The following is a 121,896-nucleotide window of genomic DNA, read 5'->3' on the forward strand; positions in this document are numbered from 1 at the left end:
TCTCCTCTTTCCATATCCCTACTTGCTCCTTTTCCTCTCCCTCTTTGGAAAATCAATTATTACTGATTTTCACAGCACAGGTACCCCAAGTCAAAGGTGATGACTAACAGCACACAAAGGCTAGAGGTCCTCTGAGCCAACTGCACTCTCGTTGGAGATTACAGTTATTTTGGACTATTACTACTACTACTACTAATATTTCTAATACAATTATTGCCAACTGCATTAGTTTCAATAAGACCAAATGCCGGGGGCTGCCCTTGGGCCACAACAACCCCCAGCAGCGCTACAGGCTTGGGGAGGAGTGGCTGGAGAGCTGCCAGTCAGAGAGGGACCTGGGGGAGTTGATTGACAGCTGGCTGAACAGGAGCCAGCAGTGTGCCCAGGTGGCCAAGAAGGCCAATGGCATCCTGGCTTGTGTCAGCAATAGCGTGGCCAGCAGGGACAGGGAAGGGATCTTACCCCTGTCCTCGGCACTGGTGAGGCCGCACCTCGATTCCTGTGTTCAGTTTTGGGCCCCTCACTCCAAAAAGGACATTGAATGACCCGAGCGTGTCCAGAGAAGGGCAACGAAGCTGGTGCAGGGTCTGGAGCACAGGTCGTACGAGGAGCAGGAGCGGCTGAGGGAACTGGGGGTGTTTAGTCTGGGGAAGAGGAGGCTGAGGGGAGACCTCATTGCCCTCTACAGCTCCCTGAAAGGAGGGTGCAGAGAGCTGGGGATGAGTCTCTTTAACCAAGTAACAAGTGATAGGACAAGAGGGAATGACCTCAAGTTGCACCAGGGAAAGTTTAGACTGGATATTAGGAAGCATTTCTTTACAGAAGGGGTTGTTAGGCATTGGAATGGGCTGTCCAGGGAGGTGGTGGAGTCCCCAACCCTGGAGGTGTTTATGAGTTGGGTTGACATAGCGCTGAGGGTTATGCTGTAGTTGAGAACTGTCAGTGTTAGGTTAATGGTTGGACTAGGTGATCTTCAAGGTCTTTTCCGGCCTAGACGATTCTGTGATTCTATATTGAAGAAATAGCTTGTCAGGTATCTTCTAAAGGAGAACAAAGTTTTGAGAAGTTCTGGAGTATGGTGATCTGTTTGTTATGTTCATTTTTTGTATATTGCACACCCATAAAATTTTGGGAACTGGTTCCAAAGTCACACAAGTCAGTGGTAGACCTAGTACTGTCTTCAACTGCCTTTTAATAGGTCTCTTGATGCATAAAATTTGGAGCTACTGTACTGGGTCTGGCTGAGCCGGAATTGGTCTTCCCCTCTAGCAGCCCTCATGGAGCTGTGTTTTATGCTGGGAGCTGGCAGGGTGTTGATGGCACCATGGTGTTGTGGCTACTGCTGAGCAGTGCTTACACAGCACCGAGGCTCTTTCCGACATTTCCCCCCCAGTGGGACGGGGTGGGCAAGATCTCGGGAGGGGACAGAGCCAGGACAGCTGACCCCAGCTGACCAAAGGGATATTCCAGACCATGTGACATCTGCTCAGTATAAAGCTGGGAGAAAGGAGGAAGGGGATGGGGTCACCCTTGGTCCTCCGAGGCAACCACTACGCGTATGGGAGCCCTGCTCCTGAGAAGGCCCAACAGCGCCTGTTGATGGGAAGCAGAGATTAAATCTGTTTTCTTTTTTTTTGCTTCCACGCCTAGACCTTTGCTTCGCTTTGCTTATATTAAAACTGCTTTTGTTTTACCTGCAAGGGTTGGTCTATCTTATTTTCTTTCCCCTCTTTGCCCTGTTGAGAAAACAAGGGGAAAGGGAGGCAAAGTGGTAGAGCAACTTGGTGGGTACCTGACATTAACCAAGGTCAAACCACCACAGCTACTTTTGTAGGTTGCTTGAAAACTTGATTTATAATCTGCCTTTCAGAGTTACAGTAATGATGTCTGAATTCTGATTATTTTAGATGAGAGATCTTGTCCTGATTCCATCTATTTCCTCCTTCTTCCACACTTTCCCCCCCTTATACTGTTGGACTAATATTTTACTGTGAACTATTACCTTAAGATCCAGTGGGTCAGTTTGACTTCAGCAGGAGCACACAGGTTAGCATGGGCATTCCCCAACCAGTTAACCAAAAGCCATAGCAAACATGAGCAGCGGGATGTGAAATACCAGCAGAGCTAGAGCATAATCAGAATAAAGATTGATTTGCCCTCCTGATTTGCTCCCTATGTGTCCTCACTGTATTTCTCAGCAATTCTGTATCTCTGCAAGAACACTCTGCCCTTTGTGGTACTCCAAGATCAACACTTCTGTCATTGGAATGACATGGAAAAAAGTAAGCAAGCTGAAGAAGTGACAGGTAAAATGTATCACTCTTTTGCATATATGTGTGCACCATTAGGGGCAGAACTACCATCAGCATCATGAAAACCACGGGCTGCTGTTACCTGAGCTAAAAGGCATACTTTTCTAATAAATTTTCCCTTCTTGGCAAGCCAGCAGCTGGAGGCAGATGTAATTTCATGCTCCACACAGATCCCTAGCACAGGAGGCAGAGGTGGGCTGCCCGGCCCAGCCCCAGCCCTGACATTAGGCTGTCACAGAGCAGACACACCTGCACTGCCACCCCCACGGCACTTGTCAGGTACGCTCTGCTCACCCTGAACACTGACACAGCTCAAGTCTGGGTTTAATTCACAGTTGTCGAGTGTTGTCTTCCTCTGCATAGGAGTGTGATTGCAGAGCGGAGATGACATGTTGCAGGGAAAACAGAGGTATGGAAGTGAATCTCCTGCCAAAGCCTGTTCCTCATTCATCCAGCTGCAATGGACTTTGCCATGGGGCTGAGGACCCCAAGGGAGCTGGATGCAGCACTGTGCATCCTGCTCTCTCATGTGCTATAAGCTAATAAGCAGCACTTCTACCTATACAGAGTTTGTTTTCCCCCTTGCAACTGACATCGCATATTTTTTATAACATCACTGAAGAGTTTGATTTGAAGATGCAGCCAGTGACCGTCCCCATCAGGCACACCCTGCTGGGTTCAGAAGCACGGCCACCAGCCCCAGGAGCACGTTGGCGTCATGGATGTCACTGCCTGGCACCAGGACGGGCAGCGGGAAGGCAGCATCTGCACACCTGGCACTAGCCGCTGAAAATTTCCATTTCTCAGGATGACCATGAGACAGACACCTTTGGAAACACTCCTAAACACCCAGGTTGCTTTGTAGTGTGAACCAGTGCCTGTGTCAGAGCTAGAGTACTCTGAGGGGAGTTTGGGCTGAAAAAGGAAAGCTACTGTTTATTAAGTTAATAGTTAAGTTCTGTTTTTTACAAGGGTTTATTTCACAAACAGGCTTTGAACATCATTTGTTAGACCTATAATTTGCCAAAAATATCAAAAATTAATGTGCACAAATCAAGCAAATCCCATTTAAAATGTTTATTGAAAGCAGCAGAAAACCAGTATTTTTAAGGGCATTTTGAGCTAAGTAGAAGGAAACAGCTGGGGTACTCCAGAGATGAATCTGTTCCTATAGGCCTTCACTTATGTTGATGAACTGTCTCCATGCTCTAACCTTCCCAGTTACTACGGTAGTTTTCTGGCTTTTAACCAACTTAGTACACACATTTTTTTCACTGTTCATCAGGTGTGTTAGGCACACAGTTCTTCACATTAGTCTTTTCATTTTTCCTAGTAAGCCCCAATTTCATGATCTTTTTAACCCACCTACCATTTTATGTAAGGTGATTGACAAGTGTCTTGAGAAGCCACATTAAAGAACAAAAATCAAAAGCTTCCATAGTTATAAGACCTCTCATTGGCTCTAAAGCAGCTTTGCCACTTATTTTTCTAATTCCTGCCAACGTAATTGCTACATTATGCCTTACATGAAGCTCATTTTCTTGCTAGAACAGGAAATGTAGTACTTGGCTTTATGGGGTGTAGAAATGTCAATGATCTAAAGCTTTTTGGTGCCCAATTCATGAACACTTTGTTTTCTAAAGACAAAAATGAAAGTTCTGATTGTTTCATGTAACTGTCTGCTTAAAAAGGAGAGAGCATGATGCTCAGTTGCTCTTTGGCAGCAGATGCAAAACTAATTGAAATCCCAAATGGTCCAGGCTGCATCATATCCCCAGCCTAAGGAGGCTGAGATCAGGAGCACAAAAGGGATATCAGGGAGTGTCTGGAATGGAGACAGACAGGACGGGATCTGTAGCAGGAGGCCTTATTTTTGCAGGATGAGAGTGAGAGGCAAGACATTGTCAGTGACGCAGATGGTTCACGACCCGACATACACACCCACAGGGATCTGGCTGCATGTGAAGACACCCAGATTTAGACGTATATTGAGAAGTACCTACATGTGTGCTGGGTTTATCTGCTCCCATTACAGTCAAGAGAGATCTGTCCAACACAGCCTTTGGAGTCAGGGGTTGTGATTCATTTAATCTTGGAAGAGACATCTGTACCCAGGCATGATACAGGCCTCACAGATCTGTACCTTTGCAAATAAACACCAGGACACTTTAAGGGCACCTCAAGTTTCACTGGCTGCCTACCTGTGGGCAAAACTTATTAAGCCCTAGATTCTCACTGGCTCCAATGGGAGCTTAGACTGCTGCCTTGTCTGTAGGCAGCTGCACGTACACACTTGAACACTGAAACACGGTCATCCAAGAATAAGTTTTCTAGTTTGACCTTTTTAAAATAAAGTCTTTAAATAACACACACTGTGAACAGCCCATCTTCTTGGGTGAGAGTTTTCTTCTTTTTCCCACTAAGCACTTGCTTTGGTCTTTCTTTGAATCACATAAAAGTGTTTTCTACTTCACTTCAAGATAGTCATGTGTAGATCAACAGGGTGCTGGAAACAGCAAGGCTACCCAGGGCAATAAAGGTGAAAATGTATGTTCAGATGAAGGAAATAGACACCTTTTTGCAGTGAACAGCTAAGCACACGGGGGAAAAGGGATGCAAACAAAGCCAGTCTTATGGGTCATCTAATTCCAAGCAAAAGACATGAAAACCTGGAGATAAAAATAAGTTTATGCACCAAAAAAAAAAAGGCTTAAAAATGATTCTTGCAGACAGCCAGTACAGTTTCTCTGCTCACAAGTTCATGTGCTACATGTGGCCATGTTAACACAATTTTTCTTGAGGGTATTTTTTTTTTAACTGATAGTGTGTTGTTGAAATATTTGCTAACAGATTCTATAAAAACATCCTTCGGTTTATAGGGAGAGAAAGGAAACACAAATGTGATGGAAACTCCTTGCCTTGGCATCATGGTCCAGTCGGTGGACTTGTGATGGTTTGTTTGCTACGATCTTGAAAGTGCAAAATTAAGGCAACCAACACCAAAGGGGGTTACATCAATAACTTATTAATAAGAGTGAAACTTCATTGCGTTGTCAGTGAAGCAGCACGTGATAGTTAGAGATGGGTGAAAGAAAAGGGAAAAGTAAAGTTAAGTTTAGAGAGAGGAGGAGGAGAGGTTATAGCTACCACCGCTGATCTCAAGACATCCTAACAGTCCCGGGTCCAGCTAGTGCTCTGTCATCGATTGTCGTGATACTTGGTGGGAAAGCTTCAAATTTTCATTGTTCAGAAGTCATCTTTTATGCTTAGTGACACGCTTTGCTCCTCCTCTGCCTCAGGGATCTCTGCCCTTCTTGAGCAAGGCTACCATGCATGCACGGGGAGGAGTGTCCCAGGCGTGGTCGATCTCAGAGGCAGGTAGCCTTCAACCAGGAGGTGTGATTTGGTATTATAATGAAGCAAAGTTCATCTAAAGTTCATGATTTCTTCATCGATGTCATGGCAACTGTTGCGATCCATCTTTTTTGACAGTAGCTATGTGGTCATCTCTAATGGCTCCAGTTAGGCTCATGTACCAAACAATTGCACAGCACTCTGTACCACACAGCTTGGGTATGAAGAATAGCACAGCACTCTTTATACCACACATTCTGTATTCAGGAGGCTTTGCACTCCATTATGCCCTTGGGATCGGCAACTGTGTTCCAAACAAGCCAGTGTCAGGTACCTTACTGTCCATGTCCCTGATGACAGTGTTGAGACAATGCTGATCTTCTGACTAACTCTTACACTTGGCAATAGCCATGAATTCATGTGTGAGTTGCATCCTCATGCAGCTGCTCTCCAGGACAGCTTCATTTGCACAGCTGCACAAGAGAGAAGCATCAGCACTTTGAGGAGCAGCATGGTTTAAGGGATTAGTCTCCAGGACCACGACTTCACTGCTTTGTCAAGCTGTAATGACCACAATGACACTGCTGGACAGTTACAGTAATATCAGTCACAGCAGCTACTCCACGGGTGGTTTTAACGCTCCAGATAGGTTCCCATCCTCATCTCATCTCTAGTCAGAGGCTCCTGCCCACCCACAGGCTCCTGATCTTGCTGTGTCAGCCTCCCCCACCCACTCAAGAAGGGACAGAAAAGCAGCAAGAGATCCTTGTACACTCCAGAAACACGGGGTCATGCCACAATGCTCCCTATCACCTGTACTGCAGATATCCCAGGGGTATCTTAGGAGCTGGAGCCCCAGTACTGACAACAGCAACAGCCAGTCTTTCACACACCAAAAGTATGGCCCATTGACAGGAGATGTTGCCATGAGTTGTAGACCTACTATGTCTTGACTGTTACGGACACATCACAAGCACCCTGTTGGAACTATCCTATACTTCTGGTTTGGGAAAGTGTTAGGCCCCTAATTTGAGGATGTGGATCTTCAGAGTCCTGGGCCCAGAGTAGCCACCATCTTTGTAGTGGCAGCTCACCAACGTCCAGCCCTCAATCCCCATACAGATACAGGTAATTGATCTCTTCTGAAAGCTGGTCACATCCATTTCCTATCCCTCCTGACCCATATTAGGAGCCAACCATCAGCAAATTCATAGTGGCCATCCTTACCCTGGAAGCCTACAAGTGATACAGTCATCTGCTGCCTCTCCAGCTCATTCCTGCCTTGTCCTAACCGAGGCCTCACCAACCCCTCCCATGCGAGCAGTATACAACTATAGCTGTTGACTGGACACCTATATCCCATCCATTATCCCTCAAAGCAAAGGTTATTGTAGTCACTGGAGGAGCAGTTGCTTCATAAACTGAGGCCCCACCAGTCACTGCCACAACTCACACACATCAACATCATTCACAAATACGATGCGGGCATTCTCTGGAGCCCTGTTTTTTCTCTAAGAGATGTACCTATACTGACACCTAGGGTGTAATGATAATGACACTTGCTGATTTTACCACTATTTTTACCACCATTCGCTATCCCAGCAATCACAGTGGTCACTGGGAGACTGACCTTGTTGTCATTTCCCGCTTGATACTGTCATACACAGATTTTGGTGGCAGAAGACCAGCTGGTACTAGCTACAAAACCAGCCAGAGCCAAGGAGGCTGCCTAGATCACTGTGACCAAACTGTGCATTTCACACATTATGGGGAGATGGTGGGAAGCAGATGTTGAGCAGTGGAAGCAGACTGAACACTGTGAAGGGCCCTTACCCAGACAGCTGATCGCCTTGGATGCAGCTTTGGTCCACATGGCTCCTGTAAGTGACAAATTTCATGTCACCTGAAGCTTTGTTCAAAAGCCCAGTGAGAGAAGGAGAGTCAGGAAGGGAAGCGTAGGGAGCACGCGGGGAAGGGGAACCAGGCACAGGCCAGCATCAGGAAGATGCTGTAATTCACACCGGTCTCTCTTAAACCACTCAAGTCTTACTTGAATCAAGAATAACTTACACTTCAAAAATAACCAACAACCCCCGCCAGTTCTTTAGAAGGTATAGTGCTGTATGACCCAGTCTGCAATATTAGAAGCAGCGAGTCAGACCTTTTAAGATAGGCTTCCTAAACAAATTCCCCAATCCCTCACTCCATATTAGGAAATTAACCCCAATTAAACATGAAGCATTAAAAGTCGTGGCTGATAGGCTTACTGTTTGTACTCACGGTGATCTAACAATCTAACAAACACATTGCTGTGGTGTTGACACCAACACACTTGTCCATAGGAGATAATCCATCTCAGACAGCCAGCAGATCATAAGGCTGGAAGGTCCTCATCCATTTCCTAGCCTCAAGGCAGGGTCACCTACATCCATGTCACTTCTGACAAATGTTAGTTCAATCTGTTCTTAAAGTCCTCCAGTGATGGAGATGCCTCATCTTCCTCAGACAGCCTATTTCCCTGCTTCATTTCATTCAGCAACAGAAAGCTTTATTCACTATCTAACCTGAATCTCCCTTGCTGCAATAGGAGCACGTTGCTTTTCATCTTGTCTACCACAGACAAAGAGAAAAAAAAATGCACTATTCTTTGCAGCAGCCTCTGAACACTTATCATGTGACAAATCTTCCTTCTTATTCTGTTTATGTCTTGTCCCTAAACAGATTGCAGCTATTTGGACATTATGGTGGGAAAAGTTTCCCTCAAAATGTCTTGTGTTTTTAAGGTTTCCAACTTGAAGACTGCTGCTTTGCTGCAATTGTTTTACAGACCCTCTGAGACCTCTTCTGCTCAGTTCAGCCATGGAAGAAGGCACTAATGCTTCCACTCCAGCTTCTGCTGAGAGTGTTTGCTGACAGCAAATTTCAGATTTGCTTAATATTAATATTTGCTGAGTAAACTTTAGCTGCACAAAAATATATGGGAAGCAAGCCAAAAAGTTTGGCTGTAGACAGACATTCAGTATTCAGTGCAGGAAATCACACACTGCAAAAGAAGATATTTAACACCAGTCTTCACCATCACCTCCTACCTGCACCCTCTCCCAGGGTCTTCCTCCTAGGCTCCTCAATGCTAGAAGCCGCACCACCAACCATGTCTTCTTCCTCAGTGTCCTCCTCTTTGCCTCAGGCCTCAAGCAGTGCCACTGCAGAGCCCAAACTAGAAAGCTGAGCACAGCTCAATCAGATGGATGCTGGTCTAATATGATGTATAATGGTGGCAGTGCTTTGAGGTTCATCTCACCAGTTAGCTACTGGTGCTGTAGGAAGTACTCAGTTGGGATTTGTTTTACCTAGTTTTGGCCACCCAGAAATGAGACACCTGAGCTACTCTTCTTCACTACACAAGGACACAAATGACCACTGTTCAGGGACACGTCTCTCTCTACTGGTTATACAGGTAGCCCTAGTACCTGGGCAACTTAACAAATTCTACTTCTAGTGAAGAGAAATAGTTTCCATCATCGATGTCAAAGCCATTGAATCTCACATGGTTTCCAACAAAACTTGAACAAGGAGCAGAGTTTGAACAAAACATGACTGTCTCACACCTAACAATAAAGAGGTCAAGATCAGTATCAAAGCCTCACTGAACAGACAATTACCTTTTCTAAATATGCTTCTTTTTCTGCAGATCTCAGGGCACAAGGAGCCTGAGACATACAAGTTGTAAGTGAAAAAGAAGACCACCAACTTCCCCTCAGTTCAAGAGGAGTAGGAGACAAGAAATCAGCCTCTATTCAGTAAGTGGTTCAGAATGACACACTTATTTTTTTATTCTTTAGTTGAGTGCCTACCACAAGAAATACTTACAAGTATGAAATGCCCCATACAGCGTACATTTAACTATCAGAATACTCTTCAGCAACTCTTATCTCAGGAGAGAAGTATTCTAGGAAGCACGCCACTTAAACAAGCATGTATTTACCAAAAAAATAAATGACCTTTAGCAGCAAGAGAAATCTCTTATGTGTATCTCTGAGCTGCAAGCTTTACAGACAATCACTTTTCATATGCCTCACATATATGCATGAAAAAGTTGCTTTTCAGTGAAGTACATAAGCCCTCTATATAAAATAACGATTTATTGTCAAGTGGCATTCTCAAATATCCCTGACAGGCACTGACTAGGGAAGGACAGCACAAGTGACTCCCTGCTCAGCTAGCAGATGGGATGGTAAACCAGGCATCTAGCTGGTCTAGGACCAACTTGTACAGTAGTGACTGCCCTTCTTACTCGAGTCTGTCTCCCTTCTCTCTCCATATACACTGAGCCAGTCTGAGGTAAGAGAGAGCATATCCACACACCTGGAACTGGATGGGATATGCATGTCTCTGCCCTGATGTTGTCCCCCAAATGCTGTGTCACATCATCTTTTTTACAAACAGACCACATGTCACCTTAGTCTAGTTTCCCTAGTTCTTTGTCCACCTCAGAAGAAGAGTTTCTTCCAAAATCTCACTGATTTGACAGTGTGAGCTAGTGGGAGCTGCAAGCTCAGTGCTCTTTAACCCATGCACTGGGATGTGGCCACTCCTCTGCAGCCATCTGGTGGCATTATGGATTTGGGCTTACCTTTACATTATGAATTTCCAGTCTACCAAAAAGTCACTGAATGGACAAATGTGACAGTTTACTACTCAATTTCTAGTTCTTCCAGGGGCTCTGAGTACAGCAGTGCTTGCTTAAACACAGCCTGGATTATCACTGCTGCAGAGGGCATATCTTTATCTAATGCAGCTGGGAAAGCTGAGGGACTGAGCTGTCTGTGACACATCCTTTTTCTCCCAAGAAATTTGGGACAGTTCCCCCAAATCAGCACCCAGAAGTTGGTAGTCAAGCACATGAAGACACCCATTCTTCCAAAGCATCATACCCTTACCATTACACTGGGCAGCCACTTCTTCCTTCCAGCCCAGGTACAAACCCAGGCAACTGCAAGAACTTCTGAATGATGTCAGTGCACCATAATTTCCATTGCACTGTGCTGACATACTCCAAGGACCTCTCTTCTACCTCTGTCCCAAGGGACAGTAAGATTCTTTTATGTATATACGTGGCAATGGAGAAGACCTAAGTTTGTCTCTCCCCACCCCTGAGCCACAGAACTGACACAGGGAGAAAACTCAGGTCCATTTACTAGCAGTTCAGAGGAAAGTTCCAGTTTTTCAAGTTTTTCTGCAAAGGGATAAATGAAATCACAGCACAAAAGGCAGCAAAGAGTCACAATCTTCAGGTTCCCTCTCTTTGAGGAAGAGCAAGAATTTATTCCCCCACAAGCCTGACATAAGCTTTGTCTTGTAGTGATGAACACTTGAATTAGTACAGGCTTCTACACCGACTGACTATGATTTCTGTGTAAAGAGTAATGTCCCATTTCTCCTTGCTTCTGCACCCACCCTACTTCCCGATCCAGAGACCAGCAGTAAATTCACTCTCAATCCCCAGTGTATTGAACTTTCTGAATATAGACATCAACCACATTCAGGGCTTCAGACCATTCTGAAAAAGTAATTCTCTTTTTCTTTTGGCTATGAATGACATGAAGAGAAAAGGTCTAGTTTTCTTTCCAGATTGTGAGGCAGGGAATACCTTTTATTGTTCTTTAATACAGCACCCACTGCATTTGGTTATTACCGGTAGCAGATTCAACCATAACGTCTAGCAATGGCATAGAATTAGTAAGGCATGGTAAGACAAGTTGTCCTAAACATGCTGTTTAATGAAAACATCCTGTGCATACTGCAGTGTGTATTTTAGCTGAACTCTATGATAAAAACTACAGTATTTCAGTTGAAACACATAAATACGGGGCTTGCCCACCCTTCTCACTTGAACTTACAATTTGGATATAGAATTTGAACTTCTGTCATAAAATACCAGTGTGATAATCAAAATCTCAGCCTGGAGAAACCAGCCCCCTCATCTTCTAAACTTCTTACCAAAGTTCACTGACTGGTTTTGGGTGGTGAGTTCAGCTGACACAGCTGTAGTTCCTACATTGTTCCACACCTCTCTTCCCCAAGTTACGATTCCTGATGCAGGGATGGCTTAAGAGGACAAATATCTTCTCATGAGCAGTTTACAGTTCAGTGATTTAATAATGTATGTTACATAGCGTGAATGCAACTATATACATTCTCCTCTTCCTCCTACATGGCTGCACAGTGCAGTGGCAACTGCAACCATTGGGAATTTAAAAGAACATCAAAGACAGACTAGAATGACCCTGTTTCCTAAAGTCCATTTTCAAATATTTAATTTCTCCCTTGGTGAAATATTAGAGAAAGAAATCTATTTCAGGAGATTTTCAGTACAAACCAGCAGTATATCTGTCAGCCACTCATGCTTTGAGCATCCTGAAACAGCAATCTTCCCAATTAACCTCAGTGTTAAATCACTAATGTTTATTTGCCAGATCTTAATTCCTTGAAAAGAGTTTCCATGAAGCAAGTGGTAGAAACACTGTGAAAATGTGTTTTCAAACTGACAGAATCCCTAGAAAATTAAAGTCGAGGCTTTTTTTGTGGCTGTAGAAGCAACAGGAAAACAAATGACATCATAAAGTGACATCTAAAACTTCCATTAATTTGTATTGCAGTAGAGCATTGACAGGAAGCATTTGTTGGAGAAGCTCTGCAGATGATTTCTAGACAAGAGTATTGATGCACTTTCCAGTAAGGCAGCAGGAAACTTTCCTAGTTAAATTTTTAACAGGCAGCCAAAAACCAGTAACTTCTCATATAAGTTCTTCCATCCATCCTTGATGGACTGAACTCTGTCAAACTCACTTTCTACAGGGAAGATGTTTCAGCCCTGGGTTTCTCCTGACAAAGAGACTAAGTGAAAAATAGTATGGTCATCCTCTACAGGGAGAAAGATCCTTCCAGAATGCAAATCTGAATCAGCTTATTGTTCTGTGGGGTTGTTTAAATTCAGATCCCCCTAGTTCTTGGGGTCTGCAATGCTGACTCTCTTTAGCCTACAATATTTAAAGCTCCTGTTTCCCAAGAGCATTCCCAAACCACCAGGGCAGAGCCTCAGCTCTGCACTGACCAGAGTCTCACTTCTCTGTCCTGCTAGATTGAAGTTACTGTGCAGTCCAAGGTTTTTATCTGCTATTCATCCACCTCAATCATGTACTCAGATAATTCACCACAAGTCTTCAGGGTAAAAGCTGAGTTTCATTGTCATAATGATGGAAAAGGTGAGTCCACAAAAGAGCAACAAAACCTCTTCAACTGAATTCAGGTTGAGTTCACATGAATGGGACATAAATAAAACTCAAGTGCAACTGAAGGAAACTCAATTAATTTGGTAATTGCTTCTGGGATTGCTAGGTGGAATGGGGCTGTGCAGCTCCCCCAAGTGAGAGAGAATCTCCTCTATGCCACACAGCTGCTGTCTCAAGTACCCCTTGGCCACTAACAGGAGTATTCTCAGTCTCTTCCCCTCAATGACGACCGAAGCAGCCTGCTCCAGCTGATTTTGTACCCACAAAGTTTTCCCCCTTTTTTTACCTAAATCTTCCTGGTTTTATGTTAAGCTGATTTTTCATCCTACCCCACCACCCTTTCTACTGAAGTCTATGTATGAATTTTCTGTCTGCTAGGAGACTATTAAGTACCCTTCAGTTCTCTCTCTCCTGGGCTAAACAAGTCCCCATCCTCCAGCTTTCCTTCACAGTTCACACATCCTGCAGCCCTGATGAGACATGGTCTGCCCACAAACACCTTCACCCCCAGAGCTGAATAGAGCCAAGCAAACACCTTTTCCTTTTACAGACTCCTGTCCATCTAATCCAGTACAAGGTATCATTTGGCTTTTCTTTTTTTGTTAGCAATGCCAGTTTTACTCCATGCAGCTTGTGACAAAAGGCTTCTATTCTGCTGCTACAATGTTTTTATATAATTACTTTTAAATATGTGCTTTGCATTAGACTTCCTAAGTGTTGTGCTTTCACTTGCTTTTGGTTTTATTTCATTTCCTTGATTTTAGAACATTTGCCCCATTTATCAAAATCAGTGTGAATTCTTCTCTTCCAAGTTACATAAAACCACTGACTATTTAATGTCATCTGCAAATTTTGCAAATATCCCATCAAGTTTATCATCCAAGTCATCAATAATAATTATTATTAGAGCTGCCCTCAGGTCTTGTCCCACAGGACTGCATTTGCAAAGTCCTCCTTCTTTGACAGTGAATCCTTGAAAATTATTTACAAGCACAGTTTTCCAGCTGGTTGTACACTCATCTAGGAATGAAAATTTTCTATAGACCCAGACATGATTTGAAAATATATCCAACAGCTGTCCCAGAAGTTTGACTTAAATGTAAGGTAAATTACTTTTCTCACTTCACCTCATAGAGGCAGCCATTATCCTGTCAAAGAATTAAAACAGTTTTCTTTGACACAATTTATTTTCAACAAATCTATGCTGACTATTTCTTTTTACTTGAGGAGGTGTATACAGACTGATTACTTAAAAGTGTGCCCTACATCTTCTCAGGTGTCAGAGTTAGTCTGGCTGGGCCTGTAGAAGTTTTTTCTTTTTTAGGATTTATATTATTCAATCCTTATTTGCACTTCTCTAAATGCAGGCACATTAAACCGCTCCACACTCCTTTAATTCTCTGTGATAGTTGTTAATTAAACAGAGGTGGCTTTGACTAGTTCTTTCCATATTTGTTTAACCAGATGTGGTCAGCCTGAAGACATCAAACTTGCATGTTCTTTAAACTGTTCTTTGAATTATTTTTAGCCTATTCTTTAATCGCTCATTCCCCTTTGTGGCCTTGTTGTGAAAAAGAGAGGAGAAGGTGGAAAAGAAGCAGGGCTGTCCTCCCCTGATGAACCTGTAGCTTCTGGCGTTTGATTAGTTTTGATGGCATCTGCTGGCAAACATGGGATATGCTGCTGTAAAGTAGAGGAGCCAGCAGACAGACACAGACTGTCAGCAGGAGTATTTGTACCCCCATGACAGAAAACAAAGTGAGACACAACTGTAAAGATAGGTCCTGTGAAAATAGGGAAGTTTTGTGAGGAAATTACCTCTGCCCAGCATCCAAACTTGTTCCTGTGCTGCTGGAAACAAGACTTTAACTACACTACATGCAAATAGAGAGGAACAGATGAAACAGCACAGTGCTACCCAGACTCAGGAATACTAGGAGAGGGTCCAGGCAGAAGCCCTGTCACAAGGCAGAAAACACACTTATGCAGCATCAGGATAGCACAGGTCTCAATGTGGCTGCACAATGTATCCGTCAGCTTCTTCAGACATAAGAGCCACAGCCTCTGATTGTGCAGGACTGCCAGAAAAGCGGGTGTATGGCATGAACTGGGACTGGCTTTGCCGGGACCGGGGATCTGTGCTGTCTGCTGGTATTGCCAGCGTCCTGAGCAGCAGGAGGACACGTGGCAATGACTGCAGGGTACTGTGCAGGCAGGCACAAACACCCACATGAACGGTACCTGTGCCTCTCTGCTGTCAAGATTAACTCAGTGTAGAAGTCACAGTCTCTCTCTGCTTCTTGAACCAGTTCCTTCTACCCCTCTAGCAGGAATTAGTGGCCAACCCCAAAAATGGAGGGAGATGATGAATTCCTTGGGCAGCCTGAAGAGGACAGTCAGAAGTGGGGAGCAGAGGCAGATGCTGGAAGGACCAGGCACCTTAGACCACAGGCAGGCCTGCGTGCCTCTGCCTGTCTCTTTCCATTTGAATGCCTTCCTCCAACATATGGGGGTACAAGGAAGGTAGTGAAGCTTGAAAATATGATACCGCTAAAGGCTGTAAAACTAGCAGGCAAATAAATTTAGTCTATTGCTGCTAATAATTTCATTGCTTTTATGCTAGGCTCTTAATTTTTGAGGCTTGATTTGTGCTTATTTTTCAGCCCTTGGAGAACTGCTGGTTTCTAGGAACACTTTGTTCCGTAAGAGATATGGCAGATAAAAGAGAGATGTGGTTTACCTCATCAAGACAAGTGTATGCAGGATCTTCATGAAAAAGGGATTAGGAATATGTTTGTCAAAGCAAAGGGTAAAGAAAAAACACCAACAGAACCAAGTGATAACTCTTTCCTGGGATTAGTGTTCAGAGACAGGCAGACTTGGAGTGCTAATCCCAAAATGTATGCCACTGCTGTTGCAATTACTTCCCTGAAAATGATACCTCGGAAAGTCAGTGGCATTTCTGATCCCAGAGTCCCCATCCTATAGCAGTCCACCTGAACATGCAAATTGTTTAAACATTGTATTGGGTTTGTGTGTGACAGGGTTTTGGTAGTGGGGAAGGGGCTACAGAGGTGGCTCCTGTAAGAAGCTTCTAGAAGGTCCCCCGGCTCCAAGCTGGACCTGCCTCTGGCCAAGGCTGGGCCAATTAACGACAGTGGCTATGACTCTGTGATAACATATTTAAGAAGGGGAACCTGAAAGGAGGAGGGGTTGTGGGGGAAATACCTCTGCAAACACCAAGGTCAGTGAGAAAGGAGGAGGAGAAGTGGGAGAGGTACGCCAGAGCAGAGATTCCCCTGCAGCCCGTGGTGAGAGGGCAGGCTCTGCCCCTGCAGCCTGTGGAGGTCCATGGGGCAGCAGATGCCCACCTGCAGGACCCCACGCCAGAGCAGGTGGATGCGCCCAGAGAAGGCTGGGACTCTGAGGGGAGCCCACCCTAGAGCAGTCTGTTGCTGGGAGTACTGCAGCCCATGGCAGGGACCCATGCTGGAGCAGTTTGTGAAGAGCTGCAGGCCATGGGAAGGACTCACACGGGAGAATTTCACAGAGGACTGTCTCATGTGAGAGGGACCCTATACTGGAGCAGGGTAAGAGCGTGAGTAGTTCTCCCCCTGAGGAGGAAGGGGTGGCAGACAAAACGTGATGAACTGACTGCCCCCCAGTCTCCTTGGAGTCAGGAGGTAGAGAAGTCAGGAGCAAAGGGAAGAGCCTGGGAAGAAGCGAAGGGTGGGGGAAGGTGGTTTTAAGATGTGGTTGTATTTCTCACTATCCTACTGTGATTTGATTGGTAAATTAGTGGTGATGGTGTTGAAATTAAACTGATGGTTTTTTCTTTTTTCCCAAATCGAATCTGTCTTTTGCCCATGACCGTAATTGGTGAGTCAATCTTTCTTGTCCTTGTCTTGCTCACCAAGCCTTTTCATTATCTTTTCTCCTCCCCATTCCACCGGGAAGGAGGAGTGAGCAAGTGGCCACGTGGTGCTCAGTCGCCCTCTGGGCTTAATCCACGACAACACTCAGGATGAAATGAAAACAGGAGTAGGTACCATTTTGTGCCTTGCCACAACAGCTAAGGACTGAGTAACCATTAATGCAAATGCCAAACATAACTATAAACAGTGTCTGGGATTCAGGAGATATTTTTATGCTATATTCTAGATACCCAGGACTTGTAAGGTCCAGATAGATGACTAAAGGTACAGATAGCTGACTAACAGTATGAGTCCTTGCTTTCAGCTCCTGACGCCAGCTCAGGAGTTATCCAGCCTTCTCCAAACTTGTCCTCCAAAACTGTGGCCATATTGGAACAGTCACCAGTGCTTTCTCCTAAACCAGGTCTGGGATTTATTCTAGATGGCATAAACCAACACAGTGTCATGGCCTGTGCTAACAGGTCACCAGTATGAATGACCAAGTAGCTGGGGATGTCCCCTGGCACTGTCTGAGACTAGCCAGGGAGAGGGGAACTGTTACATGGAAATAGCATGAATATTCGTTCATTCCTGCCCTCCAAATCCTTGCAAGGCACTCAGTGAGGAAGGGTCCACACAGGACCCTGAGGTTTGGGACAAGGGCTGACCCTCATTGTCAAATTGGTGACCTAGCACCAGGAAGCATGAGTAGTCCCAGCTCAGGGTACAAGTGGGGAATCTTGCTGGAAGGCAAGAAATCATAGTTTGATATGAATCTCACTGAAAATCAGAGGTGACTGAGCAGAAAATATTTTAAATAGGAAAATTTTCCCCAAATGACATGAGTTTTAAAAGACTGAAAATCAAATTTTTCAGAGGTATAAAAAAGAAGATGCTCTTCTTTATAAGAAGAAATAAGAAAATAAGGAATTGTTCTTTTTTTGTTGTTGTTTTGGCAGGTTGGAGTTAATTGTTTCTTTCTGTTTTCTGGCCATTTACCTCTTTGCTCATTCTATATTGCCATCAATAAGTGGCAGGGATGGGAAAAAGCAGAAGCAGAAATAAAAAACAAACTTCTGAAAAAACAGTGTATATTTTGAAATTCCAAACCAACCTGCTGTTTACTGGACAGGCTGAACTGACATTTTTTTGTTACCTGCAGTCTGTGCTTTTGTAATTGCATAGAATCAAATCCTTACTGAATCGACATCATAGGAAAGTCAGAAACAGTTTTACTTAAGTAACAATGTACTCTCAACAAGGCATATTTTGCAATCTCTGCATGTCAAGTTTCTGAAGTACCCAGTTCTTACAAAGTCCTGCCATGGCAATGGTTAACAACAAAGCAGTCTCCCTTTACATGAGCTCACATTTTAGCTTTCCTAATCTAGCAAATCCCAAGAGAAAATTCTGCCTTAAAAAATCGTGATGAAAATGAAAAAGTCAGCCCTTGCAGTTGGTTAAAGCTTAAAGTTGTTTAAAGCTTGAGCTTTAAAGCTAGACAAATTCAAATTATAAATAGGGTATACTTCTGTCTCACATTTTAAAGAACTGTGAAACACCAGATGGCTTTTCTGTTGCTGTGACCTGCAATTTAAAATATATTTTTATGGTTTCTGATTTCACTACAACTAGGGCACAAGAATGATATGCTGTTAATGTAAAAATAGTTTTACGTGTGAATTTGCCGTGGCGGAAGGCAATCTATCCGCAGGCTGGGAGATGACTTGTCTTTCCACCACTGGATGGCATTCAAGGGCCATAAATACACCAGGAACTGCAGCAAAAGGAAATGACTCTTAGAAAATTATAACACAAAGCATCCCAAGCCTTTGGGTACTTGGTAATGCTTCTGTAATATGTTTTCAAAGTTCCAAATAAATAAATCTGGGGAAAAAAAAAAAAAAAACACAAAAAAAAAGTTTCTGAGAAGAAAGGAGCATTCCTCTGAGATGCAACTGAATATGCATGTAGGATGTGGGGCAGGAGATTTGAAAGCAGTATTTCAATTAGGACAATCCAACAGTCATATCTAGACATCTGTCTACATCAACATTAATACAGGTTGGCAGGACACAATTGGATGGAACCTTCTTATTTTTCCTTCCAGATATGGAGCCAACAGGGAGAGAAAAAGTGAGATGTATTAAGTTGACCTTGAGCTTACACAGACACGAAGCCCTGGTTGTGCAACACCTGCACACACAGAAAAAGCTTTTTAAAGCATTTCTGCCTTTGTGTTCCTTTTCTAAAGCTCAGATCCATCCTACCACCAGGCAGCATCATTAAAAGCCACCCATCTCACAGCTGGGCTGGCTGTGAGCAGGATGTTGGGTTGGAGACCTCCTGGGGCCCCTTCCCACCTGAATTGCCCTGCACTTCCGTGGCCTCATTAATAAAAAAGGTAGATTGACTTTTTTTTATAGCTAAGAAGAGCACCTCACAGCAGTAACGGTATTTGTGGGGGTGTAGCCATAAGGGTCTGGGAATGCAAGTAGGGTCATGTTTGCAGAGAGACAACTGCTTTTGCATGCCAGTTGATATGCCCAGGAAAGAGAGGTGAGCTCTGGAACAGATGAGCATCTCCTCAGGTCTGAAAGAGTACACCAAGCTTCAGGCTAGCTTCAGGCAGGCAATATTTGCTGAGTTTCACCACTTAAAGGACTTTTTAAAGAAAAGGATAGTTTGTATCTCAGTGGTAAAAAGGAAGGTTTGGAAGAGGAGAGGAGACAGAGTCACAGTCTCTGCAGTGTAAAGATGGGGTATAAGCAGTGAAACACTCGTCAGGAAAAGCTGTGGTATTCTGGGAAACCAGTGTTCCTGCCAAGTCTATAATTTTTGCTATGAAGTCTAGCTATGAATTTTAGTTCCCTCTTTAATTTTTGTAAGTCTGCCTTGGGAAACCACTGTTTCTGCCACTTGTTGAGAGTGTGACTGGTGGTGGTGGTCTAGTCTCACTCACACAAAGGTGTTTGTTAACTAAATTTCTCAGCCTGTACTGCCTGGTGTACTTCTCCCAGTGTTTCTGGTGATGAGCTCAGGACTCTGTTCTGCCGCAGTTTAGTTCCATTCTGGGGTATGAGGGCTACAGGATATGTTTACTTCTGGTGGGGATTTTGTCATGGCTCGGGGGATAGATGCCTGAGGGTAAAAAGGGGAGATCTGAGAACACCTAAGTTAAAATGTGATCTTCTCCAGTTATTATTACATAGGGTACTTTGGAACAAACAGAAATGGACAGCTGATGTGGTTTCATCTTCCTGCTGCAGTAAATATGTATATAGTGTTCAACTAGTTCATAAAAAAAAAAAAATATATATATATTCATGTCACTGAAGATGTGTCCTTTGTTCAGAGAAGATCCCCAGCAGCACGTGGGTGTTCCCCTCACAACATGCTGGTGGTATCTTAAAACCCACTTACACATGGCTTTTAGGGGTGTTTGGTTGCTGGTTTTCTGGAGAGGCTTATGTTGGTCTCTGGGTCGTTGATACATGATAACTTGTAATTATCTCTCTGATATAGATTATGAGGCCTAGAAAGATGATGGAGTTACAACAGTCCTGCACGTACAACCTTGTTCTCCCAGGCTGTGCACTATTCTTCACATCAGGGCTCGAGGATGGGGAGAGGCTCTCAGGAAGTAATCTTCTGGTCTTTTACACCATATGCTCAGAGGAGTCCTTGTCAGATACAGACCATGTCCAAACCCTCATCCCTGTAAGGCCCATTTTATGTTACCCGAAGAGGTGGAAGTGGATGCAGTGGTTTTCAGTCTTAAACTACTATCTACCATGCACAAGATTTTCTGCCCAGCCCATTGAAATGAGGTTTTAAAATAACAAAAGCAGAAAAACACACTTTATTTTTCCTGGGAGAAAACAGTAACAATTTTACTTGACACTTAACACTACAGTGTAATAGAAAACAGAAGAAATAGGAAACATCAGGGGCAGAGTTTTAACTATAAATATCAAAACAGTGACTGTAAATTGGGTTTTAGAAACCACAAAGCAAAGTTCAAATATATAATCATTTCTCAACAGAGATTATGTATACAACAAAGGCATTATGATCTAACACATTCCTCATTTAAGACTCACAAGCATTATCTTCACCCCTTAGCCACTCTCTAACCAAACAGCTCAAAAGAAAAAAAAAACTTTGTCATTATCTGCACGACACTTATGGTCACAGGGACACCCAGAATCACATCATCTAATGAGGTATGTTGTACCATGGTCATCAGCTTATGCCTGTAGATAGCATCCAGTTCAACAGCCAGGAACTCAACTCTTTCCCAAGCTGATCCACGATGCAACCACCGGACTGATCCAGAGCATAACCACCAGACTGATGCATAACATCATCACCCTTTCTTCCCAAGCACTTCACAGAAATCTGTTGCACCCATAGCACCAACAAAAAGCCAGTGGGCTGATGCTGCCCAAGGATGGGAAAACCGCAGAGCACAGAAAGGCTAATTGTTATATTAAATAACTTTACACTGGCTCCATGAGTTGCTTTATTATTGCCAGCACTCTGCTGTTTTTCAGTCTTCCCACTGCCTGACAGCACATCCAGAGCAAGATTATGTCTTCTCTTCTGCTTGGGACAGAAAATATTCAGTAATAATAATGAACTAGAAAAGATCCTTACTAGGAACCCTTTCTCACTAGGAACCTCTGTATCATCTCCCCAGCATTGGTTAATGCCTCACACCCAAGGAAAGATAAGAAAATAAAAATAAAGAAAACCTGTCAGGAACAAGTATTTTATCTGACCAAAACACAATGAAGAAAAACATTGCTCCTAATGCCTACAGGGCTAACTTACTTCTTGAAGCACTGGATTTGTTTATGCTTGCCATTATCTTTGCAGTCATAGCTGCAAACGTTACTAATGGCCATGCAATTACCCATCTCTTAAATTACAGCCCTTTCAGACTCTTACCTCCAGTCCTGCCCTTCCCCTCGGGCTCCCAGGCAACTGTGCATCCTTATGTCTTTTCAAGAATACATGGCTCAATGTTTTGCACTTTAATTTGGTGACTTTTCAGAATTGCTTTGTTGTTGTATCCTCCTCTGGGACTATATTTGCATGAAAGGAACATTATGAACCGCTTAGTATAAAGACATAAAACAAGTGAAATGACAAACACATGTTAAAACATAGCTAATCCAAATCAAGCTAACTCAAAAACTTGAAGGGGAAAAAAATGCTCCCTTCATGCCCTCATCTGGCCTCACCTTACTTGGCAAATTAATGAGTGTACAAGGAGTGAGAATAAGAAAGAACATCCTCTATCCCTGTCTGCTGGGGATGAGAGCTGATGGGCCTCTACACTCATTCGAGAATCACTATGGAGAAGATGGGCAGAGAATGATGTGGGGGAATAAAATGGAAAGGAAAAAAAAAATATAGAGAAAAAAATCACGTTGTCTCTTCATCTTTAAACACTGGTTAGCTTAGCTGTGACTTTGTGGTAGAAGTTATTGTGTGGATATAGGCTAGCACTGACTTACTATACTCATTTCTGGAAGGAGGAGAAACAGGGATAGGAGCTGTGGTCGAGGTGGTGGTTTTATTTCTGGACTAGTTCTTCTCCAGGCTCTCTTCATGTGGAAAGGTAGGAAGTGGTGATGTAGCCAGGAAGCCCAAGCCTTGCTGTCTCTGAGTCTTACTATAACTAGGCTTGCTCCAGAAGATAATATCTTTATGAAATTTTGAAGAAAGGAAAACTGACTCAGCTGTAAGAAGACCTGACTCCAAACCCAGTGGCAAGGTAAATGTAGTCTTAATAGCCACCAGGCAGTTGTTCAATCTTTATCAAGCTGTACCTTGAGACCGCTTGAGCTGCATACACAGATTTGGGGTGTTTTACAATTACAACACTGCAGAAAATGGAGACATGACAAACTAATGCTGAAACAGTGTTTTTAAAGACACTTAAGTTGACACAGCGTTGGAGGAAAGGTTTCTCTTACAAAGTAAAAGCTGGCTAAACGATAGGAAACAAAGAGTAAGGCTTAATGGAGCTTTTTACTTCCAAGGAAAAAGGCTGAAATCAGTTTTATTCAGCATATTCACCAGAGACCTAGTGAAGGAAATCCACAGTGAAATTTTCAAAATCACACATTGTACTGAACTCTTTCAGTCAGTCAACTCTTATGCTGATGGTGAATACCCCCAGAAAGACCACACAACATAAAATAGACAGGTGTCAGGTAAGTTTCAGAGTATAAAAATGTAAGTTCAGCATCTACATGATGCTGAATACAAACCGACAGCAGCGTGTCAGAAAAAAACCTCTTAAGAGTCATCTTTAACAAGTCTCTGGTCATCAATAAAAGCCAAAACAGTATTGTGCAAAAGGGTACCAAGAACAAGACAGAGGGCATCATTTTGCTGCTACATATAACTTTGGTGTAACCACACTGGAGTACAGTTCATGGTCTGCTCGCTGCATCTCAGGAAGGATGCAGTAGAGTTAAAGTAGGTACAGAGAAAAAAAACCACAAAATGATCAAGTGGCTGCCTGACAAGGGAAAACCTAAAAATGCTGGGCTCCTTGTGATGAAGAGAAAAATGTTAAGAAAAAGAACAGTTGAGTATTATAAAATAATTAAGCCAATATCTAGGAAATTAAAACAGATTAAGTATTTTTTGTACTTCTAACTTAACTGTGACAGGAGATTATGGAGGCAGATAATATCAGCAGATTCAAACCAGACTAGATAAATTCAAAGAAAAGAAGTGCATGGGTACATACAAAAAGAACAAGGCAGAGAAGTACCCTCTAAATATCCCCCAGTAAACAAATGCACAAAGGGAACAAACTGCAAGAAATGGCCAGACTCATGTGCTCCCATAAACAGCATCCGATATTGCCAGAGTCAGAAACAGAGTACGTGGGCTAAAAGAACGATTGCTTTGACTAAAAAGGCATTTCTTATGTTTTCAGACCATCCAAATCATGGAGACAGATTATTTTAAAAACAAATTATCAAATGAATAAAAACCAAATTAACTTAGAAGAACTTACACTGAGCTGAAATCCTCTGCCAAAGCCAATTTCCTAGCTTTTTTGTTTCCTTCAACCAAAAGAATACTGGTTTCTCTCATACCTCAACACCCAGAATGGTTTGGCAAACTGTTAGATTTACTGCTTACATGTGTGTGTATAATGAGATGGCATCTTATTCCAACATGACCACAGGCCAAGTGCTGGGTTAACATATGTCAGAGACATGGGAAACTGCGGAGCAACAGGGAAATCCTTTAAATGAGGAAATCCTCCAGACACTAATGAAGTGATTAACTGCTAGTTTTATTCCACCACCAAATGTGTTTACATGTCTCCCGACATCATCTTCAAACCTGTCTTTTTTCATGGCAATCTTCTGTGACACAACCAAATGCCTTGCCCTCCGCTGCAAGAGGCTCCTTCTATATATTCATATATCTAGGCGACTGGCAAGTTAGTAAGGAGCTTTAACCCAGCTGTAAAGGGGAGACATATAGCCCATACTTATCCAGCGCAAGCCCTGGGATAACCTTCTCTTTCTCCCTCACCGCTATTTAAAATCATTGTTCAGGCAGGGTGAGAGGGAGAGAAAAGGCAGGCTACTGCTCACTTGGAGTTTCTCAAGCTTGCTAGGAGTAAGAAGTATGGTCTGAAATTTCAGTTAATTCAAATCCCTATAGCTCAAGAGCTTTATCTTTCTGCCAAGAAGACACCCTTCCTGCACTCACCAGCTGTGGACTGGAAATCACAATACCTATGAATCATCAGAAGGATTTTTAGCCTGGCACCTCAAAACAGTGAGGCACTCAGCTCTCAGTCGACACAGCTGTCTGACAGCCGCTCCTCAGCAACTGTTTAACCCTTTGGTCAATTTTGAGCATTTTCAGGTGGTGGGTAATGACCTCAGCCCTTGGAAGGTTCTACCAGTTATTGTGGTTTAAATCTAGCCAGCAGACAAACATCACACAGCCGCTCACTCATTGTCCACTGCCCCAGGGGATGGGGATAGGAATTGAAAGAGTAAAGGTAAGGAGGATAGTAGGTTGAGATAAAAAAACAATTTAATAATTGAAATAAAATAAAATTAAAATAATAACAACAGTAGTAATAAATATAGAATATACAAACAAGTAATGCACAATGCGATTGCTCACCACTCACTGACCAATGCCCAACCCATTCCCAGCTAGCCATCCCAGAGGAGAGAAGATCCCAAAACCACAATCCCAGAAGAGAGCCCACCAACTTCCCAGCCAACCCTCATTTATATGCTGAATATGACATTGTATGATACAGAATATTCCATTGGCCAGTTTGGGTCCATTGGTCTGGCTGTGCTCCCTCCCAGCTTCTTGTGCACCTACACACTAGCAGGACATGGGAAGTTGAAAAGTCCTTGATTTCTTAGCAACAGCTAAAACCATCAGTATATTATCAACATTGTTTTCACAGCAAATCTCATACTGAATCCAAAAGACAGCATTGTTCCAGCTACTAAGAAGAAAAATTAGCTCTATCCCAAATGAAACCAGGACACCAGTTTTGTGAAAATTAACACTGGCTAATGGCAAAATATAAAAATTGAGGTCTGATTGAAAAGAAGTCAGTAACAGCCCTAAGAAAACATGCTGGATGGCCAAACAGTGGTGTGACCCTGGCTCTGGCTGATGGCTTTGCAGCAGGTTGGGAGGGCACCCGATGGGGCTGCCCAGGGAGAAGGGAAAGGGGTTTGCTAAGGATGTGGCAAAATGTATCTTCGGTGAGGCAGGGCACAGATTGTCAGGAAATCAAGCTTCACTAGTCCTTCTGCTCACAGAATGAATTTGTTATTAGGAATCTGGTGGTATAGGTTTATATAGGTCACTTTTACTGAAAAATATATCATTTTTATCTTCAGCCTGCTTGATCTTCAGCATTTTTAATCCGCAGTATCAGCCTGACTGATTTATTACTACTTATAAACCACAATGACAATGACTTCATTTTATCTCCATGCACAAATACCCTGTTCCTAAAATATAGAAGCTGTATGTTGGCTATCTGTGTAAACATGAGTTCAGTCTCTCTTCTGATTCTGTGACATTGTCTCTCGAATATGTATGACTGATCTAGCCTCTATCTAAGCCATTTTCTAAAGTAAGGAAACTATATTGCACTTTTTTTCTGTTTTTCATTCTGACTGGAAATCTGGTATTTAACCCTTAGAGATACAAATCCTGATTGTCTTCTAGCATATATTCCCATTCATATCCTACGGTCAACTGTATTAGCTTCCTGGTGACATGTAGCATTGTTTTTACTAGCCCTGACTGTGCATGGGTTCACTTACCTACCACCACCACTCTTCTGACTATGGCCTGGGCTTTTATGCTCACTTTCAAACATAAACAATTAAATTCTGACCTGATTCTAACAGCTCCAGTGTCAAAAAATATATTTGGATAATATATGTTAAGGATGTAAAGGTTGGTTGCTGAATCCCATGGACTCCAGGACCCAGGGATCCCTCCGTGCTGACTGCTGCTGCCCAGCCAGGGGCACGCAGGGACTCAGGAGGTCTCTCCATCCCAGTCTGATGGACACAGCTCCTGTCCTTGTGTGCAGGTTTGGCCAGCAGCAAAGTTGAGTGTCTGCCCCAGACAGGCACACACGCGCACACACACACACACATTCTTACACAGACATACAAACTACCCGACAGACCACTGCCTTTAGCCACACTCACATACCAACCAACAACTCTCACTTAAATGTAAGTGAGTAAGTCCAGTAAGTCCAGTCCTGTTCCTCCTCTCTGGCTGATCAGCACTGAAGTCCACTATGAAAACATATATGCCCTCACTTTCTAGATTCATAAGCACAGTCACATTCACAGATCTTCGAATATCAGCCCAGCCTGTAAAGACCTCTAATACCCATGCCTGGGCTCTCTTATCCAGCAAGCAGGTCTGCTCCTACTCTCTAGCCAGTCCAGCTTGAAGTTCACTAGCAAGCAGATGCAGGTGCTGTACACTTGTCTCACAAGCGTCCCCACAATCATGGATTCCTTGAATAGTAGACCAGCTTCTCAGTCCACCCATGCCCAGACCCTGAGTCCCCTTGCTCAGCATGGGCTCAGACTCGAGTACTTCCAGATGCAGGCTTCCTCCTGCTCACCAACTAGTCCAGTTTAAAATTTACTGTACAATTACACATACATGTGCACATAGGATTAAATTAACTGAGGGAAAAATAAACACACTTCGGTATTTACAGGTGCTGCTCTCCCACATCAACATATACCCTGGGCTCTTCAGTTGCTGACACCTAGACCTACAAGCCTTATGGCCCACAGTCCCTCCAGATGGGACCACACAGCCCTCTTGCATATTGGTCTCTCTTAGTTGCTGGCACCAAGACCCTTGGGTCCCTTCTCCAGTCGCTCGAGCACTTTGGCCTTGCAGCACTCACACATGGGATACAAGGTGAGATTACACAGGAGAGAAAAAAAACAACAAAAAACAAACAACAACAAAAAAACCACCCCAAAACAAACAACAAACAGTTAAGTAAATGATTTAATGAGAAGATAGGACAGACTGCAGTGATCAAGCAGAGCTCAGTCAGGTAAGCATACTGACTGCCAGCTTGCACACAAGACCGGCCCCTTTAACACCTTTCTCCTCTGTTTTCCCACACTTGCTCCTCCCCGATCCACCCTGATCCCCACCACCACTCTTCACCTTTGGCCCTTTCTCTAAACAACCCGTAGCAAGTTTTGCACAGCCCCGCCAGCCCCTCCTGATATCCCACAAGGAGTTTTGACGGTCCCCCGTGTCCCCCCCGCCCCGAGGGCAGCCCTGCTCCCCCTCACACCGGTTAGAGAGCTCAGGCTGCCCCAGCCGTGCCCGGAGGCCACTGCTAATGGCCCATCAATCAGTGGCTGAAGAGTTCTGGGCTTTCTTATTGTCTCCATTATCGCCTGCTGTTAGGTTTGTGTATCTGCGTGTTTATTTTATCACGTTCTTTGTTAATGTGTTATTTCTTCTAAACTGAAGCGTTGGAGCCAGATAGCTTAATGAAGCGGATGCCCCGCATTCCACATACCTTCACAACACACACTCTTGATGCTTGAGGTCGCCTTAGGGGGGAGAGGAACCCATGAGTTGAGAAGTTCATGACTAAATGGCTTTGTACAAGCAAGAGGGAGAAGCTGCTGAAAGAGACCAGGCATCCTAGAATGACACAAGACTACATCATCTCATGTCTTCTTTAAAGTATGGGTTTCCCTCTAATTGGCTACTGGTTTTCAACATTTCTATGGTTTTACAATGCAAAATATAGAAGTTGATTCAGAAGGTGCAAACAGAAGTTTATCATGTCACCAACCTGTTATCGTGGGCAGCACAGGCATAGATAGACAAGCAAGTACGTGATACTGCCAGAGACGCTCACTTCACTAAGAGGTCATTCAAGAAGTCTGGCGAGAGAAAAAGGCCCACCTCCACTGTAAGTGAACTTCAGTGAATGTGTTTCCCTGATCTTCCTTTCACTCCTGTCAAAGTTATGAGAAAATGCAACAGCACTCCCAAAGGTAATCATCTTGCAGCTTCAAACTCCTTTCTCGTTGCCCAGAAATCCCAGGCAGGACCTGGCTCTCCTGCAAAAGCACCCACAACAATCATGTTTAATAAAATTGTAGAACAACTTGGAATTGTGAGTCAGCTATAGCAGCTGCTTGACATGTATTCCTGTAATGTCTTCGGTGATGGTACAGCATGAGAAATTAGACTTCTCATTGTGAAAACCTGTGCTGCTGATGTTATTAAATTCATTCTAAAGACCACCCTACTCAGCTACATTCCCTTTGACCAAAAGTAATGTTGAAGTAAATGAGACATAGATAAAATATTAAGGAAAATCTGTTCAGAAGATTGACATTTTCCAGCATAGTAAAAATAGTGAAGCAACAATATCACTCTCCTTGGCATATTCTGGAATAACCACTGGAGGTGTTTTTCAAGAGCAGGTCAGACAAAACATGTCCCAGGAATGGCACAGTGCAGCTGATTGGACGAACAGTGGATTTAAACCATCATTAAATCCTGCCAGTTTTGGGCTGCTCAAGTGCCCCATCACAGTTTAGCCCTACAGGCCTGTCTAAACTACTTCAGTCATTTGGCCCTGGTGCAGATATCAGCCATGGCCAGGCCGAGGACAGACCAGCCACCCTCACAGCCTCACCCCAGGCAACCTTCCCTCTCACCATTAGAAGACCTTACTGCTACCCTCAGAGCATCTGCTGCGTGGAAATCCCCAAATGCATCTGAGGCTTTTTGAGTCAGCACATTTAAACCCTTCCAGCCAGCGACCATAGCAAGGCTGGTGCTCTCACCCCCAAAATTAGACAGAAGAGCAGGGGAATTCATTCACTTCAGTTCCCAGGGGTAGGCTCCAGACCCGCAAGTAGTTCTTCCAGAGAACCCCATCCAAACTATTACAATGGAACAAATACTATCTCTCAAATCCCAGTTTATGATATTAAGGTCATGTATTCTGAGTTCATATTCTGTGGCCCTCTTCTCACCTAATGTAATCCCTACCTTTCCGTTTTGTATGTCTGGATCCAGGACATTGCATTTGGGAATTACTAAAGCCCTATACCATGCTGCTCTGGCATACTTTAAACAACTAATACTGTTGTGCGACTCCTCTATTCCACCACTGCTACGTGAAACTGTACAATTTTTTCTATCTGATCCTGTGTCCATTTACCTGTCTATATGGGAGGAGATTAAGTTCAAAGAAAAACAAGAGATAGCACAGAAAGACAGAGCACCGTGCATAGATAATATACTGTTAGAATTTCTGCCCACAAGGTAAAGAAAATATGGAAGAGAAACAGGAGAAACAAAACGTTGAATCTTCAAAAAATCTAATCAGTAAATGAATAAGGGGAAATTATTACTTCTTTTTCTGTCCACTTTCCCATCCCTCCCTTCCTCCTTCCCTCCCTCTCCCATAAAATAAAAAACAAAAAAAAAAACCCAAACAACAAACGTAGAAATTAACTGCAGCAAAATCTTTTTCTGTTTTAAGCTATTAAATCATCATTTTTCCTCAAAAAACATTGATGATTTAACTGACAGTTTATTTTAAAAATAGATCAAGCGTTCAGTTGTCATGCAAGTGCTGTATTTTATCCCTAATGGAAATAATTAAACTTACTTAAATGCATGAAGAAGCAAAGAGGAAATAAAACAGCCATCCATCTTATTCAAAGGTCTACCCAATGTCTTGACCAGAAAACATAAGATTTTACACAGTAGTGCTATAAATGCTGAAAAACAAATATTCCATTCACCGTTGTCCTTGAACTTTAACAAAGAAACAGGCTTTAGGATTTATGATAGTAGCAGGTACTGCAGTGACAATCTGTATGGTTCTCTATCTTCACATTGTCCTTAAGGGTAATCTTAAAAAAGAAAACACACACATGTAACAAATAATTAGGATTAGCTACAAGTGAAAACAGCATTCTTAAGTAAAAGATGCCTGAAGTCTTTTTCTTAACCACAAAGTACAGAGGCTTTTGGGGTACATTTACTATAACAGCCTCAGGACACCAATCTGTGAAGTTGCATCATCAGTGGCTTTCGGAGCTGTCAAGAGAAGGTTTTCAATAGTGACATGCATAGTGACATAGTTTGGTATCCTTAATTTGGCATAAGTGTCTCATTTTCAAGAAGTGTCAAGTAACCAATCTATGAAAAAACAGGAAGTGTCCTTAAAATATTTCATATGGGGATTATAAAAATGGAGACCACAAACACGATGAGTCATCTTTATTTTTAATCTCAACCAAATTCTAGTTGCTGCCTTAGGGCAAGTATAATTTTGGCAGTCTAGGAAAAGATCTATACTCAGATGAAGAGCCAGGATGGGTTCAGCTGTAGGTGTCTATAGGTAGGTCAGGTATCTGGGCTTTCATCACAGCCAGTGGAGATCCAGCACTCTGTTCAGCTGCGCACACAGAGCTGTCAATTGCCATTTGAGATGTCAGAGGGGGTATCATCAAGCCTCCAGCTGCCACTCTAGAGGGTCTTTTATGGGTCCTGTGTCTGCCAGTCATACACAGATGTCTTCAGTACTAACGGGTATCTCAAATGGCACAAAATCTGTGAGTGGGTAACTGAACCGAGCTCCTAGTTGACACACTTAATGAGCATAATTCAGATCACCATAGGATAGACACTTTAGCTTGTTTCAACTAATTCACCATTTATTACATCAAATTTAAGGTTTCTTCACCTGGAGCTGAGTTACTCCCAAAATAATCAGCTTTAGCAGAATCTCTCTTTAAAAGAACTTCCAGATGAGAATGTTCAATGCTCAAAGTAGTTGCACACATTTACAGTTCCCTCTTGGTTATACTATTAAAAGTAAAGCACAGTCTCAATTAATCTAATGAGTACAGATGATTCTGGTCCCTCATTTCCATATATGTAATTGATGGTATTGACCAGCCACCTTCCCAGAGAACTCCTGCTCATGCAGGAAAAAATCAAGGAAAATTACTTATTAAAATCAAATACACACTCTATAGCATTTAAGGGGAGGGTGCACATCCAGAAGAGTTGAAAATGAGAGGACAAGAAGTCCACCACCGGACCAAAGCAGTTTCACTGAAATCAGTGGCACGGCACCAATTTCCACATCCCATCTGAATATTAGATTCGGGACTGGTTGACACTTTAATTTCCTCTTTAGAAAAAAGAAAGAACCCAAGCGCAAAGGATATAAATGCCAGGGATACTTCCCTCAAATAGTTCTCTAATGTCCTCCAGCACAAATATATTCTTTTCTATTCACTGCTTCAGCTAAACATTGCATCCTAAAAGAAGCTTAAACACGTCCCATTCACGCCCTCACCTTGGTAAAAGCCTTTGCTACACAGCACGTTGCTTCTGATGTAATGTTCTTTGGAACAAGCATGGTCTTCTTGGACCTCATTGGAGTGGGATAGGCCCGGGAGAAACAGCACCCAGTGCACTGGTAAATGGGTGCTCCTGGCTTGGAAAAGAATCTGTTCTCCCCTAGCTTGCACTCTGGACAACCTGCCATAAAAATATAAAGAAGAGAGTTTTACTTGGTCTTCAGTTGTATTTTCATTTTCAAAAAGAAAGGGAAAGTGCGGGCGCTAACAGGAAGCACCAGCCACATTCTGCTGCTTGACATCTGCAGAACAGAAGAGCACAGACACCAAAGCTCCCCTCTTTAGGGTCCTTCAACTCTGCAACATGCACCAGCTGTAAAACTAGACTGTGGCTTTCTAAGTAAAGCACAAGCATTGTTGTATCTTTTCGGGTTTTCTTTTCAATTTTCTTGACAGTTGTGGAAGGGTTTTTGTCTGCCTACTGCACTAGGTGTCCCTAGAAAACTTCCTACTAGCTATAGATAGTTAAATAGCACCTGCAGGATTTGTAGTGCTCCTTAGACATTGCCTGTTTTCAGGCAAGTCTCTGTTATGAAGAATTTTAAAAGTGCCTAGTGATCCCAAGATTTTTGTAGCTCGCATTTTTCTATATTCGGCTCGAGACTGAATAATAAAATCCACAACTTCCAAAACACACCTAAAATCTTCCTAATATGCCTATTCCATAGAATGCTACACTACCAACATCCCATATTCTGAGATCTCCAGAGGGAAAATCTTTTGCATATTATGAGGAGAAGCTATGGTTCTGCTGTTCCTGATGTTATTTTGTCATTTAGATCTCAGGAGTACAAGAAACCAGAACATTTCTATTTGATAATGTTTCAAGAATTAAGATTGCCCATGTCAACATGAGGACATGGTCATTTGGGAGACTCCTGACCTGCACAAATCAAGTTTAGAGAAGAAATAGGAAGCATACCCATAGCAGACTTATCTTGATTTATTATACCTTCATATCTCAGTGTCAATAAATGCAACTGAACAATAAGAATTGTGAGCACATTTATAAAACATGTGGAAGTTTAATTAATACTCTTGACGAATAATCGCCCTATTTCTGAATGCTGAAGGCAGCTTACCCTGCATAAGAAAGTCTCCATCTGGGAAGGCATAAAGAAGATGCAGAAATACAGACAAAATGGTCAAAGTGACAGCTGCATACTTCCCGTGGCAATCCATGATGTGTCTGGAAATACAAATACACACATTTTTAAAGGACTGTTTTGCACTGGGTACAGTACCGGTATCTAGGCTACACACTGATACAGCATTCAATGCAAGTAACAGAGACAATTTAGAAATGGGATCGGAAACTGAAAATGCAGTGTACTGATGTGCATTTTATAGGCTCAGAAAATTGTCTACATCACAATAACAAAAATGTGCCTTTCTTTTGTGCCTTAACATTTTTTTTTTCTGAATATTAACATAAGCCACAGCACATAAACTTCAAATGTTGTAACTCTCTAATATTTATGGTAGAATGGATAAAGCTAGCAAAAGCTTATGTAGAAGACAAAAGAATCTGCAGAATCTGGGACACAGAAAGACTAATTTCAGGGAAAATAATTTCACATCAGGACATAATTTCCTGAACCAAGAGTCAGATTATTCGTTCATACACTGAAACGGCCTCAAGTTGCGCCAGGGGAGGTTTAGATTGGATATTAGGAAAAATTTCTTCACCAAAAGGGTTGTCAAGCATTGAAAGAGGCTTCCCAGGGAAGCGGTGGAGTCACCATCCCTGGAGGTATTTAAAAGATGTGTACATGTGGCACTTAGGTACATGGTTTAGTGGTGGACTTGGTAGTGTTAGGTTTATGGTTGGACTTGATGATCTTAGTTCTTTTCCAACATAAATGATTCTGTAGTTCTTTGATTCTATGATTTCTTTAGTGTCAAAAAGATTTTCACAGTCCTGTTGTTTGGTGGGAGAAAGCTCCTGCAATCTATGTAATTAGAGAGGCACTACATGCTGTGAGCCAGAGCACCCAAGGAGATGTGGTGCTAAGGAGGGCTTGAACAGCCCCAGGGCCACCTGCATCACCCAGGGTCTAGAGAGTCCCAGGGAGTTCAGCATCGCTGCAACCTTCTGGACTGAGATTTCTTTAGGCTTCATTTTACTGATGCAGCAACTTGGCTTTTGGGATCTGAGTAACAGAAAGCCGGTTCAGCATAAACACACCCTGGTCAGCTCAAACTTTTAAAAATCTTTTCAATATATTAATTTTGTGCAAGAAGGCTACATGCAGCACCACACATCTGTCCTTCCACAGCTAGCACATGAGATGAAGTGGCCATAAATAGCATATCACTTGTTCTCTGGGTAATTCAACAGCAGTTGTGTGGCTATATTTGATCCAGATCAAATCTATACCACAGGGTAATGCATATCTCTGATATGAATAACTGGGGGGACTACAATATTAAAGATGCAGAATATGTAAGTTGTAACTCTAAGAATATAATCTCAAAATCTCTGATCAATTTTTAAAAATGTATTTACTTTTTTCATTATTAGTCACAATAAGATTTCACGGGGTAGGGGGGGAATGAAGCCTCAGCTCTCTCCATATCCAAACATCAGATGTGCTAAGTAAGGGCTATATGTAGATTGGCAGGATGCTGTTTGGTAACTACCACAGGACCTTTAAAATTCTTCTGGAGGATTATGTACCTGCCTGGTCAGAGACAAAAATTGCTCATAAACTGGTCATAAGAAACTGATGTTTCTTTTGAGCCAGATAACTGCTATATGCCTGTGGCATGGCCCAGGAGGACCTCCCTCACTGGGTAGTCAGACAGGATCTGAGTTAGGCTAAAGATGCTACACATGTTTTCAGATATTCATGTTATAAACATCTGGTCGACTAATGCTACTTTTAAAAATCTTGGGATTCAGCTGAGCTATGCACACATAAAACAAAATACTGAATCTCACTTCTGCTCTTTTCAGTGTTAAAATATAGTATTTTAGGCATGATGTTTGTAACTTCCTTCTCATGCACTAAGCCTCCATACTGTACTGACAATTGCATTGTGCCCAATCACTGACAGTTTTGGCCCAGTCTCTCACTCAGAAAATAGAATTTTCCCCTTAAAGTTATTTTCTTCTAAAGCACAGGCCTGGGCCCTTCCTTTAGACATGAACAGGAATGACTTATATCCCCTGGTGAAGTAACTGGGTCCATGGAGAAAAGAATGTATAAAGCATGCTGAAGGATTAAATTCCCCATCCAGGTCAGCCTGTGCAGGTGGCAGAGACAGCAGCACTCCTTCACCCAACTAGGCTGGCCAGGGACAGCCTTGTCTTGAAGGACTGAGTCTCAAGGTCTTTTAGCACAGACACACAGTGTGCATTTTAACAGGGCGACTTTCCCTGACCTTGCAGATTACGCAGTGAGGGATTCTGGGCTGAGCACTTCTACCTTCACCCTGAAGAGAGGGTGTTTGGCTCTGGATGTGCAGCAGCACCTGGTTCATTGGCCCAGGTTGGCCCAGGTTGTTCCTGACTGGCCAAGCACCCCTGGCAGCATCCCAAGGCTGCAGCGCCTAATCACCAAACTATTTACATTTACCTGCCTTCTCAGAAACATTATCTGATCATGCAGATCTCTCCACCTCTGCAGTCACCCCCCCAAGCCATGCCTGGAGCTAGCAGACAGCTTGTTCGGGCTGTGTTTGATCTGCTGACTGCATCTCCAGACTCTTGCAACTGTTTGCAACTGGATCTTTTGAACAGTTTCTTCTGTGCCTGCATAGACCACCTGATCCTCTGACTTTAAAAGACTGAAACTGTCACACAAGAGCATGAGGTACTAATGACTGATGTGCAGGATAAGGCCCCAAGCTGACAACACTGATATATACATTTTAGATACTGAAAGCTACTGTGCATAGCAAGAAAAGAAAAGAAAAAAAAAAAATCCTTAACTACTTAAGAGATTCTCTTCTTCCAAATAAACCAATCAGGGCTGTTAGTCCATGATAAATATTCTCCAGGCACAGATCAAATTGTGGTCCCAAATATTTCTAAAAATATGGGAATGAGAAGGACAATAATGTCAGCAAGAAATAAATTGACCTTGAGATTTGATGTAGAGGTTAGTTAAGCATGCTATACTGATAAGAGAAGGCACTGTCAGCCCTAACGAGGAAAGATGGTAGAAAATTAAGTATACTTAAAGAAAGACAGCTTTCACATATGACATGACATGACAATCTTTGCAGATTTGCACCTACCCAGCAGAATCCCTGCAAGGACTGCCACAATGATGCAAACCTTCAAATAATGCCTGCTCACAGCTGGAAGGAGAGGCAAATCTGAGATGGTCCAAGGAGTGAAGCCACTTGCCTGGTATCCTTATGTGAGAGTGAACCTGGAGCACTGGGATGTGTGCAAAGAGAGTATTGATTAGCAGAGGGATGCTCCATCGCTGCACAAATTTGCAGAGATATATGGGGATGTGAGGCTGCTATGCACATGTCAGCAGGTCTTGGTTCATTGATTAAACAGACACACAACACAGCAGAGCACAGGTCCTGCAAGGTAGCTTTGAAACTAGGAAACAAAATCAAAGACAGCTCCATCCTTGCAGCAATCAGAAAAAGATCATGCCCAGGCAGAGGAGGCTGAGACCAAAGGCAGGATGACAAGAACATGGCCCTTGCGTGGCTGGGGTTAGCAAAGTGGAAAGAAACAAAGTTTATGAGCAAGACGAATGTGCAATGCTCTCCCATGCAATGAATGAAGACACAGAAGTGGAAGCATGCCTCTTTCTAATTAAGACAGCAAAAACTAGAGGTAAGAGACTGATCTGAAGCCCAGCTAAACTGAATGGCTAAGAGGCCAATGAGGTTACAATTAATGGATGGCAAGTGTTGGGTGCTGGGTACAAGTAACTTTGCCTCCTCCCTCCCACCTGCCCAGTGAGTCAGTTCATGCTGGCAGAAAATAAATGAATTAAAATAGCTGATAGTGAACAGGAAGAAAAACCATTGGCAGCAATTTCTGAAACATTGGAAAGAAGCATTTGGAAGAGGTATGAAAAATCCAGTTCAATGTATGTATGTACGTATGGATGCAGGCTGAATGCGACCTGCAGTTACTCATCTCTGCTTGGGCTACCAAAACCCCATCTGAGTACAAGAAATACTCTTCTGATGTTAGCCAACAGGTGGCAAAGGAAATGGGGGATGCCATTAACACCATGTGGGAGACAGCACACAGACCACAGCCACTGAAGATGGGCAAATATTTTTTTGCTACACTGTAGGACAGAGCCAGGCAGAGGCCCGATGGTCAGTCTATGGTTGATAGTGATAAGGCCCCAGCAGTGCGGAAGAAATGCCTGTCACTCCACTCACTTTATCTGCCAGAAAGCACTCACGGCCTAGCACTCATGTCAAGAGCCTGAGCAGCCACTGGAAGTACCCATAAAGGGAAAGTTAAAACAACCAGAGAATGAAGTAAAACCAACACTAGTGGGTAAGATATACAAACAAGGTACCAGAAAGGGCCCCACTATGTACAGGGGAAAAATCTGTGGAGGGACAATGACAGTCTTGCTTCCCTTTTTTTTTTTAAGTCATGCTTATTGGCTTGAGACCAGTTGAGGCCAACCCTCCCTACTTATCACAAAACACCACGTGTAAAATGGGTATATAGTCGGGAAAACTGAAGGGCCTCCTTGGAGCTCCCTCTCAGCTGGCCTGAGACCCTCCCACTAAACTGGACATCTTCCCCAATAGGTCATGACATGAACCCGCAGAGAAGAAGAAACGTTGACAGGTCATATCGCCTTCCCTATGCATGCATTAGCTATTATCTAGGTGATTGTATTTCACAAAATAGTTACAATAAGGTTGTGTATGGGCTTTGGCCTATTTAATAAACTGCCACTGATAAACATCAACCTGGGTCCAACTCCAGTGCAGTGGTTGTAACCGGTGCCTGTCACATGGTAGACCCACAGAGCATTGAACATGGCTCTCAGGTTTCTAATAAGCAGCTGACAGCTCTCTGCACTCTGTTCCTCAATAAGAGTAACCTGTGTCCACTGAAGAAAGGTGGTCCCTCACACCATTTAGATCCACAGCCTCCTATGGTCCTGCCAAACATTTTGGGAGCTGAACTGAGATCAGACACATCTGTGGAGTCGTGCTAAATAAATTGGCTGGATCCCTCCCTCCAGCAAATAAGGCACTTTTTTTAAGGTTATGTAGTGTATATATTCTTTCCAGACTCATAGAGGGGATATGACTGCTGGCAGACTTGCCTGCACTGGAACACAATTTCACAGTTTAATGTTAAGCCATGTTCTGCCCAAGGGGACACTCCCCAGACTGGGAGGAGTCAGCTGGAGTGGCTAATGCACCAACAGGAGAAGACAGACAGCCTTTTCCAAACAACCTGTTTTCCACATCATCATAAATCCTTTGGTAGCCTGGATGCTCCAATGGCTCCAATAAGATGCCAGCCACAGAAATAACACCACAACCCTTGACTGATTATTCTGTGATTTCATGCTCTTAGCTGAAGGCACAGTGGTATTCTCCATCCTAATTTTTTTAATAACAGAGAATGCTATGATTCGGTATGTTGTAAGGGTTTGAGGCAATCCCAGAGGGAAGTTGTTTAAATTACATTAACCAAAAGGGGAATTGAAATTGCAGTTTTGCACTTCCTCTATTGAGACAGAGTGCCAGGCTCATACCAAAATCACCAAAGATACCTGTCAATAAAACCCAGATGTGATCTTTTCTACTCTTCCAATGAAACAGCCATTTTGCCTGATGATCTTGGTTTTCTGACTGTGCCCATGCTCCTAACCCAGTTAGTGTCTACACCACTTACTCATCTCATCATCAAATCAAAGGAAGCTTTTACTTTGCTCTATTAAATATTAACTTTCTTAAAATTTGGAGTGTTATATAATGCATGAGTTTCATCAGCTCTTTGGAAAGATGGTAATTTTAAGTCTTCCCCAGCAGTTAAAGTCTCACCTCATTATTTACAATATCTTGTCTTTTCCCGTAAATAAGTTATCATGTTAACAAAGACAGGCAATCATCTGTATTTGCCAATGGGTCTTCTGTTCAGGTACGCATGGGACTGGGGATGCCTTCACATTCACTGGATCCCTTGTCTAACTCTGTGGTCCATGTCCTGGCACAGACATGCCAGCAAGCTCTGTTCAACGGGCATCCTTTGTACTGGTCGTACAAAATAACCTTATGTTTTCAGCATAAACTTGGGACTATACTTTTCCATAGGGTGATGGTGGAGCTATCATACCCAATAGCAGTTGAACACTTTGCACATTGTGTTCATTTATTTTTGGGATGCTTGGCCAGTAAGTACTGCTGCATCACAGCAACAATGAACTACAACTGCCAGTGCTTTGCTTGCAGACCAGTGTCTTGTACACAGTATCCTGCTAGCAAACTGCTGAAGACTGAGAAATCTTCACTATTTTTTTTTCCTTCCTTTCACATATTTAATCGTGACTGGCCATTTAAAGACTCTAGAAGATGTGTTAGTACCACCGGTTGCATAATGTTGGACATTTGACAGCAACACCATTGACCAGGAAAAAACCACAAAATTACTGTTAAAGAATTACCATTCCCAATCAGAAATCACAAAATATCAACATTTAGCTGCCATACAATTCTAGAACCTCTTTTTCTCTTACTTACAAAAAGTTAGTTTAACCCCAGGCACTGATGTTTTAGTCCCAAAGCAACCTTTAGGTTAATTTTCAAAGTAAAACCTTTGATAAAATGGAAGGAGATGAAAAATTTTGGAGAGAAAGGAAAAAGAATGCCAGAGATATGTAATTGTTCATCTTTAACAGTAACAAAAAATTAAAAATGCATTACCTCCCTTGTTCAACAGGAATAAATCAGACAGCTGAGAAACTGCAGGATGGTGTTTGAAGGTGAGCTGTCCTTGAAGCTTGGATGTACGTTCCCGAAACTGATGTACGAAAAAGTTGCATCTTTCTTTTATACCAGTAAAGCTAGATCATATTCCTCGCCCACATCTAATCCATAGGATCAACTGTACATTTTATCTAATGACTGAACATTACTTTATGTAATTACCAGCCCACCATGCTGATCTTATCTTCAACTTGACTTTCATAGAGATTATTTTTTTTCTTATATAATGAAAGAAAGGTCAGCTTGTGAGCACAAACTCAGTGCTGTATGAATTTCCTGGGGAACTGGAATATCGAGCATCATGCTGCAGTTTTCAGTGAACAGAATCTCATTTTTAAAAAGAAAGAGTTACTAAGGTTTCCAAACACTTCTTATTAAACGGGAGAATAATATTTAAAAATTAAAAAAAAAAAAAAAAACAAAAAAAAACCAAACCAAAACCATAAACCACTTCTACAGCAATGGCATTGTTTCAGCAAAGAGTAACAAAATAAAGAGCAGTAGACATTTAAAAGAAAAAACATTTAAAAGAATAATCTCTATTTGAATTTAATGCCCAGAGAATAAATGCATGGATAAGTATAAAAGGATTGCCTTTATAAAGATAAGATTTCTGGCAAGATCTCATCTTGGTTTTAGAGTAAAGCTAATGCAATGGAGCCACTTCCGAAAACTGCACCAGGGTGTAGGTTTTTAAGGCTTAGGGACTTGTAAGTCCTCAGTTTCAAGTGAGAGTCTGTGCTGATGACGGCTAAATGAGACATTTCCCGAGGCCAAGCAGCACAGCAGGGTTTGTATGCATCCAACTCTTCCCTTCCCCTTCCCAAACAGAAAGCACACATCCAAACACCTACTGGGAACAGCCCCTGGCAATGCAGACAGTTCTGGGTCGGTACTCAAGGCCATTCTTGCAACTCTACTCTGTTTTCACACCAAGAGCCATTTCAGATGTCAGAAGTTCACTTCAGAAGTTAACAGCCTAAACCTGAGTTACACATTCTAGGTTGCCTTTATAGTCAATGGAGAGAAATAGCCCTAAACATCTATTTCCATACAAGATTAAGTTGCTTTTCCTGTGTGCCTCTTTTTCACCATTGAGAGCCCAGGGTAACTAACTCAGATTGCTCACTGTCCTACCCTTAGAGATTTACAAATATTTTACAACTTTAAGAAACTCCCAAACATTCAAAATATTAAAATTTATTTTTAAGCACCTACCTCCTTTTTGTCAGTCATTGTTGTAGATGCGATATTGAAAGAGATCCCTGTCATTCCTCATGTTCCTATGAAAGTGAGGCTTTGATTCATGATTCACTCAGTCTTTTCCAAAATCTTTATTGTATAGCTGGATTTGGTGAATCACACCTGACCAGATTTCTGACGTTCGGTTTTGCTGTCCCTTGCCTCAACTGTCTTTTTAATAACAGCAGCACCCACAGACTCTGTTAGCTATTTCAGACACATTTACCACAACCTTATCACCTCTGCCTTCACTAACATCCTCATCTGCTCCAAGGTGTCGGACACCTTTTTCTTTTCTATTTGTTCAACTGATCACCATAACAAAGTTAAACTCAAAACAATTGTCCCCCAGCCTACACTTGGCTTGAAATTGGCTTCTGTTTCAAAACTGAAGATGGATTTCTGCACCTGGAAGCTTGTCTGGTTTTTATCCAACAATATGAGCTGGCCTAATAAAAGATAGATAGAAAAAAAAAAAAAAAAAAAAGTCTTTGAAAGCTATTGGTAAACGTTACTGAGAAATATTCCCCTGAAAGACAGAAGTTTAATATTTCTTGTCATTCAAAACAAAATTGATGAAAATTGAGGAAGTTTATAGAGTGCTTCTGACTCAGCTTTGTCCTGCTCATTTCATACTCACCCCAGTTTGCAGTCCTACAGGAAACCCAGGATGACTTGTGATGCTTCAGAAAAAAAAGAAAACTGTCTTAATCACCAGGAAAATAAGTAATGATTGTGTTGTGTGTTCATATCTGGCACGCATTTACCTATGTATTGTAGCATGTCATAACTAGTAAAAAGGAAATGCTATACAAGATAGGTCCTTCATTAGAAGGACACAAGCACAGTGGCAACATTACCCCCACCGCATAAAAGAAAAATAAAAGTGCCCACAACCTGCTACTTTTTTCCTATCAGAATGTATTAGGAATAAATCTTGTGAAGTCAATGGAATTACACTGGTATAAAAGATAGTTTAAAAAAAGCTCCTATTTTTATTAAGAGGATTTCTTACTTTAGCCGCTCCAAATCTCCAACTAAAAATACTTGGTCAAATCTGTCCTAATGTGTGACTGAATGAGAAATGAGAGAATGTGGCTCACTGTTTTAGCAGGCAGAAAAAATCCTTCTAGTTTATTAAACAAGGTATTCTTAAATCACTTTTTTGCTTCACTGATATGATTTTATGGTCTATACAAATATATGGATGAAATGATGGGTAAATATATACGTCAAACTGGACCACTGAATATACTTTGCCAAGATCAGTATTTTGTTTCCTATTTGTAGGAGCAGAAAAAGCCATCCTGAGGTGGAAAAGGGCAACAAACTGCTAAAATTTTCAAGTTTCTTCAAGGTTACTATGTTCCTAAATTGGACTGGGACTCTATTACGGAACACAAATGAAACTAAATATAGCACTTTTTAAGACTGAAATCAGTGTGAGCTCAGCACCTAAATATTATGGAATTTCAGAACTTTTGGCTCTTTTCTAGGAGCTGGGTCCCTGTAGCTCTTTCTCTGGCTTTCTCTGAAAAGGAGAGTTCATGTCTCTTCCCTTGCTCTGCCAGATGCTGTCTCAGGGTATCTGTCCTACTTCCCTACTTAGCAATATCTGCTTATCTACAGGCTGCTTCCTGATGCTGTCTCTTCCTCGCTAGAGGAAAGCTTTTCTACTTTGCCGCTCAGCACTGACAGTGCTGGGCATCTCCCAGCACTCAGTAAAAGGATGGGAAAGGTCTTCCTTGCTTCAGAAAATAAACTCTTCTATTCAAAAAATAACTCCTTCAATCAATAAACAGACACAAACTCCCTAAGTGTAGTCACAGACTACCACTACTAAACAGAAGCTACCTAATTTTAATAAGTGCAATACAAGGTTTCCTATACCTTATCCCAGCAGAAAAGACAGTACAGACCACACCTACTTTTTTTTTTTTTTAATCACTGCCACACTCCGCAGAACCATTCCTGCTTTCTTTCTTGGTTTTCCTTCCTTTGTAAATAAGCAAATGAAAAGAAAGAACCTTTAAAATTAAGTTCTGGTAGTATTTTTGGCTTCGATGGACAACCAGGTTGAGTTCTGGAGGATTTTTTTTTTTTTAATAATAATTAAATCACATTTCAGAACTTCCTCCAAATTAGCCAAAATTCACCCTTTGTCATTCATGCAAACTCAGAAAACAGCAGACCCCTGTCTGAGAATGGAATGGCTCACCAAATGCCAGAAACTCCTCTTTCCTACTCTATCTTTGAATAGTTCCTTGGCTTCTTTGTCCAGCCCTGCCCTACAAGCTGACGCAGACCCACAAGTCCAAGCCTGAACCAGAAGGCATCCCGAAGCGCTGGTACTATCTCTTGCATTTTGGGTGTCACTTCCTTCATTTTTCTTGTTATCTTCCAGGCATTCCAGGAGGAGAGAGGCTCCCACATACCACAGGCCTCTCTGCACTGACTCAGGCAAATTATCAGAGTTGCTGAAGAGAGATAACAGTGAATGGCCTCACCAGAATGAGTGAAAACATAACCTGGAGAGGAAAATTTTCTGGGGATTTAAGGAAAAAAGAAGTAACTTGAGTGTTAAACAAGAAGATATGCAGTTATTTCAGTATTTCACTAAGTCTCCCTACTCCTTCCCAATTTGCTCATAACATTTCCAGTTGCCACCTGTCTATTCCCAGAGGCAGTAACACCGGCTCAGTAGATACACACTTAAACAAGGCTCCCCAAGGAAACATAAAATACAGATACATACCATTCTGAAGTCAAGAGATCCTGTCTGCCAAAATACTTCATACCATATTATGCAGATAGCAAAAGCTGAGTTTTCTGTTCTTTTACAGATGTTTTCAACTGATTATCTAAAATTATCTCTCAAAGCAATACTTTTTGGCCTCATCCTCCTGCGCTTAAAATCAATGGGAGTTTTGCCATTTCAAATGACACTGGATCAGGACTTTTAAGATTAGCTCTTAGTGTTCTCAAGCTTCAGCCAAACATTGATTATTCTGAGATAATAAGGCTTTCAGTACTCATTGCACATAAATAATTGACTGTAAGGCCTCTCCTATTCTAAAACCATAGTGTAAAGAGGGTTCACTAATACATTTTTTTTGTTTTTAAAGAAATTAATATTACAGATGATGGCACTTCAGAAATATGTGCAATAATCATTGTTTCACCAAAGCTAAATAAAAATTGTGCCTCTCAAGAAAAATTGTAAGATTATAAGGAATACATATATTATTTTCCCCTTTTTTATTCTAACTTGTCAAGGTCAAAATGTTTAATCACAGCGTGTTGTTAGGCAACTTATGTTACTAACAGGACGATGGCTTCTGTTTAGCTCTGTTTTCATGCTTCTTTTTGGAATAGGTTTATTTGAGATCCAATTCCTTTGAGCAAAATAAGGAATGGATAATATTGCAACTGCCACAGCATTGTGGAACAGCAAACAAAATGTCATTAGTGTGTAGGTTTGACCTCAAGGGCTTTAGAGAGTGTATTTCAACATTCTTTTTCTCTACTTTTAATTAACAAAAGTAACTACACCTCATATAATGACTGAACCAGCTCACAAGGTCAGAAGTTACACATAACATTGCTCATTTGAAGTAACCAGGTTTGTTAGACTCCTAAAACATTAAGTGCTTATTATCAGACAGAGGTAAAACACTGGACTAGATGACAGACTACAGATCAAACTGATTGTGTTAACATGTTCCTGCACCAAACGGGTAGCCCAGGAGAGAGAGATAATGCAGACTTACTTTAAACATATTTCAGTATTTAGCTTTTTTCATGAAAAAAAAATTACCATATGAATTGCATGTCAGGTTTAGAACTGATAAATAGCCATGTAAAAGTGAAATGTATACTTCCAGTGAAGCTAAAACAAAGAAGCCTGATCAATAATGCAAGATGTCTTATACAACCAGCAATTTCAGCAACTCTCATTATCTAATACAGAAATAATTGTTCAGACAATTAGCTATTATCTTTCTCTAGCCACAAATCTGAACACTTTCATATGCTCGCTGTATCACCTCTTCTATTTGTAGAGATTTCTATTAGGAATTGCTTTCACATTTCATAAAACTCTATTTCTTGCTTTTTACAAATGAAAGCAGAAAAAACGCTTAAGTTCATCAAATTCCAATCAAATTGTGGCAAGCAAGAAGTAGCCTACATTGGTGAAAATAAAAAAATGCACTGGCATAGAAACGTAGTTGAAAAAGTGATTCTGAAGAGAACAGCTTATTTCTATCACATTACCAAGAGGCTTGTTACCAGGTTGCTGTTATGTTACCCTCTCTGCTGTCACTGCACAGAGTAACCTGGCTGTCAGGTCATTCAGCTGAATAAAAAATTCACAGTACTTACCATCCATATTACAGCAGCATCTAAGAAATCCACACCAAGATTTTCCCCTACCCTGGAGAACTCACCATCTTGTACTGCGTTTGGAGGAGTAAAGTCATTCCCCCAAACTCCTGTTCCACCCACCTGGGCGTTTTTCTGAAGACATCAGATCTCAAACTGATGTTCTGGGCTTCACCAAAATTGCCAGATGAGGTCTACATAGTGCAGCAGGTCCGTTCCCACACTCACAGTGGTCTCTTCTGATCACACATCTAAGCAACCCCTTCACGCAATCACCTGCCCCTCCAGAGGAACTGTGTGTAGCATATGTTTCACATTTGCCAGAGACTTTCAGAGCAATGAATGAAAGGAATTATACATGGTATTTGGTTATCGGTGTGACTCAGTGCATGGAAAATGGGCTAGTGCGCTATAATTAATGACATATTGGAAGTAAAGCAGGCCAACGTTGCCCACCTCCATACAGTTGCCTTTCAGATATAAAAGAGCTTACAAATACATAATAGCACTTCAATATAGATCTTCCAGTGCTTTGAAAGCTGGATATTGAGAGCTGATTTCCCACATTGTTGAAATTTAGCCACTCTCAAAAGGCAGAAAGGTAGCCATTCGCTGCCAGCAACATTACATGGCTGTCCTCAGAGGGCCAGCAATGAATCATAGTTATGTCTCAAATTGAAGCTAAATATCTATCTAAGTAGACTATAAAGGTCTAAGCTGTAAATTTGGGGTGAGGGAGAGGGCAGGGAAGGTGAAATGAAAACCAGTGAAAATTCAAAAGATGCTATTTTATATTATTTTGTGGTCCAGGCTATTTCTTAAACTAAGCTTCAATTACAAAATGAAAGAGCTGAGAAAAGACTAAATAAAATCTCCTAGTTCAAATGGTCTAGATGGTGCATGTGTCCTCTTCCCAGACATGAGAAACAGTGGGAAATGCTTAAGGGAATTATTCCTTGTCTCAACACTCAGGAATTATTTTGTTCATGCAAACTTCTGTGTGCATTTCAATAACAAGCTGTCAAGAAGTACAGGTTATTGATATTTTCCCTTGCACAAGTGCACAGAAGGAGAAAAGATACCACACTGGGATTTAATTCCCCCTAGCTTTAGACATCTGTGGTACAGATAGCCAATGTCCAAGCTGGTTGCTCTGGCTACCTCTACAGTCAATGGGAAGGCACAGGCATTTTCAGAGTACAGTTCATCTAAACTATTTTAGCACTCTCCTTAGAATGAAGTGGGTGATGACCTACAATTGCTTGTTTCTCTCCACTGGTTATAGACAGGTCAAGAAAACTGGCTTAGATAGTCTCATCCATTTTTTAAGATACCTGCATTTGACGAGATGAATCCAGCCCAAAGCATCTTTCATTTTATGGTTAATGTGCCACGAATAGACATAATCATGCCTTTTTTTTTTTTTTTTTACACTTAGACAATCTGAGGTTCACACTGCTGTACCTTCCTACAGCCCATTCAGGAGGTTAGGAAGGGGAAGAAGGGGAGAATTGATCTTATCTGTTAATTGCCCCCTAGATTCTTTCCCTTTGTGGTCATTTGTCATCTCTTGTCTTATTTGGTATTTAGCTTGAAAATTCTCTGAAGCAAAGGCTATCCTTTTATTCAAACTTTTTTTATCCATGACCAGGGCTCCTAGACAGTGTAACTATTACTGATCAACACTTTGCTTGCTTGATACTAAGAAGCAAATGCACTGCATCCTTTTCAAGGATGGTGCTGCAAGTGCAGCTCCTGTGAGGACAGTAAGTGGACTTTCAGAAAAATAATCACCTTCCCAGCGCTATTCCCAGGTAGGGATAACCTCACAGAGACCTAGAGCCTGATATGCATAGAAAAGCCCACAGACTAACACAAAATGCATTTAACAGTACTTGTTTTGATTTCACAAAAATATGTATTGAGGTCCTTCAGCTTCTACAGTCTTTGGTGCAGGCAGATACTCACAGACCGGTGAAAAACTATGCCAGTAAGTGCCACACAAGAACCTGCAAGCAAACCCTCAGCTCCAGCTTTGGGATGTTGATGTCTTTTTCAGAAGTGCACTACACACTGTTCTAAGAGGGAAGTCAGAGCCTTTGGCTAGCAAGATAATAAAAACATTTCAATGCCACCACTCATTACCTGACTATATTTTTTCCTGGGCATATCCTTTAGAGTTGTTCTGGTATTTTTTAAACGTTTTAAATGCCATATCTAAATGTTAGAAGGGAAATTCAGAGATAGCACAACGTTGCTACTTAGCTATTTGGCTAGTACCAAATACTACCAAGTGAAGTATGACTAGGTAAAAAATGTTAATATTTGATATGCCTTATCAAGCTGAAACATGCATTTTTTTTATTTTAAACAGAGCTTCACAGCAGCATTGAAGCAGGCAGAGAGCACTGGCCAGCGAAACCAGATTTGCTGCTGTATCATATGCTGCAGAACATGGCAATACAACTGATTCATTACAGCAAATAAGGTCATGAGTTTGCCATTGATTTATTGGTTTAAAGGGTTGCATGTGTGAAATCAGCTCACTCTGACAGGGAAAAGTAAAGCTCAGTGCCAATGTCTTTGTGTTTTAACAGTTTTCTGGCTCTCTGCTTTAGCTCCTCCACCAATGCTGCTTTAATGTGCAGTGAAACAGAGGAAGCAATGTCCTTGGGAACTTCTTCAGTGATATGATATACCCATAGTAGTGTACTTTAAAAAGTTGTATTAAGAAAATCATGAATTAGGACTCACAGACATATGATCAGCAGTCCTCAGAGCACAACTTACAGAATTGCTCTGTGCAAACAGGCAGGACACAGAATATAGTGATTGATGGACTCTCTTGGGGTGTATGAAAGGGTCCTCTGTGCCTACCTTCAATTTACTTTAAGAGTTACACATCCTGCTGTCTGAGAACTACTGCTGGGTCACAAGATACCTTGGTGGTGGTCTAGCAAATGTTTGCAAAAAAAAGTTTAAATCCTATGCACATGCTTCCCCTCCCACTCAGCCAAATCCTACATATAAAGTTGCAATCAGTACCAGCTACAAATGAGGAATGAGCAAGCACTAACCACGGAGAAAGTGATTCATCAGTCTAGCAAATTAAAGTATAACAAAATAAAATTGAATGCAGATGAAAGAGTGGGTAAGAGAAATGAGAAAAAAAGCAGGCATGGATATGAACTGATACTTTCATTATTTACCATATTTGGTATGTATCTTTGAGGTTATGGCTACACATATTCTGCAAGATTTACTTGAATAAGCCTGAGATTCGTCTGATCAGATGCAGGCGACTGCAATGCCATACAGACACTTGAGCTGACTGACTAGATTCCCTCAGAATCAAAAGAGAAAAAGGCATTTTTAGACCTTTTTTTGACAACTACCTCAGGACAGGATAAACTGATGACTCTTCTTGGTTTTAAGGGGAACCTAGACAACTATCTCAGATGTAGGCATCTACAGCTGCACCTCAGATTCTTACATTTGGCTAGATAGAGCTCACAGCAAGCACTAAAAGACCAAAACCCCTCCTTTTAGCAGGCTGCCTAAATTTACCCTTTGTATTCCCTGTTTCAACCACTACAGCTTTTCTCAGAGCATCACTACAGATACTGAGGTTCTGAAAGCAGGTTAAGCAAGGCCAAGGCCAAGAAGGGTATCAATGCAGGATCCAGGGCAATTGTGCAGGCACTGAATGGCACCACAACCTCCACCTGCACAGTATGGCCCCATACGAACACACCAGCGAAGCAGAGACAGAGAAGCATGCTGCCACATCTGAGTTACTAAATTCAGCTGAGAAGCAAGGCTTGTCACCTGGGTCACAGAGATATCCTGATGCAAGCGTATTGCTCCTGTACCCGGGACCAGCACAGCTTAGACACCTCTGCATAAACTTCCCTGCTTGGTGTGGAGCTCACCTGATCAATCTGTCTGAGGCCAAAGACAAGGCTCAGTGCTTGAAGGTAGGCTGGCACACACCCTAGTTTAACACCTTGGCACAGCAACCCACTCACATCCAGCAGTGACTACGCTCACTTCTGCTCTCTTTCTCCACCAACACACTCTCCTTCTATCCCAGTATGCAGAGAGATAATTTCCAACAGCAAGTAGACATTCAAATACAATTTAGGGCAGAGGATCACACCAGGTTCCCGACTGAGCAGTCTGCAGTTGTTTGCAGAGCAGCCACTGGTGTGAAGTCTCATTAACTTTGGTAATGTAGCAAGTCCCAGTGATTTCAGCAGCATTTAATCATGTACTTACATGTTGGCTGAGCAGGGGTGTACATAAGCACACATGCTTTGCTGATTACAACAATTTTTTTGATACTAAGCACACACACTGCAGAATGGTATTGGGATTGTCGATTACAAGTTTAGGGAGCCCAGCCCATGTTCCCATGATACTTAGGAAAAAAGAAAAAAGTCAGAGGTATTTAAGTTAGTGAGCTGTGACAAACTTCACCATGAATTCATAGAATTAGCTGAAGTAATGTTTGAATCATTGATGATCAAGAAATAACAACAAGCAAGGAAGGTTCAAAGCCTAGAAAAATATAAATGCAATACCTATTTTTAAAAGAGAGGATAGAGGACTTAGAGCATTTTATACCTGTCAACCTAACTTTTATCCCTTGAAACGGAACAAATTATTAAATGGATAATTTGTAAATACCTAGAAGATTATAATAATTATTAAAAAACAGACAAAATGGGTTTGTCATGAAAAGAATTGTATCAATTGATGCTATTCTCCTTCTCTGACAGGATAATTGCTCTAGCAAATAAGTGCAAGTGGCAGATATGATGCATCTTGACAATGACAAGCTTTTGACACTGTCCCACACAGCATTCTTCTAAGTAAGCCACGACAGTGTGTTCCAGAGGTAATTAGCAAGCCGGTAGGTGCACAACATTTGAAAAATTGTTCTCAAAGTGCAGTAATTGATGGTTTGATGATGATCTGGGAAGGTTTCTCTGGAGGAAAGCCACAGGACTTTATCCTAAAGCCACTTTTATTCCCCACTTTTATTAACAGCTTGGACGATGGCACATGGGCACACTACCACAGTTGGGCAGTGACATCAGGTTGGGGAAAGCGGCAAAGTTCTTTGAAGGATAGAAATAACACTAAAAACAGGCCTCAAAAATTCAAGAAGCAGCCTAAAATCAACCAGCCAAAATACAAACCAGATAACACTCTGGAAAGAGAAAGCTAAAGAAAGTTAAATATAGAATAGAAAACAACTCTGTAAGCAGAAAACAATGTGGGAGATCACAAACTAAAGAGTCAACAATCTAATAGATGACACGAAGAGGAATTAGTCTGCTTAACTCAGCCCTGGCAAAACCCCAGCAAGTGTAGTACTGGGTTAGGCATTGGTCACTGTACTCCAAGACAGATAATGGCAATCCACTGCAGGGGAAGTATGACACCAAGGATAGTTTAGGAAAGCTAAAGGAATGGAGTTTATGTGGCTTAAAAATAGAGCAGTAAATTGAGAAATGAAGAGATCAAGGTGGAGCATTATAGCAGCACTCCAAAATGTAAAAGGCTAACATAAAAGATTTGGTGGCCATTGTTCCACCGTGACAACTAGAGGAAGAACAAAGATCAGACGAATTTGCAGCAGAGATTTAAGTTGGGTATTATGAATCCATTCACACAGTTAGGATTGCGAAGCACAGAAACCGGCTATTTTAGAGGCTGTGAAATCTTCCCTCCAGTAGTCTTGATCCTACTTCTTTTGAAATAGAACATGGCAAATTTGCTTGTATGAATAATAAAAATACTAAAGGTGTACATGGTCATCAGTGAGTTTGAAAGGTCTGTTTGGTCTCTGTAAACCAAACCTTACTCAATTCCTAATATCATTGCAACTCTGCATTGCAACGATTCAATGTTTCTGTAAACATGGGTTTGAAAGGCAACAGGATCAGACCTATATTTTTCCTTACACAATGGTGCCTAAGTAATGGAATGTGCGTCTCAGATTTTTAATGTAACATAATTTAATACAGGTTTTGTATTTGAATAGTATATATAAATCATGCAAAAAGAACTGCTATCTCAGTCTAAGAAGAGAGCTACTAAACTGTGTGTCCTAGACAAAGGAAATATTTTTCAAGTGGTTTGCCTCAGGGGGGATTTAACGGAGGAAGTTAATGCATTCCAGCAAGAATCTCCATCACTATAATACCAGTGGATTAATTGTAAGTAAAGCTAAAGCTATGAGTGAGGAAAATTTGCAGCATAAGGAATGTTGATGAAAAGTGTGGGATGGCTGTTGAAGATAAATACATAATTTGAAATGAATTTTATTTAAAATGGTTATATTTTTTCATCATTTTGTTATTCCCATGACTAACTCTCAGCTATGAGTTTTTCATTTTATTCCAAGAAATCATTTTTGAATCAAGAATTCATTACATTTCCATCTTTTCATTTTCAGTGCAGTGGTTTCTTTCTCTGTGCAATGATTTTATCATCTGATTGCAATCAATATTGCTGTAACAGGCAGTACATGTAGTTCATCATCAGTCAGAGAATGGTAAGGGATTAAGAGCATTTATACTACCCATGCTTAAAATCCATCCTTCTACCTCCTTCTCCTGCCCTTTGCAGGCTGTACCTTTTTTTCCTTCTGTTGACACTGGGATCTGTATTACACCAAAGGTCTTCAGTATTAATTTGATGAAAAATTCTATGAAATACTCTTTTTAAAAATAAATAGGTTGCTGTAAAACATACTCTCAAGAAGCATTTTCATGCTTTATCACAGCAAAGAGCTGTGTGTCTCTACTAGGTAATAAACTGATTATAAAATAGCGAAATCACAAAGAGTCAGGAATACAGAATGCAGATCAACATGAAATGAAATCTTTTAATTGACGTCATACCTACAAGCAAATTCTTCCTTTACCTCTTAGGAAGATATTCTCAACTGTTAGTTTAAATAAACTCTCTCCCCACCCTTCCCAAGTTGTTCACAACAACTGTCCTATCCTGATGCCCAATCCTTTTTTATTGTGCTCATGAAACAAAATTAAAACCCAAAATTGTTTCTGTGGAATCCTCCTAATTTAAATACCTATCTTGTCAAATGGGGAAGAGAATGAAGAGAAGAGTGTAATGATGGGAAAACATATCCATCTCAACAAGAATAAAACTATTGAGGATTAAGGCAGTGTGCACTGGGAAGTGAACAAAGGAAAATTATAATCAGAAAAGACAATTGGAAATGTAGAAAGGCACCGTTAATTACAGGTAATAGTATTGTGGTTTGTATTATATTATGTAAAATGAGAACACAACCACTCCCTTGCTTTTAAGATAGCTCTGAAACTATTTTGTAAGATTTCCTTTTGAGAAAACAGCTCCAGTCATGACCCAGTCCATATTTTCAAATGTGCTGCCCTTCCTCATCATTAATTTGCTCCCTCTGGAATAGAAAGATTCTTCACACAATCTGAAAGTGGATGTTGCAAAAACTTTCTCTTTTCCTCCTCGCAGCTCATGCAGAAGACAGCCTACAGACCACACTTTGCACATTTGGGGTTTTTTCCTTGCTAAGTGAAATTTAGACTATTTCATTATTGAGCATGTCATGGTTTAAGCTCAGAAGGCAACTGAGCACCACGCAGCTGCTCACTCCCCTCTTCCCCCCCAGCCCTGGAAAGGAGGAAAGCAATAGACCCAGCAAACTGAGATAAGGACACAGAAAGATGGAGTTATCCTTTAAGGCACAGGCAAAAACCAGACTCATTAGGGAAAGAAAAAAAACCCACAAAATTTAATACAGACACTAACAACACCACAACCTAACAGACAGAGTAGGACTGTGAGAAGCATTACCATATCTTGAAAACACCTCCCCCCATCCCTCCCTTCTTCCCAGGCTCGGCTTTGCTCCTAGTATCTCTATCTCCTTTCTCCAGCAGCACGGGGAGCAGGGAATGGGGGGTGCAGTCAGTCCTGCCCCTTCTTCCACCTCAGAGCAGGGGAACCTCTGGCATTCCTCTCTGATCCAGTGCGGTCCCCCTCTCACAGCAGACAGTCCTCCACAAATCAGCTCTGACATGAGCCACCCCCACAGGTGTGTGGGTCACCCCCCCTGGGTCCTCCCAGTGCCAAACTACAACAGCGAGGCCTTCTTTCCATGGGGTCCCGGCCTTCTTCAGGCACAGACACCTGGGTGGGCGTAGGGCACCCCACAGGCCGCAGGTGGATCTCTGCTCCACCACAGACCCCCATGGGTGGCAGGGGCGCGGCCCTGCCGTCTCGCCACGGGACAGAGGAGTCTCTGCTCTGGTGCACCTCACCCCCCTTCTCCTCCTTCCTTCCACTGACCTCAGTGTTCACATAGATGTTCTCCTCACAACTTCTCTTAACAACTCCCACTGCTCCTCCCAGCTTCCCCTTCTTAAATAAATTATCGCAGAGGCATGGCTAATTGGCTTGGCCTTGGTGCAAAGGCAGGTCCAACTTGGAGCTTGGGGAGCTTCAAGAAGCTTCTCACAGGAGGCCACCATTGTAGATCCCTCCCCTGCTACCAAAACACCCCCACCACTCACTCAAACCAGGACAGAGCAATATACAGACCCACATCAGTGATTCTGAATATTGGTGAAAATGGCCCCAGCCTTGACAAAAGCCAGCAGTATCATTAAGAAAGATGTGACTACATGGGATTAATTTTCTTCCCCCTTTTGGAGTCCATGTTTCATTTGCAATCAATTTTCATGATCAGATTCCCTTGCACAAATCTACCATTTTACTGTTTCCATAAAGTTTCTTTTGTAATGTTGTGGAGGAACACGTAATGCCTTAAAAGTAGCACTATTTATTTTCTAACATAATAGCTATATCTGTTTCGACATACTCAGCAATCAGTTAACACATATTTTTCTTCACACAGTACCGCCTTTTAACTTGAAAAGCTTTTGTCCTAACTGATGCTTACTTTTAGTGTTTCTAGACTGAAATCATACTTCTTTTCACCTTTTGTTTCACTAAGCTAAACGAACTATTTTTATTCTCCTCTCATAAAATAGATTCTCCATTTTACTGATCATGCTTTGAGTCCTTCTCTGTACCTCCTGCAGTGCAATTTATTTTTTTCTGAATAATAGTGACCAGAAGTGCACAAATTGTTTCAGATGAGATGAGACCAATGTTTTTATCTGCGGTATCTAATGGAAATACCTGAGCTGTCCTGTCGTGTGATTTTAGTAACTTTTTTTGCAGCTGGATCGTATCTTGGTTTGGTCATCGTCAACTAATACGAGCACTTTCTTTCTACTGTCACTTCCAACTAATGAGGCTCCCCCCCTAAGTAGAAAGTACAGCTATCATTCTCCTTGCTCATCATGTTATTAAAATTAATCCATTCTATTATTTAGATTCTCAAGGTCATCCAGTCTTGATCCCACTCATATTGAAAGTGTCTCACTATTTTGTGTCATCAGCACATTTCATTATTGCAGCTCATATTTTTTTACCTACATCATTAATGGAAATTTCTGGCTGAATAAAGATCTTCTGATGTTTCAGATGGGTACGCGATAGGTTTTTTGCTTTCATCTCAAATGTGGAAACATTCATTTTCATATCTTCTTTCTCATTAGCCCCTGCTTTAATTTCCTTTGTAAGGAAACTCAGCTGGGTTTCTGACAATTCTCACTTTATTCTTACCATTCTTAATATTTTTCAAGCGATCATTTTGTTCCATTCCTTTCAAGCTTTTGATTGTTCCCAATAACCCTTTTGAAGTGGCTATTTATCCAGCTGGGACTGACTGTCCCTCTTGTTTGAGATATGAATTTCAGATACGTTTTGCAGAGAGACTTGACAGATGCCAAGCCTTCTCCACACGCAAGTCCTCGGCCACCTAGACACAGCTGTCATCACTAATTCCCTTATTTCTCGAAGCTTGACCTTTGAAATTAAGAACCTTAGTTATCAACCTATTTTTGCTCCAAGTGGTATTCTTCCTAATAATCTTACAAAAACTATTTATCTCCAGACCTGAACCCAAACATCTCTAGCACATCTTCATGCTCTCTTACATAAGCTCTTTCCCACATTTCCCCAATACTGACTCAAACAAGTTCTACTTTTTTTCGCTGTTTCTTTTTTTAATATCACACTGCAAATTCTAATCTTCCATCAATCCCCTTTGCCTCCCAAACAGCATGAGTGTTTTAATATTCGTGTGTTCCTGTCCTAACTTCTATAGTCATATCTTCTGTTATCCCTAAAGGATCTAGTTTTGTTGTCTGAGCTCCAATGACATACAAGCAACACAGCTGTTTCTCGTTAATACAACATTCTCCCTGGAAGAGTTAACAGTCCTCCTTCCAATGATCAGCTACATCCAGTCTAAGCAACACTCTCATCACTATTCTAACCTTTTCTCCTTGCTGTCCATTGTCCTAACCTCTTGTATTCCTGTTGCTACTAGCTTGATTTTCATCTTTCGGCATCTTCAAACCAATAGTGGGACATCACATAACTTGTTTCTTTTTTTAAAGCTATTTCAAACCACTGATAGGCAAATAACTCACATACAGGGGAGCTTAGATCGCAAAGATTCCTTTTTCTCTTACCATCTCTAGACTGGCCCAGCATCCCAAAACATACAACCAGAGTATCTGAAGAGCCATAGGCTATGCCTCCTCTTAATGACAGGTTTATTTGAGACATGAGAATTGATGTGTAGAGCTAGGAAAACACCACACTGTGGAAATACTGAGTCAGTCAAGGAGGTGGCAAGAGTAAGAGAGGGGGGAAGTAAGAATGGGGAAGAATATATCTGAATCCCAAAGGAATTTTTTATGAGGAGGAATCTTTACAGCCACAAGCCCTTATCTTAAATCTTTATTTCTGACACACCCTAGTAATAAGCCTGTCAGTTCCTCTTAACAAGAAATTCCATCTTTGTACAGATGTAAGACTTGGGTCTTTCCTCTTCCAGTCTTCCACTCTTTTTCTGGTATTTCTCACAGACTCCATCCTCTTTTTATTCCTTGGATTGTTTTGGTTGGTTTGGGTTTTTTTTTCCTCTCATGGTATTCTTTGTCCTTCCCCATACACACATCTTCCTCATCTCCTTCTTTCTTCTCTGTATTTTTCAATACATCAAATGCCTTCCTTGGCTATATTTCCCCTGCAATAGTGATCCTCAGCTCTCTTACATCACATTCTTTCACTGTTGCACAGCCTGCTCCACAAGTCCATGGAGAAAATGGGTATCTGAAAAGACTGTCTTCTCTGCACAATTTCTTTCTTTTCTGTCACCATCAGGCAGCAGCTCTTCTTTTCCACGAGCTCTATCTACCGCAGTGTAGTTCCTGTGAGGATTCAAAGACAGGATGAATACCACAGCTTTGTGTCTGGCCATGCCCAACTTTTTTCCTCTTCCTCAGGCCACTGCTACGCTTACATCAGTAGCTGTCATCATATTCTCACTGTCGTCAAACAAGAAAAAAAGAACTCCTCCCTTATTCACCACTGTTTGTGGTCATTCCTTCTACTTACTAATTCCTTCCTTGGTCTCTTAAGTGTAAGCTTAGCAATTAACTGCCTGTGAACCATGATTAAAGATGAGAATCCTCCCTTGAATAAGGCCCCTGGAGGCCTAAGTGCAAGTCCTCTTCAGGATAGCACAGCTGAAGGATAGGTCCCTTTCCACTTGATCCTGATGAGAACAAAACAAGCAACCCTTACCCTACCATCTCCCAGTGCTAAGCTTTTGCATGAACAAGAAACTCATTCTCCATGTTTCTCCTTCCTTCCTTCCTGGCCTAGGCTCAATTCAGAAAACCCTCTGGGCAAGGAGGAAACAAGACAGCAAGTTAAAACAAGGAGAGACTACGTATATGAATTGGACTATTGCGGTTTACCCTTAAGTGAAAATAATTACAAATAGTGCAATAGAGGACCGAAAGAGTTATCCAGAGGAGAAGTTATTTTAGCTCCTGCAGATAAATTAAGTGATTGAGAAAGAATAAATAGATCTTTGTGCGGTTGTTTCTAGCATTTGCATCACTCATTAGTATTGGTACTATAGGCAGTTTGGTGGTGAGTAATACATACAAACCAGTCAAATTTTTCTGGTACTACATTAAGCCTTAAATGGGAAAGCTGAAAGATTTTTCTTCTGCTGCTTGGAACAGAATGGGTTTCATGTACAGTGAAAAACAGAAACTTAACGAGAAACATACCACTTTGGGTATACTGTTATGACCTGAAATGCGGTCATTTTTGGACCAGACTGCCAGGCCTATCTCCAAAATGTTGCATATTCAATACTATCACTGTGAACAGCTACACTGGCAGACTAACGTTTCTGCCATCTTGGAAGAACCTCTTTTCTTTCCAGCTCTCATTTAGTGTTAATTCCATCATACACCTCAGCTTTCAACTCTATGCAAAAGTAGGTAGCACTACTTTTCCTTCATGACAAAAAGAAGGGAAGATAATCATCAAATCAGTCTAACGGTCATACCAGATAAGTTAGTGGGTGTAAGATACTGTATTAAACCTGGGTCCGAGCAAGACTGACTGACATATTGAGGAATCTGCTACACCTCTTCCAACCAAAAAAGTGTTATACTTGATTTAAATTAGTGCAAAATACCAGAGTATTCCTCGTTTTCCAGATAAAGTGAAATGCCCAGCTTAACGCAGTACACCTTCTCTGGCTGCTGGCTGACAAGAGAAATGATCCGGTCCTGACAGACAGTGCTCTTGCTGCAGTAACACATTTCCTCCTCACTTCCTTGATGAGCTCTGGCAACGCAAAGAGTGTGAAGCCATCAACCTGTGTCAACCTATACAGCCTAGAAGACTGCAAAGCATGTATATATGCCAATTCAGTGCCCATCGGGTCCATTTTTTCCTCATCAACAAATTTAATGCCTCAGGTCAGTCTCCAGTATTGCCAATACTTGTGACAGGTGAAAGTCTCCTCAGCTTCTTGGGCAGATGCGGGGTGTAAGAGGGAGCTCAGCTCAGCACCAACACTGCGCGGGCAGCAAAGCCCTCCAGAACCTCCAGACCTCAATTGGTTTTTGAAGGGCAAAGCTGTATGTGTCACTTCCAATTACAATAAAAAATGAGATGATCCAGATATGAGGAAGACAACTCAGTGGCATTCTTGAGGCTAACACACACCATTACTTCCTGCAGAGGAAGAAAAAAGAGGGAACAACATGCAACAAAACTCCAGCGGCGTTGACCATGGCTGGCCCAGCAGCGGTTGGTCCCGCATGGCGCTCTCAGGCAGGAACAGGGTGGAAATAACTCCTTTGGGCCCCTGGGGAGAGCTGCAGCCTCGCTGCACGCAGCGATGGCCAACAAGGGAGATACATCTCTGGTACAACCAGGCCATGCATAAACCATCACTGCCTCCAGAGCTCGAGGGACAGCGGCGAGGGCCGCCCCAGCGCGGCTGTTCCGCGGCAGCCCCGAGAGGCAGGGCCGCCCCCGCCAGCCCGGGCACCGCCATTTGCTGCCATTTGCCGCCAAAACCCGTCGGCGGGAGGGCGGGGAGGGGCGTCACGTGGCCGCGAAGCCGCCAGGCGCGTGGCGTCGCGCCACGTGACGCGAGGAGACACGCCCCCTTCCCGCTCTCGCCCCTCCCCGCCGCTGTCCTGCGCCGCGGGGGACGTAAGGCGCGCGCGGGCGCGCGCGCTCCCCCGTTTCCACGGCACATGACCCCTCCCCGGAACGTGGCATTGTGTTATCACGTGACCTGGAGACGGAGCGGGGGGGTTGAGGACGCCGAGGCAGGCAGAGGCAGGCAGCGAGGGGGGGGCTGCGTACGCGACGGAGCGGGGTGCGAAGATGGCGGACGAGGAGGCCGAGCAGGAGAGCGGTAGCCTAGGTGGCGACCTCCTGGAGCTGCGTCGCCTGCGGGAGCGGCTGGTGGAGCTAGAGACGGGGCTGCGGGAGAGCCCTGAGCCGGCGGTGCAGGCAGCTACCGAGTACTGCAAGCAGCTCTGCCAGGTCAGGCCGCCTCTTCTCGTCCCTTCTTCCCTTCTCTGCCCCCGCCCGCGCCCTCCCCTCCCCCGCGGGGTGTGTGTGTGCGTGTGCCCGGTGAGAGGGAGCGCGGGGGGCGGGCGGGAGCGGCGCCGCCCCCGCCGGGACGCCGAGGGGGGAGCCGGAGCCAGCGGCCCGGTGCCGCGGTTGGCCCGGGCGGCGCTCGGGGGGGGGGCCGCCGGGAGTTAGTGCTCCGGGCCGGGCGCCGCGGGGCGATTGACGCCGCCGGTCATTGTGGGCTGAGATGAGGCGGCCCGCCCCCCCTGTGCCGGGAGCCGCTCCGGCCGGGCCTGTAATCCCCTTCCCCCGCCTCTCCTCCCCCCCTCCCCGGCGGCCGCCCCGGTTCTCGCGGTCTCTAGGCCCCTTTGTTGTGCTCTGCGGCTCGGCTTATCGAAGGGCCCTTTGTTCCTGGTGGTGGCGGACCGAGGCCCCCCCTCGCCCCGTCCCCTTTCCTCCGGCCCCCCTCCTCCCCTGGAGGCGAAGCGCGGGGCGAAGGGAGGGAGGCGGCAGTCCGGGAGATGGGGGCTCCGCTTCTCCGCTGAGGGGCCGGGGAGGAGCTGAAAGTCTGTCCCGGGTTCCCTCTGCGCGGGGCTCCTGCTCTATGCCCGAGTGCCCCCTCCTCCCCCCTCCCCTTCCCCTCTCCCTTCCCTATCTCGTGCCCTAGAGGCATAGCGGAGTTTTTCTTATCCTGGGAAGAAGGCGGCGGTGGAGTTGTGCTGGACTAAATAAACTAAGTCGCCAGCGATGGTGGCACGTCTGTAGATCTGCGATGCTGCTCACCGTTTTCTCACCCTGTCAAGGGAGCGCAATTCCACCTCAGGAGAGGGCTCCTGAGCTGGCCCTGTTTGAAGCACCATTGTGTGTAATTATTCCGGCTGTGACTGCCGTCGGGAAAAGGCCTGCTTCCCGAGGGCTTGGGCTGGTCCTGAAGCAGGGATGTTTGCAGGTGTTTCTTCTGAACTGGTGATCCTGCTGAGTATCCCTTTCTAAACAAACTTTGTGGTGCTAGCTCTACAGTTAAAACAAACTGCTCCATTTTAGTCACATACGTGTGTATACATTGTCCTGATTTCTTTTAGATGGCCTTCTCAGCATTAGCTATGACACAACGTATAAAACAAGTTCTTAAACATTTTAGGCCACAGAAATTCACATATTATTGTCACCCATTCATGGAACATAGGCAAATTGTTAAGAGGTGGAACGTATAAGAGTGAATTCCCATGGTTGGTTTGAATGGTGTTTTATTTGTGATTTTGTATCTGTTTCCTTAAAAGAGTTTATAGCATGCTAATTTACATGTCTCACTTCTGGATTAAACTGGGCTCTACTTCTTGCTAACCAGGGAGATTCGCTACTAAATATTTTAAGCGTGCTTCTTTCTTGTATTTTATTTCACGTATACAGGAGTTGTGTTTCAGGTTCTTTTTCTCCAGTCAAAATTTATCACCTCATATTTGGGTAGAATGTCTGTGTAGATGCACAGAAACAAGACTGGTTTATGTTGGTTCAGATCACTGTGTTCTCAGTGTCTTTAATCTTTGTGCCTACTTTCTTAATTTCATCCGCTGGGAAGTAGAAATCTGGCTTTCCTGACTCTGGCTCGACTTTTATCTTGTGAATGAGCTGTTCATTGAACTGAGATGGTTGGGTGGGTGGGAATGAAGACGCCATTCTTGACATGTACAGAGTAGATTACTGGTGTCTAAAGCAGATTTATCACTGAAAGTATGGTTGTGTGTTCTTAGTGAGTGGCTTAAGTAGTTGATTGATTTGAAGTTTAACAAAAATTAATATTATTTTAATGGCTGTTACAAAGGTCCATTGTAAGGCTCAAGTTTACTAATTTTCTCATACACCTTTCAAAAACAAGTCTTTGTGAACAAGACAGTTGTTTAGAAACTGACCTAGACAAAAATCCATGCTGTTTTGAAATGAGTTACTGTCCCTTCTGTACCAAGATTTATAGGAAGACTGTATATGTTTCTGCAGATTGAAGAGTGACGTGTAACACAGAGTTGAGGCATGACATTCAATGTTGAAAGATTCGGCTTTTCAAATTTTAAACCAAGGTCAAAGCAGATGCTTAATGTATTAAATAGTGGTGGTGTTGGGTGGGTATTTTTTTATACTGGTTCAACAGAGATTTTTAAAATCTGTTCACCTGTGCTGGTGGTGCCAAAATACTTATTCAGCCTCTTCTACAGTTTTAATCCTTTATTTGGGCTAACACAAAATAGTATTCATGATTCAGATAGTAGGCTTAGCTACTTAGCTTGCATTGCATGACAGAGGTTATAGAAAATTCCTGTAATAGTAAAAGCCATCTCAGAAATCTCTTTTAAATATTTTAAAGGCATCTGCCATGATTTCTAGAATAAAGTCTTTATATATGCATGAAAGAATAATTTGACTGTTCATATATACAAAACTTAGTCTAATTTATATCTTAAGTCTCAAAGTGCAGGGCTGAAGAAATGTCTTAGTGTTTATCTCTGTATGGTTTCACCTGCTTTTTTTTTTTTTTCATACTTAGTTTCTAGGCATGAAATAACTACACAGAACTTGGAAAGTCTTGTGTCCTTATTGTATTTCGGCAGGTAGGGACTCTGGAGCCAGCAACTACATAGCTTGTTGCCCTAAATCAACTTTTTAATTTTTTTTTTTTAACATGAAGTGGGTAGCATAATGTTTGAGAAATAAGCATATTTTCATACGGAAGGAAGCTAAAGAATGTGCAGTAGAGCACTGAAAAATCCTTAGGTTTAAAGGCGAATAAGGGATTTAAGTACTCTGCTGTCATTAAATGAAGTGAGAGTTGTACAGCCAAATCCGTTATCTGGTTTTGAAAAATCTCAGTTTGAACTATTTCAGTGTTTGTAACCCAACAGTGTAGAACTGTTACAAACACACAAAACCAAGACCCCTTTGCAGAAAATAGTGTTACAGAACTGTTTTCTTTTGTAAGAATAAAGTTTACTTTTATGTATTTTATATGCAGCATTTCATTATCTATAAATATTTTTGTGTTTTGCTGCTAATTGCACTGTGAAATGATGCAATTATTCTTAAATTTTAAGGGGATTATAGACTAGATCTTAATCCTTTACCGTATCTGTGAATGTAGTTGTGTTCTCCATTGTCAGCATGCAACAGAGAGCATTATTTTTGTTATCAAGTGAAATTCACTTCCATACGGATATATGTAAAATGACTTTTTAATTGTGATTCATGCTCTTCTGTTGCAATTTGGTAATTAGCAAATCTGTGACAAACGGTTATGTTGTCACAAACAATATGTGTGCAGACTGGGGCAGACAAAACAAGTATCTTCAGCTGTAGTGACTAAAAATTGAAAGTGTGAATTTTGTGAGAATTCAGAATGGTCCAAAGAAAGATTGCTGTTCTAGTCACCATGTGGTGGCTGCTTAGATTCTTTTCAAACTTTGCTTTTAAAGGTGATCTGTTGACTGTATTCAGTTAGAGAAGACAAAAATGTTGGCTTTTTTTACCCAAAGGGCTGTGTTCCTTTCCAATTGGTCATTACCCAACGTAACCTTTATTTTCTTAAATACCGAATTGCAGGCTGGTAGAAAATTTTCTTTTGTTGCTAGTTAGTTGTGAAATCTTTGTGGTACCTCTACTTATCCTGACTGTTTTTCTGTAGTTGACATGTATAATCTTTGAGCTTATTCATCTTCCCTCTGTTACTGTTTTTGACTTTTCATCTTTTTTCCCTTTTTTTTTTTTTTTTTTTCCCCCTCTTATGCTGTGCTTTGTGGTACAAATTCTGCAAAACTGTAAGGTGGTCAGGTTTGTTTTACTAACGTACAAGTTGTCAACATATAGTGAGCTATATCAAAAACATAAGAAAATACTTAAACTGTTGGTGTTGTCTTTCCTCAGCAACTTTGCCTGTACTTTTTGTTTCATCTGTTGGTTGTCTACCTGTTATGAGAAAAATTCCTGTGTTAAAATATGTTAACAAGTGTGCTTAGCCATTAGCAGACACATTATTATCCTTCTAGTGTAGGCAGTTTATTCTGTAGTAATGTAGGATCTTCTTAACACTAGCAACAAAAGTGTAATGCTGATAGAAAAATGGGGGGGAGGCACAAAGGTTTTTAGCTACTTCAAAAGAAACCCGAAAACTACTTTTTAAAAAAGCTTTTTTTTTTAAACTGATAAGACTGCACAGAGTTTATTCCTACTGTTTTAAACTGATTTTTATTGCGTTTGAAGTTCTAGTGAAGTATTAGGACCTTAAGGGCCTACCCTATTTTTTTTCTGCGTGCTGACACTCTAGACTGGATCTTGGTAATGTTGGGGAATACATGCTGTACTAATCTAAATATGTCTCCTAAAAGTAAACATAACTCTACATAAAAAGCTTTTTTTTAATTACATATCTGTAATCAATAGATAATAAAGTTTTCACTAATAATTTGTTTCTGTAAAAGGTTAGTCTTATTTTCTTCTTATACTTTACTACAGTTGGCTTTCAGTTGTTGCACCTCGCAGAGTTCACAACTTTCTGGTGCTGCCACCCTCTTCAGTGTTGTCGCCTTCCTCCCTTTTAGTGCGTGTATTCTCAGCTTCCTCTTCAGACTCGAGCTGACAGAAATAATCTTCAGTTCTGTCCATAGAATTTGAAATAAAGCCTTTCTTAAACCTTTCAGCTACAACTTCTGGATTTATCCAAACCCTGTCTGTCTTAATCCAATGACAAAAGAAGTGTTTCAGTAGGCTTCTTTATTTTTTCCTGTAGGAGTAAGATGATGATCCCTTGCCAGGAGTCATTCTGTGTGTAAAGACCTCAGCAGTCTTTGAAGGGCTTATTTGCCATTTCATCAAGCACCTGCTATTGTGATGTCCTTCCTACTGATGTGACCATAAGATTGGTATTCACTGACAGTGAAAAATACCATCAGCAAAACGTCAGGTGCCCTTTTAATAGAAGTAGAACGTCTTCTTTTTCTTAATATCACACCTGGTCTCTTACTCCAGACAACATTCGTCAAACTCTTCACTGAGTGGGTATATAGACGTCCACCCTTGATTTTGTTTGGCTCAACAGCTAATAGTAATCTTTATGTAATACAGTCACAGACTGCCGGAATGCTAATGTTAGTAGCGTTGCTATTTCTTGAGCTTTCAGTTTAATGATTTCCTGTGTAGCAAGGTCTCTGTCTCTTCTTTCGAGTACTCACAAATTCTACAACTTCTATGTCTTTATGTAAAAGTGTTTCCTTTGAGTCCAGTGAGCGATTTCTATACTGAGCTAACCCTTAAAAGCTTCTGTTTTGATGTTTCCATCTTTGCACTTTTTTCTCTACCACACTCTGTTTCTTCCTGGTCTCACAATTGCCATTTTTTTTCTATATCTGTTACCATGAGTGTAAGATTTCCATCATAACTTCTAATATTTCTAAATTTTTCTTCTACCTGTGATCTCCAGATGATCTGCTATTCAGGGAGAGATGTACAGCAGCCAGAAATCACAAGGAATCCGCTAAACTATAGTACACCGCACAGATTCACAAGTGCATGAAGAAAACCAACTGTCATCACTGTGTCATCTCATGTAAACTTTGAGATGCCTCAGGCATTTTTGTGCTCCTTCATCACTGTAAAACCTGCCATGCCAAACAATCATATTATCTTATTGACCTGGGGAGGTGTGGAAATGACACCCCCTGATTTTTTTAAGTTAAATTATGGGGAGTCAGGGAAATTGTCTTGCTTTCAAAAGGTAACACAGATGAACCACAGAAATACTTGTAATGTGCATAGCTGTATATAATGTGTATGTGTTTAGAAAAAAAACCCCTCATTGTTCAGGGTAAGTCTAACCAGTGAGCATAGTAACTGTTTTTGTCCTTGTCCTTAGTAATGCCATCAAGCTTCAGCATCATGCTAGATTGGAGCTGGTCTTCATTAGAACTTCTCAGCTCTGTACTATAAGTTTTTATGAATACAAGTTTTCCTGTATCAAAGTTAGCTAGACCATGATTCCAAAGCAGGATTAATTATTGGTAAGCCATAGCTACAAATGCTTGTTTAACCTGTTCTCAAAAATTTTCAGTGAGAGACTCCAAAAAAACTCCCTGGGTAATAAATTTTAGTTTGGTTATCTTTGCCTTCAAATGTGTTTGTGTTTTGGGTTTTATTTTTCCCCTCGCACTCTTAACTTGATCTATAATCTCTTGTTGCAATTTAAGACTACTGTGATTTATCCTATCCCATGTAGACATGGAAAGTAGCACATTCCTCTTTTGTTGGAAGCACCTCTTAGATTTTTAAGGCAATTTTCAGTCTTTCTCCAATTTTCACTTACGTGAACAAGAATTTTTCCTTGTTTTTCCCTTTTTGCTTTGTTACTATATCCTTGGAGTCTCCGTGGTTTTGAAGTATCTGAAGGGAATGTAACAGTCCAGTAAGAAATTGGTAAAGAGGTGACAGCTCATGTAAGACTTAGGATTTAAGTACTTTTCCTGTAAAACATACTATTTATCCTTCCAAGTACAAATAGTTCAGAGAAGAGTGATAGTTCTCCAAAGTGTAACAAATTAAGGTGGTTAAGAAGATGACAAAATGTAGATGGTGGAGTTAAAATTAATACCATTTCAGATTCTCCACCAAAGCTTACCTTTCTATGTAAAAAAACCTATGGGAAAGAAAAAAGCTTTCCATTTGGCAAATAGGTGCTTAGTTTCATAGTTGCCATGATGCACAGTTTTTGCAGGATTAAAATTACTTGCTGCTTTTACTGACGTTTTTAAGAAACACCCTCCTATCAGCAAACTACCATTTCTCTAAAAAATACTTTCAGCCAGAACTTAATAGTTAACAGGGCATGAAGTGTGATTATAGTTAGTTTTCCTCCATAATATCCTTGATTCTTACTGCCCATTCAAAGGCTGAGAGGCATTCTGCTCTACACAGTCCTTTCTTTAGCCATTTAAGAAAAAATCTGAAGACCTTTAGATTAGAAATCTAAATCTTTAGATTTCAATTTACCAATAGTAGTTGGCTATAAACAATGGCTGCATGTCTATGCTAGCATTAACTAAATGGGTAACATACTTTCTGTGCTGGCACATAGATTCCTACCTTTTCCTTTTCCTACAGATCCAAATTTTATTCCCCACTTCATTAATGTATATCAGTAATGTCTAGGTTGCTTTCTAAAACTATGATTATTGTAGATTCACTGTTTAGAAAACATGAAATTGACTATGGAAAATAGTGTGCAGGACTGTACAAGGAATATATGCATTTGTTAACATTTAAGGCATCTCATTTTATCAAAATATCCACACTGTGTCAGTCTCTTGTTAAAGAGGCTATGTATCTATCTGAGAGATATAGAAAATGGACTGAACATTTAAATTTTTTTTTTAATTATGTTGTTGGAAAATTAATGCCTCAAATCACAGATCTTGAGGCAAGGCAGCAAAAAAACCCACAGCCTTTTCTGGGGAATCTTTGCTTCCATTGTGACTAAAAAGCAGAATTTCCACTGGCCTTTTTCATTTACTCTGCCATTTAAATGTCATAATATTTTTTTACTCTAGGCTTTATGCAGACCTACTATATATTGCAGGTAGTTTCTACAGAAGACTTCATTCAATTAGAGATCAAACTGAAACAGTTAAGAGACATCAACATACTGTTTGTTCAGTGTGATATATTACGTAAACTGACACATAAGCCAAAGAAACTGTTTCAAATTCATATATGTATTGGTATATACTGAAGAAATAGTGCTTCAGGCATTGATTTGTGTCTGTGAAAAAATTTTTATTAGCATTGATTTTAAAGGCCTCCATATAAATCCTTGAGCATTTACAGTGTGTATAATTCTTTAGTTTTCGTGAGGGAAACTACCATGGCATTCTTATGCCATCAGCTTCACTAAAATGATGTACAACAACTTGCAAATTTAAGTAACTGGTAACAATGACTTGTAACTATCATTTGAATAGTATTCCCCGTATTATTAGATCTCTGCTTTTACATATGTTAAAAACCTAATGTCTCACATTTTAAAAAGTGTTGGGGAGTGTTTCTGAGGTGTGAAATTTTTCTATTTGTCTTTCCAAATACGCATTAAAGACAACTCCATGATATTATTTCTAGGATTTTTCATCTCTGAGGATGAACTGCACTGCTTTCATTTGGGAAGAGTTAATCTAATAACACCTAGTACTTGGCAGAACAAAGACGTTCAAAAAGAAGGTATATGTAACATCAAAAAGGCAGTAGAACTTTATAAAATTATTCTCTGAAAGTAGGCCTGATCCAATAGGAAATTGGATTAAACTTGCAAAAAAGTTTGCCTTTAAGTTTTTGGTAAGAATAGTTTGATCAAATTTCTTCCCCATTCTCTCTTCTGTAACTGTTGTACAGTCTTCTCGTAGGTAGTATTTCTGGTTTCACGATTCCCTGTATGAAGCTAAAGTAAATTAATCTTTCATCAGAAAATCAGGAAAATCCTGTACTCACTAATGTAGTTCTCACTTGACTGTTTTCTTAATTATTCTGAGCTAGTCACAGAATTCTTTGTCCTTGTAGGGACTCGTGTAACATGGACAACTTCTGCCAAAACTCCATCCGGCTTCAGATACTGACTCCTAGTGTTCATTGTCCCCTAACTGCTGGGCAGATGCATCTGTTGCTTTGAGAAACTTATCTGCCCTAAAGTAAAATTCTTTAGGATTTCTTCAGGATAAAGACCAGTCCTTATTTTGTAACTCTTTGTTGTCTTCTGAGTTGAATATAGTAGTTATTTTAAGAGCTTTTGTTTGAGCTGATAGCGAATATGGTGTTGCTTACTCAGTCTCCTATAAAATTATAAAGAACAGAATTTGGTAGGATTCCTTTTTATCTTCTATTATTCCGAATAATAGGGAGAATTGATTCTGGTGAATAGGTAAATCCTGTTTGATATTTATGTATCTAATACACTGAATGCTGTTTTGATGAATCAGGAAAGTACATTCAGTGATCAGGCATTAAATCACATTACAAGTAAGGAGTTCCTCAGTCTTGTGATTCCTACTTGTGTCAGGAGCTTGTGATAATACACTGTTTCATAGCAGAATGAACATAAGGGTGAGGACAAGAAGAGATTAAATGTTCAGCATCACAAAAGACATAATCTGAACTTCATTTTTATTTTAATCATTGGAGGGTAGCTCTTAGGAAGGCAATAGCTGGGATAAAAAGTAACTTCTGATTACAAATCTCTAATAGTGAAGATAAATATCCCAGTTCCACAGACATGGAACTTGCATAATGCTCTAGTTGAAACTGGCATGACAATTGAACCCTGCTTTTGGATACCCAGCCAGACTTCACAAACCACATCAGTGTGATGGCAGGAGCTCCAAGTTCTGCTCAGGGTAGCTAATGTATTCAGGAGAAAGTATAATCTCGGCTTCTGTTCTTTCTCAGACATGGACACAGTGGCAGTACCTCGACACTGGTATAAAGACACAGTTGGTTGTTAGACTCTGTGTGATTCAGGTAGATGTTGCCTTGTTCTTTCACAGGAAATGTGGATCACATGGAAGCATCCTTTGGGATGCCAATTTGACTGTGCTGAATAGACAAGCAATTAAGTAACCTTTCTACTGAGGAAGAAGATTATCAATTAAGTTCTCATCAGAATTAAAAAGGTTTGAAGTAGCAGTGGGAGAAGTTGCATGCAGCTGATAGACAGCTAATACAGAAAGGTAACACAGATGAACCACAGAAATACTTGTAATATCTCATTTCACTTCACTGAGAGAGCAGGTTCAAGTCACCTATATTGTAGGAAATACACATATTTTCAGATTAGACACAGATATTTCTGGCTATCTTCTTATTTTTAATCTGCCCATATGCCAGTCTGATAATTAAAAGAATAGGTAAATTAGATTTCCTGGCAGTGGATAAAAGTTTGCTGTAATGAACATCCCACCACATTCCTGAAATGCCTGTTTAATGGCCAACTGCTGAATATTGTTTTTAACTAAACATAAGTAACTAAAAATAAAATATGAAGGTTCGGATGACATTAAATTGAGACCTGAATGAAAACCTGAATAGGGAGAAATGTAGCCTAGGACTATGACAAGTTCAATTCTTATGTAAGGATGCAAAAGAAGTCAGATACTACTGACAAGATCAGGAGGCATATTGAATGCAGAATGTTGGAAGAATAAAGGCAAGCCTAAAGAAGGATAATTTCTGCTACTGTATATGACAAAGTATGAGGTTTAATGAAGTTATTTCCTAGTATTTTAAATAATTGTTTTGAAACAGTTTATGGATGTAATCAGAGACAGTCCATTCATTTTCTGTTTTTTTCTAGTTCTTTGTCTAAAACTGGGGTTTGAATTTTAAGCAAAACAGAGACTAAAAATTAATGGGAGAAATAGCACCAAGGTAATTTCTCTTTTGTTTTGCCTCTTTCAATTTAATAATTAGTGATCTGAGCTAATGCAATATGTTCAGCACGCCGAGGTGAAAAACATACAAATTGCTTGTGCCATTTGACTTGCATTTGGGGAGAGAAATGTATCTCATCAGTTAACAGAAAGTTCAGTGTTTAGTGATTAACTTTCCAGAGTCAGTCATCTGCCTTGCTGTTTTTTGTGATGTTTTCTTGGTTACAGTAGATGACACAATTACTACACTCAGAGTTGTAGCAGAGCCCCACAAGCGTTTCTTCTGTTTCTGCTTCTGTATCTGCTGAAACACGCTTTTTCAAACCTTCCTTCAGTGTAGACTCTGCTTTAGAAATACAAATGTATTTTTTGACAGCATACATCTGCCTTGGTTTTGTATCTGTAAATTGGGGGCAGTGGTACTAGTGAAGTAGAAGTAGTTGGATAAAGAGGCATGGTTAGGTTTTTATACTTGTGTGCCAAAGAGGTGGGGTTATAATGTCCTTACAAATTGAGTTGTGACAATAGTTTAAAAATTTTCAAAAAGTTAATCTTAAGGGTGAGTTTCTTTATGTTGTCAATCATCATTACATGGATTCTTCCTGTAATTAGTCTTAGCTTTCTTCACCAGAGATGTGCAACCATGAAAGTGTGAGTTACAGTCAAGTAGTTGTAAAGAACCATCAAGGTCATTAACACCTTAGGTGGTATAAATAAATGTAGAGAAAGGAGGAGGGAGTTCAAATAATCAATGCACTCTTGCATTTTCAGAAGTGTTGAAATCTGTTATTACATATTCATGGTAACTAGAGCTGCAGTGAGATTTATTTAAAAAAAAAAAAAAATATTTGCCATGAAGGATATCTAAGTAGATGTGGTTGTTTGGGAAGAATCTTTTTAGGTAGAGTCAAAAAGTAGCTAATGATAATTCTTACTAACTTCATATCATTCCTCAATTTTTGTGTTTTGTAATTTTTGTGGAATGATATTCAAGAAACTTATTTTGTATAATAAACTACTATATGTAGTGTATATATATGCCATATAAACTACTGTATAGATGTATGAATGTGTAGGGATTGAACAAACTGAGAAAATGCATCATTCATTGCAGGGTAGTTGATCACCTTTACTGGATTTAAAATGTATTCTTTCTAACTCAAAATTAATTAGAAGTATCAGTTCTTCAGCAGTTAGTTACCTCTTCTGTGAGTGTGTGTTTCTCTGAACTAACTTACTGTTGTTTCTGAAAATCTCCAGGAGGATAGCTTTCTTTCAGTACGAATGTACATAAGAGTTACTGCAAGAAAAATGTGTAAGACTTGATTTCTTGCAGTTTCTGTGCATTTCCTTTTCCCTTTCTTGTGAGGCTTGAGCATAAAATTTAGATCTGTATCTTTATATTTTTGCAGTTTTGCCTCAAGAAAATTGTGCCGTTATAATTCAGTTTATTCTTTGTGTTCTGGTTTGATAGACAACATTTCAGATTTACATGGTTCTGAAAACTCAGATGAATAAAAAAAAAAATTAAGAGGATGCTGAGAGGAGAATGTTTATTTTTTTAAAAAATGAGGCATGTAGATGGGTAGAATTTTGCAACACTGTTTTTCAGATTAACTTTGAAACTGTTCAGGAAGCTAGTAGTTGAAAGTATTTGACCTAGCAAGTTGTTTTTTGTTTAGATAACACCTAAATACAATAGTTCTTAATAAGTGATGATTATCTGTACCAGAAAGTGCATACCTGTGTGTCTGAACACTGAAGATACCAATAATAAAAATCAGTGCCATTGTGTAGGTGGTACTCCACTCTGAGTACAGAACAGAGCGTGTTTGGTTTTTTTCCCCATGGAAGGAGAAACGACGTAATAGGCAAGAGTATAAAAACATACATGCTCATACACTGTAGCAAAACTACTTCTAGTGTTCTGAATATCTCTCTTCACTAGATGAATGAGAAAGTGAGTGGTTGAAAGAACAATTTTCAGATAATGTAACATATCCAGAGAAGATATATATGAACCGAAATAGTGGGTGCCTATACTTTAACACTCTGGGTCAGACTAGAAGTTCACTTTGAAAGTGATCTTCTGATCATCTCTGCTTACTACACTTTGTTTTATATTGCTGAGTGCCTTTTCAGTGTGGAAATTAAATGTATTTTGGATGAAACTAAACCACAAGCTGTGCTTCAGGAGCAATTGCAGGCAGACTGCTTCAGCCACTAATAGGTATCCAGTTAATGGAACCACCTGAATTTCTTGTGGATACACTGGGGTCTTGGGTTCTCAACCACCAGCTTCTCTGCTGTATGGATCCACATCTTACACAGTGCATTGCACTGAAGTGTTATAGTCATTGTGAGCGTTTTGTGGACCAGCACCTAGTTGCACACTCAAATTTTGATTTTGAACGTCATCTCTTGAGTCTATCTTGACTTTGTGAGGATTTCTTGGACTTACTCAGCACTCGCTATTCTTGACTTAACTTTGCTTTCAACTGCAGGATAGAGAAGCTGATGGTGTTAGAATGGGGGTGTAAAGTGTAAAAGCAGCTGGAGTTTTCTTTTGGAAGGAAGAGGAAGAAACAGTGAAGAAGATAGGAACTGCAGCCTACCAGTGGAGAAGAGTAGTAGTAATAGGAAAAAAAAATTGCATAGCTCTGCACCATGCCTGCAGAAATTGAGAACGAAAACAATGGTTTAAATACAATCTTGTAGTAAGAGATGGAATTAAGAGTCTGGCTTCAGTCCTGTCTTCTGGACACAAGTCAATATCTCCATTAGAATTAAAGCAACATCAGCTGACTTCAGCCAAAGGCATCTTGACTTTCTAAAGCTATACTTTGCTGAACAAATTTATTGTTAAACAATTCAAAACCATTCAAAGTAAAAATAGCACATCAACAACTTAAAATCTTGAAAGGTTATGAAAACTAAAATTGAGTAAAAATTTGGATTGATGTTCTTTGATCATAACCATGATTTGAATAGTACTTGTACACTAGAAAAGATAATAATATTTGATTATGTCATCCTTAGTTTTGTAAATGCAGTCTCATGTTTTGTACTGTTGAAGTTCTTCTGTTCAATTCTGGATTGTGTTGTAGTAACAAACATGTAAGTCCACATACTCTCTCAGCTCTTGTCGAGCTACAAAATCAAGGTAACAGTGCTAAGCCCTGGTAAACAAATAGTGAATAAGTTAACTAGTACCAGTTTTAATTTGCCTAATTAAACTGCCTTGGAAATGAATTGGAAGTACAATGCTGTGTTGACTTGTTGTAAAATGACCTCTCTGTGCCCAGATCTAAATAAATAGAAACTGATTTTGTTGACTTACATTGATATAGCCTGGTTCTTTATTTTGACATATATGTAAGGGCAGCAGTATTTCAGATGGTGCTGTTCTGTCTGATGCTTGTAGTAGATTTGAAATATTCATGCTTTTCTGTGGAAGTTTTGTTCTAGTCTAAAAATCAGTTTGCCTGTAGAGCATCTCAGCTAAAGTCCAAGATGGAAACAGGTCATTTTATGTTTGAGGCTTTTGGGAGGCAAAGGTGAAAGGGAAGTAAAGATGGATTATGATTATGGCAATAGGGAGAAATGGCTTGATCCAGAGTGTTGTCATACCACAGAGAAAGGAACACATACTCGTCTTCTCCCCCACTCCATGATTTTTAAAATAGGCAGGAGGTATGATGGAGTTCATACTGTATGTAAATATTTAGCTTACTCTTTTAAATTGTTTAAAAATAATCTGTCGTAGTAGTTGTTTCTAATGTCTCAAATAGTGAAGTCTCATGAGAAATCTGTGGTAGGCTGGGTTTAAATTAGACATTATATTAGTAAGGTTTTTTAACATGCAGAACTAGTTCAAGAACTATTCAAGTTTTTACTTGAATATTCTATTTGATATCTTAGTTGGGTAGTCTGGCCTCATACAACGTGGGTATAAATGTTGATTGCATCTCAGCTGTTTCTCAGCCTCCTCCTGTTAAAGTGCCTTTCATGGGAACCTTAACATAACAGCTTTCTTAAAGTTGCTGTAGTTATCAAAACACTCCTGCTTTTTGTGTGATGGAAGGCTTGTTCGCCATTTTCTGATGAAATGCTGAACAACAAGGAGGAGAGAAAAGCAGATCACAAAAAAAAAAAGGTAGTCTTCAGCTCTAGGAGCTGGAGATCATCGAGGCTGAGAATAATGATATTTCATCACCTATAAAGATGGCTTCGGTGTCCCTTAAGGATATAACTTTGCTGTGGGACTTGGAGATCATCTGGTACTGATGCATTGGTACCAAAGCCTGTTGACTCCAGAGATGTCTGAACTGGGGTATCTAATATATTTTTAATATCCCAACTACTTCATTAAAAAGAAAACATGTTGTAAGGCTATTCTCAACCAGTTTATTTTCCTCATGGTACGGAAGAGGCATCACAGGCAATGTTTCTCCATTCACTTAAGTTCTGATAGGCTGGAAATGCTTCTTGAACCAACTCCTCTTTAGATGCTGTGGGGCTTTGAGGACATGACTGCCAGTACTCATCGGCTGTGCCAGCTATCATCCTAGGGGGATCTTGGGAAGGGATGATTTCAGCATTGCAAACCAGGAATGATGCTCCACTTTGAAAGGAGAGATCTGTTCACTTACAGGTTTATTTTTATTTTACTAGTTCCATTCTGTGATTGACTTTTCATTTGGTTCTGTGATGATAGTGGCACAGGGCTGGAGTTGCACAAAAGAGGCCAGAAGTCCCGCTTAGTTTGTAAACTATCATAAATTGTGCCTTAAAAGTATACTGTTAGTAGCTTTCCAGGAATTTGAACAATGCTATTTTCATGACAAGCTCAGTTCCTCAATGGTTGTAACAGCCAGTGAGATTATGCTTCAGGCTCACAGAGTTTTACTCTGAAAAACAGACCTCAAAAATTAATTTCTTTTGAATGAGATGAATGTCTAGCTTCACCCCAAAGAATCAGCATATTAGCTGTGTTTCCCAGGAAAAAAAAAACCAAAAACTTTATTCCCCTGTTGTTTAGTCAGAAGATATCATCAACATCACAACTGTATACCTAGATACTTGATTGAGGATACAGATCAAGTCATCATGTTCCTTGTGTTTCCTCTCTTAGGATTCAGGATCCCATGAACTAAACTGTCTTGCAATTTGTAGCACTTGTTTACTCTCCAATACCCATGTTCTGTTGATGGCTTGTTACCTCTGCATGCAAGTTGAGAAATTCCTTCTTGCCTGTCTTAAAAAAAATAGAGAGCATTTCATCCTGTTGTCTTTATCTCAGAAGGCAGTGTCTTACGCAGTGGACATCCAGTGTTTTTTGACTCCTTTGATGAAGGCATTTTATTTCTTACCATATTGTTCAGTCCCTGATCTGAGGAATTGGTTTATATGTAATAGCTTTATTTTCATATCATAGTTTGAAATTGTCTAACCCACCAATCTGTGAAATACTACTTGTTTTATATGTGTCTCCTGTAGATACTTAACTAGTGAATCTGTCCGCATTACAAAACATCAGTGTATTCAGTTTTTAAAGAAGTGTGTTTGTCTCCGATATCTCTGTATCCATCTAAACCTGTACGTTCATGAGGTGATTTTTGAAACTTCTATATCTGATGGCCTCACTGCCAAAACTATACTGAGATCTCAAAATATTTTGGTGTCCTTAGCATCAGGATGTGCGTTCACCCTGAGTGTGAACGCATCCAGAAGAACTGTGCTTGTGCACAGTTGCTTTGCCTTGCTTGCTTCTGTCTTTGAGTGTTGCACATTTGAGATACCTCGGTATTTCTCATCTAAGATACTGTCCCCAAATGCAAAAGCTTTCAGCGAGCATATTTACTGTGTGGATGTGACTGGTGGAAACTTTCTAGGTTTGAATATAGAGTATCTGTGTGCATGTTCTAGTACTGATGAACAATACCCCTTGCAAAACGATGGATACTGCAAGAACTTTACGCATTTAGCAAATATTTCAAGGTGCTCTTACCTCTTCTGGGAAAGAAAAGTTAACAGCAGTTTAAATTTTGTACTAATTTCTTTAGAGTAATAGTTAAACATAATCAATTAGTTGCAGCTCATGACAACCATATCTTAAGAGGTCAAGAATGTGAAGCATATGCATGGAAAATACTTTTTCAAAAAGAATCTGATAGGTTTTAGTTGTGGACATGAAAACTGACAAGATTACAGGCCCTTGGAATTAGTATTGGGGGGGGTCTTTAATCTTACTAACGGGGCTATTTTTGTAACTGAAGAGTAGGCAGCTCCTTTGTTGGAAAAGGAATACGGCAGAGAGAAATGATCTAGGCCTGCTAGTCACACTTAAATCCTTATGTTCATTTAGTGATTATCTGCAAGGTATGGATATAAATTAAAAAGGTAACAAAATGAAATACAGATTCATGAAGGAGAAAAGATATTTTTTACAAGAGATACAGTAAATCTCACTTGTCTGAACTTCAATGAAATTACTTCTGAAGTGTCAAAAGCAGAAAGATGGCAGCTCAAGAATGAGGAAATGCTTAGGGAACTGGATATTGGAATACAGTGCCTAATGTTTCACTAAAATGTTTTTTAATTTCAGTTGAAGTTTTGGTAAGAGTCTTAGAGCTTACTTTCAGAACTATATTTCGGTTTTGATACAAAAAAGAGGATTGTGCTGGTAATACAAAACTGGGAGGTGTCATTTGTTCACAGGTCAGTATAGCAGCGTTGTCAGTGTTCTTCACACTCAGCAGCAGTCAGTTAGCATAGGAAGACTCTTAACAGGCAGGATAAGCGTTTTCATATCCTTACAGCTGCAGTGTCTGGCTTTGCCTAGTTCACCTGGCTCATCATTACGTGCTTTAGTAACTTGGACATCAACAAGCAGGAGGTATCTTAGATTATTAGTGTGCATTACATTCTTAAAATACAGTTGTGTGTATTTGAAAGGTAGTTCTTGCTCATCTGAAGTGTTACATTAGAAATTTGAGGAAGTGAGAATTGAAATAATTACAAATAGATAGTAACATGGAGCTTTTAAAGGTGAGAGTATTAAAGTTACCACTCTCTTTTCACACTGTTCGTTAGCTGACCACAGTCAGTATATTTCATGACCTGAAGGAAATAAATACATATAGACTTATATTTTCCTAGTTGGCATGGAAGAATACTGCACAGATGATGAGTAGCACTTGAGCAGTACTTATGTGGAAGAAACAGTACATGGTACTACAGATTCTACTCTCACTTTTTTTGTATGGTTTTAAATGGCACTGGATCTGAGTTTATAACAAGATCTAATGTAGAAGACAGCTGTTTCCAGAGAACATCTATTTAAATCATATCAGTTTGCATATCTCTCCTTGTCTTATAGTCAGATTATAGTATTGCCACAGTAAGGTCATTTATTCCTTCAAATAAAAAAAAATCCTGTATTTCAGGATACTGACAATTTACTTGTTTCTGTGTGATGTGTGTATTTCTGGCATTCCAAGCTAAATTAAGAGAATTGTCTGCTTTTCTCAGTGTCTGAAAAGTTACATAGGATTTTGACAAGAAACATCTTTTAAGGTGCTTTTTAGAAAAGAAAAAAACAAAGATTTTGGCAGTTGATGTTTTTGAACTAACACTTTGGCAAGAATAATTGAGATTTTTCCCATAACAGTCTAGTAAACTTGAAGTATTAAACCAACAAACTTTATATATTCAAACACAGAAAGATATCAGGGATATATCTCTTCCCATGCTTTTTAATTTCTCTTCCCCAGGTTATAATCTTCTAGGGAGGAAAAAAATACCATAGATCAATTTTATGTATTGTCTCATAAGTCGAGAATAATGAAAATTTATCAGAATTTTTTGAACATAACTGTATTTGCACAAGATTGGTTTGAAAATTGAGAAATAAAGCACGTACAGGTTGTACAAAACCAGAGGAGAGGCCTGTCTAGTGCAAGGAGAGTAACTCTTTGGGGCTTGTACCTAGTCTTGTTGCTTTATAAATGATGCCAAAGTGAGTTGTTCTGGATATGGTGCAGTTCCTGCAGGAGAACAAGCAACTGACACTTGTCTTCAGCTGAGCTGGTTAGTAACATACTGAGGTTGCAGAAGAATAGTGAAGTGAATTAGAAAATTAACTCAGAAGACTCTTAAGAAAGCAAAGAGGAGAATTTTAGCTTTATAACCAGTGAAATACTTGGTGGTTTTAATTACTAGTCATATTCAATTCAGAAATCATGAATTGTATGTATATGAAGCATCTTTGGCCAGTTCTTAAGTTTCATACTGTTTTAGAGGAAATTTGAATCACTTATTTCAAAAAGTGCATTAAACAAAGTAGATCTGAGTTGCATGTTTTACAAGTATTAGCATATAGGAGATAAAATTAGGGAACATAGAAGCAGTGCACATGTCCTGCAAGACAGTTATTGTGGATGTCACTGCTTGTATTAGTGTTGTTCAGAGAAGAAATCAGATAAATCTGTTCATGTTGTCCTGCTGATTTCATGCAACACTTTAAGAGCCTTAAGACAACGTTTTTCTGAAAAGAAATAATTCTACTTTCTTTGCTTTGTGCTGGCGCAAGCACTTGAGTCTACAACTGAACATATTTGGGGAGCTGACAGGAATTAAAACTTGTTTCTTGCTGTTTAAGGATTAGCTCTGATCATGGATTTTCTCAAGGTTCTAATAGCCCTTACTTCATAAATGTTGGTTAAAAGACGATAAAGAGCAAACATTAGGAAAGTGTCTGTGCAGAGTACAAGTGAAACTACTAGTGTCAGCACAGAATGACAGGTTCTTTAAACTGTCAGTAGTGTCCGTAATGCAGAAAAAAGAAAACACTTCACTCTTTATGGGAGTTTGATTTAAGCTTTTTTATCGATGAAAGTGTAATTCAGTGTTTTGGACTACTGCAGCCTGTAGGAGTGGTATAAGTCATTTTCTGTATTGGATGTACGGCATAAAATCCTTTAAACTTTACTTTCAGTCCATGTTCTTTAAAGCATATTAAAAACTTCCCTGTAGAGAGAAATTGAAAAAGCTGTTCCTTCTTGGTTTGTGTAAATCTGTGCAAAGCTGTTCTTTACACCATAGAGTTGCATGTGGAACAATAAAAGAATGAAGATGTTGCCATACCCTTAAATTGGAGGAGACAAAGACAGAACAGTGAGTTGGAGCCATGTCTAGCCTGTGTGTCTTGGTCTGTTGTGGGAGCTGGCAACGGTCATATTTTTGTTTTTTTCCCTCTAGAGTGTTGGAAACTGTAAGTAGTGAAGACTGTGATGTTTGCCTATGCCAGAAACTAGAATTACTGATTCAAATGATCTGTATACTGTGCTGCTTCTTCCAGCTACTTCTCAAGTTTTCTGTTTTGAAATTGCGATGACATCTCATAACAAGAGGGGGCAATGAAGTTATTGACTTCACAGTCCTGACTCAAGGATCTTGATCAGAACTGGTGTTTTATGGGGAAGGGCAGGTTGTTTGCTATTTGAAGAGTTGCATATGAAACTGGCAATCTTTGACATTCAGTTCTTGGCATTTTCTGCTAACAAGCCTCATGTAGATGGGCTTTTTTTCTACCCAGAGTGGAATCTTAACACACTCATAGTTGCAGCAGGCTGCCTGCTGATACTGTGCATAAGCTGTTCTTGAATACCTGTTTGATATAGGTACTCTTTGTATGAGTCTCATGGCTGACTGCCTTCAGTTTGCAGGTAATGTCCCGTTCAAAATGTTTCTTGTTCTGAATGATCCCTCACAATCACCATACAGGCCCATTATGGCTACATATTATTCCTGACAAGAATGCCTTGTGTCAGAAATAGCATGGCCAGCAGGGACAGGGAAGGGATCTTACCCCTGTACTCGGCACTAGTGAGGCCGCCCCTCACTCCAAAAAGGACATTGAATGACTCAAGTGTGTCCAGAGAAGGACAACAAAGCTGGTGCAGGGTCTGGAGCACAGGTCGTATGAGGAGTGGCTGAGGGAACTTGGGGGTGTTTAGTCTGGAGAAGAGGAGGCTGAGGAGAGACCTCATCGCCCTCTACAGCTTCCTGAAAGGAGGTTGCAGAGAGCTGGGGATGAGTCTCTAACCAAGTAACAAGTGATAGGACAAGAGGGAATGGCCACAAGTTGTGCCAGGGAAGTTTAGACTAGATATTAGGAAGCATTTCTTTCCAGAAGGGGTTGTTAGGCGTTGGAATGGGCTGTCCAGGGAGGTGGTGGAGTCCCCATCCCTGGAGGTGTTTAAGAGTAGGGTTGACATAGCGCTGAGGGATATGGTGTAGTTGGGAACTGTCAGTGTTAGGTTAATGGTTGGACTGGATGATCTTCAAAGTCTTTTTCCAACCTAGACGATTCTGTGATACAGGAGACCTGCTTCACTTATTTTCTTATGTTATCCTTTTTCTTGACTGTATCCTTCACTTTCTTTTGAAGTTGCTGGTGGTGCTAGTAGAATTATAGCCACTCTTTACCAGCTTTAAATAAAGCTTGTCCTGTTTACTTGATTCAGACCCTTTGACAGTTCCTGTGAAAGCAGCTGCTCTTTTGGATCAGTCAGATATTGACAGGTACTGGAGGAGCGAGTAGTGGGGTTGTGCCAACTGAAGAGGAGCCCTGCCTTTGTGAGAATGTGCTCCCCATGAACCTCAAGTGGCAGAGTGATCTCATAGAGAAGTGCTGTTGCTCCTGAACGTGCTGGCTGCTTGTGTGGAGCTCAGTCATCGCTTAGCTACCTCTGTCACTGTGGAAGTTGGCTTCACGGAGGGAGTTCTTGCAGCCACTCTTTCTGTGCAGCTCCTAAAGGCTCATCTCCAGATAACTTGATTGTGTCAAACTTGTTCCTTGAACTCTTCTCCTGTGTGGATGTGTTTGAGGGAAGTCACTGAAATAGAGGTTTTCCTAGTTACTGAAGTGGTTTGAGAGGTGCATCCTACCTGCGTGACCACTGTCTGTCACTTTCCCTGCCTCTTAGTCCCTTAGGCGTAGCAAGGAGTGGAAATGGCAGTCCCAGGCATGTTCTAACATATTTAAGTAAGCTTGCCTTTATCCAGATGCCTACAGGGGTGAGAATCTGATCTTGAGATCAGAAGAAACATGTAAGATGTGGACTGTACAAGTCATACTCCAGTTAATAGTAAATAATGCCTTATTTTAGTATGAAACATATTTTAACACAGCTTTGGCATTGTAGGGCTAGTTTTAGCAAAGAAGGTTGCTCAGCATAACTTTTGAAAGTAGAAAAGCATCCTCTGCTGGGCGCATTGCTACAGCAACATTCTTGTAAGGGTTCTGATAAAGATTGAAAAGGATAAAATGTATTGTCTGAATATTACCCATGGCTAAATATTTTCCACAGTTTAAATTACAGATATAATATTGATTTTTATTGTATAAATTGAGATTATTCCATTTTTTGAGTGTTCTTGACTGTGTAAGCTGCTGCTGAAATGAAATGCCCCTTTCGGTCTCACAGAGGAACAAAACTTTGCTGCTGTGCTCTGAATGCAGTACTTGGCTTGATTAACAAGCATGTCCTGACTAGGGAGATAAATAACTTAATGAGGCCCAGGGCTGGGGGTAAAATTCTTTCTTTTTATGGTTGTAAGTGGAGCACAACAATGATTCATTAAGCAAAGTAGAATGAATTTGATTTTCTTTGTACAGTGGCAGTGCAGTATAGTCTAGAGACATTCAGACAAGGAAATCTGTCATACTGACAAATACTTTTGAAGGGCGTGGTGGGCATAAGTGCTTAATACAGTGCATATAATGGCTTGGAAGTGGCTGATATATATATATGAGATAAAAATAGCATTATTTAATGCTGAAATTAGTGCAAACTTCTCTACTTGCTTTATGTAGTGTGTTTGCATCTGTACACACCACTTTTAAAGCACAGTATTGGTAGTAACAGTTCACCAACATACAAAGTATTTTTTGTTACTTGATGGATTCTGAGAGTTTACCAATGTGTTGGTTATATCTACTTTTGGTTAACTACTAATAAACCTCATATTTTCAAAATTAAAATTTGCTTCAATTTATCCTGATTAATCTGGATGTGGATTGGAGTAGTGTTGGTTGGGCTTTCATAGGTTCTGCAAGTGCTTTTGTAGTTCTTCCCCAATTCAGTTTTCAGGTATTAATGACTGTGTGGTATTTCTGTAAAGTTTCTAATTATCCACGAGAATTTCAGCTGGGTTCCGTCATAATGGGCCTGCAGTCTTCTGTATCCGCCCTTGTGCAGACCAGATGGTGATACTGTCTAGCTGGAGGTGGTTTGGAGGTTTTAGCATGATGACTACCTATAAGGTCTCTCTTTCCTGCCGCATGAAACTTGAGATCTTCTGATCTGGTTGTTACAGGTCTCCATGGTCACTTGTCATGGCTTGTTTTATGAATCAGTGTCTACTGAGGCTGTTTCTTCTGTAGTTTCCAGGTGTTGCTGTCTTTGCAACAGCTGATGAGAATCCTCTTGATAATTCTTCAGTCATACTTGAGATGACCAATTGCTTAGTTACATCTTCCCACTTCCTTCTCCTTCCTCACCCCTTTCTTCTTCCCTCTTCTGCTCATCTTAACACTTAGAGACCTTTAAGGATATGTTGTCCTTGGGTAGCCAACTTTGAAATGCCCTTCACTTGCCAAAGCTTTCATCAATCTTGTTGCTTGTTGCAGTCTTCTGAAAAGGAACTATTAAAGAAAGGTATATGGGCTACATTCAAAATGAGATTTACACCAAGTCTTTAACAGGTAAACCTAGTGTTTCTGGTATTAAACAAGATTCATGACTTCCTAAATAAAAACTTACCTTACTGGCAGAAGCTATTTGGCAGATTTATGATGGCTAGGCCAATTCTTGCAAATTTGGATAATCAGCTGGATAAAACTGAATGGTAGTTTATGCAACTTGTTACTGCCTTGGTCTAATAAATTAGCTACCACTTGTGGATTTTTGTTTGGGGTTTTTTGTGTGTTTTTTTAATCTTTAGTCTAAAAGAAGAAATACGTTGTTTCAGATTAATCAAAAAAGGAAGGTAATTCATGATGACAATGTTAGCTTTAACTATTCATCTCTGATTACGAAGCAAACTCAGTTTGAGCTAGGTAACATTCCAACCTAACGCAAAGAATTTTCCCAGCATATTTAAGAATCCATGTGAACAGTAAGCTATGCTGAATGTTTTATTACCACATTTGTCCCTCTCTTATTCAATATCACCAGCAACTTATTTTCACATTTCCCTTTTATGGGGAGAATTGTTGCTTTTGAGGAAGTGTGAAATTGGTTAAGCTTTAATATTCATTTAACAAAAAGCTGTTGTGTGTTGTTTTCTCCAGTACAAAAATACAAGTCATACCCAAGCACTTAAAAGAAGGAAAAGTTTATTTAATAAGGAAAAAGGATTATAGAAGTATGCTTTTTGGTTTAGATTTTCTATAGTACTATACTCTAAAGGGTGGTTGTATTCTTAATAAGAAATAGCATCGAGTTAAGGAGAAAGGGTTTCTTCTGCAGGTCTGTGGTATTCATGTAAATCAGAAGCTAGTCCCAGTCACTCTTCTAATGTTAATGCTTCTATCAGCTGGACGAGGGGAAGAAATTATCTGTTCTGTTCAAAGTAGTGCTTCAAGACCCAGAGCGAATGATGTAAGGTGTACTTTCATAGGCTGGTTTTTCTTCAGCTTTGCTGTTTTACCGCTAGCATCCTTAAACATGTCACGTATGACAAATCAATATCTGAAATCATATTACATCTGGTTATGTGAGTATTTGGACAGAGGGAGATTTTTTACTGGAGCTTCTTTCAGGATTCTTTGAAGCCAACTCCTTTGTTCTGATCTGATTATTCTAGCGCATTGATCAAAATTGCCAAATGGTACCAAAATAGATGTTTGCTAACATTGTTAGCATGTTTATCCAGTCCTCCTTTGTTGCTTCTTTCATGCTTCTGCTCTATTTTACTCTTCCTTGATTTCTCTGCCATGATCTGTGGTGCTTTTTTGCTGCTAAGAGAGCATCATACTGAATGTTACTGTACAACAGACAACATTCCAGTCAGGTTCAAGGTTACAGCAGGGAGCACTAGATTCTGCAGAAAATGTAGAGTACGTAACTTCTTTTAAGATGACTGTGTATTAAGACCTCCTTTAAAACCAAAATAGGTTTTAATACAAGAGTTTGCTAAAACCTGCGTATTTCTTGCCTGTTACATCCTTGACTGGGATACCTTTGGTCTGTGTCTTGGCTGTGCTGTAACCTGGTGGCAGCATTCTGACTGCAAACAACCACATTAAACCGTTTCTGATTTTTTTTTTTTATTGAGAGGGTTTATTTTTGACACTGCCAAATATGAGAATTTTAAGTGTTCTTAATAGAACCACTAGCTAACTCAGTACGGATATCTAACATAAACAGGGCAATGCTAAATTTAACTCAGGCAAAACTTTAGTAGAGTTGAAGACAGGAATAAACCTAGTTTTGTTTTGTCTTGTCTTTTAATGTGACTGACTTGCCTTTCCTGAAGAATTAATGTTCAGTTTTCTTAATTTCTAATACAAAAAGGCAGAGACAACTTGCTCAAAGTCAGATTTTATCATTTGAGTTGCATTGTATCACAGACATAGCAAGTTCATTAAGATTTTTACATTTGCATATTAAAAATTAAACAAAATTTTAGTATTTGCATGTTAAAATGAGTTGAGAACTAATTTGTTCTAGTTTCTGTGAAGGTATGTGGGGGATTCTGTAGCAGAGGAGCTTTGTGGTCCAGAGGGCTCTGATTTTCCTTACCAGAACAAACCTTGTCAGAATTGAACGGATACTGTCAAAATTGTTTTAATTACAGCTGACATTAATAGAAAGGGGAACTGTGACTTGTGCTAAATGGCCTTGACAGTATGAGCTATGTAAAATGCTTTCACACCAGCAAACCTGGTTTCCTTCTGTGATGAAATAGCTGGTTCTGCAGATGATGGGGTAGCAGCAGATGTTTTTCTACCTGACATCAGCAAGGCCTTGGACTTTGTCTCCCATAGTATCCTTATAAACAAATCCATGAAATATTCTACTTATACAGGCAATATAATAAGGTGGCTGAACTATAGCTCTCAAAGACCTGTGCTTAGTACAAAGTCCAGATGGCAGCTGGCTACTTGTGGCATCCTATCAAGGCTTAACACTGGAGCGAATACTCTCTAACTTCTTTATTCGTGAACTGGGTGAGGGGACAGAGTGTATCCTCAGCATGTTTGTAGATAATACCAAATTGACAGGAGCAATCCATGCACAGGAGATCAGGGAAACTGTTGAGAGGGACATCAACATCCTGGGGGAATGGGCTGACAGGTAGCTCAGCTAAGGTGAGCGCAAAGCTCTGCGTGTGGGAGGGGGTTGCCCCATGCTGGAGTAGAGGCTGGTGGCTGGGGAGCAGCTCTGTGGATGCCAACCCAGCCATCCTGCTGCACGACCAGCAGTGTGCCTGTGCAGCACAGCACCAGCTATGCCCTCAGCTGTGCTAGCAAGAGTGTGGCCAGCAGGTTGAGGGAGGTTAATCCCCTTATTGAGAACATGTGGGACTGCATCTAGGTAGTGTGGGGGGGAAAATCCCAATAAAAGGTAGTCAGACTCAGAAACAGGTTGCCCACAGAGACTGTAGATAGAGTCTTTGTCCTACAGGATACTCACAGCTCCATTGGACATGACACCTTATTCTAATGGCCCTGCTTTGAGCAGGGTGTAGGACAACCAAAATTGCTATCTGTTACTCTGAACTATCTGTCTGTTACGCCCCCCAAGAAGCAAACAGCAAAATTGATCATCTTAATATGACAAGCTGCAACCTGCTGTAGTGTTGGAGTTAATTTGCAATCTGTTAAGCTGCCCCAGGCTTGAGAGCAGAAATCTAGGGAGGGACATGGTTTGCATGCTGACAGGAGAACCTTACTAGCTACTACACCTTAATGTGTGTCTGAGTTCTCTATCCCTGACTGAAATGAATGGAAGCCATTTGTACTTTGGGTGGTAGTGGTTATTCCTTTACTGTCATGAGTTTTACTTCTAAACCGCTGTTTGTAGGTATTCATGTGGCAAAGTAGGAAAACAGCTTTTTGACGAATGAGTTGGGTGTATATATGCTGTCTTTAAAATGCATAGTTCATATTCCTTTCGGGACCATGTAAAAAGTGATACCCTGAAGATAGCTGTATCAGCAAGGTGGTTGAGAGGAAATGTAAACCTGTTCCTGAAAGTAGACAAGTTAAAATAAAGGCTAATACTTTCAAATTTACTTGCTTTAGATGCTGAACTGTAAAGGTGAATGTCTAAAAAATGAGTTTTCAGTCTGAAAAGAAGGTATGCATGTTCCCAGATATGCTCTTCAGGCTTTTGTTTTTGGAAAATATGAACGCAAAGTGAATTTTATCATGATACCATAGGGGAGAAATGTCAGTCATAACTTTTATATGATAAGAGAATTGTTTTTGTGTAGCGTTTAAGTTCCACTTGTTAATGAAGCAATACATTTTAAGGAAAAAAGGCATGTTTTGAAAACATGTAGTTCATACTAAGGAAATAGAGGTGATCATTAAGAAGGGTAGTCTGCTACAGGAGTATAAAACTAAAAACTTACATTTGTTCCTCTTCCTAAACAGACTTTGCTGGAATATGCAGAAAAGTGGAAAACATCAGAAGACCCTCTGCCCCTGTTAGAGGTGTATACAGTGGCTATCCGAAGTTACGTTAAAGCACGACCTTTTCTTACCTCTGAGTGTGAAAATGTAGCCTTTGTGCTTGAACGTTTAGCACTGTGAGTATGTTTTTCAGTTAAATAACTAAAAATAACTTGTATTAAATTTTCACTGCCTAAATGCTTTCACAATCTGTAGAAATTCCAAATAGGTTGAGAAGCACCTTCCTTCCTTATAGTGAACGTTGTATGTGAGAGAGAATATATTTGATTGGTGGAAATGGAGGAGTCTTAAGAAGGACTCCTTTGATCTAGGGCAAACTAACATCCCTGGCTTGAAACGCTTTGCTACTATTGATCTGCATGCAGTCTGAAAATGCATCAATTTACACAGGCTGTTACAAGGTTGGACTTCAGTGACCAATCCTTTTTTTTTTTTTAATTTTTTTTTTAAATGTTATTGTTAGCGCCTTTGCTTTTACAGCTTCTGCAAGAGTGTACATGACCACCTTTTCTTTTATGTTCAGAAAAAACAGACTTTTATGGCTTCAGCATTTGAAACAACTGTTTGGATACTAAAATTAAGAATTGTTGATTATGCATCTTAAAAGCTAAAAATCGCGTCAAATAATATTCCTATTTGCTTTCCAGAAGCTGTATTGAACTTCTACTGTGTCTGCCTCTTGATTTACCTGAAAATAAATGGGAAGAATTTCAGGCTTTTGTACAGGTGAGTTTGATTTATGAAAGAGAGACTTAATAGCTTTTAAGAATGGTTTGAAAACTGAGGGATATTAAGTATGTGGCATGTCTGTAGACTTGTTTCCTGGTGGCTGATAAAGATCAAGCCCTTCAGCTGGAAATTCTATGTACTCTGCAGTAATTGCTGTCAGCTGTATCACTTGTCTGTCATAGTTCATACAGCAGCTTTGGAGGAAAAAATGTTTAGATACTTGTAGGAGAGGTTATGTTTTAAAAGATATTTGTCTATTAGCACTGTTCAAAATGAAATAATATTGTATAAGTAATTCTTTACTATTTATGGTTTTAAATTTCAGATTAATTATGAGTGAAAGATTTATCGATACTGCAGGATTGTTAGATCTCCCACAGGGCGCTAGCAGGTTAAGGATTAGAGCTCTGCTTTAAAGGAGGGTGTTGAAACTAGTTCTGCCTCTCTGTATTTATCAGAAATATGTAGTGGGAGTTCATGCCTACAGTTTTTTAAAAAAAAAAATGTGGGAGTTAAGGTGGAGGGAATACAGTTACTTCAGGGTTCTCAGCCTAAATAATGTAGGAAGATGTAAGGCTGATTTTTAGAGTGAATTTTGACTAGCAACTGCCTGGTGTAAATCAGTTCTGAAGATGTGTGTTTTGTGCTGGGAGCTTCCACAGCCTTCAGAGCAGGTGGAAAAGTAAAAGAAAAGTGAGATGAGCCCTTCTCTTTTTTTTAGGACTAATGTTAGTTGCACATTGCTGTGCAAGCCACAGATTTTTCAAGGTATTTAATTTTCCCCCAAGCATCCCTTTGTGTCCAGAATCTATCCTAGTAGCTAAATGCAGTAGAAACTATTTTAATAGATTTTAAGACTCCAGTCTGCCTTCATCATATTTGCACAGAACCATGTGGTGAGGTCTTACAGCTTAAATCTTTCGCCTTTACAAAGATAGCTTTTTTTCAGCATCTCCAGTGCATAAAAATTGATCTGCTGAAGAGTCTGAAAAAAATAAGAGTTTAGGCAGCTGGTTCCAGACCAATACATTACCAGAGAATTTGCCCATCTATTTTTGAAAGGGAGGCCTATTTCAAAATCTAGTTCCAGATTTAAGAAGTAGCCTGTTAACAAATCTCAAGGCAAGTTTGGGGCACTCAATTTTTTTGTTGTTGTTGTTTCTATGCCTAAATCTTAGGTAATAGAGGCAGAAGTAAAACCTATATAGGCTGAATATTAAGATTGTTTTATTATATATTTAACTCTTTTTCTGGTAAAGGGTTTTTTTGACAGAAGGTATAAAGGAGTATAAAAGACACTTTTTTTTTATTAACAATACTTTATTTTGTAAAATATATTGTTCAGGTGGCTCATAAGAACTTGATGGAAAACGGCAGCCGGGAACTGCATATTTTAACTACACTTACACAAGAGAAAGGAGTGTGGAAGAACCCAGTGTTGTGTGGTATTCTTTCCCAAGAACAACTCGATCCAGATAAAGGTAAAATTTAAAATGCCGATTGGGATAAAATAAGCCTCATTTTATATTATATTAAAGTATTATTAAGATATATGTAAGTATTTTGTTGAATATAGTTTATGTAATAATTTATAAGCTATATAAATAAATATACTTGTAAAATTATTTGAATTAAGACAGTATATTCATAGGAATATATAAATAATGTTGGTATTTTGCATAAAATGCCACAACTGGAGGTCTCTTGCTATTTTCTTTATAAGTCATGTGAAGGGAGATTACATACAGGCTATTTTATGATGAGCTAAGGTCAGTACTGGTAGACAAAGATTGACATAAAACAAACAAACAAAAATACTTTTTTTGAGCATCGCATTTACTTAGTTATGAAAGGCAAAGAGGGCTGATAATGAAGATCAGTTTAGACCAGTGTTTTGAGAATGGCTAACAGCAGTTGCATAGGGAAGAGTATGATCAGCAAAGGCATACAGTGGTATATTCCTGATGTATTATTTCCATTGTTAATTATTTGCAATTCAGAAGTGGAATCCTTGGGTTCATAAGTTTTAGCTGATTTTTTGATTCTTTCCTGAACTGGTTTTAGAATCTGTATGAACCATCACAACCAGATGTCTGTGGCAGTTACACAGTTCTCATGTCAAGTAAAGTAGTTCCTCTTACTGTCTGCCTCTTTTTAGACTGATGCCCGCTCATTTTGTGTGATATTATTTATTTATTAAAAAGCAAACTATTCTTGCATCTTTTAATGAATGCATCTTTTCAGTAAGACATGATTTGTTAGACTGCTGTCATATCACATCTTCTCTCTTTCGTAGTGTCTTTATTCCATACTGTCTTCTAGCTTTACTATCTCATTCCTCATATGGAGGACCAAAGGTTTATTCAGCAGTCAACATAGAGCTGTACTGATTTTCCACTTCATTCTACATTCCCTTTATAATGTTTCCTAATACTAGATGTGCTTCTTGGCTGAGCAGTGAACCAGTTTTTTCTTAAATCTGTCTAGTTTAGTCCCAATTTCTTTCTTAAGGAGTAGTACCTGTTTCAGTGTTAGGATTTTCCCCTAACACACAGACTGTTTTTCTGTATGTATGGTAATGATAGCGTTTTTGCCCCTTGATGATCACTTAGACTTTTTTATCAACCTTTTAATTTTGACTGTTGGGCTGTTATGGAGTGTAGTCCTTCAGGCTTTTACAGTTGGCATGGTTTTACTACCTTGCTTTTATCAACATGTTTTGTCACCTTATTCTCTATCTCTCTTCCAAATATTTATAAAAATGCTGGACAGCCCAAGTCCTGGTACAGATCCTCAGGGAAGCCACTGAGAGTTTGTTTTCTTTTTTTCCTTTTAACTGATAATTTATCCACCTCTTTACTACCAAGATAGGTTGGCATCTTTAGGGGTTTTGAAGGACTTCTTTTAATGTCTTTAGAAAATTAATTGGATCTCCCTTATTCATATTATCATAATTGTCAGATAAATCCAGTAAATGTATAATGTGATTTTTTTTTTTCTTCAAAAGGCGTGGTTACTCTTCCATAAGATTTGTGTTTTGCTGCTGCTTTTAGTAATTTTTATTATGCTTCTAATACAGATTTTGGATTGGTATGCATTTCTCTGAGTCCCCCAGAGTACCCTTTTATTAGCTTCATATCAACCACCTTCTAGTCCTCTTTAGCAGTAAGGTACTTCTAAGAGAGAGATTTAATTAATATTTTACTTGCCTTGTATTTGAGATTTATTAAGAAATCCCTTGTGAATCTGGTTTTGTTGACGATTCATTTTATGAGTGTTGTCCTATGAAGTTTTTTTACAAACATTTCAGGATTCCTTTTGCTCTTGTTGTTTACTCAAGGATGCTTCTGCCTTGGACTTGACAGTTATTTATTGTGTCAGTGACAAGGTTGTCATACTACATATCCAGGGTTTTGTTACTCAGTTAACAAGCTCTTCTCTAGTTATTGTCATCCTCTGTAATACTGCATTGTTTTGTGTCATCATCATGCTAATTTGAAGGGTATTTTAGTAATACCAAAATTCCGGTGCCCAGAGAGCTGGCTTTCCTGTCTGTAATCCACACTCCCACTGGCTACCACTTACCTCTTCCAATGGACAACTGTCTCTCAGCAGTCTTCAACTTCACTCCACTGTAACAGTCTTTGGAATATTTGTAAACTTCATATACAGGATTTTGGTTTTGTTCTTAATGTTGCCTTTACTGTGTGCTATTTCAAAAGTTCCCAGGTACTTTAGTCAGCTTGTTACACTGGGTTGTTATCATTTGGCAGATTTGATGGATTTGGTCTTGGAGTAGTGATTAGCATAAACATCTGTTGGAGATGAAACAACTAGTTGAGTCTGGAGGCTTTTTTCCTAATATCATTCTCTTAAGCTTTTGTTGCCCCTGTTTCAGTTGTTTCTTGTTTGTTTTATTTTGTTTCAGTCTTTATAGTCTTAATTATGATCTGTTCAGAATAATTATAACCTATTCAGAATCTTTGACATAACTGGATATCTGAATTTAGGTCAGTGATTGTCTCTTCTAGAAGGCCTCTGTTGACTCCTGAAGGTTTGTTTGCCTCTTGGCATCTCCTGTAGGAAGCACAACTAGGTGTCTGTTTCATCTGAGACACAGATCCTTTTGAATTGCTCTATTTTCAAATTGTACAAACTCAGGACATACTGTGAGAGACAACTTCATTTTCTTTGACCACGCAGCATAGCTGGTTTGTTCTAACTACAGTCAAGCAAATGGAGATTTATCTGAACCAGACTATTCTCTTGCTCCCCTAGTTTTGGGAATGGATTGTTGCATGGGTTCCACCTAAATACGATCAGGAAATACTCACCTCCTGTGTTGTTAGGGACACTTCTCCAAGTGCCGTGTCATTGCCTTACTCCTGACTGCATTGGGCACAGCTAAGTTTTCTCATGAATGTATGTCTGTAAAGGATTCATGCACTAAGGAAAAGTGAGAGTATGGACACCCAGTTGTTTGAAGCACTGATGAGAACAGCATGTTTGTCACTAATTTCTTTGCTGATGGGTATTACTACAAGATGTTCATAGAGTACTATGATATAAAATAGTAAAATCTGTCTTGAAATGTACTGCAGGAACTACGTGCATACAGTAGATACAGATTTGTGTTTGTGTGCACAGATAATACCATCTCACACTGGAAATATTCTCCAGCCACTTGATTTGTCACCTGCTTGGGTGACAAACATTGTCATTGACCTGGATTTTTAGCCCATCTCTGACCGTCAATGTTGGGGAACCTGGTTTAAATTACAGATTATGTGCAATAGATGTCACCAAATAAAAAGGAATCTCCTCTTGGGTGCTGTTTTAATACTGATACCCCACTTGAGTTGTTTATGAAGAAAATTTCTCTCTTACCCTTGGAAATAGGACATCAGCATAGTCATTTGGGGCTGTGCTTGTTCCCACAATGCTAATCTCTTTTGTATGGAAGACTAGCCTGGAAATGGGAATTTGGATTCTTAATGAGCTGAGGAATGTATTTTTTCCTATTCTTGACTGGTGACTCCAAAGAGAATTTATTTGCAGAAACTGAACTGTCAGCAGGATCTCTGGATGTCATTTGTGGGCCCCCTAAGTGGACATCTGGAGTTGACAGCACTACTCATGGCTGCCATCTGAGAGTTTTCCTGAGAGAAATTCCTTTTGACTTTCCTGAATATGTTTGGTATTGTCATGGATCAATTTACATTCATTTGAAAAACACCCAGGGGATCTTCCACTCGCTCAGAGCAGTTCAGTGACAAAAAGAGAGATCCTAGATCCCTCCTCCAGTTCTGCGTTATCTTCTTTGTTTCTTGCTTCTGTCCCTTGCCTGTGTCTTTACCCAAGAGGACCCACAACAATTATGTGACTAGGCCTGCAACTTCTCAAATCGGATTATGGTTCTTCAACAATATTAGCTCTCAGGAGCTGTAAACTACTTGTTTGTTCATGTGAATTTTCTTCTTTTTCCATCTAAACCTGTCTTCTGTGCCTTTAAAACATGTCTTATCAAATTTTGAGTTTTGTCTACGTAGCATCGTGGACATTTTAGACTTGAGAGATCACCCAAAGTTACATGATTCTCTTGGGTCACGAAGATAGCAAAGTACCAATCTTCTCAAATAATCTTTCAGAGATCCCTTATGAGCACATCAGTAACACTTTTTGCTGTGGAGCAACACTCAACCAGTTTCCATCGACCTGAGTGGGAACAACTAGCCTCAGTATCAAAGCAGAAGGAAATCTGGAAGGATATCATAGACATGTGAAAATAAAATATCCACATCATAAAATTCAAGAAGGCAGTATTAGCTGTGATCACTGACTAGTCTGAAAGTAAATGGTTCACTTGCTTTAGCACTCATCAGCTGTTCTCATATTGCCATCAGACATTGCATTGCATTCGCATGTTGACTGGACCTGCTACAACTTCAGGTTTCAGCTGCACAACTGCATTTTTTTCTTGAGATTCCATATGATGAACTAGAAGCACTTGTATTTGGAGAGAAGAATTTTCCATGCTTCTCTGCTTCATTAATTGGTTAGGGAAGGAAACCTTAGTAAAAGTCTTAATTCTTTGCATGGTAGTGGGTCTTTTGTCTTACTGGCCTGCTCCTGAACTACCAGCTAGCTTAATTGGAGATCAAGACTGATATTTATCATGAACTGATGCTGATCTGATTTCATGACAACCAGAATGAATGTTCTTGAAGTTTTGTGACTAACCTGTTCAGCCTTATGCTTAGCTGAAAGTTGAAGTATGGTTTGGGTTATGTGATAGCATATACAATGTTAAAACACTCTACTACTGCACCTCCATCTTCAATTTCTGTCAAGTGTGTCTTGTGCTCTTCAGCATGAACCTGGTTTTCCATCCTCGAGGTTGTCATTTTCTTGTAGTGATGGTGAAATCTTTCGAAGCAGTCATTGTTATCTCCTCAGATGGTACTGAGGGTGAGTGGAGGAATTGTCTAGAGGAAAAGAAGCTGAGATAAACCTACAAAAAGCCAGGCTGCTTCTGCTTTTTTTTATCTAATTCTGATTATCTTTAGAGATTTAAACCTGGATGCCAGGAATTAAGTTTGTGAATTTTTCATGTTTAAATGTAGTAGCAGACTCCGGAAGTGTGTCCCACTGAAAAGAGGATCAAGGATACAACCATCACTGTTCAGAGATTATCAAGCTGGCAGGTTAGAATTTTAACAGCCAGCATGGAGCTATTTTCAGTAATCAGAACATCTGCCACCGGAACTCAAATGATCCCAGCAGCCTCACTTTTTCTTGGGAGGAAAAAAAAAAAAAGAGAAAGAAAAAAGTGTTTGCACCCTGGGTATATTCAAAGCAGCCACCTGGAAGTTCTTTTACCCTTTCACCAGACAATATACCATCGTAGAAGCATCCAGAATTGGTGCTGCGTTCATCAGAATTGTGTTGAGATGTTGTTTGCATGAATGATTCTGAGACCCAGCTCCATGTAAATATGAAAGTATCAAGTACAGTTCAGAGTCACCCATGGTGTGAACGCACATGTGGACTAACACTTGAAGATTAAGAGGTTACTGACTAGTAACTGAAGTTCTTTGAGATCGATAGTCCACATGTACATTCACCTCCTGCCTTCATCCTTATTGGTCAGAGTGAGGTTGAGAAGAAAAAAAACATCTGTAGTAGATTAATCTATACCTGCCCAAGAATTGACAAAGGGTAGAGTTAGTAGGATTGTGAGTGTTTTCAGTAAGGCAAAAATTCTTTGCTTTGTGCTCTCCCAAGTCCTCTAGTCAGCCGAAATGTGACATACATGTGGACTGTCCACCATAGAGAACTTAGAACTACAGAACTGTGTTCGCAGCTTGCTTATGCTCTTGCGTGCTACTAATCTGTGGGTTCTGTTTTCTCTTTTTTTAATTCATGTGTGGTATAAGCATTACCTGTAATAAAAGTTCATAATAGTTCTTGCGGGCTTGACGTGGAATCACTTGGTAGTAAGATCTGAGACTCCAGCTATCGGATTCAAGTGAATAACGGGCAAACTATGTCAAAAATCCCAGTATCTCCAAGTTTATTTGCCAGTGTTAGTAGATCATAGTGCCATCTGTCAGGGGTCATCTGTCTCTTTTTCTCTCATGTTCTGAAATTTTATTTGAATTCTGCACATGCCTTGCACAAAGATAAGATTGTGAATTTTAATGAATGGAGGAGTATTGCACAAAACCGACATTTAATAATTCCTCCAAGAATCATGCTACTGATAAAACTGTATCATTCTCATTAAATACTTCAGGTTTTGTGCTCATAGAGGTTAAGTAACTTGTGCTAAAAAAGCATTTTTATCAAGTTATATTTTTTATGGTAAACTAACAATTTGTGTGCAGTAACTTCTGAAATAGCAGATTTTATTGTGCAATATCTTATAAAATGTTAAAAAGAACTCAAAACTTATCCTTGAGACTCTTCCCAACTATACACTTGCTCTTGCAACCTTGGCACTGTTTCTTGTCTATGTAATACATAGTTCAGTTACAAAATAAATATAATTAAAACTTGTTTTGAATGAGCTTTCAAATGTTAACTGTAATGATTATAACCACTTGGATTAGAATAAAGACTTAAGAGCTAATATGTAGCTTTAACCCTGAGGTCTTCCTGTATCTTGTTGAGAAGGTAACAGAAAATGTTCCGATGCTTACGCAAGGTATGCTGGCTGAAGCAGTAAACACTAAAGGAAGGGGATTACTGAGGGCTGGGAGATAGAACACAGTCTCTAAAATACTAGATGCAGTAATTAGGATAATAAAGCACAGTGAAATGTCTTGGGTTACCAATATAGCTTAAAGTCTAAGGTCTTCCTATATCTTGTTACAGAAATAAGATAAAATGTTCCATTGTTATTCCAGACAGACTAGCTGAGAATAAGCACTGTGGGTGAAAGGATTACTGGTACCTGGTAGGAGGAAGAGCAAGGCTAAAACTATTGAATGTAATTTATCACTGGGTCATTTGTGGGTTGACAAGAGTATGAACGTTTTATATAAGGCATTAGTAATGACATTAAAGGAACATTTATTCTGCTGCTTAAAAGGCACATATCCTGTGATAAACACAAAAATGGTTACCATCTACCAATTGTCTGTTAGTGTGCTCTAGTTTTCCTTTGTTCCTACATGAATAAAAATCTGGTCATATCTTCATCAACATGGAGAGAGGAAGAACGTACTTGTATTTGACTGAATATTCTTACACATCAGTGAGCCATCACTGATCATTTGTAATAGTGCACAAGGATCCTGAACAAATAGCTAACAAGTTGGTTGAAATAATTCAACCATAAATCTGAGAATGCATGAAAGATAATGATGAGGTGTAACAGGCCTGATTTCTGCAAAAGACGGTATTTTCTGCCTTAAAATTCTGTGCACTAAAATGATAAAAAAGAAAACAGTTGACCTAATTTCGATTGCAAGATGGGCTTTTAGTAATATCCTGCATAAGTAGCTAGAAGAAGGAGAAATCATGAGATAAAATGAAAGACAGTCATGAATCAAAAACTAACTAGGATGGGAGGAAGCAAAGAATAAAATGAGATGATCTTTTTTCTTTCAGTAAACTTCATGTTTGGTATACTAACACTCCAAATAGTTGAAAGGTAATTAATTTTCCAGATGCTGAAATTAATTATTTCATCAAGATTGAACAGGACTTTGAAAGTCAAGAAAATATAAATTAGGCAAATGGGTAACTTGATTCAAGTGAAACTCGAGGGGAGTAAATGAAGAGGAATATAACAAATGTTTCTACCAAGATATGTCAGAAAGTGAGCACTGCAGATGCCCAGATGGTTTCAGGAAGGGGTGAGATGAAACTGCTCAAAGGCTGGAGAAATCTTATTAGAAAAGATTGAGATTTTACCCTAACATCCAAAGAATGTCATGACTGATGTTTCTGAGGAAAGAACGAAAACAAAGAACAGTAGAAAATTATGATGTTTCTAAAAGATGAGGGAATGTGTCATGAAATTAAGATGAGGGTAATTGAAAACCAAAAAGCTTTTTCATGTAGTATGTAACTAGCTAGTGGAAACAGTTGTCTTGGAGGGGGAGGGTTGGTGTTAAAAGGATTAAACAAAATCAATTGTCTCTGTCTATCTAGTTTTAATTTAATTTTAAATGTTTTGGTAGTAGTACTGAACCTCATGTTTCAAAGATGAAGAATTTTTGATCTTGAAGATCTGGATGAAATCTGAGATGTATACATAAGAGTAGGAACATTACCCTGTGCTCCCCTTTTTTGTAGGATTCTCACACCTTCCACTGAAGAACCTAGAGTTAGATTGTTAGCATAGACAGCAGAGTTTTAACTCTGGTAGAAGCATATCTACAGAGTACAGTTGACTAAAATACCTGTGTCTTTGAGTTTTAAACTATACACAGTCAAGTGCATACAAGACAAGCATCTTTTTTGTAGGAAATCTATTTAGCTGAAAAACTTTCAAAGGAGTTTGACTGCATTGTATATATGTGTAATACAAAATATTCAACCCCAATACAAGGAACTTCAGAGGCTTCTACACTGGTCACATTTATCCTTTCATAGCAAGGTCTTTAAAAGGCAACTATTAGCAAAGACATAGCACAAACATGTCAAGAAGGATGTGACTGAGGTGGTTTTGTGTTGTCTTACTGTGGAACTTTAATGAAATGGTATCTAAATATTTTAATATATATATGCTTTCTGAATTGGTTTCATGTGCAGTTATTTTGCCAAAAAATTAGAATGAATTAAAACTTGCAAAAGGTCTCCTGTAGCAGGGAATCCTTATAATAAACAAGTACAGTTCTCAAAGATGCTTGTTCTCGTCTGTGCTTCATACCCTTTGTACCTTTTTTGATTTGTATAAATTTTAGGGGTTGACCATGAATGAGTAAATGCCATCTGTTAACTCTGTAACCTGCTGTGAAATGTGTATGTAATATTTTGGCTTGTTTTTCTTTGAAGTGAATGAATTTTTAGTGTTTGAAGGCCCTGTTCTGCTGGATATGCGTATTAAGCACCTAATGAAAACGAAGCAGTTAACTCAAGCTACTGCCCTGGCAAAACTGTGCTCTGACCATCCAGAAATCAGTGCAAAAGGCAATTTCAAGCAAACCTACCTGGTCTGTCTTTGTTCAGGATCTCCAAATGAAAAGCTAATGGAAGAAGTAAGTAAAAAATTAAGAACTTCTTAGACTTATTTCTTTAATGATAATAAAGTCATTAATCATAGGCTGTTTTTTTGTAGAGGACATTTTTCTTTTAAAATATTTTTGGTATTTTTTTTCTTTTGAGTCACTTTTAAACTGACTAGTAATGATGCAATTGAAACACTTGTGGAAATGTAATATTAAGCCACTCGTAGGCATTTTCTGGCTCTGCCATAACTTTGATTTGGTTGAAGTATTTTAAAACTGCCTCAGATCCTGTTAGTAAGGAAGATAATGGTTTTCCCACTCTCATTATTTTAACTGTAGCTTTTTGTGTAGAACCTAGTACATAGAATGAGGCCCTTTAGATGTTAGTTTCAGTTCAGAGAATAAATATAACCTTTTCTTAACCTAAATGCCTGGGTGAAATTGAAGGTGAAATCAGATATTTGATCTGGCTTGAAATATAAAATCCTTCTTTTTTAAATGTAGACGTCAAGAGATGACAGCTTTGCTCTTCTGCATTCTTTCAGGTGACATCTTTGTTTCTCACCCCACCCCAAAGCTTTATGACCTTTTTTCCTTCTTAAAGGAAAACTAATTGCAGTTGTCAGCTTTCTTGATTGCATCTCTCTGCTGTCTTTTTGTTTGTCATCTTTTTATGTTCATAATAAGTATTAAGCATTTGAAATTGATCTTAAAGGGACAAAAACTATGCAGTGATTAGAGTTGGATAAATTTCCTACCCTAGACATAGACTAAATTCTGACAGCTTCTTACTGGGCAGGTTCTTCTAATGCTCAGTAGAATTAGATCGGTTTTACCCTCCCAGCTCTGGCTGCTGTATGCCCTGCCAGAACAGGCTCATGGGGAGCTGTGACAGGGCTGTGCAATCTCTTGTTTGTTTGCTGAAGGCTCAATGAAACTTGGAATTTGTGACACTGCAAATGTGCTTCCTTCATTACTCAGCCCCACCACACTCCCAAAGCAGGATGGGCTCAGTCAGTGAATGAACTGTGAATCCTGTGGACAAAAGCAGCGGGGTAGCCTTGTTTCTTGGGATGCCATAACATAGGGAAAAGGTCAAACCAGACTATCAGAGAGCCTAATTCAGATATTTCCAAACACTGGATATCTTGGGTTGCTCAGCTTTACAGCTTCAGCTGCAGCACTGTTTACACTATTACTAACCATTCTGGAAAGTTCATGTATTACCAAATATACTCTTAACGTGTCAAGATGGACTTCTGAACTGAGAAGGATAGACATTTCATAATGTGAGAGCAGTAAGAAAATGAGGAAAAAAAGGTAAACTGTTAAGATGGACAGCTCACTCTTTAGTGGTATGGAAATTTTCATATCCATTCAGAATGTGCAGAAAAGTAGCATTTGAGCTCATTTGCAGCTTGGATTAGTCTAATAGGTTCTTCAGTAATGTGAAGAATTCAAATCTGTGGTATGTGAAATGCTAGACTTACAGACTTGATGGCTGGACCTGTACAGACCTTTGCTGGAAGCTGGGTCCCATAGGAACTCCCAAGAGTTTGGAAAAACATTTCAGAAAAAAAAATCTCTGTATTGTAAGTTGTTTCCCATATTCTTCCCTAAGCTTTTAACTGATGGTGCCTGTCTGAGATGGGCACTGAGCAAAGCAGATCTTCAGTCTAAATTGATATTACAGTTATGTTAATCCATCCTCTCTGAGTTCCTAAGAAATGCAGTTTTCTTGAGAAGATGACTTGAGGTTCTTAAACTCAAGTAATGTTCAGTGAAGTATATTTACAAAGTGTCAATTTGGAGGAAAAAACGAGTTACTGTACTCTTCAAAATTGCAGTTTGATTGCTGGACCAATAGCTGGATACCACGGTGCCCAATCAAGCTGTGCTGCCACCTTACCCAAAGTACCAGACTAGCTGGGTGTTTTGGTGGGCACTTCTGTTTCTTGCTTTGCATGGTCTTGTGATTTCTCAAGAGAGACTTCCAACAGTGATATTGCAATGGCCACGATATTCTTCAACTGCCAATATCAAAAAATAAATACCAGCATGTAATTGATGTAATAGAACCAGTCTGCTGCAAATCAAAGTAGACAGTAGCTGTTAGAACAAGTGTGCTAATTCAGTACTGACAAAACTGTCTAGCACTACTGGGTGACTGTGTTTTTTCCTTTGTTTTGCTACAAAACGAAGTGTTTCCAATGTTGCTTAGGCAAGTAAGTTACACTGCAGAGACCGTAATGTTCTTCTAGAAGAGCATTCAGTTGACCTGCTTCTTACTGTAGAGTTTCCCTTTTTTATTTATCTTTAATTTTTGTAAAATACTGGCACATTCGTGTTAAACTTTGGATTCATTAATTGCCCAGCTATTGCATTAAAACAGTAATAATGTCAGTGTCTAGTAAACTGGGTTAGAATTTCAGGTGGTAATCTTTTTGTGTGAGGCTGCAATTTAGTTATAAATCTGCTTATTACAGTTATCATATGGATGTAATAGATATGAATAATTAATGTCGTACTTTAAAATTTTTAAGTGACTGGGACTGTAAAACAAATAAGTCTTCTGTCTGAGAAATAAGTTTATATTCACATTAATAAAACAGGTTTTTTTTGTGGCATAATCAGTTTTGACACGCTATCTAGAAACACACTGTTTTGCTTTCAAACTTATCTCTATCTGATAGAGTTAAATACTAGCTAAATTCTAAATTGCTGTCTTTTTGTATAGGATCAGATGACTGTATGCCTGAAAGTGAAACCACTTTTTTAGTCTTGGTCTTGTTTTCTTTCCTCCCTTCTAGATTGCCGAAGTAGATTGCAAAGATGCTCTAGAAATGATCTGTAACCTAGAATCTGATGGAGATGAAAAAAGTGCTCTGATTTTATGTGCAGCATTTTTATCTCGCCAGCTGCAGCAAGGAGAGATGTACTGTGCCTGGTGAGTTTAAATACTGTCTTCTGTCTAGTGGAACAAAAATTAGTTTGGGGAAGATAGAGCTGATACATAAGCCGTAAGTTAACTTTTTTTAACTGATAAAGTCTATGAGCTAAACAGGAAGGAGATAAGGCTCTTGGAAAGCTAAAAAAGAAAAGAAAAGGTATTTGACAAGATCAGCTTCCATTATGGGAATTTGAAGGCTGCATATATGATGAGGCATTTACAAATACCAGTGGCTGGTTAATAATTTTTCTTTACAATAACCTTACACTGTAGAAACAAGGAATTTAATATCTGCAGACAGCTAGTCAGCATTATGTCAACACTTAATGCATAAGTACTGTTCCCATCTGTCCTTATTTCATAACAGTATTTCTTTCTCTAACGGACTTCTAGAAAAGAAGTAGCTCTTTACTACTATAGCCAAAATAATAAGATAGATGAAGATACTTATTGTTTAGGGCTTGCTTTTGTTAATGTGGGAACAAAGAACTGGTCTTTGTTGGCAAATATTTGAGCTGTTACGGTCTGAATTTCCAACTGTTAACAGTTTGGTTGTACTTCCAAACCTGTATGATTCCTGAAAGATTTGGTCTGTGCACCTCCTCTTTATGTGCAGCAGCAGGAGCATATCTGGTAATGCAGGATTTTGCTTTAGCAGATTCTGCTAAAATTTGGGGGGTTACACTATTCCACAAGGTACTAAATACATTTCACCTAAGGAGGAATGAACCAGTGAGTTACTGTAGATACAGTAATACTGTTTGGCTTTGAGGACTAATTTCTCACTAAATCACAGATGTAGCTCAAGAAAAATGCATCTACCACAGAGAAAAGCCATCCTCCTATAGCAGTTAGTATTTACTAAGAATTCAGAAATGTAAAATTCCAGTCTGTGAATTGAAGAGTAAACTACTTTGCAATACTCTTTTTTTAAAGACCACACCATGAGTCTGGAAATTATGTAGCATAAATTGTGGTAATACTGATTTTATTCTGATCTGTCCTTCTGGAATTGAGTCATTGTAATAGTTTTAAAAATTAGATACAATAATGCGGGTATATTAATAAAAGCTTTTCTCCATGAGATAAGGTGTGAATAAGTTCACATTCTTTCCCAAAGACAAAATAGAAATTGTTCTCAACCTTGCATTTCTTGTGATCAGATTAGTGGTTGCGTTGCTGGCCCTGAAATATTGTTCTCTTGTTCTAGGGAACTGACTCTTTTCTGGAGTAAACTGCAGCAAAGGGTAGAGCCTTCTATTCAAGTGTATCTAGAGAGATGTCGACAACTTTCTGTGTTAACTAAGACTGTTTATCACATTTTCTTCCTGATTAAAGTAATTAATTCAGAGGTAAGGATACTCCTGAAAGAATATTTTTGGCACTTTTAATGGAACTGTGATCAGGAAAACTTATGAAAGCTGCTTAGACATCCTGTCTCTTTGTGTCGCATCAGCTCTGGGGCAGTCCTAATTGGTTTTAGGAAAGGCTGTAGCAACTTCTTTCTGCAGGTAAACTTTAAGTTGATTCATTTTGAATCATTAAAAATTCTTTGTTCCTTTGGAAAAAAAAAAGGCGATAAGCAGAAGAGCTGGATGCTACAATTGAGATGAAAGTAAACTAAAGGTGAGGTTACAGCCTTCTACTATTCTACGTGCTCTCTAAATGAGGTGTTTTCTGTTAGCAGGTCCTAACTTCCCTCTTCATTATTTTCCGTATTTCAGATATTACAGAAAATGGAGAGAAAAAGCTTAAAAGGAGATGAAATTAAGACTGTATATTAATCTTTTAAGAAAATTACAGAAAATTTTAAAAAAAAAAAACCATAAATCAACTTTTGAATTACAACTAAGAATGCAATTTGTTTTGATAAATGAAATTCTTGCCTTTTGTGGACTTAAATCCAGTGTTGTATTAAAAGTCTATCTCAGCTAACCTTGTCATCTGATTTTCCTAGTTTCCTCTCAGTAGTAGTTGCATTATTTAATGTTTATAGCTAAATTGACCTCTTTTGAAAGCTTTTAGTTGGGAGATTTCTGTAACTTGGTGTATTAATTCTAAGAATAAAAATTCCTTTTTTCCTTTTGCAGTGTTCTGCTAGAGCTAATCATGGGCTTCTAATCTTAAAGTTGGGTTTTGCTACAGATTTGAACTAAATTACAGTTAACTTTCGCAGAGGCTTGTGATATTAAGAGCTCTGTCTGCTCCATGCCATACCAATTTATCTCTAGTGAGCTGTGGATCATTTCATTGATGGCAGAAATTTGAGACCATGTGGGTAGTAGATTGTGCATTCATAAATTCACTGGACTTTATTCTCCAGTATGCCGCAGCCTTTCTGTGCATCCTTGGCAGCATAAAGGGACTGTGAAGTGGACATAAACATAATTTACATTGACTGAGTATATAAATGAGGAGAGACCACATGACCAGTGGAACATCTAACTTAACTTGTTACTTTCAGTTGGAATGAAGCCATGTGTTCAGCTGAGATCAGTTGATTTTGAAGTGGCATAATTTAAAAAATAAAAATGAACCTTTATACCTTAAGTGATTTCCAAATTATAGATCTTTTTGACAATCATGTGCTTCTCTTACTTTACCTGTACCGCTTTTTGCCAGTCGAATTCTACCTAGTGTTAACTTAATGCTCCATAGAAGCTCGTATCAAATAACTGTGACACAACTGGCAGGCTTTATTTCATGGGAAAGGCTCAATATTACTCTAATGTAAACTGAACACCTCTAACATATGGTCCTAACGTCCTCAAACTAGACAGAACACACTATTAATTTGTGGTTTAGTTGTATGTAAACATATCTTTTTAGTAGCATGAAGGCAAATTATGCAACTAAAGGTATAGCATCTAAAGATGAATGTTTCTTAAAGTGGAAAGTATTATTATAAACTGCAGGTGCATTTTTCTGACACTTGGGGTTGCATAATGATATCCTTTATTTACAAATATAGCAAGGGTTATGATAAGCTGCCTTACTAAAATCAGTCTTGCTTTACAGATTGACGGTGCTGGACTTGCAACCTGCATTGAACTGTGCGTGAAAGCGTTGCGCTTGGAGTCTAGTGAAAATACAGATGTCAAGATATCTATTTGCAAGACTATCTCCTGCTTGCTACCAGATGATTTGGAGGTTAAACGTGCTTGTCAGCTGAGTGAATTTCTTCTCGAACCCACTGTGGATGCATATTATGCTGTTGAAATGCTATATAATCAGCCTGACCAGAAGTATGATGAAGAGAATCTTCCGATACCAAATTCTTTGCGCTGTGAGCTCTTACTTGTACTGAAAACTCAGTGGCCTTTTGATCCAGAATTCTGGGACTGGAAAACTCTCAAGCGTCAGTGTCTGGCACTGATGGGAGAGGAGGCATCCATCGTGTCATCAATAGATGAACTAAACGATAGTGAAGTTTATGAGAAGGTTGAGGATTGCCAAGACGAGACTAAAGAAACTTCTGTGAATGGGCTTGCTGGCACTTTTGATGAAGCTACTAGCCTTCTTAAGGGTATTGGAGATGAAAAGCAGAAAAAGAGAGAAATTAAAAAACTGAGAGAGAGGGGGTTCATATCAGCTAGATTTAGGAACTGGCAAGCTTATATGCAGTATTGTGTGTTATGCGACAAAGAATTCCTAGGTCATAGAATAGTTAGGCATGCACAGAAACATTATAAAGATGGAATTTACAGTTGCCCTATTTGTGCCCAAAATTTTAATTCTAAAGAAAACTTTGTTCCCCATGTAACTTTTCATGTTAAAAAATCCAGCAAAGAGAGGTTGGCTGCTATGAAACCACTGAGAAGACTGGGAAGACCTCCTAAAATAGCAACTGCCAACGAGAATCAGAAAACTCATTCTGTATCCAAACAGGAGCAGCGACCCATTAAGAAGAACAGTCTCTACTCAACAGACTTCATTGTGTTTAATGATAACGATGGCTCAGATGATGAGAATGATGACAAAGATAAACCTTACGTACCAGAGATAGTGCCAGTTCAAAAGCCACTACCTGTTAATGAATTTACCTGCCCTGTAACATTTTGTAAAAAGGGCTTTAAATATTTTAAAAATCTAATAGCACATGCAAAGGGGCATAAAGATAATGAAGAAGCTAAACGTTTTCTTGAAATGCAAAGCAAAAAAGTGATTTGCCAGTACTGTAGACGACATTTTGTAAGCGTTACTCACCTGAATGATCATTTGCAAATGCACTGTGGCAGCAAGCCTTATATCTGCATACAGATGAAATGTAAGGCTGGTTTTAACAGTTATGCTGAACTGCTGACACACAGGAAAGAGCATCAAGTCTTCAGAGCAAAGTGTATGTTTCCTAAATGTGGCAGAGTGTTTTCTGAAGCCTATTTACTCTACGATCACGAAGCACAACACTATAATACCTATACCTGCAAATTCACAGGCTGCGGAAAAGTATACCGTTCTCAGAATGAACTGGAAAAGCACGTTGACGATCACAACAAGCAGCCTGAAAAAGTGCAACAGCCTGAGAGCCAGACTAATCAGCCTGATTTAAGTCAACCTTCTAAAGCTAATGAAAATACCGATGGAGTTGCTGTTAAAGAGGAACTGTCATCTCCTCTGGCTGACAACCAAACTAGTTTTACCGAAGGAGAAAACGTTGTCTGGAATCAAATCAAACCAGAACCAGCAGGGAATGAAAGTGTAAATGCATCAATGAGTATATCAGAGCAAAGCGATTCCTTGCCTAATGCTGGTTCTCCTACGGGTTCAGTGAAGACAGAAGTGGTAATTCCAGCAAGCAGCATTAAGGTGCCAGCTGTTAACCAGAAGATCCGAGATAACTTTGTAAAAAGAGGTAAATTGCCTGCTGCTGCTAGCAAAGTAGATACCACTAAACCTGGATCCCAGCAGTTGTGCTCATCAGTTGACTCTTGTCTTCCAGTTTCCCAAGAGAGAAAGGAAGAAGACTGCCTCGGTCAGACTCAGAATATTCAAACTGTTTCTGTGACCTCAGACACATTAAAAGCAGAAGCCCTTGAGTCGAAAAGCTTAGAAAGACAAGTGAGCATTGTAAATCCATTCAGTGTGCAGAATCAGGCAGGATATCGAAACAATGTACCCATTTCCAAACTTGAAATTGAAGACAGTATTAAGGCTGCAGCTAATCTATATAACCTGCCTTTAAAAACTTTAGAAAGTATTACATTTATTCCTTCACAGCCTAATATAAATAGCTCTTTAGTTCAAACTGTGTCACCAGCAGCCCCAGTTCAGAAATTTAATTGTCAGGTTGAGGGGTGCACTCGAACGTACAACTCATCACAGAGCATTGGCAAACATATGAAGGCAGCACACCCTGACCAATATGCTGCTTTTAAAATGCAGCGTAAAAATAAGAAACCACGAAAATCCAGCAATCTGCAAAACGTGCCGAACGATGGAAAGATTGTATATCTTATGCCATCGCAAGTGGGTAATCCCAGTGGTGCTTCTTTTACTACACAGAACAAATCTGATTTGAATCCCACCTGTTCCAGTCAAGTGCAACAAGTCTCAAGTACACTTTTCCCAACCCACCTAGAAAATTTGGCCAGTCCAATGTTGCCTGTAATGGAAAGTGTCATAAATCCAAGCTTGTCTACTCGTATTAAAAGTGAGCCTGAGAGTGTTTTATGTTCACAAATGGAAAATCTGTCTGGTGCAAATTTGCCTTCCCAGTTGGATGATCTGGCAAAAACAGTTATGCCTCTGAATATTGATGGCAGTTCAGATCCTTTTCTTCCTTTGCCTGCAGAAAACGGTCCAATGTCTCTCTTTCCTTCATCAGCAGAGAATCCTCCGAATTCAGTCTTCTCACAACTGGAAAATAACACAAATAACTTTTCATCACAACTAGAAGGAAATGCTACTTCTGCTTTCCCAAAGGAGGAAACTGTTGATCAAATATTTCCCTCACGATTGAGTAATGAAAACAACTTCAGTGAAACTAGTATTCAACATCCAGCTTCAGAGAAGGTGAAAAAAGATCGTGGCCGGGGCCCAAATGGGAAAGAAAGGAAGCCAAAACATAACAAGCGGGCAAAGTGGCCAGCAATAATTAGGGATGGCAAATTTATCTGTAGCAGGTGTTTCAGAGTTTTCACTAATCCTAGATCACTTGGTGGTCACTTATCTAAGAGGTCTTACTGTAAGCCCCTTGAAGGATCAGAAATTTCTCAAGAAGCTCTGCAGGCTAATGGACAGTCTTTGCTTGCCAGTATGATTCTTTCCTCAAATTCATTAAACTTGCAGCAACCCCAGGAGTCTGCCTTCAATCCAGAGACCTGTTTTAAAGATCCATCATTCCTCCAGTTACTTGCAGCTGAAAATCGTTCCACAGCCTTACTGCAGACTATGTTTCCACGGGCCAGTGTGACTAACTTTAATAACAGTGGGAATGAGGAAGGAAATCAAATTATAAAACAAACCTTGGAGACTGCAGGCATCCCAAGTACCTTTGATAACACAGAAGTACTTCCACATGTAGTTACAACAAGTTGTGTCACTGGTACAACTCAGATAAATGCAGCTGTTCTCCCTAACTCAACTGCGTCCCCTCTGCTGCAAACAGTCTGTAACCCCAGTACCCTGCTAACAGACCAAAACAGGACCCTCAATGCCAAAATTCCTCCAGTAAACGAATGCAAGAGTTTGCCTGGCTTCGCAACAGAAGGCTTAATGTTAAAGACTGTTGAAAATGGCTTAGGTCCTAGCTCATTTTCTAATACTGTTGCAGCAGCACAAAACTTCACAGGGAACAGTTCACGAGTTTCAGTTATAAGTAGTCCCAAGAATTCAGGATCAAGCAACTTGAATAAGAAGGGAACCAGTGCTTCAAAGAGGAAGAGAAAATCAACTGCGCCCTTGCTTGCACCCAATATGTCTCAGAAAGTAGTAGTAGATAATACAACAGTGGCACTTCTGGTGAAAAGCACTGAAGGAAAAGTGCAAATACAGGGAGAAAGTTTTCAGTCCAACTTGGTGGCAAATTGTGGCTCTCAAGCAGTGGTGGAAAATCTCACACAGAAGCTCAGTAATGTTGACAATCAGTTATTCATGGCCAGTATCAAAGAGAACTTCAAAACAAATCTCGAGGCTCATACAACACTACCCCCTTTAACAGTAAAAACTGAAAATGGGGATTCCCAAATGATGGCAGTGAATTCTTGTGTGCAAGGAAATTCGGAGGAACAGATTTCAGAAGACAATGTTATGCAGAACTTTGAGAAAACCCTGGAAATAATTAAAACTGCTATGAATTCACAGATACTTGAGGTGAAAACTGAAATTCAGGATCCTGTTGCTGCTTCAGAACAGACCTCACAAGTAAATAATGCACAGACTTCTTTGGGAAATTCTACACATAGTATAAAGCTACCCACTCCTGCACAGTTTGTCGTGCATGCGGGGAACGTCACCGCTGCAAAGAGTAGCTCTACTCAGTCTGAGACAACTCAAAAGGATGATATTCAAATACTGGAAATTTTGGAGGGCTTGCAAAAACTGAAACTAGAAAATGATCCACCCATTCAGGTCTCTGAGACTGTTTCCCAGTGTCCTCCAGCAGATACACTAGCACCAGCAGTTCCTGTTGTGTCCACGGAAAATAAACCCCTCATCCAGATATCTTCAGAGGCGAGTAACATTCAGTTTAGTGATAAAGTCAATAAGCCTTTTGTATGTCAGGATCCAGGCTGCAATTATAGTGCTATGACAAAAGATGCATTATTTAAACACTATGGCAAGGTTCATCAGTACACTGCAGAAATGATACTAGAAATTAAGAAACATCAACTGAAGTATGCCCCGTTCAAATGTGTTGTAGCTACCTGTCCAAAAACATTCACAAGAAACTCTAATCTCCGAGCACACTGCCAGCTTGTACATCATTTTACGACAGAGGAGATGGTAAAATTAAAAATTAAAAGGCCTTATGGCAGAAGGTCTCAAAATGAAACTGTAAACACAGCCCCACGACCTGTTGAAATAAAAACTTTACCAACACTAATAATAGAAAACAAAACTCCAGCTCCCTTGGTCAAAGAAGCTCAAGTAAAGGAAGTTGTAGAGCCTGTAAAAGTATTGGAAAAACTACCAGAAAGTAATGTTCCTGAAAAACTGGAAAAACCTCCCCAGGCGGTTTCTATTCCACCAGAGCAGCATAATGCAGCCTCTTTTGGTAGTACACAGGCACAACCCAAAGTATGCAAGGCTAGGCGGTACAGAAAGGAAAAAGAGGAGAAAAAACGTAGGAAGCCTGTAACAAAATCTCTGGAATTTCCCACTAGATACAGCCCTTATAGACCATACCGGTGCGTCCATCAGGGCTGCTTCGCAGCTTTTACGATACAGCAAAACCTAATCCTTCACTACCAAGCTGTGCACAAATCGGACCTCCCTGCCTTCTCTGCCGAAGTGGAAGAGGAGAATGAGCTAGTCAAAGAGGAACGCGATGAGGTGGAAACCAAACCTGTCATTAGAGAGTTCAGGTGTGAGGTGAATGACTGCTCGCGCATCTTCCAGGAAGTTACCAGCTTGATACAGCATTATATGAAGCTTCATGACATGACCCCAGAGCAAATTGGAAACATGAAATTGGCTCCAGAAACCGGAAGGTTTTCTTGTGATCAGTCTCAATGTAAGTCTTCATTTACAGCATATCTTAACTACATTGTACATCTTGAGGCAGATCACGGTATTAAGATAAGGCCAAACAAAGTAGAAGATGACGGTGTATTCAAGTGTGACTGTGAAGGCTGTGACCGTATTTATGCTACTAGGTCTAACCTCTTGAGGCATATTTTTAACAAACATAATGACAAGCATAAAGATCATCTAATAAGACCCAGGAGACTGACCCCAGGTCAGGAAAACATTTCAAGCAAAGCAAATCAGGAGAAACCACTGAAGTCCAAACAGAGAGGACTAAAAAACAGATCGGGAAAAGAAGGTAACAGGCTGTCAGTGAAAACAAAACGAAAGAAGAGTGTGAACTTGGAAAACAAAAACTCAAAAGCAATGCAAGTTCAAGAAAATAAGGCTTATTCACTGAAACGTGGCAAGCATGTGTATTCAATAAAGGCTAGAAACGATGCCTTATCAGAATGTACGAGCAGGTTCATAACTCAGTATCCGTGTATGATAAAGGGATGTTCATCCGTAGTTACAAGTGAAAGTAACATCATAAGGCATTATAAATGTCATAAGCTGTCCAAAGCATTTACTTCCCAACACCGAAATCTTCTTATTGTGTCTAAAAAGCTCTCTGTCTCACAAGTAAAGGAATCTTCTTGTGAGCAAGAGGAGACTGATAAAAAGAGTGATGTGAAAGAGCCTGAACCAAGTTTGATAGCAAGCAATAATGATTCAAGCACATCTACGTTACCACAAAAGGAAACTGAAAAAGGTGAGAAGGATGAGGTGGATGAGCTAACAGAACTATTCATTACTAAACTGATTAACGAAGATTGCTCAAGTGCTGAAAATCAAGCAAAAATCTCTTCCAGTGTAAATAGTGACTTGCAGGAAACCAGCTCCTGCCCCTCAGAGAAGCAAAAATCAAACAACTTAAAAAGAGCAAACAAAGAAAAAAACGTATCTCAGAATAAGAGGAGGAGAACTGAAAAAACCGAGGAAGTACTGCCTGTTGACGTGCATAGCATGCATAGGGAGGAAGAGACTGCTGTCGCCATTCAAACGGCTGAAGAGCAACCTGCAGCTTTCGACTGGAGCTCTTTTAAGCCGATGGGTTTTGAAGTGTCATTCCTCAAGTTCCTTGAAGAGTCTGCTGTGAAACAAAAGAACACCGAAAGAGACTACCATAGTGGTGGAACCAAAAAAGGATCCCATTCAAACTCGCGAAAATCCACCGAGAAGACCTCCATAGCAAGTAATAATGTCACTTGGTCATGTTCTGAAACTGAAACCCTTGTACCGTTTGCCAACCCATCACAGCTTCCATGTGGTGATAACATGAAGATAGTTTTAGACAAGACATTTAAAGACTGCACTGAGTGTGTGTTGAAGCAACTTCAGGAAATGAAACCTACTGTCAGTTTGAGAAAACTCGAAGGACGTTGGGAGGATAATCCAGAGGTTACAGCTGCAAAAGTAATTGTTATGAATACCGAGTAAGGGGAGTGAAAATACTGAAAACCTGTTGTGTTTAACCGTGACCTTTAATAAAATTTATTTTGAATTGGAAGCCATCAAGCATGCTAGTAACTGTGGAGCTCTTTTATTTCGAAGTGATTTAATCTAGCAAAAAACATGACATGAGTCATGTAAATGTCTTATTTGCGTTTATCCCTATGGGACTTGAAGAACAGAGTAATTGCTTCAGTTTTGTAAATACTCGATCAAAACCTCAACTTTCTATCAGATTGTCCTTTCCATGAACTAAATCTTTGTGAGTTGTCTGTGATGGGTATCTTTCACCAGGTCACTGCTCATGTATAACAGCACTCTTTATTTGTAGATACATTTTTTTTGTATATATTTATTATTGTAAATCATTTGCTGCCACCAGCAGTCTGTAAGTCTAAACTATTAAATGACACATTTATATTCGGAATTTTAATTTGTAACTAAGTGAGCAAGTTTTTAAAACTGTCCTTTAGTCATTTTAAATTAAGAACTTTTGAACTAAAACTAGCTAAGTCTGCCATATCCAGTTTATTTTGCATAAATTTATTTACAGGAGAGGAGCTGGATAAGATCACATTTCATAGGTTAAACGTACTGACACACTCTCATTTTTGTAAATTTTAACATCCAATATCTATGGATGATATTCATATGTAGTTAACTCATAAATATAATAGTTTTCTTATAGCTACATTTTTCATTGCTTTTAATTGGATACAAAGCATTTATGATTCCATAATAAAAATGGAAATGTGAATAAAAATAGTTTGCTACATTGGAGATTTAAAACAATATTTGGTATTAAAGAATCCGTTGTGAATGTGATAGAAAATTAGTAGTGTGGAGCAGTGTATATATTTGAGGTGGTGATTTGTGAAGTAGCCCAGTATTGCCTTAAATAAAATCACATTTCATTTCTTGTTTTATACATGTGATCTTATAAAGGTTATTTTTGTTTCTGTAACTTAGATTGGTGTATAGTTTAATTTTTGTTAAAAAAAACAAAAAAACTTCAGAAACCGTTTTTGTAAATAGTGGGTTTATAAAACAGATGGTTTATTTTGATAATACCAATTTGGTATCTATCTATAAAATACATGAGTCCTTATGCCATACCATTAAAAACTGAATAAACAAGGCACTTTCTGAAAGGGAAGTGAGATTGTGATCTTGCAGATAAACTCGGTGGTTGTGCTCTATTGATGGCATAGGCTCCCTCTGCGCTCTTCTGCCTCTTGCTGACTGTACCTGGCAGCACTCTGGCCACCTCTCTCTTTTCCACACTGGAATGAGCCTCATAAGCGGTGCTGCTTGTAGTGCCCAGGATGGGAGCAATTGCTCTGTATGCTGCTAAGCGAAACAACAGGTATCCAGTTTGTCAAGTAACCAAAAGCGTGAATGCGTTGGTGGGAGCTGTCAGTACCCAGGAATCTTCAGTGTTGGTTTTCATCCACGATTACACTTAACTCAGATGGGACAAGCCAGCTGGATTGTGTGGTACCAAAAATTTTGCTTGGATTATTCTCATTACTGGATGTGACCTACCTTCAGTAATATAAAATAGTCTTTATCTTAGGAGAGATTGGCTTGATTTTTTTTTTTCTATAAACTTGTCTTGCCATGTAAAGCTTTGCATTAAATGCTACACTTGATTGCTCTTAAGCTATTCACCTGGAATCTTTGACAGTTTACTTGAATATCAATGCAGAGGGCACATTCCTACAACCAAGTGAACTGACTCGTTGCGAGAGTGAGGATTATGTATGAAAAAGAAGAAACACAACGGCATTTCAGCTTGGGCATAACCCTCAGTTTGCTATCTGGTGCTAAACTGCAGACCTTCTCAGAAAGCCTATGCTTCCGTTTGAACGGAGCCTGTTCCCTTCTCTTGCTTTTGATCCCTCCCAAGTGACTAAACTCATAATTCTGACAAGTTAGTAATTCAAAGGTGCATCTGAGAATGATCAAACCAAAACAAATCCTTGCATTTTAACTCTAGGAGACATCCCTGTAATGATTGTAAGCACATGATGCCACGTCCTACCTACCGGAGGCCACACAGTCTCCCTGGATGGAGTCGCTGTTGGATGCCAGCCACAGTGATTGTAGAAGGGATCTTCTGTAGGGGAGAAGATGGCAGAGAACCTCCTCTGCAGGGGATCCACAAAGCTTGCCTGAAATATCTTGTTTTCAGATGTACCTAGCCACTGCAGTCACTGTCAACAGACCTCACAACTGTTGATTTTTAGAAGACTTTTGTGTTGTATATGTTAAATAGTTTCAAACTGACCTTCCTGATGATAGATTATCATATGCAGTTTTTAGACAGAGCGGCATACAACTATTTAGCTACACGGTGCTATACTCGAATGTTATTTTTTAAAAAGGAGAAAAAAAAAATCTAATGTCAAATATCCAGGAAATAATTTCTGAAACTTTTAATATTGTCTAATTCTTAACCCAATTAATCCAGTTAAAGTGAGTGCTGTACCAGTATAGTCATGGCACAGTCCCTTTTAGGGGGGTACTGGCAGCCTGTCCAAGAGGTAAGCTGGTATGGATGGGGTTTTTTTTCCTTTTTTAAAAAACAAAAGTATTTTAAACTAAAAGTGGGAGACTGAAGGCAGGGTCTGCCTGATTTAAGATGTCTTGGACTGCAGAGGGCACTGTGGTTTGGTAAAGCCCCCTACAAAAGTTCCTGAGGAAATAGAATTGGTATTTGCATTTAGCTATTTTACCTTGAGTGATGTATAAAGCCCTGCTATAGTTGCAGTAGTTTGCCTGAACTGACAGATTTCCTGGAGCCATACTTCTGCCCTTGGGGCTGCCATTGTGGGATAGGGCTTCAGCGTGGCCGAGCCCAGCTCTGCCAGCACTGCCTCAGCCTGAGGGTTGCCCTGATACCCATGGGTGCTGCCAGCCCCTGCCCCACCACCTCCTTCCTTCCTCTCCCTCCTCTGTGTCTCTGTCTTCCAGCTGTGGTGCGTTTGAGCAAAGATGCTTTCTTTTAGACCCTTTACCACCATCAGGAATGTTGCTGATGGGAAAGCAACCAAATCAAGGGGTCTGGGTGGAGAGTACAGACTCTTTTGTGATTGAAAGATCTCTTTAAACTGGCAGTCAGCCTCTCGTGGTTAACTATAAAGAAATCTTACATTGTCTGAGCCCTAATTCAGTGTAAATAAGAGCAATGGGTTTGTCCTCACATGTTTCTGGGGTGGTGGTTCTCAGCAGGATGGTGAGACTGTTGGTCCTAGAGTGTTCTGCCATGTCCTGTCTACAGGTGTTAGATAGTGAGGGAGCGATGCTTTTAAAATTAACACTGAAAACAGTTCTTGGCTAAGGCAAGGAAAAGTAGTTGGCTGTATTCTTGCAGTTAGTTTCTGTGCCAAAGAAGTAGTATGGTTGGGGCTGCCATCTGCACAGGCATGCTAGCCTGAGGCCACCAGGGCTAGAGGTGGCTCGCTGAAGCAGGAGTTGGGGCAGCAGCTCCTGCTCATGCCCTGCTTTTTTCTGTGACTTTTTTCAAACCTCATCTGTCACAAAGCAAGGACATTACTTGGGTTTTAAAGAACATAAGGATCTGTGTAAGACTTTGAGCTTTTAATGTTTGCAGAGATGTCTTGAAATATGAATGAGGTAAATATTATTTGTATGAATGTGCATGGAGTGATCATGTTATTTCTCAACTCCAGCGTAGGCTCAGATCAGCTTCCTATGAATTGCTAAGTGCTTGAGGAGACCGTACATTTACACTTTAAAAGAAAAAAAACAGCACTTGAATTGAAATTTTAAAAATTTTGACTGAGTGACTTGGAAGTTGAATACACAAAAAAGCCATTAAACCTTTAGTTTAGGGTCCAAACCTACAAACTTACTTGAACCCAAATTAATAGCAAATTACTTCAGAGATGGATGGATGAGTGAAAATTAAACTGGAGCACAAGGGACTATAAAGGTAGAGAAATGGTTGTGGAAAGGAAGGAGCCAGTAAAAGACAAGAGCAAGCTAGCCAAGAGCAAGGGTTCAGAAAGTAGATGAACAGTTTCTCTTCTCTCAGGTTAAGTAAAATCTGACAGTTGCCTTGTGTGATGCTCATTTCCTTTTCATTAGTGGCTGGCTCTGTCAAACAATTTTGCGGCACATAACGTAAAAACCACTTGGTGGTTTGCTACAAGTGAGTCGGGGGTTACACAGAGTTGGTCCATAATAATCTTTCAGAGTATTTCTCGTGTAATGTACTGGCTTTGTCAAAACTGAAGTATCCTCCAAGACTTGAAACCTGTTGATTTTGGAATTTATTTATCATTTCATGACTGTTGAAGATAGAAATAAAACCTCAACTATACATTCCAAAGAATTAAATTTCTTGTTTCACAGGAAAATTTTTGGTCTAAATGGGAAGCTCTGACCAGCCACAGAGCTTTAGGGGATGCTCTAAAACCCTTCAAGCCCATATACTTTTTTATTAGAGAGCAGCTAATGCACAAATTTGATCAGAAACCTGTGTTGGATAAACTGTTTGCTTCTCTTCGTTTTCTCTCAAATAAACCTTGCTTTAAAAAAAAAAAAAAAAAAAAAAAAACAAAAAACCACCCCACCTTTTTCATTAATGTACTGTCTTACAATCTGTCCTCAATAATTAAAAAACAGTCATTTTGGAAAGTTTTTATATTTTGCTAGTGTTGCCCTTGTGTTAAAAAATGATGCATTAGGGTACAAAAGGGCCAAGATAATTTTGGGTTTTGTTGTCAGTTACTCAAACTGTGGCAGTCACAGTTACACAGGACTAATGGGCAATGGTTTTGCTTCATTCACTCCTTGGTGGGTTTCATCCAGTAGCTGCAAAAGGGTTTCTAACTGCATTTTTGTGTACGTAGAGATTTAACAGTAGATGTTCTGATTTGTATAAAGCACGTTGTCTCAATGTATGCACTGATTCAGCATCACCCAAGATGTAAAAGTTAAACTGGCCGCAAGCTGGTATCTGAGGGACTGCTGTCGCTGCAGTTCAGCAGCAGTAAATTTATTTTCACCTTTTATAAAAGCAGGTTTATTTTAGCAACAAAGCTTAAAAATTAGTCAAAAGCACATAGTTTATTCATTAATTCTTAAAGTTAATTCTGTAACCACCACTACCCCAGTACTAATAAAAGTAACACTTTGTAACCAAACCTGGGGGGTTTTGGAGTGAAAAAAAAAGAAATAGTTAACATGCTTTTGCTACTGTTTCCTCTTTATCCTGCCATGAACAATAAAACTGGTTCAACATTCAGGCAGCTCCGCTTATTGCAGGCAGTGTTTTTCTCCAGAGGGTGTATTTTGATCAGGCTCACTAGTGATGTATGTCCAGAAGCCTTTCATCCCAGCAATGGAAAGAGAACACTACCCCAAAATAAGTCTTTTTAGGCACTAATTTCTATCATATCAGAAGTCTAGGTTTGACAGAAGACACAGCTAATTTCTGTCCCTCTCCTGTTAACCCAAGCAACACACATAACAAAGAGAAGAGGTATGTGTTGTTTAAGAGATATTCTCAAATCGGGGGGGTGGGGGGGTGGAATAGGTGATTCTTTTTTACTTTATTTCTAGTGGAGGCTTTTCAGGTTTTTTAGATTTCACCTGTTCTACAGCAGAGAAGTCTACTGAAGGGGTAGCAGTATTTTCAGCCTTTACTAAAGGGACCAGATTCCAGGCTGCTGAATACTAAGACTACTGACTACTGTTTTGCCGTATTGTGCAGTCTACACTTCTCAGATCCTTTGAGCAAGTACCTTTTCCTACAGGATGCATTCTGAACTATAAAGGGCTCAAATACCTCCAGAAGGAGGTGCTCCACAAATAGCTCAATAACCAGGTCTGTCTTTATCACCTGGGCTAAACTAGATGTGTCTACCTCTTATTTTGTTCCTATTTTGAGATGTTTTTCAGTAGTCCAGTGGAATGGGCTTGTGACCATCCAGCTCACTTGAAGACACCTGCAGCTGCTGTGTGCCAGCACTTTCCAATCACTATTTCAACAGTTATCAGATCAACTCACGTGACAAATGCTGTATATCCCCTTACTGTTCAGCATCTTAATCCTTAGGTTCCTACAACTCTGCATATAAAAAACCTATTTTTGCTTGTACCAAAGCAATTCTGCATAATACTTAAAACACAACTGTTTGAGCAATTGTTTCAGCGTGATTTAACATAAGGATCTGTGTTTATATGAATATTCATGGAATATTCAGACTTCTAGACCTCTTGTTTCAATGTGAAAAGATCTAGATGACTCTATATATGACATACATAGTGTGACTTCATTTATCCTCTCAAGTAAGGGGAATTAATAGAGAAAAAATACTTCCTACATGACTATCCTTTCAGTTCTGTAAAGCACTGATCAGAAAAGCAATTTGTCAATGCAGCTTATGTAACAGGGAGGTGGTCTCTAGCCTTCTTTCAAGTCAACAGGGAACTTTTTTCACATTTGTCTTGTACTTCCAGAGGCAAGGACAGGGAGCTGTTGTGGAACTGTCCCGCAGCTGCTGGTCTGTTGTGACCAATTATTTCTGATTCGTGGCAGTCACCCTCTGAGCCTTGATGTTTCCTGATGTACCTCTGCAGATAACATTTTATGGAGTATTTGAAAATGAGATAACTCAATTCTCTTAGATTTAATACAACGCACAGGCATGAAGTTACCACCAGAAAATAGAGGAAAATCATCTTTCTCTGTGGGTTTGGAAATATAGCAGTCTACGGTATTGGGACATGGTCTTATGTCACATTTCACAAGACTTGGTACTTTGAATCCATTGTACAATTTATAAAACAGAACGAGAAAAACTATTTCAAATCCTGTTTTTAAACTAAGGCTGATAAGGTAAGTGCACAGCAATCCACCATCTATCTCTCCTGAACTTTTATAAAGTTTCTGGTTGTGACGTTTCTCTCTGTTTTCTTGGTAAGCAACAGGGAAAACAACCAAAAGTGAAGGAGTGGAGACCATGATTAATGGCAAAGCCCTAAGTCTGATGTGGGAAATGGGGGAAAAATGGGCAAAGCAGACATTTTCACAACCAGGCTGCTTGATACTGCATTCAAATTCATCATGTTCATATTTCCAGATGTTTTCTGCAGCCGCAATGTAAACCAGTAAGCAGAATATGAACACAACTGCCACCCACATCCTTCCAATTCCCGTTGAATATTTATTCACTCCACTCAGAAGATGGTGTAGGAATCCCCAGCTCATTTTTCACCTCAAGGAAAGAAGGAAATGCTGGACTGAAGAAACACAAGATCAGAGAGATACTTCCTCTTGGGTGAATTAAAATGAGATGTTCATTCAAGGTGAAATACAACTAGCAGCTGAAACAATTTGAAATTATTAAGCATTTAAAAAGGAAAACAACAACAAACTTAGTTCTGATAATTTGTACCTTCTGAGGCTATCACACAAAATTTATTTGCTGTTAAAATAGATTTTGTTAATTAGACTGAAGTGTAATTGTTCTGTTAAACTGTTCTCTGCAAGTAAATGTGCCAGTTCTTCCTGTGGGTCTCCTGAGCAGCAGGTAGAGCTTTCTCTGGCACGTTCAGGCTAGCACTCTACCATGAAGGTACACTCAGCCATGTCAGTTAGGCAAATACTAAGCACAGTCAAATCAGATTTCAATTTCAAATTTGTGTATATGAGCCATGTGTTAATTACCAAAATGAGGATCGTTTTCTTTCTGTCTGTGATCTAACTTCTCAGTAAACTTGTGCAATATTTTAAATCCTGTTCTGCTTAACTGGATTTTATTTGTTGTATTTCTTATCATTTAAGAAATGCACGAAACTTTACTCCAAAAGTGTTTTTTATAGTTTCTTTTCTGCATTAAGTCTTCCCTATCCTGACTGGAACACTTTTTTTTTTTTTTGGAAGAGCTGCATAAGGAGCCAGTGGCAGCCAGACTCTCCTTAGTCAAAAGAAGACCTGAGATAACCACCAAGAGCATATACCTTCCCACCTGGCCCCACCTCCAAGGTCTGCACAGATCTTAAAGGATACCAAACTCCTTTGTATTGTAAGAGCAAAAAGTAGATGTATTTCCAGGACACAGAATGGCTGGAAGGCATGCAGAGGGAAATTTGAGAAGTTTTGAGATCTGTGTGTTCTATCTTTTATGTCCTCATCCCATCTACGGCTTCCACAATCTCTGCCTAGCAGGGGAGAAAATGTACCCCTCTGCGGCTGCAGTGACACATGCAAACTCTGCTGCCATTGCTGCAGCTGTGGTTCATACTGATGTATGGGCAAGATCATCAACGGGCAAGTCTGAGTACAAGTAGTAATTGGGCCACAGCATCAAAAAACTCAACAGAGACAGCAACCTCTGTACTTCTTTCACTGTCCCTTGATTCTGCAGCCCATTGTGACCTCTGCCTATGGCCAGACTTCTGCTGGAAAACAACGTTATTTGCCTGTTTGGGTATTGCTACATTGCTACCATTAAAACTGATGAACTGGTAACTTAAAAAGATGAGGTACAGCTGCAGAAATGAATATTGCTGATTTATACTGGGAAGGAAGTTGAAAAACGATGCTCTCACGAAGATTGCTTACCAAGCTACTCCTTTATGTTGCAGGTAAAAATAATAGGGGAATATCAGTTGCCTTATATCTTATCAGACGTATGTTTATATGCTTTTACATATGTTTGGCAGGGCAGTGAGTTCATCATTAAGGAGCTATTTCTGTCCTCCATGACTGCAATTAGAGCTCAAGCAGATGCTTAAATCAAGCTCTTCAAGACATCAGTACTAGGGCTTTAATGCTTTCTAGATAAGTAATACGCAGTCAGTACATCAGTCCCAAAGGAGCTGAATAACAAAGCATGAAGACACTGCTGTGTAATAAAGCACAAGCTAGGAAACAAAACATTGACAGGAGCGAGTGTAAATATTAACACGTATGAACACATCTTGTGGATGAGCTGTCCTCTGGAGGAGATTTGAAGGAAAACCTCAAAAGGCCTTTCCTGTGATTTTAAGATGCATACAAGCACTACAGAAGGGAAGACTGAATTTTGTTATTCCATGAAAATGAGTACAGCTGTGATTGGGCTTTTGCTACCAGCCATAAGAACTGCACTATCCCTTTCTAATGTAAAAAGCCTAATGTCACCAATCAATTCATGACTGGAGTTACACCAGTTCTGAGCCTCCAGCTGAACAAGATGGGACAGAAATCAAAAAGATGCTGGGTCACCAGCAAGGCACAAAAATCAGTGGGAGCCAACACTGATGGAAATCAGGCCATGGAGATACTTAAATACAGATTGAGAAATTTACCTTGAGGTTTCTTTTCCCAAAGTTTAGCTGCTACTTCCTTACCTGAGCAGTAAGAGAGATTCAAAAAGAACAACTTTATCCCTTCTTTTGCCAATCCCACACTGAGAAGAATGATGTGAAGTGAAAAAGAAAGTCCTGCCCAAAGAAAATGGGGATCAAGGATTTGACTGAAACCTCTAGCAGGACCTGAGCAATAGGCATATTCTAGCCAGCTAGAAGATCAGATGGATAAATTCCTGCAAAGCTATTTTGAAAAATAGCAGTGTGTTCTTGTACCTAAGGCAGCAGAGATTTCATGGAACTAAAGATGGTTCCTGGTCTATGTGCTCTGTTGATGAGAAACAAATTTATTCAAGGACTGCAGGGCAGGTCTTGTGGTCAGCAGTGCTTCTGCAGCCAGAAGTCTGCAGATCTTTGGTTGTATTTTTCCACTTGCAGCTTTCACTTGATGTTGAGAAATGGTTGTACAGGACAACCTTCAGCTGTAAGCCTAAAGGGCCACAGAGTCCATTTTGTGGTATTGTTTGAGTTGTAACCAGCACAACTCCTCTGTTTAAAGGAGCTGCAAAAGTGCCTTTAAAAGGTTATGTTTGCTTTATACACCACTGTTGCTACAGAAGATTGTGGATGTTAACTGATGCTTTTGTATCCTTTGAAAATACAGTTAATTCACTGAAGCATTGCAAAGAACATATGGAACGGAAAAAATAAAATTGACTTCAAAGATAAGGAGTTACTCAACAGATGAACAAGAGCAAATGGACTTCATGGGACAACACAGGCACAGACTGATGAGAGGTTAAGTTAGCTGAAGCTAGAGAAGACAAAGACATACGGGCTGCATGAAATTCAGAGCAAAGTAAGGATTCAGACAATAAATAAAAAAAAAAAGGAATTTTCAAGTAAGCACACAACTGAGCAGTAGGAAAAAGATGACAGTGGTACAAGGTTCTGTAACACTTCTAGAAGTGGCAGTACACATGGAAGCAGATGCCAAGAGTAGTGTCAGAACACAATGCTTTAGCAAAATGATATTCTGACTAACCTAAATACAAGAGAGGAAAAAATGTAATCCAGATCCTTGTAGCCAAAGAGAGATTTCAACCTTAGCATTTGGAGGAGTCTTATTTTGTGCAAAATGAATTAAAGGGAGTCAAGAAGGGAAGCTGGCTAAAGAAATTGAGTAATTATGGAAAATGTAGATTACCTCAATTTGCATTGAGTTAATGTCTCAAAAGTGCTCAAGAAAAAGTTGAATGGAGCAAGTGAGGAGCAGGGATTTGAGGTAGGATTTACTTCAACCCCCTGTTCCATACACATACACACATGTACACTCCAACCTGGAAAAAAGCTGAAGCTTAGAGATATGTTG

At 40.1% G+C, this 121,896-nt stretch overlaps 3 protein-coding genes across 4 annotated transcripts; 1 reads left to right on the forward strand and 2 right to left on the reverse strand.

The window, feature by feature from the left end:
* Positions 1–30,028: 30,028 nt before the first annotated feature.
* CGA (glycoprotein hormones, alpha polypeptide) lies at positions 30,029–45,593 on the reverse strand. 2 transcript variants are annotated; one of them, XM_074922878.1, is made up of 4 exons: positions 45,573–45,593; positions 32,957–33,063; positions 31,811–31,995; positions 30,029–30,353 (listed from the first exon to the last, which is right to left on the reverse strand). In XM_074922878.1, exons 2-4 carry the CDS (start codon positions 33,054–33,056, stop codon positions 30,276–30,278), a joined length of 363 nt encoding a protein of 120 aa, XP_074778979.1. In that variant the 5' UTR covers positions 33,057–33,063; positions 45,573–45,593; the 3' UTR covers positions 30,029–30,275. The 2 variants fall into 2 exon arrangements, with proteins under 2 accessions (XP_074778979.1, XP_074778970.1); XM_074922869.1 differs by lacking the exon at positions 45,573–45,593 and adding an exon at positions 43,822–43,897.
* A 13,641-nt stretch (positions 45,594–59,234) lies between these two features.
* ZNF292 (zinc finger protein 292) lies at positions 59,235–112,295 on the forward strand. Its single transcript, XM_074895991.1, has 8 exons — positions 59,235–59,474; positions 86,619–86,773; positions 87,305–87,383; positions 88,732–88,867; positions 97,893–98,095; positions 100,876–101,012; positions 102,226–102,367; positions 104,034–112,295. The coding sequence occupies exons 1-8, from the start codon at positions 59,313–59,315 to the stop codon at positions 111,183–111,185; spliced, it is 8,166 nt and encodes a 2,721-aa protein (XP_074752092.1). The 5' UTR covers positions 59,235–59,312; the 3' UTR covers positions 111,186–112,295.
* A 3-nt stretch (positions 112,296–112,298) lies between these two features.
* GJB7 (gap junction protein beta 7) lies at positions 112,299–118,440 on the reverse strand. The gene is given in 3 exon segments (XM_074895992.1): positions 112,299–112,439; positions 117,746–117,914; positions 117,916–118,440. Coding segments are annotated over 3 exon segments (831 nt in total). The 3' UTR covers positions 112,299–112,302.
* Positions 118,441–121,896: the final 3,456 nt, after the last annotated feature.

Source organism: Athene noctua, chromosome 1 (assembly GCF_965140245.1).
Source record: "Athene noctua chromosome 1, bAthNoc1.hap1.1, whole genome shotgun sequence".
In the NCBI taxonomy this organism is placed as follows: Eukaryota; Metazoa; Chordata; class Aves; order Strigiformes; family Strigidae; genus Athene; species Athene noctua.

Coding starts and splice junctions, on each gene's coding strand:
- ZNF292 (XM_074895991.1), top strand. CDS start 59,313: ATGGCGGACGAGGAGGCCGAGCAGGAGAGCGGTAGCCTAGGTGGCGAC. Junction 86,774..87,304: donor GTGCTTGAACGTTTAGCACT/GTGAGTATGTTT, acceptor TTTGCTTTCCAG/AAGCTGTATTGAACTTCTAC. Junction 101,013..102,225: donor GGAGAGATGTACTGTGCCTG/GTGAGTTTAAAT, acceptor CTCTTGTTCTAG/GGAACTGACTCTTTTCTGGA.
- CGA (XM_074922878.1), bottom strand. CDS start 33,056: ATGGATTGCCACGGGAAGTATGCAGCTGTCACTTTGACCATTTTGTCT. Junction 31,996..32,956: donor TGGAGACTTTCTTATGCAGG/GTAAGCTGCCTT, acceptor TTTTTATGGCAG/GTTGTCCAGAGTGCAAGCTA. Junction 30,354..31,810: donor TAGCAAAGGCTTTTACCAAG/GTGAGGGCGTGA, acceptor TTCTTTTTTAAG/ATTACCCTTAAGGACAATGT.